Source organism: Oreochromis aureus, linkage group 4 (genome assembly GCF_013358895.1).
Source record: "Oreochromis aureus strain Israel breed Guangdong linkage group 4, ZZ_aureus, whole genome shotgun sequence".
NCBI classification, from domain to species: domain Eukaryota; kingdom Metazoa; phylum Chordata; class Actinopteri; order Cichliformes; family Cichlidae; genus Oreochromis; species Oreochromis aureus.
The window spans coordinates 34,716,399-34,825,457 of NC_052945.1; the positions used below are offsets into that span (position 1 = coordinate 34,716,399).

Below are 109,059 nucleotides of genomic sequence, written 5' to 3' on the forward strand. Positions count from 1 at the left end.
GCAGTGGACCTGGGAATGGTGGTTTCGGTGCCCATGATGCCATTAATGGATCTAGAGGTGACAGAGTGGGTCGAGGAGTGACACAAGAAAATGGTGTGGTGACGTCAAGAGAGGGAATTGTAGGATTAAAGAAATTATTTTACTGTTACTGTTCATAACCATCATCTTTATCGTTGCATTAATTATCATTTCATCAAAGCATTTATTGAAGCTGTTGGCATTATGTTATAATTTGTATTACAGGGGTTATCATAATCACATATTAACATGTTTATTACAGGTGCAGTTATAACCACTTTAAATCGTTGAGTTAAATCTATAATCTTAAAAAGCTTATATGCTGAGTATATTGTTACAGTAAAATAGTAGCTGAACACAGGCCTGAGTGCGTTCAGCAACATGTTGCACTAGAGTTTACTTGACAACAGGTGACAGAAGGAGGACAAGTCCATGGGGACCTCAAAGGCCTGAGATCATCACCATATTTGGAAGAGGGTGCCAGAAAGGGGAACTTCTGTGTCTGCATTTATCTCTTAAGATTGATCATTGTCTGTAAAAGAGGCAAACAATGTTCTTAAGATGCAAATTATGTGCTTGTAAACGCAAGAGGGGCGTTATAATACCCTGATGTTATAAAAGCAATCTGAAGTGTTTTTTAGTGGAGATTTACAACTGATGTTTTGCAGTTTACACCTCCCCACGCTGCGTGTATTCATTAAAATCAATTGTGTTGATCAAGCTCTTCTGGACCATCGTTGTTTTACTCTCATCCTCAATATCGGACCCTTAACAATACACAGAAAGTTTTGTTAGCAACCGCACAGTTCGCACAACACTAATATTGCCCATTAAGCACTTCCTAAACACTTTATGACAAAGTATCATCACTAAATTATAAATTTCTTCTCCAGATCTGCACTGCTGCATTTTAGTCACAGACTTTATTTAATTATCCTGTGGCTGCTATCGTATATTTTACCAAGCAATTCTTCTCACACAGTCATAGGTATGTTTCTCTCAGTGCAAGCTTCACTCATGCACTCAAACAGTAAACTCGAGTTTCTTGTTTTTTGTTTTTTTTGTCTCCACTCTAACTGACTCTGCTACATCCTGTTCACCCGAGAGATCAAATGATCTGTTCCTAATCCAACAACACTAATTTGCACTTCAGTTAATAACTCAATAAGTTGACAGGACAAAAGAAATGCATATTTAACATATTACCACAAAAAAGTATTTCCTTCACACAGTAATCACTTGTGTTGCTCAACCAGCAAAAGACCTCTTCCAACTTACTATTTTAAAACTACTTTGAGCATTTGATCACTGGTTGGTCATCCCAGTCTCTTTTTCCTTTTCACAAAAGTCACCCTGTTGTCCTGCAACTTTTTGAGCTATTCCTCAACAATGGATAACCTCAGCATTTAAGTCTGTTAAATCTACATTATTTAGCATTTATGTGATATATTAACATTCATGAGTGTAAGCTGGTCTTCATTGCATGTATGGGTTTGTATTCAGATTAATTCATGCATATTTGCACTGAGCTGTGGATTCAAACTGTTTCGCCCTGCTCCTGATTCTCTCCAAAAACAATTTCACGTTTCTACTTGTGTATGTATGTTTTCTATTCATTTATATAATTATGAGTTTATTTATTTCTACATTTCTTTATTTATTTTATTTACCTTTCTGTTGCGATGCTCTGGACATTTCAAAACCTCCACAAGTCCGCCACAATTTTCATGTGCTCTCACTTTAACCATCTCAGCTTTCATCTCCGTAGAATATATATTTATTCCGTAACACAAGTTAAATAAGTTGGGGGGGGAAAGGCAATAAGGTCAGGAGTCATTACCCTACACAGCCATCACTCGACCCGCCAGACCGGAAGTCTAAACTAATATATTAGTATATGCTAGTTTAGACTTCCATATAGCATATTAGCATATTATAGCATATTAGAATTAACTGCCTTGGTTGAGTTTAACGACAATAAACTAACATAATTATCCTGCTGTAACCAGGCTTCTGTAAGGCAGAGCAAGTCGATTTGTTGATCAATTATTAAGTCATGTACTAACAGAGACTTGGAGGAGAGAGACCTAATATTTAATAATCCACATTTCACTGTTTTACTCTTTGGTTCAGATGTGGATACTGTATTGTTCTTTCTTTTTGATTTTTTATGTTTAAGTTGCTTTTTGCTGGTTTTTAATTTGTTTTTGTCTGTTTGGGAGCTGACACAGTCTCTAATGGGTTTTTGGGGGGGTAGCAGGAGGAGAGAAGCTGCAGAGAGGCGTGTAAGACTGCAACTCTGCTTCCTGGTCCCAAATCTGGATAGTCATATTTTGGGAGTTTTAATAAATTTGGCTAGATTTCTAGAAATGAGAGCTGCTCCATCCAAAGTGGGATGGATGCCGTCTCTCCTAACAAGACCGGGTTTCCTCCGGAAAGTTCCCCAATTATCTATGAAGCCCACATCATTTTTTGGACACCACTCAGACAGACAGCAATTTAAGGAGAACATGCGGCTAAACATGTCACTCCTGGTCTGACTGGGGAGGGGACATTGTTTTGGCAAAGTTACACACTGATTCAATATTGATTTTAGTGACCTCCAATTGACGTAACCGGGTGTCATTACTGCTGACGTGAATTATAATTCTGCTCAATTTACGTTTACCCTTAGCCAAAAGTTTTAAATTTCCTTCAATGTCGCCTGCTCTGGCCCCTGGAAGACAATTGACTATGGTTGCCGGTGTCTCTAGCTTCAGATGTCTGAGAACAGAATCGCCAATTACCAGAGTTTGACCCCTGGCGGGTGTGTCGCCGAGTGGGGAAAAACGGTTAGACACATGAACAGGTTGGTGGTGTACCTGGGGATTTTTTTAAAGACACTGCTTCCTCCTCACCGTCACCCAGCCGTCCTCTTTCCCCAGCTGCTCGGGGCTTGCCGGGGAACAGCTAGCGGGGCCTACACTACCTTCGGCTGCACCGCCCATAGGGGCCTGGCTAGCTATGGGTGTGTCAAGGGTGCGAAGCCAAGTCTCCAAATCAGTAATCCTGGCCTCCAGAGCTGCAAATATGCTACATTTGTTACAAGTATCATTACTTCTAAAGGAGGCAGAGGAGTAACTAAACATCTGACACAATGAGCAGGAGGGACAGGTGAAGAGGCCATGCTGTTAACGAGTCGGCTACAAGCTAAGCTAAGCTAGCGAAACAGTAGAAACACAGTGAGTGAATACTTTGGCAATAAATTAAAGAGTGAGTACACAGAGAGTGTGCTTCGGATGAAGCATGTGAAGATTATACTATGAAAAAAGAAGTTATCTAAAAGTTTTTAATGAAATTGCTATGCAGATGTGGCGGGGCGGGGCCTGCGGTGCCGTGCAGGGAAGGCGGACGCACCTGCACGGCATCTGCAATCACGCCCCTCCGACTTAAATATTATACTGGGTCCTGTGGTTGGGGTTTGTTGTTGTTATGTTGAGCTGGCAGCGGGAGAGCTGCAGCTCTGGGGTCCGTTCTTCGTACCTCGCTAAGTAAGTTAGCTGGATTTGATTGTTGACGATTTCGCGTGATCTTGGATCGTTCGGTTCTCCGAAGCTCATCCGGGACTTGCTGTCATAGCAACAGATCCGTAGGCGTAAACCTGCTCGGGAGCGGGCTTACTTTATGTAAACAGGATTAGATCGCGGCCACTCAGGTATGTCCGCTTCATTTATATGAAAACAACAGCGATATTTCTCCACTGTTTTTCCATAAATGAATATTATCAATGTAACTAAATGCAGTATTTGATTCTTTTATTGATTTCATACAGATACATACAGGTCATTTCCTAAAAAAAGGGACTATTGATGTGTACTATTAATCATTCTATTTCATGTATTTGATTATTTCAGATGTAATTCATATTTTAGAGTAGTAATAGTAAAACACTTCGTGTAATCAAGATGAGAGACCACGGCTATAAAAGCGAAGGTGGATTTGGGAAGTCTGTCGCAGCCATGTCCTGTCCGTTTGTACGCGAGCAACCCATTGCGGAAGGTGCAAGATTGATAAGAAGAGTTTTCAGAATTCAGCGGATATTGCGGGATAGACAGGATCCTTTAGCTCAGCGCGACAGTGTGCTCATAGAGAGATATTGATTTTCCCGTGAGGGTATTATTTACTTAACACTCTCTCTCTCTCACACACACACACACACACTCTCTCTCTCTCTCTCTCTCCCTATATATATATAGATATATATAGATATATCTCCCAACTTACTGTGCATGCTTCAGTCACCCCTTGCATGGGAACAGGTAAAAGTGATGGAGTGTTATATAAAACTACACATAAAAACCCCACAATGTCAATAAATGTCACAGTTCAAGCCGGGTGTGACGAGGGGTGCAGGACCACCACCTGTCTTTATTTGCTCTGCCCTTTTCTTGGTTGCTGTTATAAACAAACAAACAGATTATTTCAGGGTCTCTTTTCAAGAGACTAAAAGCAATATAAGTGATAAATATTACCATTCTGTAGAATATTCTTATATTTCACTTTTACTTGTTCCCATGTTCTAGTGGGTCCTGTTGTGGCTCTAATGTGAAAGAGGATATAATGTAATATAATATAATAAATTACTTACGAGTTTAATTTGTCAGCAACTTTCTGCCAGCCCTCTCTCCTTGCTTTTGCAGCCTTTGCAGTGTTCCCTTGCGTTTTAATTAAACTCTGAAACTCCTGAAATCCCTCAATCAAGAGTTCTTGCTCTGCTGCCGAAAAATACTGAGCGCGCTCCTTCGACATCTTCGCCGACCAATCAAAGGGTTGCCGATCAATGTTTCTACTATCGATGCGTAGCCCCTTTTAAGCCACCCAGTGATCTCAGATTACTTCATCCAGCTATACTAATCGTCAACAACAGGTGTGTTCGGAGAACCGGATTAGCGAGCTCAAAGTTGGCGCGATGATTTGATCTTGGATGTGTCATTTGATCTTGGATGTAGTAAGCGAGGTACGAAGAACGGACCCCAGGGTGCGGATGTACAGCAACCATAAAAGTATTAATAAAGTATGCTGCAAAGCATGAACGTGCACCTGGATCTGCTGTGGTCATTTACAGCAGATAAGCTATTCAAACACACCGCTGTGTATTGGAACAGGAACAGGAAGTGATACTCTACCGCAGACAGAGCAAACACCAAGTGACAGCGCCACCCAAAGGAGGAGCTGAGATACATATTGATATGGCATACAGCTTGATGTCTTCTATGACATACAGCTTGAGGTCATGTATGGCATACAGCTTGATGTCATGTATCGTATACAGCTTGAGGTCTATGGGTGTATTCTATACCAAGTGAGATACAGCTTGGTATACAGCTGTATCTGTGGCTATGTATCTGCATCTATGGCTGTATGCCAGACCACAAGGTGTATGGCATACACCTTGTGGTCATGTTTGGTATACAGCTTGAGAGGATAGCAGCTTGGTTACATTACCAGTGTTGGGTTCAAAATATTGGGAAGAAAACACAGGAGGAATGCAAGTAACCACACTGGTCCAGAAGATGAGTTCAAGCGATGATTTTAATGAAACACACACGCATGGGAGACACACCCTGCAGAACATCAAAGGTGGATCTCTCTGACAATGAACAAACCAAAGGTTTTTATAGGGTCGGGTCAATACATCACCCCTTCATGCATTAAGCAGATACAATACTTGCATACGTCAAATCAAAACCACAGACCCCCAGTTAACTTTTTGACCCATTTTAAAAGAACATTAGCTTCCATCTTCCTCCAGGTGCATCTTCCTCCTCAGGAACCGCGAAATCAAGTGGCGACGGCATCGCTGAGCAACCAAGGTAAACAGCTTTAATCTAGCTCGGCATGCAGGACCTGCAGGATGGCATCCACTGTCGTGGTGTTCACGGCAGGAAGTCCTAAGGTGTGGAGCCTCTCCCTCTCAGGGGCCAGGCTGTCAGCCACAGCAACCCTATAGGGGGGTCGTCGTCCTTCAGTGAGAAGCATAGAGGGCAGTGTCGATTCCTCCCGAGATGGTGCCAAAGTTGTTGGAACACCTGCAGGAGGAGCCTCCACTCCCCTGGGCTCGGGCCCTCCCGGACATGATGTCCACTGCCATGTTCAGGGGACAAGGCACGTGGACTGCTCTGAGAGGGAGGAATAGGGGGTGAGCCCACTGCCACAGCTTGGCAGCCAGTTTGCAGAAGGCAGGAGAGCCCAGCCCCTCCTGCCGGTTGATATAGGCCGTGCTGTCCGTCTGGGCAATCACGTGGAACCCATGCAACCGAGGCAGAAAGTGCAGAAGTGCCAGGATTACGGCCTGCAGCTCCAACATATTGATATGGCGAGATGTCCATGGGCCGGTCCAGCGGCAGTTGACCCCACAGCCTTCGTGGACTGCTCCCCACACTACCGGGGAAGCATCTGAGGAGACCAGCTAGCGGTGAGTCACTGGACCCATTGCCTGGTCCTGTTGGAGATTGGATGGGTCCCTCCACCACCGTAGAGGCTGGTGGATACCCTGGTCGATAGCCCGGTGGAAACCACCACTGTGGTCTGGTGGGACCACTGTGGACCCATGCTGAGACTTATCAGGCGACAATGGACTGGTCTCATGTGCAGGAGTGCCAATGGGACCACCTGCACCATTGCAGCCATCAGGCCCATGAGGCAGAGAAACAGGCCATCGGTCATCTGAGAGTGGATGCTGAAGTGGTCTAGACACATGCTAAGGGCCCGTCGCCGTTCCGTCGTGAGGGACACTGGGGCACTCCCAGAAAGGCTGATGGTTTGGGATGGTTCCAGCCTGCACTTCTTGGGATTCAGGCGGAGCCCCAGAGCCTGAAGATAGGAGAGCAGGAGGGCAACATGGCTGCGATACTGTTTACTGACGAGGCACAGACTAGCCAGTCATCCAGGTGATTCAAGATTCTCAGGCCCTGCAGTCTCATAGGAGCTAGGGCCACATCTATGCACCTGGTGAAGGTCCAGGGTGCCAGGGAGATGCCAAAGGGGAGGACTCAGAACTCGAAGATCTGCTCCTCAAACCTGAATCAGAGGAATCGCCAGTCCCCCTGCCAGATAGGGATCTGGAAGTAGGCATCCTTCAAATCGATTGTGGTAAACCAGTCCCCCATATTGATGGCCTGATGCACCCTGGGACCGTCAGCATCTTTAATCTCAGGGGCCCTGAGAGAGGCTAAACATGTAGTGAGGGTGCACTGGAAACGCCTGGCAGGGGCCCTGGTCTGCGAGATCTTCAACTCCCACCCCCAGCAAAGCTTCAATGGCATTCCAAGGGAGCCTGGGTACATTGAGTCTGAATGGACCATGTTCAGCCCCTCCATTGCTGAAGCTGCTGCACTGAGTTGTGACCTCAAGGTGGTTGGTGCCTGCTCTGGTGATAACCCCCAAACCGGAGGGTGGACACCAGAGGTAAAGGGAACCATCAGGCTGAAGAAGGAGTCCTATTGGGGACTGTGGGGTTGTGGAGGCAGTCAATAGGTAGCAACAGTCCAAGCGGAACGTGGCTTGGGATATGGCTGAAGCAAAAACTCTAGTTTGGGAGGAGTTTGGGGAGGCCATGGAAAAAGACTTTCGGACTGCCTCAAAGAGATTCTGGCAAACCGTCAGTTGACTCAGGAGGGTATGGTGATGCTCTACCTGCACGGTGTATAGCGCAGGCGGAGTGCTGCTGACTTCAACTGAGGACATTGATATTCAGTTGAAGTCAGCAGCAGAAGGGCCTCCTTAATCCCACTGATACGTCTTCTATAGAGGAAGTAGAGTCTGGGGACGAGGGGGAGAACCTGTCCATCTCTGTGGAGGTGTGTCCCTCGGGTGTCCTGTGGGAGGTCCTTCGGGAGTATGGGGTGTCTGGCCCGTTGCTACAGGCCATTCAATCCTTATACAACCGTTGCAGGAGCTTCTTCCACATAGCTGGCAATAATTCGGACTCGTTTCCAGTGGGTGTTTGACTCAGCCAGGGCTGCCCTTTCTCACCAATTTTGTTCATAATTTTATGGACAGGATTTCTAGGTGTAGCCAAGTGACAGAAGGCTTCCACTTGGGTGGTCTCAGAATCTCATCTCTGCTTTTTGTAGATGTTGTGGTTCTGTTGGCTTCATCAGGTGATGACCTCCAGCTCGCACTGGAGCAGTTTGCAGCCTAGTGTGAAGTGGCTGGAATAAGAAGTACCTCTAAATCTGAGCCCATGGTCCTCAGCCGGAAAAGAGTCAGGGACAAGTTCCTGACCCAAGTTCAGGAATTTAAGTATCTCAGAGTCTTGTTCACGAGTGGGTGAGGGAGATCGACAGATGGATTGGTGCTGTGGCTGCAGTGATGCGGACACTGTACCGGTCCGTCATGGTGAAGAGAGTGCTGAGTGTAAAAGCGAACTGGATCACCTCTGAAACTGGGCCCCTTAGTATTGGTGCCCCTCAAGGATGTGTCCCCTCACCACTATTGTTCTCCCTCTACACTAATGACTGCACCTCCAAGAACTCAGCTGTTAAACTCCTAAAGTTTGTAGATGACACCACTGTCATTGGCCTCAGTCAGGATGGTGATGAGTCTACATACCGGCAGGAAGTTGAGTGGCTGGTACTCTGGTGCAGTCAGCACAATCTGGAGCTGAACACACTTAAGACTGTAGCGATGACAGTGGACTTCATGAGACATCCCTCAACACTGCTCTCCTCAACATATCAGACAGCCCAGTGTCAACTGTGGAGATCTTCAAGTTCCTGGGTACCACCAAGTCCCTGGACCTGAAGTGGTAGACCAACATCTCCTCCATCCTCAAAAAGACACAGCAGAGGATGTACTTCCTGAGACAACTGGGGAAGTACAGTCTTCCACAGGAGCTGCAGATCCAGTTCTACACTGCAGTCATTGAGTCTGTCCTGTGCTCCTCCATCACAGTCTGGTATGGCGCAGCCCCTAAACAGGACAGGAGAAGACTTCAGCGGACTATACGAGCAGCAGAAAAGATCATCGGCCCCACCCCTGCCCTCCATCCAGGACCTGCACCTCTCAAGAACCAGGAAACAGGCAGGGAAAATCATCACAGATCACTCACACCAGCTCCAGGACCAGGTCCAGTAGCAGACCATGTCGTTGGGAAATCACTCGGTCTGATGGCTTCCAGGCACCACCGCCTCTCACCCCAACCCCACTGGTGACACTCTCCTAGGACCTAGGCCTTATTGGAAGTTTTCCAGGCAATGGTTTAGGGGTGTCGTTGCCTGTGGCTGCTCCCACTGATTTATAGGGAGGCCCAGTCAGCAGCCCTCAGTCTGCCCACTGAAGCAATGGCCTGCTTTGCAGGTGTCAGTTAGGTAGAAAGCAAAAAGCACAGAAAAAAGTGCTTTTATGAATGGGTGAATGAGTCAAGTATTACGCTAAACCAGGGTTACCAGGGTTTAGCGGACTTCGTACTCTGAGTGCTCAGAGTATCACATCTTCAGTTGTCTGTATTACCTGTCTCCATTAGTTACTGGTGCACTCTTGCTGACACATAGGATATTAAACACATATATAACAGTAATCAATATGTAGCTTTATGGGTAATAATCATATTAACGTCTGATCTTAATATCAGATTGGGGTAGCTCTACGACTTTCTTTCAGTATTTTAGTCCATCTGTACCCCTCTTCAGCCCAGTTTAATCTGAGCTGCATTTAACACCAACAGTAACTCATATAGAGCTGCTCATCACAAGATTGTGGCTTTTGTGTGTCCTGATCATCCTGGTAAGCTGCTTTGCTCATTTGGGGCCAATGTGGCTCAGGAGGTTGATGGTCCAAAAGCCAGTTCCTCTAGCCTGCATGTCAAAGTAAGCTTGGGCAAGAATGTGAGTGAAGTTGCCCCCCCTACCTTCTTCAAATCCAACAAAAGTGGTATCAAACGTTTGTGCTACATTTGTGCTGGTTTGTGCTGCAAAAAATTTCGTTTGTGCCGCTATCATTTTAAAGATATTAAAGAAAATTTCTAGAGGTCATCGGGGGTCAAGCAGCCCCCCCACTTTAATTTAATTTAAACAAAACTGGTGTTAATCAACTGTGCTACGTTTGTGCTGGTTTGTGCTGCTAAAATTGTCAGTTGTGCTGCTTCTGTTTTTAAAGATATTAATGAAAATTTAAAGGTGAAAAGGTCAACCAGCCCCCCCACATTACCCAAATCAAACAAAATTGATGTCAAACATGTGTGCTACATTTGTGCTGGTTTGTGCTGCAAAATATTTTGTTTGTGCTGCTATCATTTTAAAAATATTACTAAAATAAGGTCTTGATGCATGCTTAATCATCCAGGTAAGTAAATCCCAAAAGGTTGGTTCTGTTCATCTGGACTGAATGAACAATGGGCTGGGAGGTTAGTTCCATGATTGTTAATATGCAAATTAGGGATGGGTATCGAAACCTGGTTCTTGTTGAGAACCAGTTCCCACTGTTTCAATTCCTTGGAATTGTTTGCCATTTTTGCAATTCCCTTGGAGATGTTGATCGCTCTATGTTGTAGCATCCTGATGACACCCAGTTTGTGCTCCAGTGGATGATGAGATACTGATCCATATGCGTAGGTTTACGGTACACATCAGCTTTTAGATGTCCCCCATTACTGATGGAAATCTCACAGTCTAAGAAGGCTAACCTGCCACTTTTCATATCCTCCCTGGTGAATTTGATGTGTTGGTCCACCGATTTAATGTGATCCGTAAATTTTGCTATGTCCTGAGATTTGATTTTCACCCAGGTGTCATCCACATACCTGAACCAACGACTTGGTGGTGTTCCTGGGTAGGATAACTGTCACGGTACTGGGTCTGAGACCCAGTGTTTTCTGTACTTTTGTTTATTTTATTGATTATTGTATTTTTCTCTGTTTCCTGTTTTATTCTGAAAGAGTCTGGTGTGTTTTTGTCATTGTGTTTAGCTTCACTTCCCTGTGACATCATTATGTTTAATTTCAGTCAGCTGTTTCCCCATGTGTTCTCACTTCCCCTGATTACCTCCTGTGTATTTAAGTCCTCTGTTTTCTGTGTTTCATTGTCAGGTCGTCTGTTTTGCTACACCATAGTCTCATCATAGCTTTTATAGTTTGGTCACAGTTTCATAGTTGTTATTGCCTGTTCTCAGTTTAGTAGTTAGTTTCTGTTTTTACCTCAGCGTTTGTAGTGGGGGTTTTTTTTTCTTTCATCAGCCCTAATAAAGGCTCTCTTTTGGTTTAAGTTGAGTTCCATCTCCTACAGTATCTGCTTTTGGGTCTTGTTTCTAAACACAACAGCATAACCTGCTGTGACAGATAACAAAGCCCGTTTTTTTTTCTTCCATACACAAATTGACCACATTGGGTGAAACTGGGGAACCCATGGCACACCCACGTTTCTGCCTGTAGTAATGACCCTTATGCGAAATAGGTGGAATTAAGAAACAGTTCCAAAAACAAACACAACTAATCAGTGCTGAGTGTGGTCCTGTTGCTGAGGTTGCGGTGATCCTGTAATCTCTTACAGACTACCTCCAACGCTTCCGTGACTGGGATGCAAGTGAAGAGAGATAAAATATCTCTCTTCACTGTACATGTACTGTTTATAAGATTGGGGAAACCTGCAGTCAGCTGAGACTGAAGAAGTCACTTGGATGAGTGACGAAAAGTTTCTCCCACTGAAAACGCTACGTCCAGATGAACAGAATCAGCCTTTTGGGATTTACTTACCTGGATGATTAAGCACACATCAAGACCTTATTTTATTAATATTTTTAAAATGATAGCAGCACAAACAAAATATTTTGCAGCACAAATGTTTGATATCAATTTTGTTTGATTTGGGTAATGTGGGGGGGCTGATTGACCTTTTAATTTTCATTAATATCTTTAAAACAGAAGCAGCACAACTGACAATTTTAGCAGCACAAACCAGCACAAACATAGAACAAGTGATTGACACCAGTTTTGTTTGATTCCATTAATGTGGGGGGGCCTGGTTGACCTCTGATGACCTCTAGAAATTTTCTTTGTTATATTCCTGATCTCTTTTAACCTAAAATTCACATACTGACAGTCCAATGCATGGATCGGAAAAACTCAGGATTCAGTATCTTGCCCAATGTGAGTGAAGTTGGCCCCCCCACCTTCTTCAAATCCAACAAAAGTGGTATCAAACTTCTGTGCTGGTTTGTGCTGCAAAAAATTTCGTTTGTGCCGCTATCATTTTAAAGATATTAAAGTGTTTGTGTGAATAAGGCTTGTAGTAACAAAAGTGCTTAAATAGAGTAGAAAAGTGCTGTATAAGTCACAGTTCATTTATTGGTTATTTGAAAATGACTAAACATAAATAACCTGTACAAAATGGTTTCTTACTAAGTCTGCTTAACTTGCAGTGTCATGCATTTTCCCAATTGAAAAGATGCACGCACGCAGAGAAACACACACACACACACACACACACACACACACACACACAAACAAACAAACTAACAAGGTTGGATAGAAAATTTTAGTACTGATGGACACTGTCACTACCATAAGTATTTGTGTGTGGTGAAGAACATTAACATAAAACTAATCAATGTCTGAACACTGTCACTTTAATAAAATAATGTCATCCCAGATCTAAAAAGGGCTTTAGTCACATCCATGTTGTCCTGGGCTGGTGTTCTTCAGACTGTGGTTGGAGCTTATAAAAGCATCATATGAAATAGTCAGTGTACAGGATCTGCTGTCTTTCTTTACAAGTTAAAGAAGTCATCAGCCCTTACTAGTACATGCCATACAACCGAAACTAAAATGGCCTCTGGAGGCTGTTGGGTGGTGAACCTAAGCTGCTTGGACTGCGGAAATTTGAATCATAGGAGTTGGGCGTCAGTCCCACAATGCCCTCAGCTTGAGGTGTCTCTCCATATAGGAAGTCATCCTCATCCTCCCTCGAGCCCTGAAACACACAGAATGAACAATCACAGTCAGGCTTTTACATTTTAATGTTCTCTGAGTTTTAATATTTCCCCTTGCACTTGGTTGCAGTCTGAGGGGGAACAGTATTGAGTTCTTTTACTCTCCTGGAGTACTCAAAGCGCTCTATACAACATGCCACATTCACCCATTCACACAAGGACTTTCTTCTATGCTTTTAAGTGCTCCCTAACTACCATTCACACATATTCTTACTCCAATGGGTTAATATGAAGGATATTTGGCATGCAGACTGGGGGGAGCCAGGGATCGAACCACCAACCATCTGATCAGTAGATGACCTGCTCTACCTCCTGAGCAGGTCCTCCAGCTTAACTAGTAATGACTTCATGAACTTCTTCACAAATAAAATTTTAATCATTAGAGAAAAAATGACCAATTATCACCCCACAGATGTAATATTATCTACAGCTACTTTCAGTACCATTAATATTCATTTAGACTCTTTTTCTCCAATTGATCTTTCTGAGTTAACTTCAATAATTACTTCCTCCAAACCATAAACGTGTCTTTTAGACCCCATTCCTACAAAACTGCTCAAAGAAGTCCTGCCATTAATTAATTCTTTGATCTTAAATATGATCAACCTATCTCTGATAATCAGCTATGTACCACAGGCCTTCAAGCTGGCTGTAGTTAAACCTTTACTTAAAAAGCATCTCTAGACCCAGCAGTCTTAGCTAATTATAGGCCAATCTCCAACCTTCCTTTCATATCAAACATCCTTGAAAGAGTAGTTGTCAAACAGCTAACAGATCATCTGCAGAGGAATGGCTTATTTGAAGAGTTTCAGTCAGGTTTCAGAGCTCATCACAGCACAGAAACAGCTTTAGTGAAGGTTACAAATGATCTTCTTATGGCCTCTGACACATATATATATATATATACATATAAAAATTTAATAAATAAATTAAAAAAAATACATATAACATATAATGTAATTACAAGGAGGTATTTCTGTAGTCTATGGATTACTACATAGTGGAAAAGGGGTGGGATTAAATAAGCTTCTTCCTGCTCCTTTTTGAACATGAAAGTTATTTGTAGTGGTGGTTGCTTGTTTTTCCTTTTGTTTTGCTTTGTTTATTTGTCTCTTTGAATTCTATGTTGTTGTACTTTTTCAACATGTTCAAAATAAAGATTCAATCAATCAATCAATCTCAGTTTGTGTTATGATCGAAGCAGATAGTGCTGTCTGGTCAGAGGCATGGACTTTCACTGCACCTGCAAGTGACCAAAAGTTCCACCAGAGAATGGTACAAAAGAAAAGCTGATGGTGTGGGTTCATGTTTGTGGATCTGACATATTTATTGTGGCTGTGGCTCGGGTGGTAGAGTAGGTCATCTCCTGATCAGAAGATTTGGTGGTCCAACCGCTGGTTGCTCCAGTCTGTATGCCCAAGTATCCTAGGGCAATATTCTAAACCCACGTTGCTCTTGATAGGTTCAACTCAGAGTGAATGATAGATAGAAAGCCCTTAGATGTAGGAAAAAAGTGCTTGTGTGTGAAAAAGGCATGTTGTAAAAGTGCTCAAGCAGAGTAGACAAAAGAAAAGCGCTATATAAGAACCATAAGTCCATTTACCATACTAGCATAAATGTAACTTGATAATCTCTAAACTGTAAAAGAGAGAAAAATTAACTATTCATTATTTTGCTTTTACATATGTTAGGCAGTGGGAAGCGCAGTGGTGTGGTGATTATCACTGTTAGTGGGGTTAGGTTCATTGGTGCTTTAAAATTTTATGAACCAGGTTATAATTTTATGCATGGTATGTGTGCCTCCACACCTGGGTGTGTAATTGTTCATTTTGTCTGTTGTTCCAGGTGGGAGCTGATCAGTGCTTGGCGATTGAATAGGGCTGAGTATAATTTGGGACCTGTCCAGACTGGCAGGTGCCGCTTTTCCATTGTGCATCAGAAATTTCTGATTTTTGGCACCGCCATTGTTTAAAACCTTTTCTCTTGTTTAGGTTAGGCAGACTGGTAAGATGCTTGGATTTTCTTTTGGATTTTCATGGGAGCTAAGGTAGTTGTGTTTCCTTTCTACAATGTTTTGTTTGTTGTTTTGACCTATTCTGTTTTTTAAACCACAAACCCCACTGTAGCACTGGTCCTTCCTTGGGAGCATGAAAATAATTCTTTTGTTGTTATCTGGTTGAATGTGAATGGTTGTCACTCTTTGTTTAACCCTTTGACACTAGTGACCTGTCCAGGGTGCGCCCTGCCTCTTGCCTTGTAGCAGCTGGGCGAGGCTCCAGGCTATCAGACGGCTATGGGGGACAAGCATTTTAGATTAAATTACAACAGGTACACTGCCCAGGATATGTCTGACCCATAATGTGATTCATATTTCTCAGTGGAGCCTTCAGAAAAAATAAGTTTTATGGGCATGCAATTAAAAGATGAACTGAATTTTCCCACAAACACAGTTGGTCTGTGTGGTTGCAACACCTCCCCTTTGATAATGTGTGTGATTCTGCTACATTTAGTTATAGGCCTAATGATTTTTTTGTCCTGTCCAAATCCCCTACTTTTAAAAAAACTCATAAATCTGTTACAATCATCATCTTACCTGTTGCCCTCTTTTGGTGGGAAATGGCTCTGTGTCTAATAGATCATCCCAAACCTGGTACAATGGTTCAATGAGCTGACCAGACCTGTAAATATACAGTTTATATTTACAATCCTGTTTGTGCAGACATAGGTGCTGGGAAAACTGTCATGCTTCAGTTTTTTCCATATAATCAGGAATCAAATTTCCAATAAACATATTGGAAAGATTAAAATACTCTGAGTAAAATAGTTTCACTGCTAAATCATGGAAATAGTAGAAAGAGGACTAAACAGAATAATAGAAGTAAAAGATGCACTTAAACAATGACAATGAATGTATGCAAAATGATGGAAACATAGCAGATCTTCCTGCTCGTTTCTTTTAATGTGAGAAACATTACATTTTCCCCATGTCTCCAGCTTCTGCTGGAGCTGAAGTCACATGCTTCAAGTGGCTGATTTATTCAAGTTACAAAAAGTGTACGTTTTGTACTTTCAAGCAAATGTTACCTAATATGATTTTAGCTGTTTTTTTACTCTCGTACTAATTTTCTTTTCTCATCATGGTGGAAGTGGGAGATAAACTCCCCCAAGGGTGTTCACCAGCACCAGTGGCATAATGAAGGGCGGATAGCACCATCTTCATGGGTGCACATTAACTCGACCCCTCCACTCCAGAGACTTTGGTATCAGTATTGGTGATGGGAAACAAAGGGAGCAATCGGAGTATGAAGAGTGTCGCTTAACCCTAGCTGCTGAGTGTCTAAACCAAAATAAATGGAAATAAATCAAACGATGAGTGTACCTCTTGAGCAGGTAGGGGTCGAAGGGGAAAAAACTGTCGAGTGGGTTGGTGTTGGTGGTCACACAGTCTCCTCCGGCAGAGCTGCGGACCACTGGCAGCACACACCGGTTGTTCCTCTCTATTATGGTGTAGCAGAACACCACTTGGTACTTCCTGCAACAAAAACGCAACTGTTGGTAGGAATGACCAGGAGGAAAAATACCAGCATTTTATGACTGATGCAAACACTTTCTTCTGGTGTACACACTAGTGCATGCACTGTGATCTACTAATAATGCTGTACACTTCAGCGTTTTTACATCAATTAGCAAAACAAATGTAGAACTTTTACTTGAAGTCGACCAGAGGTACCCTAAATATTAGCATTTGTAATAATCATTTAGTTCTTGAAAGGTTCCTGGAAAATAATCTAGAGCGTTCAGGATTACAGGAAGGTCGATGCTAATTGGGGGCATGTGCACCTTGTGATGGCAGCAAACATGTTGGTGATTGAAGGTAGGCAGACTCTGAGAGGATTCAGCTGACACATCACCACCCGCTCCAGGTTCAGACTCTGCAGGTACTCCAGACCTGATGTACACACACCCAGTCAAAAAGTGAGGAGGAGTCAGAACACACTCGATAAGGTGTGACCAAAAGGTCCGGAGAGCATCAAAAACAAAAACCATACCTGATTTAAAAACAGTTTATCAAGCTCATGTTTTCTAGTCAGTCTAAATAAATTCCGGCATGGCTGCCATTTTCCCTAAAACCCCATTCTGACAACTTACACTGTGCACTATTTTTTATCATGGATATCTCAAACTGACTGGAATTTTGTATGAAGGATCATTTCTGGTGATGACCAAGCAGTTTTCAAGTTAAGAGGCTTAAAGTTAGTCAACACCAAGTTCTAAGAACCATCCTGAGGCATCTGAGGGAGAAAAGTCACAGGAAATGTCCTAAACCATGCTGTGTGCCATTGTGTCATGGTGCGTCAGCACAGTGCTTTGAAAACAATCTTTGTTCCCCATCTGGTGGCCTCAACAGATCTGACACCCATCTACTTGATGAAAATTAAAATCCAAGCTGAAGGATCCCTGTTGTGGCACGCAGGAAAGCACCCATCCCAGAAATGAAGGGATTTCTACAGAATGATCTAAAATAATTGCCTTGCTGAAAGCCATTAAAATACATGATAAAACAATCTTTAATGTGACACTAGAGACATTTAAATCAGGCAACGATTCAGGCCCCTTCCTGAAACCTGTGCTTACACCTAACTGATTTTAGTAAATTAAACCAAGCAGCCTGATGTAATTTTTGCTCCCATGCTATTTTGTATTTTTTTTTTACCTGAAATTAAAACAAATAAACTGATATTAGCTCAAAGTTTTCTGTTCTACCTTTCTTCATGTTGGCCTCTAGCATCGCTCTGTGTCTGAAGATGATTGTGTAGAAGACAGCCTGGCAGGAAGTGTAGAAGGGCCCGTGCAGGCTGACATCACAGCACACTTGTTTCCCACAGCTGTCCTGGCTGTCGATGTACTGATGGATCCAGGAGATCAGCAAATCCAGACAGGCCCACACAGTGCTGACAGAGAATGAGAAGAAGAGGTTAAAAAGAGGTTAAAAACCATTTACATTTCTTCCTCTGCACCAGCTGCATTTGTGCTGTCTTAAGCAGGTGTCGAATAAACTCACCTCAATGGGATGAACTTGGCTCGGGCCAGGAAACTTCCCAGGTATCCAGCAGCAGCCTGGCGAAGGACAGCAGGCAGAGACGGGTTCTGCAGGATCTTCCACAGGTGATCCAAGAAGGCCTCTGCCAGGGCCTGTGACATATATCACAGGGGAAACATAATATACACAATTCCAGAAGCTCTTAGTCTCAAAGTAATGAATAATAAACGTCAGTACCAATAAACCAGCTAAATAAATACATGCATTATAAAACGTGTATTCTAAATGTTGAGGACAAGGATGATTTAGAAAAAGCCAGTCTAACCTTGAACATGAGTAAATATAATATACGTAGCAAAGTCAGCGGCAGCTGAGATATTATAAGAGACAGGGCACTCCGAAAGCCTGAATCTATGGAAGAGCTCTACAACAGCAGCAGGAGACCACACTGGGTGGCACTCTTGTCAGATCCACAGTCTCACCAAGACTGGATGATAGAAGCAAATTGTAGTCAGGTCTGATGGATCCATCCTGCCTTATATCAGTCAGGCTAACGGTGGTGTCATGTTGTGGGGCGTTTTCCTGACACACTTGGATTTTTGATAAAGCTTAGAGTCAGGGTTGGATCAGGTGACCATCCCTGCTGCGATAGGCTTAGGCTGCTGGGGCCTTCCTATGATGTACTGAGTGTTTCTTCTTCACTCTCCATTAGGGCTGCGTATCGTCACTCATTTCTATAATTGATTCAATTCGACTCAATTTGGACTCAGACAGAAATATTATAATTCTGATCATTATCCATATCAGATCCATATTTTTATATCTATGTATAAAAACAAAGTTGACACTTGGGAGACCTCATCACAGCAGATGCCTTTGTGTCAAAGTAACTGAGGATAAAACAGAGAAACATGAAGCAGATCTTTTTTTACAACAGATAACCTTAAAAATATTCTGCAGTAGAACAAAAACTGAAGAAAACCATGAATCAGCATCTGAACATGACCTGATGCTGCTGAAGTGAAGCAGAGCAAAGTTACAGAGGTTTGATTACAGACACAGCTGAGAGTTTTGGCAGAATTTGTAAAAGTTTACATTTCTTCAGTATTGAACAGCAGAGATGAGGCTTTCTTGTCCAAAGTCATTTTTGAAGAAAAGGAAAAGCCGCGGCCGACAGCGCTGTACACAGCGGTAGACTGGTGCGTCATAAGAAAGCAAATAATGCAGAAAACAGAGATTTGAGATGGGAAACTGTTCTTGAAGTACACAGAGAGACAGAGCTGTGCAGGAAGGGAGATTTTATTGTGGTGGAAGCTAAACAGCCAAAGTCAGAGTGAATTCATGACGATGTTTATCAAACATGAAGTTTGATCTTTTTTTGCTGCTGGTTCAGTGAATTTTGGTCAGAGTGATGAAACCTGCAGCATCAGAATCTGTGAGGCTTTCAACAGCCGACATGTCTGCATACGTGCTGTCGGGTGATCGATCCACGCTCTGTGTTTACATCTTTGAGCAGAATCCGTGTTCCTGCACTCATTTACTGTTTTAGCTGTTTGGTGGTGGTGAAATAGTTTTCTGAGCTTAAACCTGAGATTCTGGCAAAATACATTTTATATTTAAAAATTGATTTAGGATTTAATGAATCGATGTCGCTTTATTCAAGCTAAAATCGATTTGAAACGGAAAATCTATTTTTTAAGCCCAGCCAGTGAGAAAGGTGAAAAAGAAACACCCAGTGCATCATGGGAGTCCGCCAGCACCCTACGCCTATTGCAGCATAACTAAGGGAGGATTCAGGGTCACCTGGTCCAGCCCTAACTATATGCTTTAGCAAAAAGGAAAGTTTGAAGCCTAATCTTGAAAGTAGAGATAGTGTCTGTCTCCTGAATCCAAACTGGAAGCTGGTTCCACAGGCACCCACACCTCACAATCAATATATCTCTCTTGATTGTAACTCAGCTGCAAATGCAGTGGCCAGGTTACAAATATAAAGAAGTGTACTTTGTCATACTGTGCCGTTCGTGAGGTACAGCAGGTGGCCTGTACAGATGCAGAAAGTGGAGTTTATCAGATAAATCTATCCTACTTATAGGCTGGAATATTACAATTTCTAATTACCAGGCTGCTCCAAATGTTCCTTTAAAAGCCTTGAGTTGATCCAGAATGCTACAGTAGGGGGACTGACACAATTAATATCATTATCATTATTATTATTTTTCTCCTATATGGCTTCTCTTCTCCAGAATTGAATTTAAAATCCTTCTCAAATTATCAGGCCCTATTTTATCTTTATCTAAGATGTAAGAGTTTGGAAACTTTCCTGTGCCTGTACGTCTCATCGCTGAAACCCAGACTGCCAGTAAAATGCAAAAACCAAAGTTAACTGGTCCCAGTATATGTGGGGAGTACTGACCGGCTTGAAGCTGCAGAGGTAAAAGAGAGTGTACTGCACATGACAAGAAGCATGTGTTGGCAGAATGAGCTTGTCAAATACAGTCAACAAATCTCTGTACAGCTCCTTTGTCCTTTCCACATGAAAAGACCCTGAAACACAAGACAATACAATACATAAAAATATTAACATACAGGGTAACTTTCTCCATCTTCCTACATTACAAAAGTTTAGAAACTGAAGGATTCAGTATCAGTCAGGCCTGGAAAAGATGGTCTCATCTTAAGAAGTCGGGGTTAAACAATGGTTAGTATTTGGACTAAAATCAATCAATAAAGATGTGATTGAATCAGGCTTTGAGCTTCAATTCAGTGACTTAAAGTAGTGCATGAATGCATTAGGAGCCATTTTTATTTAAAAAAAAAAAAAAAAACTTTTTCAAACGTTGCTTGATTTAAATGCACTTTAGAAGTATATAAAGACAAAACTACAAAAGTATAGTCACTGTCCAAATATTTATGGATTTACACCTATAAAAAGCTGTTTTCTACATCTACCGTCGACATAGCAGATATCCTTGATGTAAGCCATAAGCACGGCCATGAGAGTGTCTAGTCTTTCTGCCACTGGATGGGCCATCACAGTCGTCCTGGTGGGCTCATCTGCTGACACGTCTTCATCCTAACAGAAACACAGATACACGCAGAGGTTATCAGGATTAAAAGAGAGAATAAAGAGAACAAATTCAAATTTGGGTCCAGGACACTGTCCATGTTTCCTTATTTAGATTTTATATCTAGAATTAGTTTATTTTTATTCAGGCTGTCCACTTAGATGTTTCAGTTATAGTCAAAGGTCTCATGTTCAGATGATTTCATGTGGTCCCTTACACATGCAGTTTTAGAAGTTTTAGTGGCGAGGTGCTGGGTTCAACCACAGACTTAAAGACTGAATGAATTACTGGGTCTTTAACGTATAAAGGAGGATAGTATATGGCCAAAGGAATTGTGACACACCTCTCTGTGCTCATGAAACACCAGGAATGTTTGATCAAGAAATGTTATTAAATGGAAAATGTAGATCATACCATGCTCTCCAGTTCGGGGTCACCTGAAGGACCAGCCAAGGTGTGGAACAATCATCTGCTCCAGAGCAGTATGAAGGTTTTGACACCATCTTGGTTTCTGCCTCACAGACACCACTCACTCAGCCTTACTGCTGCCACCTGGCTGAACCTCATCGGCTCCCACCCTAAGACTGCATTAACTCATGGTGGTTCATATTGGTACTTCTATGGTCTGACGTGTGGCCGTACCTTGTGCTCTCCTGGTGTCTGTGTGAAAGATACTGCTCCAACTGCTCTGCAGCTGTTGAAAACCCATCACAAGGCCATTGCAATCGTTGTCCATACTGCTACTAATGACTTCTGTCAGCCAGTGAACTTCAAACAAGACTTTGTGCACAACCTATGGGCCACTGGAAAGAGCAGTGTATCATCTCCGGTCCACTGCTGTGAAGTTTAGCCATCTCCATCATCTGCATATTTGGCTTTATGAGTTACTGCAGGAACAGAGACCTTCCTTTTGTCATCTTTCCTCAACTGCCCTGAACTTTTTAAACAAGATCACCTTCACACTAACCCAGTGGTTCCCAAACTTTTTTTGCTGGGCCCCCCTTGTTTAACAAGAAAAATGTTCGCGCCCCCCCACCCCCCCGCGTGCACGCGCGCACGCGCGCACGCACAAACACATCCTTCAACCACGCACACCCATATTTTGCTCCATTGCGGTTTATTTCAGACCTCAAACATTTATTAAACAATTAAGCAAATACAAATAATCTGCAATAAATTACAGGTAGTAAGAAAATAAACTACCAACTCTTTTACGCTCCGTCCGCACCTACACGGGTATTTTTGAACGCGCAGCTGTTTCGGGCACATGTAAACGGCGTATCGAATCACCGAGAACGGAGATTTTTAAAACTCCTTTTTTTTTTGCGTTTACGTGTGGACGAGGAATACAGAGTTAAATCACGCAATGTCAAAGGTATGTGCCTTTTCACGTCACACTGTGCGCCACGTTATTGTTTACATGAGATGAATTGCAGAATGGCAGATAGAGACAAAATACTGTTAATCTGACTCTGCAGGTTTTACACGCTTACATATACAGGCCATTACTGTCCCTGCATTTAGAAAGGCAGAGGCATCACGGTGTAATTATTTTACATGTAGTTGTTTTTTTTCCTGTGTAATAATGTTCAACATTGCTATCAATACATTTTTCAAAAAAACCCTCTACAAAATGGGTTCAAAAACATAAACAACTGTGGGATACTGTTTGTCCGTGATTTGAACAGCCCAGCGCTGCTCCCGATGCAGGGAAAACTAATTCTGCAGGGAGACCTACCTCAGCACTTGTGCAGGTGAAGCCAAAGGAAGATATGCCTCACCATATTTTCTAGTCTTTGGCTTAGAATGAAGTTGGTTTGAAACATATTCAGCAATGCTTCATCTCCTGCTTTGCGTTTGTGTGGGCGCCCGTGCTAGCATTGTCCAAGCGTTGTTTTTTTTTTCCCCTTTTCATGCCGCGCCCCCCCTGCAATAGCTCTGCGCCCCCCCTAGGGGGCGGGCCCCACACTTTGGGAACCACTGCACTAACCACTGCGGTTCAGGTATTTTTTCGACAAGCACTGACCTAACCCTACCTACACCCACTCACCCACTACAGCCTGACACTTGTACCACTAGTACACCCAGACTCAACCTTTTAAAAGAACAGCAGCCTGACATTTTGTGCAGTGTCGTTATGTTTTGGGCAGAAAGTATATTTATTGACATTTTCTATATTGGCATGTTTTTTTTCCCTTAAAGCCTGAAAACTTGTTTTTAAAAAACTGTTGCTGACTTAACAGCACAACAATCAACAATATGTCACCTCCTCCTGCAAATTAGATTTCACATGTGCCAAAAATTTCCAATAACCTAACCCAACTACAGTTTCATTTGAGTTCTCATACATGCTGGCCGAAAACGTTGCCTTCTTAAGTTTTTTAATTTATGCACTGTAATAACAATTATTCATTTGCTTTTGAATAAGTCATTTTTATTTTATCTGTGGAAAAACGTTACTATCATCAAACCCTGTTGGCTCTTACCATGTCAAAAAGACACTCCTCAGACTGCTCCTCTGCCTTCTGGGTCTGCACTCGGTTTTCTTCAGCCTCCTCAATATGTGTGCGGGATGCATTCACCTAAAATGTACCGCACACACGCACACCTTTGATATATCTCACCAGTTTCCAGAAGAAAGCATCAGGTGATGTGTGAACTGATGCTACTTCTTCAGAAAAAAATGAATTGATCAATTTTATGTCTGAACATGTCTTTCTGCAACAAATAAGTCAGATATGACTCTAATTTATTTGCATGCATACGTTTCTACATATTTTGGCATTGACAGGCCTCTAAGAGACTATACAACTAGGTCCATAAGTTTTTGAAAGACGATACTTTTTTGTAATTTTGTCTCTCTAAATTCCCATGTGTTGCATAACCGCTTTGTTCGTCCTGGATCCAAGATTCGGCTAACTGATAGACTTTCCTCTCCAGTATCCTGGCAAGTGTTGATCCAGAGGTACTGTTGCCCCATTAATCAAGTCAGGAAAGAACTGACTTCTTTAATGTGGAATTGGTGATTCCACATTAAACAAGTCCACTTGTGACTTGGTGGAATCACCGAGTACACAGATATCAAATTCAGGGAGAGAGAGTTTCAGAGTCTGGGGGCTACTGTTGCAAAAGCTCTGTCTCTTTTAGTTTAGGTACAATAAGTAGGCCCTGATCACAAGACTTCAGGAACCTGCTGGAGATACATAGCTATGAAAGTTCACTGATGTAAGCTGATGCTTCTCCATGAAGAGCTCTAAAAGTCAGAACCGCAATCTTGAAATGGACTCTGAATTCAAAAGGGAACCAGTGATGCGGTGAGCAGGAAGTGGTTCCCCCCGTCTGCGTTATGTGATAGAAATGTCTCAAGGAAGACCAAACTTATTGCTCCAATGTCTTAGTGAATTACTCCCATACCCAAATTTTTGCTTCAGCTATTCCCGGAGACTTGGCCTGCAGGTACCTGTCAGCTGCCTCCACATTCCACGGGCTAACAAGTTAAACAAGACTCGGCGGTAGATCTGATGTTAATAATACAATTATTGACTTGTGACCAAGGATGTCTTGTTACTAAGAGCATGCTCATGCTGGTGATTTCTATGGACATAAACCGCAGGTCTCAGTCACACTGCCAAACAGCACCCGCGACTCGAAAAAGACATGAAATGGTTATTTTGGCACATAAGCAAAGAAAACAGTCCAGACTCCACTGTGGTGAAACCCAACGGACAGGCACCAAATCAGTGGGATACGACTGCTGTCTCTTATCTTTGAGCTGGAGATGTGAAGAGGGCAGGACCAGAAACTTCACTGAACTTCCACGCGTTGAAGCAACTACCAATAAGAGTGTAGGACAGTGCTGACTGAGATACAGCCATTAAAGGATTATCTACAAAACTGGAGCCTCAAAATGATGCGCGATGACTGAATCACTTTCCGTATGGACGCAGCTTCTTTTGTTAAACCTCTTGAATTAAAGCTCTGCACTATAGCGATGACCAGAGACAAAATTAGACAAACTGTATCACTATCCAAAACTTAATAAACCTACCTGAGCACCTACCACACAACTCATGTTGAGTTACTACTGTTAAGTTCAAATTAAACTACAAATAGCAGAATTTGGAGGTGTACCACTCACATCCAGTTTCAGCAGTTTTCCAATGATCAGCTCAAGTATGTCTCGCCGAATGGAGGGGATGTACACTGTTATCCTCAGGAGGTTATGGACGTAACACTCCTGTAAAGCATCCATCAGTTAACAGAGACGTACACTTTGAAAAAGAATCAAAAGCTTTTTTGATAAAACTGATGATGTCCCATTTTGTACAGTCTTTTTAATCTCAATGTCTAATCTACAATAGACAACAAGAAGCAGATTGTGTAAAAAGTTACATTTAAAGCCTTCAATAGGACTTATATTAAACAAACAAACACACATTTGAACACATAAATATTCAGAGGTACAAAATGACGGCTCAAAGGATCAATAAAAACACATTAAGCTGAAAGAGCTGTTACTAATAGCCTCTAAAGTTGTATATTAAGTAGTTCATAACAGACTGGGATCTCTAGTCTTAGCAAGAGTTTGAAAACAAAATAATAATGAAATAAAAAAGATTAAATTATGTAAGGACATTTAATTAGGTGAAATGAAAAGGGAAATAGCACTTCCTGAAAGGAAGAAGTTTTAACAATGATCTACAAAGAAGAAAGAGCGGACTCTTTAAGTATGGAACGCCAGGACTGCCATAATGAATTCATTAAATGCACCATTAAATAATTAATTAAATGTGTCAATAATTAATTAAAATCGGAAATAATTAAATAAATATTTACGACACACTTAATTAATTAATTACTTATTGACACGTTTAATTAATTATTGACACGTTTAATTAGTGTGAATGCTTGTAAAAGCATTCACAGTATTGTTGTTGTAATCTTTATTAGTGTGAATGCTTGTAAAAGCATTCACAGTATTGTTGTTGTAATCTTTATTATTATTAGTGTGAATGCTTGTAAAAGCATTCACAGTATTGTTGTTGTAATCTTTATTAGTGTGAATGCTTGTAAAAGCATTCACAGTATTGTTGTTGTAATCTTTATTATTGTGTGGATGCCCTAAAAGGGCTTCCACACTATTGAGTTCCTGTTTCTCTTTATTGTGTGGATGCTTTAAGGCATCCACACTATTGTTTTCCTGTTTCTCTTTATTATGTGTGCCTATGCCAAGAGGCACACATATTACTATTCGTCGGATTTATTATTCTTATTCTTATTATTATTATTATTCTCCATCTTCCGCCTAAATTTCGGCACGTATCACGCCCCGCAGTTTTGAGAAAAGCTTCATATATGTTACCTCATTTTGTGCGGCTGGATCTGGAATGGTGTGCTATGACTTTTGGTGTTTATGACTATTATAGTTTTTTAAATATTAATATTTTAGTGAAAATTTTCCCGCGCTCCTCTGCCAAACAGTTTTGACAATAGGGGTACATATGTTACATCATTTTGTGCGGCTGGAGCTGGGCTAGTATGGTGTGACTTTTGGTGTTTATAACTTTTATAGTTTTTGAAATATTTAGATTTTAGTGCAAATTTAGGCCAATTTCTAGGCTCCTGAGAAAGATTCTGCTTTTGGCACCATAGAAACAGACTTCATTTGTGGTGTGTTGGCTCTCTCTAGTGGTATACCGGGAGTAGTACGGCCTAAAGGGTGCCATGCTTGGTGAAAACTACATATCCCACAATTCATAGCATGCCTCTACCGAGTCAAACAATGGCGGACACCACTTCGTTTTATATGTCTTTTATTCGTGTTTCTAGGTCACAAAATACACTTTTAAGATATTTTCAGGCGAGAATGTAGGTGTGTAAACTTCAAATATCTGCTCGTTTTATCAAGACATCCCATATTAGCGACAATTCTCTTAAGTGTTGCTGATAGCCGGCTAGCTAGCTAGCGCCGCTAGCTTAGCTAGCTAGCGCCCCTTCGTGAAAAACCACCCAGGCTTGGCTGATAGTGAGGTGGCTAAAATTTGTTTAATCGCCCGATCGCTCGGCAAGGGTCTGTGTCTTAGCTGGACTTATTTTTCGTTTATATGGGCCGATGATGCTGGTCGATGTGGAAAAAATAACTGAGTTGTTTGGTGGTGGAGCTACAACAGAGGGCAGCTATCCACCGGTGTGTGACAGAAAGGACATGCCGCGAACGAGACATACAAGGCGGTGAGGCTACCGCCGATCGTCCGGTGTTTGCTAACGCGAGGTCAATCGTGGATCAGGGAAAGCGAAGGCAGGGCGTGAGGTGAACTGAATTTCAGGTAAGAAGTTATGACCTGCACTCTATTTGGGTCAGATATAAACCGAGTTTAGGTGTAGTTTATTTAGCAACAGTTCTCTTACGTGTTGCTGATAGCCGCTGGCTAGCTAGCTAGCGCCGCTAGCTTAGCTAGCTAGCGCGGCTAGCGACCCTTCGTGAAAAACCACCCAGGCTTGGCTGATAGTGAGGTGGCTAAAATTTGTTTAATCGCCCGATCGCTCGGCAAGGGTCTGTGTCTTAGCTGGACTTATTTTTCGTTTATATGGGCCGATGATGCTGGTCGATGTGGAAAAAATAACTGAGTTGTTTGGTGGTGGAGCTACAACAGAGGGCAGCTATCCACCGGTGTGTGACAGAAAGGACATGCCGCGAACGAGACATACAAGGCGGTGAGGCTACCGCCGATCGACCGGTGTTTGCTAACGCGGAGGTCAATCGTGGATCAGGGAAAGCGAAGGCAGGAGCGTGAGGTGAACTGAATTTCAGGTAAGAAGTTATGACCTGCACTCTATTTGGGTCAGATATAAACCGAGTTTAGGTGTAGTTTATTTTCGTTGTGCTGACTTTTTCAATCACTTACAATAACTCGTACTGCGTGCTAGCTAGCACCACGGAGTTTGTATACAGCTGTGTGCGCGCTAAGTTACCGATGTTACCGATGTTGAACTTTATGACAGCCTCCCTGTCATTCTCTCGCCTGTTGAAACTTCAGTCATGAAACTAATCAATGATCGGCTTTTCTCTCTTGTTTGTTTATCGCGCTAAACAACAGCAGCACGTTTAAGCTTGATCAGCTGTTGTTAGAATTCTTTTGATTTTAATTTCTAGTATCAGCTGATGTTTGCTGGAGCATGAAGATGAAATCAGGAGATGTCCTTACTGAATCATCAGAGCTGAACTGGTGATGGAGAAACAGGTTTACCCTTAGGTGACATGAATGAGTTGAAGGAAGTTATGAACTGTTTCTGACAGACAAATATACACCAAGCTCCTTTTTTGTGTAGCTGACAGCTGGTAACTGTGCAGGGGCGGATCTAGCAAAGCTTTTGCCAGGGGCCAGGTAGGGCATTAACAGAGAAAGGTGGACACAAAGATATACTTTTCTTTCTTACTCTCATATAAAATATTTAGCTTTTATTAAATAGTTATCTGAATCTTACAACCAAAGTTTGTATAATAATACACAAGATTGGCTGTAGACCATTGTTCATCATTCAGAACACTGTGTAAAAATAACAAAAAACAAAAAGTGAATGCAAAAGTGCATAAATATTTATTTTACGTGTTTGATGTGTGTGGCGGGGCGTGGTCTGCAGTGCCGCTGCAGGGGAGGTGGACCCACCTGAGCGGCACCTGCAATCACGCCTCTCGGGCGTAGTCTGTGCTCTCTCGGCTGTTTTGGGTGTGTGTCGGGCTGTGAGTTGAAAAGCTACAGCCGGCTGTTTGGGTACACCAACCATGTGTGAAAAGTGGTCCATAACGTAATGCTTCAAAGCGTGTTCATGCAAACATTGTTGGATCTGCCGTGGTACAATGGGACTTCTGCGCATGAACCTGTGTGCACAGCGTCTGCAAATCGGCGCTGTACGAAGTAACTTCATCTTTACACAAAACTGTAAGCTGTTATCTGTGAAGCGTGAGCGGTGTTTGTTTTTACCATAGTTCATGGTGGAGAATGGGTGCTCTTCTGAGTTTTGCTCTCTGTAGCTGTATGAATGGCAAACTACACTGAATAGCAGCGGCATAGGCACACATAAAATTTCTTCTGAAATTTTCGCTTTCTAGTTGTGTGGATGCCCTAAAGGGCTTCCACACTATTGAGTTCCTGTTTCTCTTTATTGTGTGGATGCCCTAAAGGGCTTCCACACTATTGAGTTCCTGTTTCTCTTTATTCTTTATTATTATTCTTCAAGTTGCTTCCGTACGTTTTTTGCCGCTTAACTACTCCTTCAGTTTTCAGCCGATTTTCTCAGTTCAAACTTTAAAAAATTCTGCTCTTTCTGCTAATGTTTGCTATGACTTTTGGTGCTGATAATTTCTATACTTTTTGAGATATTGAATTTTTTGCAATATTTTTGCCCATTTTTGCACATTATCAGTGGCCTCACTAGTTTTCCTTGCCCGGTTGAGCCGTGTTTTAGCTCAGTGAGATAAGCAGCCGTTCTCAGACTGGGAGACCCGGGTTCAAATCCCGCTTATGGCAACATTTCTTTCAGTTAACAGTTAAACTGTTTTAACTCAATTTCAGCTTTTTCACCCCTTTTCAGCAAAATTTTCAGTTTTTTCACCACTTTTCAGCACAAATCCCAACTTTTTCTGCTGTTTTCAGCAAAACATCTTTTCAGCAGAATTCTGAAAAGACTTCTGCAGAACTCTTTTCAGCAGAAATTCTGCTGATTGAACTCTTTTCAGGAGAATTTTCACCTCTTTTCAGCCCAAATTCTGCTTATTCACCTCTTCTGCAAAATTTTTCAGCCTTTTCACCTCTTATTAGCACAAGTCTCAGCTGTTTTCAGGAAAAACTGTTTTGAGCAGAAATTCTGCTGATTCATCTCTTTTCAGCGCAACCTTCTGCTTCTTTGCCTCTTTTCAGCAGAAATTCTGCTGATTCACCTCTTTTCTGCAAAATTTTCAGCCTTTTCTCCTCTTATCATCACAATTCTCAGCAGCTTCTGCTCATTTCAGCAGAGTTGGCCGTCTCTCCACCTCTTCTTGGTCAGAATGAGTTTAGCTCAGTGAGATGAGTAGCTGCCTTGAGAGCAGGAGGCCCAGGTTCGAATCCAGCTCAGGGCAATTTTTTTTTTTTTTCACCACCATACAACTTTTTGCAACTTTTCATCTTTTTCAGTTTTTGAGCAGACAGCTTCAGCAATAAGGCATCCACACAGCATTTTCGCAGGAAATGCAAATTTTTCTAGTTGTGTGGATGCCCTAAAAAGGGCTTCCACACTATTGAGTTCCTGTTTCTCTTTATTCTTTATTATACTTTATTCTGGTTGCTTCCGACGCGTTTTTTTGCCGCTTAACTACTGCTTCAGTTTTCAGCCGATTTTCACCGCTCAAACTCTATATACTGTTCTGCTCTTTCTGCTGACGTAGGCTATGACTTTTGGTGTTTATTACTGTTATACTTTTAAAATATTACACTTTTTCCTTTAATTTGTCCCATTGAAATGAATGGAAATCTTCAGAAATTCTGCTAAAACTTGCTTGTTTTGAAACTTAACTACTTTGTCATACTTTCACCTAGAAACTCCATTCAAACTTTAAAATGTTCTCAAATTATTGGGCTACTCCTGTCTGATTCAGCTTTTTCAGATCTTCTACCATTTTAATTTTATACCTCTTTAAGTTTTCAGTTGCAAAATTGTGATTTTCAGAAAATACATGCGTTGCTATGGTTGCTATGCAATTAAGTCAGAGTGAGTGCTGGTCCGTTCTGAATTTTTTTCTCTTCATGTCTAAACAACTTCTTGCTACTCGCTCAATTTCCACTCAACCCCCACAAATTATCGTCCAAAACGTAGGTATTTTTGCTGGCTTTCAGAAAACGTCACTATCACTGTTGTGGAAGTTACAGATTTTTATCAAATCGCCTCAGACCAACACAAGATCTGAAAACGCTCCATTGACTTTCAATGGAGAGTCTGTTCAAAATCAGCGCTGGAATTTCTAATGAGAGGCATTTTCAAATCATCATATCTCCTTAACGAAAAAAGTTGAGACATGAGGCTTGTGCAAATATATCTTCAGACACTCCTGATGCTCACAATTCAAGACGTTTTTCTCACCTATTACCGTTCTGAGATGAGTTACACTTGTTTGAGGGTAGGAAATTCGTCATTCACTCAGATCTCTTCAGATTTCAAACTCTGGAAATGAGGCACTTTTTTCTCTCGTCATATCTTTTTGATGGATTTCCACAGAGACCTGAAAATTTCCATGACTGTTCACCAAAGCCTGCTGTTTCTTACGGTGAAAGAATGATTTTGATGCTCCATATAGATTTAGAGTTACAAAACGTTGTTTGAGGGCAAGTCAAGGCAGTTTTGCTTTGCCTCTACTCAGTTACAGTGTATTACAAGTCATATATCTTCAATAATTTATATTTTATCTCTGAATTATGAAGACCTGCAGATTCCCCATCTCTTCTGAACAAAACGGTGTCAGAATGAGCATTCTAGCCCCTACGGTTAGGGAAATTATGGCCATTTGTTCGAGGGGAGTCCTGAACGTGAGAAATACACTGAAGAAGACTCATACTTCTCTCTGTGTCTGTGTGTGTAAGGGCTGATTACAGCAGGTGCAGCCAATTTAACTGACCTAGATATACCAAGCCCAGACTCTTAACAGCCACTGTTCCCTTTAGGCTCTGTGTGTGTGTGTGTGTATCAATATTTCTCCCATGTTAAAGTATTACTCCTCCATAATAGTATTTCTGCTAAATCAAAGTACTTCTACTACATCTTAGTACTTCTGCTCAATCATAGTAATTCTGGGTAATCATAGTATTTTTGCCAAATCATGGTATTTGTGCCAAATCATGGTTTTTGTGTCAAATCATGACATTTCTCATATGTTATAGTATTACTAGTAGGTGGAGGTATTTCTGTTATGTTATAGTATATGTGCTGAATATAGTACATCTGCCAAATCATAGTATTTATCCCAAATCATAGTATTTGTGCAAAATTACAGTATTTCTGCTAAAAAGCAGAAATAGTACCTTTAGCAGAAATTTCTGTCAAAAGATATTATTTATGTTAAAACATAGTATTTCTGCTACATCATAGTATTTGTGCCAAATCATAGTATTTGTACTAAGTCATAGTACTTGTGCCAAATCATAGTATTTGTACCCAATCATAGTATTTCTGCCATATCATTGTATTTGTGCCAAATCATGGTATTTTTTTGCCAAATCATGTTATTTGTGCCCAATTAAAATTTCTGTTATGTTATAGTATTACTACTAAGTCGTAGAATTTCTGTTATGTTATAGTATATCTGCTGATTATAGTATATGTGCCAAATCATAGTATTTATAGCAAATCATAGTATTTGTGCCCAAACATAGTATTTCTTGCCAAATTGTAGTATTTGTGCAAAAAAATACTATGTCTGCTAAATCACAGTATATCTGTTATGTTATAGTATTACTACTAAGGCATAGTATTTCTACCAAATCATAGTATTCCAAATCATAGTATTACTGCAATTCCATAGTATTTGAGCGAAATCGTAGTATTTGTGCAAAACATACTATGTCTGCAAAATCACATCATATCTGCTATGTTATAGTATTACTACTAAGGCATAGTATTTCTACCAAATCATAGTATTCCTTCAAAATCATAGTATCACTGCAATTTCATAGTATTTGAGTGAAACTGTAGTATTTGTACTAAATCATGGTACTTGTGCCAAATCATAGTATTTTTGCAAATCATATTATTTGAACCAAAACATTGTATTTGTAACGAAGTCATAGTATTTCTTCTAAATCATAGTATTTCACCCAAATCTCAGTAGTTGTGCTAAAACCCAGTATTATTGCCAAATCATAGTATTTGTACTGAAACATAGTATTTGTGCCAATAAGAGTATTTGTACTAAATCATAGTACTTGTGCCAAATCATAGTATTTCTGCCATATTGTGCTAGTTGTGCAAAAACATAGACTGTCTGCAAAATCATAGTATATCTGTTATGTTATAGTATTACTACTAAGTCACAGTATTTCTGCCAATTCAGTAGTATTTGTACTAAATCATACTACTCGTGCCAAATCATAGTATTCAAATCAAAATATAGTATTTGTACCAAAGCATTGTGTTTGTAACAGTACAGTATTTCTGCCAAATCATAGAATTACTGCAATTTCATAGTATTTTGAGGAATCCCTTTTGTTATAGTATTACTTCTAAGTCATAGTATTTCTGCTTTGTCATAGTATTTGTACTGAAACATAGTATTTCTGCCAAATCATAGTATTACTGCTATTTCATAGTATTTGAGTGAAATTACAGTGTTTCTGCAAAAACATTGGTTGGTATTGGTTTTAGTTACCTTTAGCGTATGTGCTAGTTAGCAATAGCTATGGCAGCCCGGTTATTTTATTGTTTTGGGCTTGTTCCTGCTTTGTTTTTTCCCCTGCAAATTTATATGAATTTGTACACTGTAATATCACTGTATTACGTAATGGCTAAGTAGGAGGCTGACTGTTACTAAGTGCATCAGTGTACATAGGTCATCTCTTGTGTTGGAGTGCCCTCTTGTGGCGCCTTTTGTGTAGTGCCTTAGTAAACGTGAACACTGCAAAGAAGTGGTATCAGACTGGTTTGTAGTGGAGGAATTTGTTGCCAGTTACTTTCATCTTTAATCCGTATTCATGTTGTAATGTAGTAGTACCACAATATGGCAGAAACACTATGTTCTGGCACAAATACTTTGATTTGGTATACTTTAGCTTCTTCACCCTTTTCAGCAAAATTTTCATTTTTTCACCCCTTTTCAGCACAAATTCCAGCTTTTTGGCTGTTTTCAGAAAAAAACTCTTTTCAGCAGAAACTCTGCTGATTCATCTTTTCAGCGCAAGTTTCTGCTTCTTTGCCTCTTTTCTGCAGAAATTCTGCTGATTCACCTCTTTTCTGCAAAACTTTCAGCCTTTTGACCTCTTATCAGCCCAATTCTCAGCAGCTTCTGCTCATTTCAGCAGAATTGTCCGTCTCTCCACCTTTTCTTTGTAAGAATGACTTTGGCTCAGGGAAATGAATAGCCACCTTGAGACCAGGAGGGCCAGGTTGAAATCCTGCTCAGTGGAGCATTTTTTTTTTCACCACCATACAGCTTTTCATCGTTTTAGCTTTTCATAGTATCATAGTATTTCCACAAAATATTTGTATTTCTGCTACGTTATATTATTACTGCTCATAGTATTTCTGCCAAATTTTGGTATTTGCTCCAAAGCACAGTATTTCTGCCAAATCACAATATAACTGCAAAATAAAGGTTTTGAGACAAATCATAGCGTTTGTGCTAAATCCTAGTAATTCTGCTCATAGAATTTCTGCTATGCTGAGGTGCTTTCTGCTAGATTATAGCTTTTCTGCTAAATCAAAGTATTTCAAGTAAATCATACCAAGTCCCAGTGTTTCTGCCAAATCATAAATCATAAATAATGTGGCGTGTTGGGGAACAGCTAGTCCTCTCCCATCATGCCTTGGGACATGTGCTGCTGTTTAGATGTTCTTGTTTCATTGTTTATGGTGACGTTACTTTTAACTGTTGTCTTGAATGTTGTGTTTATACTATGGTACAAAGTCACTGACAGTTATTGTTTTATAGGAAGGAAGAATGCAGTACCATAAGTGAGTTCTGTTATGCTGTTATTGACCCTTGAAGCACATTGTAGAACAAGCAAGTGTTTAATAAAAGCTTCTCCTACCAGCTTGGGGTGGAATTACAAGCTCAAGCTTTCCTGTGTGCTTATTTGCAAGACTTGTATGTGCCATAATAATTTTAATAAAGCAAAGTTAAGATGAGAAGCTTGTTCCAATTCATCTTCAGACAGTGCTGCCAGTCACGGTTGGAGCAGTTTTACTGTCATCTTACTGTTGAGCCATAAATTACGTTTGTTTTCCAACTCTTAAAATGAAGCCGTTTCTTCTCTCGCCATATCTCCGCGACGGAGGTACAAAAAGCTATGAAAATCGCAGTCAAAGTTCAGCAAAGTCTGCTGATTTACCCAGTACAAGAATTGTGCTTCTATCCCACCTAGTTTTTCAGTTACACGACGTTTTGTAACTCCGAAAAATCGGCGTTTTACGCCTCTCACCGCGATCTAATTCTGACTGCTCAAGTCTCTGTGTTTTAGGCACCCGCCCCCTTTCTGACCAGACCTCATTTGGCTCAGAGGGTTGAGAAGCTTCTGTGAGACCCGGTGGCAGAGGTTCGAGTCATACCTGTGACAGTTGCTACACATTATCCCCACTTGCATGCACTCTGCTTTCTTGACAATCTTCAGTGTACCCTTACACATAAAGACATCTCCATCAAGCGCGTCTACACCTCTTTTTTAGCAGATAATTCTGCTTTTCACTTCTTTTCAGCAACTGCTGATGCTGATAGCCCTCCTAGTTTTTGAGTTACACGACGTTTTGTAACTCCAAAAACGGTGTTTTTCACCTCTCACCGCGATCTATTTCTGATTGCTGATCTCTTTGTTTTTCAGCCGCCTGCCCTCTTGCCAGGTGGCGCAATCAGTAATGACACGGCTCTGCAGCTTAAAGGTCATGGGTTCAATCCCACCTTGGTCAACATTTTTTTCACTACAAATTTATACACTATCACAGACCTGTAATTTATATTGCTATTTTTTTTCACTACAAATGAGTAGTGCAAAAAACATAGTATGTCTGCAACATCACAGTCTATCTGTTATGTTATAGTATTACTACTAAATCACAGTATTTCTGCCAATTCAAGGAGGCTGACTGTTACTAAGTGCATCAGTGTACATAGGTCATCTGTTGTGTTGGAGTGCCCTCTTGTGGCGCCTTTTGGGTAGAGCCTTAGTAAACGTGAACACTGCAAAGAAGTGGTATCAGACTGGTTTGTAGTGGAGGAATTTGTTGCCAGTTACTTTCATCTTTAATCCGTATTCATGTTGTAATGTAGTAGTACCACAATATGGCAGAAACACTATGTTTTGGCACAAATACTTTGATTTGGTATACTTTAGCTTCTTCACCCCTTTTCAGCAAAATTTTCATTTTTTTCACCCCTTTTCAGCACAAATTCCAGCTTTTTTGGCTGTTTTCAGAAAAAAAACCTCTTTTCAGCAGAAACTCTGCTGATTCATCTCTTTTCAGCGCAAGTTTCTGCTTCTTTGCCTCTTTTCTGCAGAAATTCTGCTGATCCACCTCTTTTCTGCAAAACTTTCAGCCTTTTCACCTGTTATCAGCACAATTCTCAGCAGCTTCTGCTCATTTCAGCAGAATTGTCCGTCTCTCCACAACAACGTTTTGCAACTTTTCATCTTTTTCAGCTTTTCAGCAGACAGCTTCAGCGTCAAGGCATCCACACAGCATTTTCGCAGGAAATGCAAATTTTTCTAGTTATTCTTCAAGTTGCTTCCGTGACGCTTTTTTGCCGTTTAACTACTGCCTCAGTTTTCAGCCGATTTTCTCCGTTCAAACTCTATACTGTTCTGCTCTTTCTGCTAATGTTTGCTATGACTTTTGGTGTTTATTACTGTTATACTTTTTAAAATATTACACTTTTTTCCTTTAATTTGTCCCATTGAAATGAATGGAAAACTTCCACAATTCTGCTAAAACTTGCTTGTTTTTGAAACTTAACTACTTTGTCATACTTTCACCTAGAAACTCCATTCAAACTTTAAAATGTTCTCAGACTATTGGGCTATTGCTGTGTGATTCAGCTTTTTCAGATCTTCTACCGTTTTAATTTTATACCTCTTTAAGTTTTCAGTTGCAAAATTGGGATTTTTCAGAAAATACATGCGTTGTTATGGTTGCTATGCAATTAACTCAGAGTGTGCACTCGTCCTTTCTGAATTTTCTCTTCATGTCTGAACGACTTCTTGCTACTCGCTCAATTTCCACTCAACCCCACAAATTATACATCAAAACGTAGGTATTTTTGCTGGCTTTCAGAAAATGTCACCATCATTGTTGTGGGACTTATATATTTTTGCAAATCTCCTCAGAGTAACATAAAGTATCAAAACTCTCCATAGAAACTCAATGGAGAGTTTCTTCAAAATCAGCGCTGGAATTCTCTAATGAGAGGCATTTTCAAATCGTCATATCTCCTTAACGAAACAAAGTTGAGACATGAGGCTTGTGCCCATATATCTTCAGACATCCCTGATGCTCACAATTCAAGAATTTTTTCCCACCTATTACCGTTTTGAGATGAGTTACACTTGTTTGAGGGTAGGAAATTCGTGCCTTGCTCAGATCTCTTCAGATTTCAAACTCTGGAAATGAGGCACTTTTTCTCTCGTCATATCTTTTGATGGATTTCAACAGAGACCTGAAAATTTCCATGACTGTTCACCAAAGCCTGCTGTTTCTTACGGTGAAAGAATGATTTTGATGCTCCATATAGATTTAGAGTTACAAAACGTTGTTTGAGGGCAAGTCAAGGCAGTTTTGCTTTGCCTCTACTCAGTTACAGTGTGTTACAAGTCATATATCTTCAATAATTTATATTTTATCTCTGAATTATGAAGACCTGCAGATTCCCCATCTCTTCTGAACAAAACGGTGTCAGAATGACCGTTCTAGCTCCTACGGTTAGGAAATTATGGCCATTTGTTCGAGGGGAATCCTGAATGTGAGAAATACACTGCAGAAAACTTATACCTCTCTCTGTGTCTGTGTGTGTAAGTGCTGATTACAGCAGGTGCAGCCAATTTAGCTGACCTAGATATACCAAGCACAGACTCTTAACAGCCACTGTACACTTTGCTCTCTGTGTATGTGTGTGTGAGTATCAATATTTCTCCCATGTTAAAGTATTACTCCTCCATAATAGTATTTGTGCTAAATCAAAGTACTTCTACTACATGTTAGTACTTCTGCTCAATCATAGTATTTCTGCTAAATCAAGTATTTTTGACAAATCATGGTATTTGTGCCAAATCATGGTTTTGGGGCAGAACCATAATATTTATTTTATGTTATGAGATTACTACTAAGTGGAGGAATGTCTGTTATGTTATAGTATATTTGCTGAATATAGTATATCTGCCAAATCATAGTATTTATCCCAAATCATAGTGTTTATGCAAAATTACAGTATTTCTGCTAAAAAGCAGAAATAGTACCTTTAGCAGAAATTTCTGTCAAAAGATATTATTTATGTTAAAACATAGTATTTCTGCTAAGTCATAGTATTTCTGCCAAATCATAGTATTTGTACTTATTCATAGTACTTGTGCCAAATCATAGTATTTGTACCCAATTATAGTATTTCTGCCATATCATCGTATTTGTGCCAAATCATGGTATTTTTTGCCAAATCATGGTTTTTGGGGCAAATCATGTTATTTGTGTCCAGTTAAAATTTCTGTTATATTATAGTGTTACTACTAAGTCGTAGAATTTCTGTTATGTTATAGTATATCTGCTGATTATAGTATATGTGCCAAATCATAGTATTTATAGCAAATCATAGTATTACTGCCCAAACATAGTATTTCTGCCAAATTGTAGTATTTGTGCAAAAACATAGAATTTCTGCAAAATCATAGTATATCTGTTATGTTATAGTATTACTACTAAGGCATAGTATTCCTATCAAATCATAGTATTCCAAATCATAGTATTACTGCAATTCCATAGTATTTGAGCGAAATCGTAGTATTTGTGCAAAACATACTATGTCTGCAAAATCACATTATATCTGCTATGTTATAGTATTACTACTAAGGCATAGTATTTCTACCAAATCATAGTATTCCTTCAAAATCATAGTATCACTGCAATTTCATAGTATTTGAGCGAAACTGTAGTATTTGTACTAAATCATGGTACTTGTGCCAAATCATAGTATTTTTGCAAATCATATTATTTGAACCAAAACATTGTATTTGTACGAAGTCATAGTATTTCTTCTAAATCATGGTATTTCACCCAAATCTCAGTAGTTGTGCTAAAACCCAGTATTATTGCCAAATCGTAGTATTTGTACTGAAACATAGTATTTGTGCCAATAAGAGTATTTGTACTAAATCATAGTACTTGTGCCAAATCATAGTATTTCTGCCATATTGTGCTAGTTGTGCAAAAACATAGACTGTCTGCAAAATCATAGTATATCTGTTATGTTATAGTATTACTACTAAGTCACAGTATTTCTGCCAATTCGTAGTATTTGTACTAAATCATACTACTCGTGCCAAATCATAGTATTGAAATCAAAATATAGTATTTGTACCAAAGCATTGTATTTGTAATGAAGTACAGTATTTCTGCCAAATCATAGAATTACTGCAATTTCATAGTATTTTGAGGAATCCCTTTTGTTATAGTATTACTTCTAAGTCATAGTATTTCTGCTTTGTCATAGTATTTGTACTGAAACATAGTATTTCTGCCAAATCATAGTATTACTACTATTTCATATTATTTGAGTGAAATTACAGTGTTTCTGCAAAGACATAGTATTTCTGCCAAATCATAGTATTACTGCTATTTCATAGTATTTGAGTGAAATTACAGTGTTTCTGCAAAAACATTGGTTGGTATTGGTTTTAGTTACCTTTAGCGTATGCGCTAGTTAGCAATAGCTATGGCAGCCCAGTTATTTTATTGTTTTGGGCTTGTTCCTGCTTTGTTTTTTTCCCCTGCAAATTTATGTGAATTTGTACACTGTAATATCGCTGTATTACGTAATGGCTAAGTAGGAGGCTGACTGTTACTAAGTGCATCAGTGTACATAGGTCATCTCTTGTGTTGGAGTGCCCTCTTGTGGCGCCTTTTGGGTAGTGCCTTAGTAAACGTGAACACTGCAAAGAAGTGGTATCAGACTGGTTTTGTAGTGGAGGAATTTGTTGCCAGTTTCTTTCATCTTTAATCCGTATTCATGTTGTAATGTAGTAGTACCACAATATGGCAGAAACACTATGTTTTGGCACAAATACTTTGATTTGGTATACTTTAGCTTCTTCACCCCTGTAGGCAAAATTTTCATTTTTTTCACCCCTTTTCAGCACAAATTCCAGCTTTTTGGCTGTTTTCAGAAAAACAAAACTCTTTTGAGCAGAAACTCTGCTGATTCATCTCTTTTCAGCGCAACTTATTGCTTCTTTAGCTCTTTTCTGCAGAAATTCTGCTGATTCACCTCTTTTCTGCAAAATGTTCAGCCTTTTCACCTCTTATCAGCACAAATCTCAGCTGTTTTCAGAAAAAAAACTCTTTTGAGCAGAAATTCTGCTGATTCATCTCTTTTCAGCGCAACTTATTGCTTCTTTACCTCTTTTATGCAGAAATTCTGCTGATTCACCTCTTTTCTGCAAAATTTTCAGCCTTTTCACCTCTTATCAGCACAATTGTCAGCAGCTTCTGCTCATTTCAGCAGAATTGTCCGTCTCTCCACCTCATCTTTGTAAGAATGACTTTGGCTCAGGGAAATGAATAGCCGCCTTGCGACCAGGAGGGCCAGGATCGAATCCTGTTTTGGCTTGTTCCTGCTTTGTTTGTTCCCCCTGCAAATTTATGTGAATTGGTACACTGTAATATCGCTGTATTACGTAGTGGCTAAGTAGGAGGCTGACTGTTACTAAGTGCATCAGTGTACATAGGTCATCTCTTGTGTTGGAGTGCCCTCTTGTGGCGCCTTTTGGGTAGTGCCTTAGTAAACATGAACACTGCATAGAAGTGGTATCAGACTGGTTTGTAGTGGAGGAATTTGTTGCCAGTTTCTTTCATCTTTAATCCGTATTCATGTTGTAATGTAGTAACTTTTATGCACAAATACCAAAATATGGCAGAAATACTATGTTTTGGCACAAATACTTTGATTTAGTATACTTTAGCTTCTTCAGCTTCTTCACCCCTTTTCAGCAAAATTTTCATTTTTTTTCCCCCTTTTGAGCACAAATTCCAGCTGTTTGGGCTGTATTCAGAAAAAAGACAACTCTTTTCAGCAGAAACTCTGCTGATTCATCTCTTTTCAGCGGAAGTTTCTGCTTCTTTACCTCTTTTCTGCAGAAATTCTGCTGATTCACCTCTTTTCTGCAAAATTTTCAGCCTTTTCACCTCTTATCAGCTTCTGCTCATTTCAGCAGAATTGTCCGTCTCTCCACCTCTTCTTTGTAAGAGTGACTTTGGCTCAGGGAAATGAATAGCCACCTTTGAGCAGAAATTCTGCTGATTCATCTCTTTTCAGCGCAACTTATTGCTTCTTTTACGTCTTTTCTGCAGAAATTCTGCTGATGCACCTCTTTTCTGCAAAATTTTCACCCTTTTCACCTCTTCTCAGTACAATTCTCAGCAGCTTCTGCTCATTTTAGCAGAATTGTCGGTCTCTCCTCCTGTTTTTTTGAGAGAATGAGTTTAGCTCAGTGAGATGAGTAGCTGCCTTGAGACCAGGAGGGCCAGGTTTGAATCCTGCTCAGGGCGACTTGTTTTTTTCACCACCATACAACTTTTGCAACTTTTCATCTTTTTCAGCTTTTCAGCAGACAGCTTCAGCGTTAAGGCATCCACACAGCATTTTCGCAAGAGGAAATGCAAATTTTTCTAGTTGTGTGGATGCCCTCAAAGGGCTTCCACACTATTGAGTTCCTGTTTCTCTTTATTCTTTTTTTTTTCTTTTCAAGTTGCTTCAGACGCGTTTTTTGGACTTTATCTACTCCCTCAGTTTTCAGCCGATTTTCTCCGCTCAAACTCTATACTGTTCTGCTCTTTCTGCTTATGGGTGCTATGACTTTTGGTGTTTATTACTGTTATACTTTTTAAAATATTACACTTTTTTCCTTTAATTTGTCCCATTGAAATGAATGGGAAACTTCCACAATTCTGCTAAAACTTGCTTGTTTTTGAAACTTAACTACTTCCTTATACTTTCACCTAGAAACTCCATTCAAACTTTAAAATGTTCTCAGATTATTGGGCTATTCCTGTGTGATTCAGCTGTTTCAGATCTTCTACCGTTTTAATTTTATGCCTCTTTAAGTTTTCAGTTGCAAAATTGTGATTTTTCAGAAAATACATGCGTTGCTATGGTTGCTATGCAATTAACTCAGAGTGAGGGCTGGTCTGTTCGAATTTTCTCTTCATGTCTGAACAACTTCTTGCTACTCGCTCAATTTCCACTCAACCCCCACAAATTATACATCAAAACGTAGGTATTTTTGCTGGCTTTCAGAAAATGTCACTATCATTCTTGTGGGATTTACAGATTCTTTGCAAATCTCCTCAGAGCAACACAAGGTCTGAAAACTCTCCATAGAAAGTCAATGGAGAGCTTGTTCAAAATCACCGCTGAATTTTTTCTAATGAGAGGCATTTTCAAATCGTCATATCTCCTTAACGAAACAAAGTTGAGACATGACGCTTGTGCCAATATATCTTCAGACTCTCCTGATGCTCACAATTCAAGAGTATTTTCCTCACCTATTACCGTTTGGCCATGAATTACATTTGTTTGAGGATAGGAAATTTGTCTCTCGCTCAGATCTCTTCAGATTTCAACCTCTGGAAATGAGGCACTTTTTTCTCTCGTCATATCTTTTTGATGGATTTCAACAGAGCCCTGAAAATTTCCATGACTGTTCACCAAAGCCTGCTGTTTCTTACGGTGAAAGAATGATTTTGATGCTCCATATAGATTTAGAGTTACACAACGTTGTTTGAGGGCAAGTCAAGGCAGTTTTGCTTCGCCTCTTCTCAGTTGCAGTGTGTTACAAGTCATATAGCTTTAATAATTTATATTTTATCTCTGAATTATGAAGACCTGGAGATTTCCCCATCTCTTCTGAACAAAACGGTGTCAGAATGAGCGTTCTAGCCCCTACGGTTAGGAAATTATGGCCATTTGTTCGAGGGGAATCCTGAATGTGAGAAATACACTAAAGAAAACTCAGAGCTCTCTGTCTGTGTGTGTAAGTGCTGATTAGAGCAGGTGCAGCTAATTTAGCTGACCTAGATATACCAAGCCCAGACTCTTAACAGCCACTGTTCCCTTTGGCGCTCTGTGTATGTGTGTGTGTATCAGTATTTCTCCCATGTTAAAGTATAACTCCTCCATAATAGTATTTCTGCTAAATCAAAGTACTTCTACTACATCTTAGTACTTCTGCTCAATCATAGTAATTCTGGGAAATCATAGTATTTATCCCAAATCATAGTATTTATGCAAAATTACAGTATTTCTGCTAAAAAGCAGAAATAGTACCTTTAGCAGAACTTTCTGTCAAAAGATATTATTTATGTTAAAACATACTATTTCTGCTAAATCATAGTATTTGTGCCAAATCATAGTATTTGTACCCAATCATAGTATTTCTGCCATGTCATTGTATTTGCGCCTAAATCATGGTATTTTTTTGCCAAATCATGGTATTTGTGCCAAATCATATTATTTCTGCCCAATTAAAATTTCTGTTATGTTATAGTATTACTACTAAGTCGTAGAATTTCTGTTATGTTATAGTATATCTGCTGATTATAGTATATGTGCCAAATCATAGTATTTATAGCAAATCATAGTATTTGTGCCCAAACATAGTATTTCTTGCCAAATTGTAGTATTTGTGCAAAAACATACTATGTCTGCAAAATCACAGTATATCTGTTATGTTATAGTATTACTACTAAGTCGTAGAATTTCTGTTATGTTATAGTATATATCTGCTGATTATAGTATATGTGCCAAATCATAGTATTTATAGCAAATCATAGTATTTGTGCCCAAACATAGTATTTCTTGCCAAATTGTAGTATTTGTGCAAAAACATACTATGTCTGCAAAATCATAGTATATCTGTTATGTTATAGTATTACTACTAAGGCATAGTATTTCTACCAAATCAAAGTATTCCTTCAAAATCATAGTATTACTGCAATTTCATAGTATTTGAGTGAAATCGTAGTATCTGTGCAAAAACATACTATGTCTGCTAAATCACAGTATATCTGTTATGTTAAAGTATTAGTACTAAGTCACAGTATTTCTGCCAATTCGTAGTATTTGTACTAAATCATGGTACTTGTGCCAAATCATAGTATTTTTGCAAATCATAGTATTCGAGACAAAACATAGTAGTATTTGTAACTAAGTAATAGTATTTCTTCTAAATCATAGTATTTCACTCAAATCTCAGTAGTTGTGCTTAAACGCAGTATTATTGCCAAATCATAGTATTTGTACTGAAACATAGTATTTCTGCCAATAAGAGTATTTCTACTAAATCATAGTACTTGTGCCAATTCATAGTATTTCTGCCACATTGTGCTAGTTGTGCAAAAACATAGACTGTCTGCAAAATCATAGCATATCTATTATGTTATAGTATTACTACTAAGTCGTAGACTCTCTATTTTGTTAAATTATATCTGCTGAATACAGTATATGTGCCAAATCATAGTATTTATAGCAAACCATAGTATTTGTGCTAAAACATAGTATTTCTGCCAAATTGTAGTATTTGTGCAAAAACATAGAATGTCTGCAAAATCACAGTATATCTGTTATGTTGTAGTATTACTACTAAGGCATAGTATTTCTACCAAATCATAGTATTCCTTCAAAATCATAGTATTACTGCAGTTTCATAGTATTTGAGCAAAATCGTAGTATTTGTGCAAAAACATACTATGTCTGCAAAATCACAGTGTATCTGCTATGTTATAGTATTACTACTAAGGCATAGTATTTCTACCAAATCATAGTATTCCTTCAAAATCATAGTATTACTGCAATTTCATAGTATTTGAGCGAAATCGTAGTATTTGTACTAAATCATGGTACTTGTGTCAAATCATAGTATTTTTGCAAATCATATTATTTGAAGTAAAACATTGTATTTGTACGAAGTCATAGTATTTCTTCTAAATCATAGTATTTCACCCAAATCTCAGTAGTTGTGCTAAAACCCAGTATTATTGCCAAATTGTAATATTTGTACTGAAACATAGTATTTCTGCCAATACGAGTATTTGTACTAAATCATAGTACTTGTGCCAAATCATAGTATTTCTGCCATATTGTGCTAGTTGTGCAAAAACATATACTATGATTTTGCAGAGAGTCTATCTATTATGTTATAGTATTACTACTAAGTCGTAGACTTTCTGTTTTGTTATAGTGTATCTGCTGAATATAGTATATGTGCCAAATCATAGTATTTGTGCTGAAACATATTATACTGCCAAATTGTAGTATTTGTGCAAAAACATAGAATGTCTGCAAAATCATCATATATCTGTGATGTTATAGTATTACTACTAAGGCATAGTATTTCTGCAAAATCATAGTATTTTTTTTGTGTGTGTGTGTGTGTGTGTGTGTGTGTGTGACAGAGAGAGAGAAAGAGAGGGCGAGAGAGAGTTTTATGGGAGCATCTTATTGTATGATTTAAATTCAATATATTTAGACTGGTTGACTGAATTTGATCCTGTGTGTGTCTCTCTGTACATGTGTGCTTCCATATGTGTACATATTTGTGATTGTGTGACTGTTATACTTTTTTTTTTTGCTGATTTTTTTCATTTAACAATTAAATTTGAGGGACCCTTAGCATGTTCAGGATTTTTTCAGCTGTCCATTTTGCTTTTCCAATTTTTCTATTTAAGTTATTACTATTGTGTTAGGCTAGGTCACAGCATTTCTGCTGCTTTTCAGTATTTGTGCTAAATAAAGCACCTCTGCTAAATCATACTATTTCTGCTATTTTATGGGATTTGTGCTAAATACAGCATTTCTGCTAAATCATACTATTTCTGCTATTTCATAAGATTTGTGCTGAATATAGTGTTTCTGCAAAAAAAAAATAGTATTTCTGCCAAATATAGTATTTTTGATTAATTATAGTTTTTCTACCAAATCATAGTACAGTTTTACTGCTTTTTATATGGCTTCTAAGACAACCAATCATATATCTCAGGGCTTGCACATTCAAATTTGCATATTGTTGCCTTCATGGCTTCCCAGCCAGCCAATCATATCTGAGGGCTGGCACATTAAAATTTGCATATTGGGGCATTCATGGCTTCCCAGCCAGCCAATCATATCTGAGGGCTGGCACATTCAAATTTGCATATTGGGGCATTCATGGCTTCCCAGCCAGCCAATCATCTATGTCATATATCTATAATATTTCATATTTTTATTTTAAATGGTCAACATTTCAAGATTCCCCATGTCTTCTGAACAAAACGGTCTAAGAATGACTGTTCTAGCCCCTACGGTTAGGAATTTATGGCTGTTTGTTTGAGGGGAATCCTGACTATGATAAATACACTGCAAAATCCTGTCTCTCTCTGTGCTGCATGTGTAAAAGCCTGCACTTGGTGCACCAGTTTTGGCGGGAAAAAGCACACAGCCTCTCTGATTGGTGGATTCAAATTGAGAAGCTCACAGCTGTTTGACTGACCTAGAAACATGCTGTTAACAGCCCCTGTTCACTTGCTGCTGCTGCTGCTGTGTGTGTGTGTGTGTGTGTGTGTGTGTGTGTGTGTGTGTGTGTGTGTGTGTGTGTGTGGAGAGAGAGAGAGAGAAAGAAAGACACACACAAAGACCCTTTTAGGGTAGCATCTCATTGTTGGATAAAATATATATTCAGACTGGTTGACTGGTGTGTGTGTCTCTCTCTGTACATTTGTGTATCCATATTTGATTTTGTGTGTATCTGTTGGCTATTGTTATTTGTTTTTTTTCTTAATGTATTTTTATTTTATTTTTTCACAGGTGAACAAAAAATTAGTTTTGAGCGAACTTAACCATGTTCCTTTTATTCAGCTTGTCATTTTACCTTTCCAATATTTTCACTTAAGTTATTACTATTCTGCTCAATCATAGTATCTGTTGTAATTCATTGATATTAAGCTATATTGTAGGATTTCTGCTAAATCATAGTATTTCTACTATATTATATTTTTCTTTCTAAATATAGCATTTCTGCTATAGAGTAGTATTTCTGCTATGTTATAATATTTGTGCTAAACTGGAGTATTTTTGCTAAAACATAGTATTTATTTAAAATTACAATATTCATAGTATATTATAGTGTCTCTGGTAAATCACAGCATTTCTGCTATGTTGTACTGTTTTTCTAAATCATAGTATTTCTGTAATGTTTAAGAATGTTTGGCTAAATATATTCTTTCTGTTATCTTATACTATTTCTCCTAAATTCTTGTATTTTTGAGAAGTTATCGTGTTTCTGATAAGTTACAATGTTTCTGCTAAGTTCCGCTATGCTATTGTATTTCTGCCAAGTATTATGTTTCCTCTAAGATATTGCATTTCTGCTAAGTTACTACATTTTAGCAAAGTTCCTTTGCTTCTGCAAAGTTTTTACAATTTCTGCAACTTTTCAGCTTTTTCAGCTATTTTAAGCAGACAGCTTCAGCGTTACAGCATCCACACTGCATTTTCGCAGGAAATGCAAATTTTTCTAGTTATTATTGTGTGGATGCTTTAGGCATCCACACTATTGAGTTCCTGTTTCTCTTTATTCTTTATACTTTATTATTATTATTATTATTATTCTAGTTGCCACTTTTTTGTACTTTTTTTGGCACTTTTCTACTTCCACAATTTTCAGCCGATTTTCACCGTTCAAATTTTAAACTATTCTGCTATTTCTGCTAATGATCGCTATGACTTTTGGTATTTTTAACTATTATACTTTTTAAAATATTATGCTTTTTATGCTTTTTTTTGTCCCATTGAAATGAATGGAAAACTTCCAAAATTCTGCTAAAACTTGCTTGTTTTTGAAACTTAACTACTTTGTCCTACTTTCACCTAGAACAACCATTCAAACTTTAAAATGTTCTCAAATTATTGGGCTATTCATGACTGATTCAGCTTTTTCATATCTGTTACCATTTTCATCTTATCCCTGTTTACGTTTTCAGTTTCATTTTGTGATTTTCACAAAATACATGCGTTGTTATGGTTGCTATGCACTTGGCTTTCAGTGAGCCACTGTAAGTTTTGCAGTCTTCTCTTCATGTCCGAACAACTTCTTGCTACTCGCTCAATTTTCACTCAACCCACACAAATTATACATCAAAACGTAGGTATTTATGCTGGCTTTCAGAAAATGTCACTATCATTGTTGTGGGATTTATAGAATTTTGGCAAATCTCCTCAGAGCAACACAAAGTCTCAAAAATCCCCATAGAAAGTCAATGGAGAGTTCGTTTAAAATCACCACTTGATTTCTGTAATGAGAGGCATTTTCAAATCGTCATATCTCCCGAGCGAAGCAAAGTTAAGACATGAGGCTTGTGCCAATATATCTTCAGACACTCCTGACGCTCACAATTCAAGAATTTTTTCTCATCTATTACCATTTGGCCATGAATTGGGTTTGTTTGAGGGTAGGAAATTTGTCCCTCGCTCAGATTTCTTCAGATTTCAAACTCTGGAAATGAGGCACTTTTTCTATCGTCATATCTTTTGATAGATTTCCACAGAGACCTGAAAATTTCCATGACTGTTCACCAAAGTCTGCTGTCTCTCATGGTGAAAGAATGATATCGATACTCCAAATAGATTTAGAGTTAGAAAGCGTTGTTTGAGGGCAAGTCAAGGCAGTTTTCGCTTCGCCTCTACTCAGTTATGGTGCATTAGAAGTCAAATATATTCAATAACTCATATTTTAATGATAAATTGTCAACACTTTAAGATTCCCCTATCTCTTCTGAACAAAACGGTGTAAGAATGACCGTTCTAGCCCCTACGGTTAGGAAATTATAGCCATTTGTTTGAGGGGAGTCCTCACTATGGAAAATAGACCGCACAAATCCTGTCTCTCTCTGTGGTGTGTGTGTAAGCTGGTGCACCTGTTTTGGCGGGAAAAAGTATACAGCCTCTCTGATTGGTGGATTCAAATTTAGCAGCTCCCAGGCTGCTTAACTGACCTAGAAACTTGCTGTTCTCTCCCTGTGTGTGTGTGTGTGTGTGTGTGTGTGTGTGTGTGTGTGACAGAGAGAGAGAGAGAGAGAGAGAGAGAGGGCGAGAGAGAGTTTTTATGGGAGCAACTTATTGTATCATTTAAATTCAATATATTTAGACTGGTTGACTGAATTTGATCCTGTGTGTCTCTCTGTGCATGTGTGTTTCCATATGTGTCTATATTTGTGATTGTGTGACTGTTATCCTTTTTTTTGACGTGATTTTTTCATTTAACAAGTACATTTGAAGGATCCTTAGCATGTTCAGCATTTTTTCAGCTGTCCATTTTGCTTTTCCAATTTTTCTGTTTAAGTTATTACTATTGTGCTAAATCATACTATTTCTGCTATTTTATAAGATTTGTGCTAAATATAGTATTTCTGCCAAATGTAGTATTTCTGTCAAATTACAGCATTTTTGCTATGTTGTACTGTTTCTCTAAATAATAGTATTTCTGTAATGTTTAAGAATGTTTGGCTAAATATATTCTTTCTCTTATCTTATACTATTTCTCCTAAATTCTTGTATTTTTGAGAAGTTATCGTGTTTCTGGTAAGTTACAATATTTCTGCTAAGTTCTGCTATGCTATTGTATTTCTGCCAAGTATTATGTTTCCTCTAATTTATTGCTAAGTTACTACATTTTAGCAAAGTTCCTTTGCTTCTGCAAAGTTTTTACAATTTCTGCAACTTTTCAGCTTTTTCAGCTAGTTTCAGCAGAAAGCTTCAGCTTTAAAGCATCCACACTGCATTTTCGCAGGAAATGCAAATTTTTCTAGTTCTAGTTGCTTCCGTACGTTTTTTGGACTTTAACTACTTTAACAATTTTCAGCCGATTTTCACCGTTCAAATTTTAAACTATTCAGCTTTTTCTGCTAACGACTGCTATGATTTTTGGTATTTTTAACTCTTATACTTTTTAAAATATTAAGCTTTTTTCCTTTAATTTGTCCCATTGAAATGAATGGGAAACTTCTGCAATTCTGCTAAAACATGCTTGATTTTGAAACTTAACTACTTTCTCATACTTTCGCCTAGAACAACCATTCAAATTTTAAAATGTTCACAAATTATTGGGCTATTCATGAATGATTCAGCTTTTTCATAGCTGTTACCGTTTTCATCTTATCCTCTTTAAGTTTTGAGTTTCATCTTTGTGATTTTTCACAAAATACATGCGTTGTTATGGTTGCTATGCAGTTGGTTCTAAGTGAGCCACTGTACCTTTGGCAATTTTCTCTTCATGTCCGAACAACTTCTTGCTACTTGCTCAATTTTCACTCAACTTCCACAAATTATACATCAAAACGTAGGTATTTTTGCTGGCTTTCAGAAAATGTCACTATCATTGTTGTGGGATTTATAGAATTTTGGCAAATCTCCTCAGACCAACACAAAGTCTGAAAACTCTCCATAGAAAGTCAATGGAGAGTTTGTTCAAAATCATCGCTGGATTTCTCTAATGAGAGGCATTTTCGAATCGTCATATCTCCTTAACGAAGCGGGTTAAGACATGAGGCTTGTGCCAATATATCTTCAGACACTCCTGACGCTCACAATTCAAGAATTTTTTCTCATCTATTACCATTTGGCCATGAATTGGGTTTGTTTGAGGGTAGGAAATTTGTCCCTCGCTCAGATTTCTTCAGATTTCAAACTCTGGAAATGAACCACTTTTTCTCTCGTCATATCTTTTGATGGATTTCCACAGAGACCTGAAAATTTCCATGATTGTTCACCAAAGCCTGCTGTCCCTTACGGTGAAAGAATGATATCAATACTCCAAATAGATTTAGAGTTAGAAAGCGTTGTTTGAGGGCAAGCCAAGGCAGTTTTAGCTTACCTTTACTTAGTTATGGTGCATTAGAAGTCAAATATCTTCAATAATTCATATTTTAATGATAAAGTGTCAACACTTTAAGATTCCCCATCTCTTCTGAACAAAGCGGTGTAAGAATGACCGTTCTAGCCCCTACGGTTAGGAAATTATGGTCATTTGTTTGAGGGGAGTCGTCATTATGAGAAATAGACTGCAAAAGTCCTGTGTCTCTCTGTGCTGCATGCACCTGTTTTGGCGGGAAAAAGTGCACAGGCTCTCTGATTGGTGGATTCAAATTCAGCAGCTCCCAGGCTGCTTGACTGAGCTAGAAACTTACTTCTCTCTCTGTGTGTGTGTGTGTGTGTGTGTGTGTGTGTGTGTGTGTGTGTGTGTGTGTGTGTGTGTGTGTGTGTGTGTGTGTGTGTGACAGAGAGAGAGAGAGAGAGAGAGAGAGAGAAAGCCTTTTATGGGATGATCTCATTGTAAGATTCAAATTCAATATATTTAGACTGGTTGACTGAATTGGATCTTGTGTGTGTGTGTGTGTGTGTGTGTGTCTGTGTGTGTGTGACAGAGAGAGAGAGAGAGAGAGAGAGCCTTTTCATGGGATGATCTCATTGTAAGATTCAAATTCAATATATTTAGACTGGTTGACTGAATTGGATCTTGTGTGTGTGTGTGTGTGTGTGTGTGTGTGTGTGTGTGTGTGTGTGAGAGAGAGAGAGAGAGAGAGAGAGAGAGAGAAAGCCTTTTTATGGGATGATCTCATTGTAAGATTCAAATTCAATATATTTAGACTGGTTGACTGAATTGGATCTTGTGTGTGTGTGTGTGTGTGTGTGTGTGTGTGAGAGAGAGAGAGAGAGAGAGAGAGAGAGAAGCCTTTTCATGGGATGATCTCATTGTAAGATTCAAATTCAATATATTTAGACTGGTTGACTGAATTGGATCTTGTGTGTGTGTGTGTGTGTGTGTGTGTGTGTGTGTGTGTGTGTGTGTGTGTGTGTGTGTGTGTGTGTGTGTGAGAGAGAGAGAGAGAGAGAGAAGCCTTTTATGGGATGATCTCATTGTAAGATTCAAATTCAATATATTTAGACTGGTTGACTGAATTGGATTGTGTGTGTGTGTGTGTGTGTGTGTGTGTGTGTGTGTGTGTGACAGAGAGAGAGAGAGAGAGAGAAAGCCTTTTCATGGGATGATCTCATTGTAAGATTCAAATTCAATATATTTAGACTGGTTGACTGAATTGGATCTTGTGTGTGTGTGTGTGTGTGTGTGTGTGTGTGTGTGTGTGTGTGTGTGTGTGACAGAGAGAGAGAGAGAAAGCCTTTTTATGGGATGATCTCATTGTAAGATTTAAATTCAATATATTTAGACTGGTTGACTGAATTGGATCTGTGTGTGTGTGTGTGTGTGTGTGTGTGTGTGTGTGTGTGTGTGTGTGTGTGTGTGTGTGTGTGTGTGAGATGATCTCATTGTAAGATTTAAATTCAATATATTTAGACTGGTTGACTGAATTGGATCTTGTGTGTGTGTGTGTGTGTGTGTGTGTGTGTGTGTGTGTGTGTGTGGTGAGAGAGAGAGAGAGAGAGAGGCTTAGAGAGCGTTTTTATGGAAGCATCTTATTGTATGATTTAAATTCAATATATTTAAACTGGTTGACTGAATTTGGTCCTGTGTGTGTCTCTCTGTGCATGTGTGTTTCCATATGTGTACATATTTCTGATTGTGTGACTGTTATACTTTTTTTGCTGATTTTTTTTCATTTAACAATTATATTTGAGGGACCCATGTTCAGGATTTTTCAGCTGTCCATTTTGCTTTTCCAATTTTTCTATTTAAGTTATTACTATTGTGCTAAGTCATAGCATTTCTGCTGTTTTTCAGTATTTGTGCTAAATACAGCATTTCTGCTAAATCATACTCTTTCTGCTATTTCATAAGATTTGTGCTAAATATAGTGTTTCTGCCATTTCTGCCAAATTTAGTATTTTTGATTAATTAGGGTTTTCTACCAAATCATAGTACAGTTTTACTGCTTTTATAGGATTTTATAGGATATTTATATTGCTTAATATAGTATTTCTGCTTTTTATACGATTTGTGCTTAATATAGTTTTTCTAAAAATGTAGTATTTATGCTTGATCATACTATTTCTATATATTTCTGCCAGGTCCCCAGGCAGCTAATCCTCTGTGAGGACTGATACATACAAATACATATCAGGGCCTGCACGGCTTCCCAGCCAGCCAATCATATCTGGGGTCTGCCCTTTCTTCTCTCGTCATATCTCAGTGACAGATGTACAAAGAGCAATGCAAATCACAGTCAAAGTACACGAAAGTACGCTGATTCACCCAGTGCAAGAATTATGCTTCTAGTCCACCAATCTGATTCTGACTGCTCATCACCCTGTTTTCCAGGCACCCGCTCTCTTTCCCAGTGGCGCAGTTGGTAATGACACAGGTCTGCAACCCAAAGGTCATGGGTTCAATTACACCTTGGGCAACATGTTTTTTCCTACAAATTAATACACTATCACAGACCACTAATTCATATTCATCATTTATTACAATTCTGCAACCTTTTATGATTTTAGCAGCTTTTGTAATATGGACCTCAGATTCTTGTTAACACTCCATGGCACAAATACTGTTCCCTTTAGGCTCTGTGTGTGTGTGTGTGTGTGTGTGTGTGTGTGTGTGACAGAGAGAGAGAGAGAGAGAGAGAGAGGGCGAGAGAGCCTTTTGATGGGAGTATCTTATTATATCACTTAAATTCAATATATTTAGACTGGTTGACTGAATTTGGTCCTGTGTGTGTCTCTCTGTGCATGTGTGTTTCCATATGTGCCCATATTTGTGATTGTGTGACTGTTATACTTTTTTTTTTGCTGATTTTTTTTTTTTTTTTCAATTAACAATTAGATTTGAGGGACCCTTAGCATGTTCAGGATTTTTCCAGCTGTCCATTTTGCTTTTCCAATTTTTCTATAAGTTATTACTGTTGTGCTAAGTCATAGCATTTCTGCTGCTTTTCAGTATTTGTGCTAAATACAGCATTTCTGCTAAATCATACTATTTCTGCTATTTTATGAGATTTGTGCCAAATACAGCATTTCTGCTAAATCATACTATTTCTGCTATTTCATAAGATTTGTACTAAATATAGTGTTTCTGCCAAATATAGTATTTCTGCTTAATTATAGTATTTCTGCCATTTTATAGTATTTGTGCTAAAACATAGTATTTCTACTAAATGTAGTATTTATGCTTAAACATACTATTTGTATATATTTCTGCCAGGTCCCCAGGCAGCTAATCCTCTGTGAGGACTGATACATATAAAATTTACATATCAGGGGCCTGCACGGCTTCCCAGCCAGCCAATCATATCTGAGGTCTGCCCTTTCTTCTCTCGTCATATCTCAGCGACAGATGTACAAAGAGCAATGCAAATCACAGTCAAAGCACACGAAAGCACGCTGATTCACCCAGTACAAGAATTATGCTTCTAGTCCACGTAGTTTTTGAGTTACACGACGTTTTGTAACTCCAAAAACAGCGTTTTAAGCCTCTCACCGCAATCTAATTCTGACTGCTCATCACCCTGTTTTCCAGGCGCCGCTCTCTTTCCCAGTGGCGCAGTTGGTAATGACACAGGTCTGCAACCCAAAGGTCGTGGGTTCAATTACACCTTGGGCAACATGTTTTTTTTCCTACAAATTAATACACTATCACAGACCACTAATTCATATTCATCATTTATTACAATTCTGCAAACTTTTATGATTTTAGCAGCTTTTCTAATATGGACCTCAGATTCTTGTTAACACTCCATGGCACAAATACTCTTCCCTTTAGGCTCTGTGTATGTGTGTGTGTATCAATATTTCTCCCATTTTAAAGTATTACTCCTCCATAATTGTATTTCTGTTAAATCAAAGTACTTTTACTACATCTTAGTACTTCTGCTCAATCATAGTATTTCTGCTAAATCATAGTATTTTGCCAAATTATGGTTTTTGTGCCAAATCATAACATTTGTTTTATGTTATAGTATTACTACTAAGTGGAGGAATTTCTGTCATGTTACAGTATATGTGCTGATTACAGTATTTCTGCTAAATCATAGTATTTCTACTATATTATATTTTTCTTTCTAAATATAGCATTTCTGCTATATAATTGTATTACTGCTATGTTATAATATTTGTGCTAAACCAGAGTATTTCTGCTGAAACATAGTATTTCTGCCGAATGATAGTATTTCTGTCAAATTACAGTATTTGTGCTAAAACATAGTATTTTTTTTTAAATTTCAATATTAATAGTAAATTACAGTGTCTCTGGTAAATGGCAGCATTTCTGCTATGTTGTACTGTTTTTCTAAATCATAGTATTTCTGTAATGTTTAAGAATGTTTGGCTAAATATATTCTTTCTGTTATCTTATACTATTTCTCCTAAATTCTTGTATTTTTGAGAAGTTATCGTGTTTCTGGTAAGTTACAATATTTCTGCTAAGTTCTGCTATGCTATTGTATTTCTGCCAAGTATTATGTTTCCTCTAAGATATTGCAGTTCTGCTAAGTTACTACATTTTAGCAAAGTTTCTTTGCTTCTGCAAAGTTTTTACAGATTCTGCAACTTTTCAGCTTTTTCTGCTAGTTTCAGCAGACAGCTTCAGCATTACAGCATCCACACTGCATTTTCGCAGGAAATGCAAATTTTTCTAGTTCTTTATTATTCTTCAAGTTGCTTCCGTACGTTTTTTGCCGTCTATCTACTGCCTCAGTTTTCAGCCGATTTTCTCCGTTCAAACTCTATACTGTTCTGCTCTTTCTGCTAATGTTTGCTATGACTTTTGGTGTTTATTACTATTATACTTTTTAAAATATTACACTTTTTTCCTTTAATTTGTCCCATTGAAATGAATGGGAAACTTCCACAATTCTGCTAAAACTTGCTTGTTTTTGAAACTTAACTACTTTGTCATACTTTCACCTAGAAACTCCATTCAAACTTTAAAATGTTCTCAGACTATTGGGCTATTCCTGAATGATTCAGCGCTTTTTCATATCTGTTACCGTTTTAATTTTATACCTCTTTAAGTTTTCAGTTGCAAAATTGTGATTTTTCAGAAAATACATGCGTTGTTATGGTTGCTATGCAATTAACTCAGAGTGTGCACTCGTCCTTTCTGAATTTTCTCTTCATGTCCGAACAACTTCTTGCTACTCGCTCAATTTCCACTCAACCCCCACAAATTATACATCAAAACGTAGGTATTTTTGCTGGCATTCAGAAAATGTCACTATCATTGTTGTGGGACTTATAGACTTTTGCAAATCTCCTCAGAGTAACATAAAGTCTCAAAACTCTCCATAGAAACTCAATGGAGAGTTTCTTCAAAATCAACGCTTGAATTCTCTAATGAGAGGCATTTTCAAATCGTCATATCTCCTTAACGAAACAAAGTTGAGACATGACGCTTGTGCTAATATATCTTCAGGCATCCCTGATGCTCACAATTCAAGAATTTTTTTCTTCACCTATTACCGTTTGGCCATGAATTACACTTGTTTGAGGATAGGAAATTTGTCCCTCGCTCAGATTTCTTCAGATTTCAAACTCTGGAAATGAGGCACTTTTTCTCTCGTCATATCTTTTTGCTGGATTTAAACAGAGACCTGAAAATTTCCATGACTGTTCACCAAAGCCTGCTGTTTCTTACGGTGAAAGAATGATTTTGATGCTCCATATAGATTTAGAGTTAGAAAACGTTGTTTGAGGGCAAGTCAAGGCAGTTTTGCTTTGCCTCTACTCAGTTACAGTGTATTACAAGTCATATATCTTTAATAATTTATATTTTATCTTGGAATTATGAAGACCTCCAGATTCCCCCATCTCTTCTGAACAAAACGGTGTCAGAATGACCGTTCTATCTCCTACGGTTAGCAAATTATGGCCATTTGTTCAAGGGGAATCCTGAATGTGAGAAATACACTGAAGAAAACCCATAGCTCTCTCTGTCTCTGTGTGTGTAAGTGCTGATTACAGCAGGTGCAGCCAATTTAGCTGACCTAGATATACCAAGCACAGACTCTTAACAGCCCCTGTACACTTTGCTCTCTGTGTATGTGTGTGTGAGTATCAATATTTCTCCCATGTTAAAGTATTACTCCTCCATAATAGTATTTGTGCTAAATCAAAGTACTTCTACTACATCTTAGTACTTCTGCTCAATCATAGTATTTCTGCTAAATCATAGTATTTTTGAAAAATCATGGTATTTGTGCCAAATCATGGTTTTGGGGCAGAACCATAATATTTATTTTATGTTATGAGATTACTACTAAGTGGAGGAATGTCTGTTATGTTATAGTATATTTGCTGAATATAGTATATCTGCCAAATCATAGTATTTATCCCAAATCATAGTGTTTATGCAAAATTTCAGTATTTCTGCTAAAAAGCAGAAATAGTACCTTTAGCAGAAATTTCTGTCAAAAGATATTATTTATGTTAAAACATAGTATTTCTGCTAAATCATAGTATTTCTGCCAAATTATAGTATTTGTACTTATTCATAGTACTTGTGCCAAATCATAGTATTTGTACCCAATCATAGTATTTCTGCAATATCATCGTATTTGTGCCAAATCATGGTATTTTTTTTTTGCCAAATCATGGTTTTGTGCCAAATCATGTTATTTGTGTCCAGTTAAAATTTCTGTTATATTATAGTGTTACTACTAAGTCGTAGAATTTCTGTTATGTTATAGTATATCTGCTGATTATAGTATATGTGCCAAATCATAGTATTTATAGCAAATCATAGTATTACTGACCAAACATAGTATTTCTGCCCAATTGTAGTATTTGTGCAAAAACATAGAATTTCTGCAAAATCATAGTATATCTGTTATGTTATAGTATTACTACTAAGGCATAGTATTCCTACCAAATCATAGTATTCCAAATCATAGTATTACTGCAATTCCATAGTATTTGAGCGAAATCGTAGTATTTGTGCAAAAACATACTATGTCTGCAAAATCACATTATATCTGCTATGTTATAGTATTACTACTAAGGCATAGTATTTCTACCAAATCATAGTATTCCTTCAAAATCATAGTATCACTGCAATTTCATAGTATTTGAGCGAAACTGTAGTATTTGTACTAAATCATGGTACTTGTGCCAAATCATAGTATTTTTGCAAATCATATTATTTGAACCAAAACATTGTATTTGTAATGAAGTCATAGTATTTCTTCTAAATCATAGTATGTCACCCAAATCTCAGTAGTTGTGCTAAAACCCAGTATTATTGCCAAATCGTAGTATTTGTACTGAAACATAGTATTTGTGCCAATAAGAGTATTTGTACTAAATCATAGTACTTGTGCCAAATCATAGTATTTCTGCCATATTGTGCTAGTTGTGCAAAAACATAGACTGTCTGCAAAATCATAGTATATCTGTTATGTTATAGTATTACTACTAAGTCACAGTATTTCTGCCAATTTGTAGTATTTGTACTAAATCATACTACTCGTGCCAAATCATAGTATTGAAATCAAAATATAGTATTTGTACCAAAGCATTGTATTTGTACAAAGTACAGTATTTCTGCCAAATCATAGAATTACTGCAATTTCATAGTATTTTGAGGAATCCCTTTTGTTATAGTATTACTTCTAAGTCATAGTATTTCTGCTTTGTCATAGTATTTGTACTGAAACATAGTATTTCTGCCAAATCATAGTATTACTGCTATTTCATATTATTTGAGTGAAATTACAGTGTTTCTGCAAAGACATAGTATTTCTGCCAAATCATAGTATTACTGCTATTTCATAGTATTTGAGTGAAATTACAGTGTTTCTGCAAAAACATTGGTTGGTATTGGTTTTAGTTACCTTTGGCGTAAATGTGCTAGTTAGCAATAGCTATGGCAGCCCAGTTATTTTATTGTTTTGGGCTTGTTCCTGCTTTTGTTTTTTCCCCTGCAAATTTATGTGAATTTGTACACTGTAATATCGCTGTATTACGTAATGGCTAAGTAGGAGGCTGACTGTTACTAAGTGCATCAGTGTACATAGGTCATCTCTTGTGTTGGAGTGCCCTCTTGTGGCGCCTTTTGGGTAGTGCCTTAGTAAAGCGTGAACACTGCAAAGAAGTGGTATCAGACTGGTTTGTAGTGGAGGAATTTGTTGCCAGTTTCTTTCGTCTTTAATCCGTATTCATGTTGTAATGTAGTAGTACCACAATATGGCAGAAACACTATGTTTTGGCACAAATACTTTGATTTGGTATACTTTAGCTTCTTCACCCCTTTTCAGCAAAATTTTCATTTTTTCACCCCTTTTCAGCACAAATTCCAGCTTTTTGGCTGTTTTCAGAAAAAAAAACCTCTTTTCAGCAGAAACTCTGCTGATTCATCTCTTTACAGTGCAAGTTTCTGCTTCTTTACCTCTTTTCTGCAAAAATTCTGCTGATTCACCTCTTTTCTGCAAAACTTTCAGCCTTTTGACCTCTTATCAGCACAATTCTCAGCAGCTTCTGCTCATTTCAGCAGAATTGTCCGTCTCTCCACCTCTTCTTTGTAAGAATGACTTTGGCTCAGGGAAATGAATAGCCACCTTGAGACCAGGAGGGCCAGGTTCGAATCCTGCTCAGTGGGCATTTTTTTTTTTTCACCACCATACAACTTTTTGCAACTTTTCATCGTTTTAGCTTTTCATAGTATCATAGTATTTCCACAAAATATTTGTATTTCTGCTACGTTATATTATTACTGCTCATAGTATTTCTGCCAAATTTTGGTATTTGCTCCAAAGCACAGTATTTCTGCCAAATCACAATATAACTGCAAAATAAAGGTTTTTGAGACAAATCATAGCGTTTGTGCTAAATCCTAGTAATTCTGCTCATAGAATTTCTGCTATGCTGAGGTGCTTTCTGCTAGATTATAGTTTTTCTGCTAAATCAAAGTATTTCATGTAAATCATACCAAGTCCCAGTGTTTCTGCCAAATCATAAATCATAAATAATGTGGCGTGTTGGGGAACAGCTAGTCCTCTCCCATCATGCCTTGGGACATGTGCTGCTGTTTAGATGTTCTTGTTTCATTGTTTATGGTTACGTTACTTTTAACTGTTGTCTTGAATGTTGTGTTTATACTATGGTACAAAGTCACTGACAGTTATTGTTTTATAGGAAGGAAGAATGCAGTACCATAAGTGAGTTCTGTTATGCTGTTATTGACCCTTGAAGCACATTGTAGAACAAGCAAGTGTTTAATAAAAAGCTTCTCCTACCAGCTTGGGGTGGAATTACAAGCTCAAGCTTTCCTGTGTGCTTATTTGCAAGACTTGTATGTGCCATAATAATTTTAATAAAGCAAAGTTAAGATGAGAAGCTTGTTCCAATTCATCTTCAGACAGTGCTGCCAGTCACGGTTGGAGCAGTTTTACTGTCATCTTACTGTTGAGCCATAAATTACGTTTGTTTTCCAACTCTTAAAATGAAGCCGTTTCTTCTCTCGTCATATCTCCATGACGGAGGTACAAAGAGCTATGAAAATCGCAGTCAAAGTTCAGCAAAGTCTGCTGATTTACCCAGTACAAGAATTGTGCTTCTATCCCACCTAGTTTTTGAGTTACACGACGTTTTGTAACTCCGAAAAATCGGCGCTTTTACGCCTCTCCGCGATCTAATTCTGACTGCTCAAGTCTCTGTGTTTTAGGCACCCGCCCCTTTGTGACCAGACCTCATTTGGCTCAGAGGGTTGAGAAGCTACTGTGAGACCCGGTGGCAGAGGGTCGAGTCCTACCTGTGACAGTTGCTACACATCATCCCCACTTGCATGCACTCTGCTTTCTTGACACTCTTCAGTGTACCCTTACACATAAAGCCATCTCCATCAAACGCTTCTACACCTCTTTTTAGCAGATAATTCTGCTTTTTCGCTTGTTTTCAGCAACTGCTGATGCTGATAGCCCTCCTAGTTTTTGAGTTACACGACGTTTTGTAACTCCAAAAACGGCGCTTTTCACCTCTCACCGCGATCTATTTCTGATTGCTGATCTCTTTGTTTTTCAGCCGCCTGCCCTCTTGCCAGATGGCGCAATCAGTAATGACACGGCTCTGCAGCTCAAAGGTCGTGGGTTCAATCCCACCTTGGTCAACATTTTTTTTCACTACAAATTTATACACTATCACAGACCTGTAATTTATATTGCTATTTTTTTCACTACAAATGAGTAGTGCAAAACATACTATGTCTGCAACATCACAGTATATCTGTTATGTTATAGTATTACTACTAAATCACATTATTTCTGCCAATTCAAGGAGGCTGACTGTTACTAAGTGCATCAGTGTACATAGGTCATCTCTTGTGTTGGAGTGCCCTCTTGTGGCGCCTTTTGGGTAGTGCCTTAGTAGTAGCGTGAACACTGCAAAGAAGTGGTATCAGACTGGTTTGTAGTGGAGGAATTTGTTGCCAGTTTCTTTCATCTTTAATCCGTATTCATGTTGTAATGTAGTAGTACCACAATATGGCAGAAACACTATGTTTTGGCACAAATACTTTGATTTGGTATACTTTAGCTTCTTCACCCCTTTTCAGCAAAATTTTCATTTTTTCACCCTTTTCAGCACAAATTCCAGCTTTTTGGCTGTTTTCAGAAAAAAAAAAAACTCTTTTCAGCAGAAACTCTGCTGATTCATCTCTTTTCAGCGCAAGTTTCTGCTTCTTTGCCTCTTTTCTGCAGAAATTCTGCTGATCCACCTCTTTTCTGCAAAACTTTCAGCCTTTTCACCTGTTATCAGCACAATTCTCAGCAGCTTCTGCTCATTTCAGCAGAATTGTCCGTCTCTCCACAACAACTTTTGCAACTTTTCATCTTTTTCATCTTTTCAGCAGACAGCTTCAGCGTCAAGGCATCCACACAGCATTTTCGCAGGAAATGCAAATTTTCTAGTTATTCTTCAAGTTGCTTCCGACGCTTTTTGCCGTCTATCTACTGCCTCAGTTTTCAGCCGATTTTCTCCGTTCAAACTCTATACTGTTCTGCTCTTTCTGCTAATGTTTGCTATGACTTTTGGTGTTTATTACTATTATACTTTTTAAAATATTACACTTTTTTCCTTTAATTTGTCCCATTGAAATGAATGGAAAACTTCCACAATTCTGCTAAAACTTGCTTGTTTTTGAAACTTAACTACTTTGTCATACTTTCACCTAGAAACTCCATTCAAACTTTAAAATGTTCTCAGACTATTGGGCTATTCCTGAATGATTCAGCTTTTTCATATCTGTTACCGTTTAATTTTATACCTCTTCAAGTTTTCAGTTGCAAAATTGTGATTTTTCAGAAAATACATGCGTTGTTATGGTTGCTATGCAATTAACTCAGAGTGTGCACTCGTCCTTTCTGAATTTTCTCTTCATGTCTGAACAACTTCTTGCTACTCGCTCAATTTCCACTCAACCCCACAAATTATACATCAAAACGTAGGTATTTTTGCTGGCATTCAGAAAATGTCACTATCATTGTTGTGGGACTTATAGACTTTTGCAAATCTCCTCAGAGTAACATAAAGTCTCAAAACTCTCCATAGAAACTCAATGGAGAGTTTCTTCAAAATCAACGCTTGAATTCTCTAATGAGAGGCATTTTCAAATCGTCATATCTCCTTAACGAAACAAAGTTGAGACATGACGCTTGTGCCAATATATCTTCAGGCATCCCTGATGCTCACAATTCAAGAATTTTTTCCTCACCTATTACCGTTTGGCCATGAATTACACTTGTTTGAGGATAGGAAATTTGTCCCTCGCTCAGATTTCTTCAGATTTCAAACTCTGGAAATGAGGCACTTTTTTCTCTCGTCATATCTTTTGCTGGATTTAAACAGAGACCTGAAAATTTCCATGGCTGTTCACCAAAGCCTGCTGTTTCTTACGGTGAAAGAATGATTTTGATGCTCCATATAGATTTAGAGTTAGAAAACGTTGTTTGAGGGCAAGTCAAGGCAGTTTTGCTTTGCCTCTACTCAGTTACAGTGTATTACAAGTCATATATCTTTAATAATTTATATTTTATCTTGGAATTATGAAGACCTCCAGATTCCCCATCTCTTCTGAACAAAACGGTGTCAGAATGACCGTTCTATCTCCCTACGGTTAGCAAATTATGGCCATTTGTTCAAGGGGAATCCTGAATGTGAGAAATACACTGAAGAAAACCCATAGCTCTCTCTGTCTCTGTGTGTGTAAGTGCTGATTACAGCAGGTGCAGCCAATTTAGCTGACCTAGATATACCAAGCACAGACTCTTAACAGCCCCTGTACACTTTGCTCTCTGTGTATGTGTGTGTGAGTATCAATATTTCTCCCATGTTAAAGTATTACTCCTCCATAATAGTATTTGTGCTAAATCAAAGTACTTCTACTACATCTTAGTACTTCTGCTCAATCATAGTATTTCTGCTAAATCATAGTATTTTTGAAAAATCATGGTATTTGTGCCAAATCATGGTTTTGGGGCAGAACCATAATATTTATTTTATGTTATGAGATTACTACTAAGTGGAGGAATGTCTGTTATGTTATAGTATATTTGCTGAATATAGTATATCTGCCAAATCATAGTATTTATCCCAAATCATAGTGTTTATGCAAAATTTCAGTATTTCTGCTAAAAAGCAGAAATAGTACCTTTTAGCAGAAATTTCTGTCAAAAGATATTATTTATGTTAAAACATAGTATTTCTGCTAAATCATAGTATTTCTGCCAAATTATAGTATTTGTACTTATTCATAGTACTTGTGCCAAATCATAGTATTTGTACCCAATCATAGTATTTCTGCAATATCATCGTATTTTTTTGCCAAATCATGGTTTTGTGCCAAATCATGTTATTTGTGTCCAGTTAAAATTTCTGTTATATTATAGTGTTACTACTAAGTCGTAGAATTTCTGTTATGTTATAGTATATCTGCTGATTATAGTATATGTGCCAAATCATAGTATTTATAGCAAATCATAGTATTACTGACCAAACATAGTATTTCTGCCAAATTGTAGTATTTGTGCAAAAACATAGAATTTCTGCAAAATCATAGTATATCTGTTATGTTATAGTATTACTACTAAGGCATAGTATTCCTACCAAATCATAGTATTCCAAATCATAGTATTACTGCAATTCCATAGTATTTGAGCGAAATCGTAGTATTTGTGCAAAAACATACTATGTCTGCAAAATCACATTATATCTGCTATGTTATAGTATTACTACTAAGGCATAGTATTTCTACCAAATCATAGTATTCCTTCAAAATCATAGTATCACTGCAATTTCATAGTATTTGAGCGAAATTGTAGTATTTGTACTAAATCATGGTACTTGTGCCAAATCATAGTATTTTTGCAAATCATATTATTTGAACCAAAACATTGTATTTGTAACGAAGTCATAGTATTTCTTCTAAATCATAGTATTTCACCCAAATCTCAGTAGTTGTGCTTAAACCCAGTATTATTGCCAAATCGTAGTATTTGTACTGAAACATAGTATTTGTGCCAATAAGAGTATTTGTACTAAATCATAGTACTTGTGCCAAATCATAGTATTTCTGCCATATTGTGCTAGTTGTGCAAAAACATAGACTGTCTGCAAAATCATAGTATATCTGTTATGTTATAGTATTACTACTAAGTCACAGTATTTCTGCCAATTCGTAGTATTTGTACTAAATCATACTACTCGTGCCAAATCATAGTATTCAAATCAAAATATAGTATTTGTACCAAAGCATTGTATTTGTCTGAAGTACAGTATTTCTGCCAAATCATAGAATTACTGCAATTTCATAGTATTTTGAGGAATCCTTTTGTTATAGTATTACTTCTAAGTCATAGTATTTCTGCTTTGTCATAGTATTTGTACTGAAACATAGTATTTCTGCCAAATCATAGTATTACTGCTATTTGATATTATTTGAGTGAAATTACAGTGTTTCTGCAAAGACATAGTATTTCTGCCAAATCATAGTATTACTGCTATTTCATAGTATTTGAGTGAAATTACAGTGTTTCTGCAAAAACATTGGTTGGTATTGGTTTTAGTTACCTTTGGCGTATGTGCTAGTTAGCAATAGCTATGGCAGCCCAGTTATTTTATTGTTTTGGGCTTGTTCCTGCTTTTGTTTTTTCCCCTGCAAATTTATGTGAATTTGTACACTGTAATATCGCTGTATTACGTAATGGCTAAGTAGGAGGCTGACTGTTACTAAGTGCATCAGTGTACATAGGTCATCTCTTGTGTTGGAGTGCCCTCTTGTGGCGCCTTTTGGGTAGTGCCTTAGTAAACGTGAACACTGCAAAGAAGTGGTATCAGACTGGTTTGTAGTGGAGGAATTTGTTGCCAGTTTCTTTCATCTTTAATCCGTATTCATGTTGTAATGTAGTAACTTTTGTGGCACAAATACCACAATATGGCAGAAATACTATGTTTTGGCACAAATACTTTGATTTGGTATACTTTAGCTTCTTCACCCCTTTTCAGCAAAATTTTCATTTTTTCACCCTTTTCAGCACAAATTCCAGCTTTTTGGCTGTTTTCAGAAAAAAAACTCTTTTCAGCAGAAACTCTGCTGATTCATCTCTTTTCAGCGCAAGTTTCTGCTTCTTTGCCTCTTTTCTGCAGAAATTCTGCTGATCCACCTCTTTTCTGCAAAACTTTCAGCCTTTTCACCTGTTATCAGCACAATTCTCAGCAGCTTCTGCTCATTTCAGCAGAATTGTCCGTCTCTCCACAACAACTTTTTGCAACTTTTCATCTTTTTCAGCTTTTCAGCAGACAGCTTCAGCGTCAAGGCATCCACACAGCATTTTCGCAGGAAATGCAAATTTTTCTAGTTATTATTATATCATGTTCCGTACGTTTTTTGGCATCTATCTCCTTCAAAACCGTTCAACTTAGAAAAACCATTCAAACACCGTTAGATTCCTCTTCTTTTGGACATGACTGCTTCTACTTTTCTCATTTTTAACATTTATATTTTTAAAATTATTCAACTTTTTTCAACAAAAATTTCCCATGTATTTCAATGGGGAGACCCTTCAAATTCTCCTTCAACTCACTCCTCTTTAAACTGTATCTACTTCCACATACATTGACATAGAGCCACCATTCAAACTTTAAAACGAAGACAAGACATTCAACTATTCAACTTGTATTTATCTTTTCAATATCTATTATAGTTTTTCTTCAGTTCCAGTTTAAGTTTCATGATGTTTTTTCAGCCGTTTCAGAGTTTATAATGGGTGTGTATGGGACGGAATGTTGGGGCTAGAGTGAGACAGCTCAACTGCTAGAGTGAGAGGAGCAAAAAAATTCATCTTAAAATCTTTTTTAAAACTGCTGCTGTGTCCACAGCGTTTGCTCTACAGGTATGATTTTACCCTCAAAACATAGCCATCGCTGTCCTCTTTCATCCAATGTGTTTACTATTGTACTAGGTGTTATGGTTCTTTCATAAATGTCACCAAAGCACAGCCTCCTCCCTCCAACTCCTCCATAGACTCCAATGGTAAAATGGCTCAGAAGGTTCGTTTGAAAATCAGAAGAGCATAGTGTCTTTCCACTGTCACCACGTCCATATAATAAACTCCACAGGCATGAAAACTGAGAATTAGGTAAACTAGACATTGCTGCCGCTCACGGTGAAAGAATTTCGTCAATAGGACCTGTACTTTTCATTTGGGAACGATTTGTTTCGGCCTGACTTTTCTGTTCATTTTAAGCAGCAAAAGTGAGGTGCATGTCTGTGTGCGTGTGTATGGAGCCAATGGGTGCAGTCACTATAGCAACCAGGCTCACACCTGCCTGCCTAACGAGCTCTGTCTCTCACTGTGCCAAGATTCATCTTAAACACTTCTCTTTCAACTGCTGCTGTGTCCACAGTGTTTGCTCTACAGCCATCATTTTACCCTCAAAACAAAGCCATCGTTTTTCTCTTTACAACAGCGTGTCTTTCAAAGCTCAGAGATTTAAACCTTTCAAACTGTGTGGATCCAAGTGGAGGGATCACATTCTAGTCATTCAGTGATTCAAAGAATATGAACTTTTAATATTCATTCAGATATTTTCTGACTCTAATTTTCTTTTCTCATTACTTAGCTTTTTCTAATTTACATTTAAAACATTTTCAGCTATTTTCCAGCTTCTTCTGTGTGAACATAAGCTTTCAAAAGTTCTGCACTTTTGTTTTCAGGTTAAAAACTCTGTATTTTCCAGCTCATTCAATATTTTTGGCTTAATATTCAGCAATTAATTCATTTCAGTGCATACATTCAGATTCAAGCATTCACACTGCAGTTTCTTCAGAAAATGCACTTTCTAGTTAGTGTGAATGCTTGTAAAAGCATTCACAGTATTGTTGTTGTAATCTTTATTATTAGTGTGAATGCTTGTAAAAGCATTCACAGTATTGTTCTTCTAATCTTTATTATTATTATTTCATATTCCGTACGTTTTTTGGCATCTAACTCCTTCAAAACCGTTCAACTTAGAAAAACCATTCAAACACCGTTAGATTCCTCTTCTTTAGGACATGACTGCTTCTACTTTTCTCATTTTTAACATTTATATTTTTAATTTTATTCAACTTTTTTCAACAAAAATTTCCCATGTATTTCAATGGGGAGACCCTTCAAATCCTCATTCAACTTACTCATTTTTAAACTCTTACTACTTCCATATACATTGACATAGAGCCACCATTCAAACTTTAAAATGAAGACAAGACATTTAACTATTCAACTTGTATTCATCTTTTCAATATCTATTATACTTTTTCTTCAGTTCCAGTTTAAGTTTCATGATGATTTTTCAGCCGTTTCAGAGTTTATAATGGGTGTGTATGGGACGGAATGTTGGGGCTAGAGTGAGACAGCTCAACTGCTAGAGTGAGAGGAGCAAAAAAATTAATCTTAAAATCTTTTTTAAAACTGCTGCTGTGTCCGCGGTGTTTGCTGTACAGGTATGATTTTACCCTCAAAACGTAGCCATCGCTGTCCTCTTTCACCCAATGTGTTTACTATTGTCCTAGGTGTTATGGTTCTTTCATAAATGTCACCAATGCACAGCCTCCTCCCTCCAACTCTTCCATAGACTCTAATGTTAAAATGGCTCAGAAGGTTCGTTTGAAAATCAGAAGTACAGGCTGTCTTTCCACTGTCACCACGTCCATATAATAAACTCCACAGGCATGAAAACTGAGAATTCGGTAGACTAGACATTGCTGTCGCTCACGGTGAAAGAATTTTGTCAATAGGACCTATACTTTTCATTTGGGAACGATTTGTTTGGGCCTGACTTTTCTGTTCATTTTAAGCAGCAAACGTGAGGTGCATGTCTGTGTGCGTGTGTATGGAGCCATTGGGTGCAGTCACTATAGCAACCAGGCTCACGCCTGCCTGCCTAACGAGCTCTGTCTCTCACTGTGCCAAGATTCATCTTAAACACTTCTCTTTCAACTGCTGCTGTGTCCACAGTGTTTGCTCTACAGCTATCATTTTACCCTCAAAACGAAGCCATCGTTGTTCTCTTTCCAACAGCATGTCTTTCAAAGCTCAGAGATGTAAAGTTTTTAAACTGTGTGGATCCAAGTGGAGGGATCAGATTTTAGTCATTCAGTGATTCAAAGAATATGAACTTTTAATATTCATTCAGATGTTTTCTGACTCTAAATGTTCTTTTCTCATTTCTTAGGTTTTTCTAATTTTAATTTAAAAACTTTTCAGCTATTTTCCAACTTCTTCTGTGTGAACATCAGCTTTCAAAAGTTCTGCACTTTTGTTTTCAGGTTAAAAACTCTGTATTTTCCAGCTCATTCAACATTTTTAACTTAAAATTCAGCAATTAATTCATTTCAGTGCATACATTCAGATTCAAGCATTCACACTGCAGTTTCTTCAGAAAATGCACTTTCTAGTTATTTAATGATTTATTTATTTTATTAATTTTGGCACTTTTGTCCCCTTCATGTCTCGGCTTGAAATCATTTTATCTGTCAGCCTCACCCATCAAACTAAGTGGGCGGGGTTAACGCTGCCATTGCAGCTTCTCTAACATTTGATTGGTTGCCGTGCAAAGTAAGTCAAGACAGGTCGATCCTAGATAATTGATTGCTTGTATGGACTTGGTATCCCAGAATGTATTTCAAATCACAGGCAGCAATGGTGGTGGTGTAAAGTTTTAAAATACCCCGTTTTTCTGTCACCAACTACACTTTTAATAGTGTTTTAGCTGCGAATGTCGTGGCGTAATCTTCACATGTCTGGTCAGGTTGTCAACATAGAACATGTTTGCAAAAGTGCTCAGATGTTTTCAGAGATGTCACTCGCTCTGCTAACAGTCAGCTGACAGAGTGTACCGAGCTCACAGCCCCGGTGTTCCAGCTTAACTGTTTTTTTGTTTGTTTGTTAGTTGGGGGTTTTTTTTTGGGGGGGGGGGGGGGAGTACGTTAACCGGTTTGTTTACATATTCTACTCTCTGTGTTTCACATGTTGCATTCGCAGACTCTCGTTTGCACCAAACGATCGTCTCTTTCCACCCAATCTTTTGTCTCTGTGCTTCTGTAACATAAAGAACGAGCTGACATGTTTCTCAGGACACCAGCGATCAGCTCAACAGGCCCTCAGTTTACCTGCATGCATCCTCCTCCTCACCTGTCAGCTGTTTAACACCTGCTGCTAATTCAAGAAACACGCCCACGTTACCTGGTGATAGTCACAGTTTAACTGGGCAGCCAGTGCTCGATATAACGCAATGTCGGCGCATTTTTCTGCACAAGATAAGTAAATATAGTTTTTTTTCCCCGAGGGCAGAGCTGCTGGAGCTTGTTTCCCAATAGAGCACTTTATAGGCGAACCAGCTTTATCAGCGGCTGATGTCCAATCACCGGCACACAGCTTTGAAACCTCACCTGAGTTTTAGCTCTCAGTGGTTAAACACTGGACTTAATTCACTCAGGTTCTGTCTGTCAGGTCACGTTTACTTCGCTGTTTTATTTACAACTGAGCAAATCGGTTTGGCTGAGGTCAAAGTTACGTTTCATAACCGCATAGTTTTACTGAAGTTTAATGGTTCACTGTGTTAGACTGAACCATTCGCTTTTCTGGTGTGTTTTGGATTTGACAGTCAATTTTGAGATTAAACTGACTTTAAAAATGTTTTTATACAAAGAGGAAAGAGAAGGCGCATTTCCACCGAGAGGAGCAGAGTTTGCAACAGCATGTTCATCATGAAGACCGCAACCTGGACAGAAATATTACATCATCATCAACTGTATTCTAAGCACCAGGTATCTGTTAGAATTTTTAGAGTTTACCTAACTAAAACTAAATGAGGTTAACATATAATTTGTGTGGAGGTTTTTTTTTTGTAGTTGTTGCTTTTTCGGTCATGTTATGTTTAACTGTCAAAGGCTTGTTAGAAACTATGAAACGTGCAGACTTCTGGATGTTAGAAGAAAACTAATTCATGAATGAGACTAAAGGCAGGAAGGTGTCCTTTAAAACTAAACATGTTAGTAGGACCTCCCTATTTATATCATGGTTTATGATACAGCACGTGTATTTCAGTAATAGCCTACTTATTTCAGTGTAGTGGTGAACAGTCACACAGCTCCGTGGGCGTTATCTGTGATACTCCTTAACTATAATTTATCCAAGTTAAATTCAGTTAACCATTCAGACAGTTCTTTTGCAATGACAAACATAAACACTCATGTCGCCGGTAGGTTTCCGCTGTGCCAGCTGTTTACATTACAGCTGCTTATGCGTCAATCCAGCAGAGCGGCTGGATTTTTTTATATAATCTATATCTAATCTTCGCTCTCAAACATTTAAACAACAGCGAGTCTGCAGCTGAGGGAATACAAACTCAAACTGTCGGAACAGGTTTGCTCGTTTCTTGCGAGTATTAATTTGGTGATTTATTAAATGTATAAATGTTATTCTAATCTGCTGCTGAGTCTCTTACGCTGATAACACAGATCACGAACACCTGTTTAACCAATCACTTTCATTCCACTTTGATCTGTGACAAACTGATGCGTTCATCTCTGTTACAGTGTTGCTAGACTGCTATATTTTTCTGTTCTTTATGCTGTAGATTTCCACATCTCTGGAATAGTTGGCAGTGATAAGGATGATTTTCTGTAAAATCATATTGATATGACCCGTGACATATTCGTAGATGACCGTTAGATTAGTCAGCTGGGAAACTGGGTTAACTCAGAGAGCTGAAGATGTCGTGGAGATGCTGACCTCGCTCCGTGGTGTACAGGGCCGTTTACCCTCATGATTAATATTCTCAATAAAAATATTAGCCCAACATCATGAAGTCTGTATGTGTTTCATACTTTCACACCTTGGCGCATGTGATTAGAGGATCACCAGGGGGTCCTTTGTCCCTCTTTGGGGGGATACTCCCACTGGGTTTAAATCTGGGACTCTCGGCCATTTGACCTTAGAACTGAAGAAGCTTCTCGGATGAGAGGTGAAACGTCTTCAAGCAACTTAAAGAAGTCCAGACGCTTTTCTTTGCAAACTCCTTTGACTACGATGACCTGGATGACTGAGAACCTTCACAGACACATTGTGAAGTCTGTGTCTCACAAGCTTTGTACAGTTAAACCTAACAGTTACTACATGACAGAAACACCAGTGGTATCTCTTTTTATAAAGATTACGCGTGTGGTCACACTGATTATTGATCACTGATTATTTATTTGCTCTCTCCTCCTTAAACGTGTTTTTAATGTTTGTTATAATTCAGAATTGGTGACTGAAACACATATGACACATAAGGACATCAGGAAATAAAGACCCGATAAATATAACCTCAGTGAATGAAGTCAGTGTATACTGCCGGGGTTATTACAGCTGTGTACCGGGGCCTGCGCTTTGTCGATGGTAATAACAGCTCGATTGCTTGGGAGGCGAGCGGGTCTGTCCCACGCTTTGCCGTGAGACTGGGCTGGGCAGACATCTCCGAAATCGTCAAAGCACTTTTGCAAAGAGGCTGTATCTTGACAAACTGACCAGACATCTGAAGATTAAACCACCACATTCTCGGCTAAAAAAAATACTAAAATGGTATTTGGTGACACACAAACAGGGTTTTTCAAAGTTCAGTTCTGTTAGTTTCCACATTCCGTTTTTTGGTGTGCAGAAACGCCTGCTAAAAACAATGGCCACCAGGCCAAAGCAATGGTTTTGACTCGATCAGTGTTAACCCCGCCCCCTGGGTTTGATGGGTGAGGTTGACAGATAAAATTATTTCATGGTGAGACCTGAAGGACTCAAGTGTGCCAAAATGAATTAATTAAATACACCATTAAATAATTATTTAAATGTGGCAATAATTAATTAAATGTGTCAAAAATATTTATTTAATTAATTATTTCCCATTTTAATTAATTATTGCCACATTTAATTAATTATTTAATGGTGTATTTAATTAATTCATTATGGCAGTCCTGGCGTTCCATATTTTAAGTTATAGACCACAGCCTATTAATAGTATGGGGAGGTCAGGGTCTTGCCTGTAACTTACCAGTGTTCTTGAGGATTTCTGTATGAAGGGAAAGCTTTCTTGCAAAATGGGCATCAGAAAGCGACTTGTGCTAAAAGAAGAGGACAAATCTTTACATTACAAAAACATTAAAAAAAATGTAACATGAGGGGTGAAAATCACAGTGAAGCCACAATGCAGGCTGACTGACATCAAATAAAACAAAGTGTACACAAAGTATCCATTTATGCTCGGTCCTGTGTGTTTATCTCGCAACAACATTAGTTACAAGATAACTTTTTTTTGTTTACAGTAACAAGCTAGCGGCTACTTGTTTGTATTAGTAGGTAAATTAATGTCAAATAAGAAGAAGAAAGCAAGTTATATTATAATAAAGCCTGCTGAGACAAAAGGGAATTTGGCTGTTAGGCAAGAAATTCACTTGCAGCAATTGCAAGATAAGAATACCACCTTAAAGGGAAAAGATAAGCTAGTTAAATCAAACTCCGTGGGCAGATTTGGAAATGGGATTTTGCCAGATTTAAAGCTAGCTGGATATCTATTTCATACCTGCTTATGTTATGACTACCAAAAACATACCTAGCATGTGAACATGTGAGCAATACTGCAGTTTATTAAAGGGCAGTACCACCAACCCCATGGTTTTGTGAAGTTACAGCACTAGAGACATTACAACCTTTACACACAAAGGGGTTGAAAGAATATGGAGGGCCAGGAGTGACAAAAGGAATTGATTAAATACACCATTAAATAATTAATTAAATCTTTCATTAATTCATTAAAATTGGAATTAATGAAATAAATATTTAAATAATTCATTAAATGCCCATTCATTTCATTTAAAACATTTAATAAATTATGTATTTATTTATTTCAAATTGTATTTGATTCATGACACATTTAATTATTTCATTAATGACAAATGTAATTAATTATTTAATTACTTTTTTTTTTATTTAATTCCTTTTGGCACTCCTGGCCCTGCGGCTGTGTTCTTGAATCAATTTTATCTGTCAGCCTCACCCAGCAAACCCGGGGGCGGGGTTAATGCTGCCACTGCAGCTTGTCTAACATCTGATTGGTTACTGTGCAAAGTTAATCAAGACAGGTCGATCCTAGATAATCAATCGCTATGAACTGGTGGTAGTATGGACTTGGGGCAGCCAGGTATCCCAGAATGCATTTCAAAATGTAGTGGCGTAATCTTCACATCTCTGGTCAGGTTGTCAACATAGAACATGTTTGCAAAAGTGCTCAGATGTTTCCGGCAATGTTCCAGCTGACTGTTAGTGGAGCGTACCGTGTACAGAGTGTACTGAGCTCACAGCCCCGGTGTTCCAAGTTAACTTTAGTTAACTAAGTCAGACAATTCTTTTGTAATGAAAAACGTAAACACTCATATCGCCAGTAAGTTACAGAAGTGCCAGCTGTTTCATGTACAGCAGGGTCCTGCTGTAAAACTGTGAAACACATGGAAATGTGCTGATGATGAAAACAGCCCGTCTGCCTCCAGTCTTTGTGTTTCCCTGATGGCCATCAGTAATATAAAGTCACAGACACAACTATATTTAACTTTCTCCTGTTGGCTAAAAACAATTTTACATATATGATCTTAGAACAGGACACAGACACTGTAACTACTGACCTCATGTCAAATGTGTACGTAGACTGAGTCTGTTTTATATGAAATCTTTGCTCTCAAACCTTTAAACAGCAGCGAGTCTGCAGCTGAGAGAATACAAACTCAAACAGCAGGTTTGATCATTTCGATTATAAATCAGCTGGAAGTGCCACGTTTTCACTTTTATTTACAGCATGTTTGAAGTGTTTTAAACGGGGAATGATGTGGGGAATATGTTTTAAATGAGCGTCGTGCTGTACTAAAATCACTGCGCAGACAGTGCGTGGCATTGTCACGGGAACATGCGTGGATTAATCTGGTGATTTGTTAAATGTATAAATGTTGTTCTGTTTGTTTCTGCTGCTGAGTCTCTTACACTGATGGAAATGCAGATAACACAGAACACACATCATGAACACCTGTTCAACCAGTCACATTCATTCCACTCTGCGACAAACGCAAGCGTCCATCTCTTTTACAACAGTGTTGCCTGAGACTGGTATATTTTATTGTCTGTTTATTGTAGAATTTCACATCTCTGTAATAGTTGGCACTAACAAGGTTGATTTTTAGTAAAAGAATATCGATATGACCCGTGAATTCGATTCGTAGATGACCGTTAGATTAGTTTGATGTTGCCGACACTTTCATGTGCCCGTGCTGGGAAACTCTGAGTTAACTCAGAGCGCTGATAACCAGCTTCATGTGACCGTTAATCCTGCTCCCAGTGTTAGGGTCAGTGATTCCAGATAACCGAAAGATATCCTGAATATGCTGACCTGATGGCAGCAGCTGGACTGCCCGTTTAGCCTCATGATTAATATTCACAATTAAAATATTAGTCAAACATTGTGAAGTCTGTCAAAGGAATTTGCAAAGAAAAGCGTCTGGACTTCTTTAAGTTGCTTGAAGACGTTTCACCTCTCATCCGAGAAGCTTCTTCAGTTCTAAGGTCAGTCTGAGAAAAGAAGATCAGACACCAGCGAGGGAGGATAAGAAAGACAGACGCAACAACGTTGTCATCCCCTATGTAGCCGGTGTATCAGAGAAACTCAGGAGAGTTTTCTCCAAGCACGACATCCCAGTGTACTTCAGACCCAGCAACACACTCAGACAGAAACTGGTTCACCCGAAAGACAAAACTCCAAAACACAGACTTAACAACGTGGTGTATGCTGTACAGTGCAGCGAGGAATGCCCAGACCTCTACATTGGCGAGACCAAACAGCCACTTCACAAGCGCATGGCACAACATAGAAGAGCCACCTCCACAGGACAAGACTCAGCAGTCCATCTGCATCTTAAGGATAAAGGACACTCTTTCGAGGATGCCAATGTTCACATTTTGGACAGAGAGGACAGATGGTTTGAAAGAGGAGTGAAAGAGGCCATCTATGTCCACTGTGAGTGACCATCTTTGAACAGAGGCGGTGGCTTACGACACCAACTGTCTGCCATCTATAATCCAGTTTTGAGTTCCCTCCCCAGACGCCTTAACACCCACTCACATCCTGGGCCATCTGACCTCAGGAATTCACATGACAAGGTGGGGCCAGGTTTCATAATGAGCTCACCCGAAACCCTGGCTGATTAGGTCCCACACCCGCTTTCACACCTTGGCGCATGTGATCAGAGGATCACCAGGGGGTCCTTTGTCCCTCCTTGGGGGGATACTCCCACTGGGTTTAAATCTGGGACTCTCGGCCATTTGACCTTAGAACTGAAGAAGCTTCTCGGATGAGAGGTGAAACGTCTTCAAGCAACTTAAAGAAGTCCAGACGCTTTTCTTTGCAAACTCCTTTGACTACGATGACCTGGATGACTGAGAACCTTCACAGACACATTGTGAAGTCTGTGTCTCACAAGCTTTGTACAGTTAAACCTAACAGTTACTACATGACAGAAACACCAGTGGTATCTCTTTTTATAAAGATTACGCGTGTGGTCACACTGATTATTGATCACTGATTATTTATTTGCTCTCTTCTCCTTAAACATGTTTTTAATGTTAGTTATAATTCAGAATTGGCGACTGAAACAAGTATGACACATATGAACATCAGGAAATAAAGACCCGACAGATATAACCTCAGTAAATAATGTCGGTGTACAGTCAGCGGGGGTTATGACAGCTGTGTACCGGGACCTGAGCTTTGTCGACAGTTTAGCACCAGAGTGCTTGGGAGGCGAGCAGGTCTATCACACGCTGTGCTGTGAGACTGAGCTGGCAGACATCTCTGAAATCATCGAAGCACTTTTGCTCTGTCTTGAAAAACCCACCAGATACCTGAAGATTAAACCACTACATGCTCGGCTAAGAAAATATTAAAAGTGTATTTGGTGACACACAAACAGGTGATTTCAAAGCACAGTTCAGTTATTTTCTACATGCTGGTTGTGGAGAAACGCCCACTGAAAGAATGGTCACCAGGCCAAAGCAATGGAAGACTCCATCAGTGTTAACCCTGCCCCCTGAGTGCCAAAATGAATTAAATAAATACGTTATTAAATAATGAATTAAATGTGTCAATAATTAAATAAAATTTGAAATAACTAAATAAATAAATAATTTATTAAATGCTTCTAAATGAAATGAATGGGCATTTAATTAAGTAATTAAATATTTATTTCATTAATTCCAATGTTAAAGAATTATTTAATGGTGCCTTTAATTAATTCATTTTGTCACTCGGGTCCTCCACAGAAAGAAGTCCAGTGATGAATCAAAGCTCAAGTGTACAAATTCAGATTTTAAAGGCCAAACAAATAAAGAAGAGAAGCCAGCAGAATAATAGGGGACACAGACTTACGAGGGAACGTATCTGATGATGAGCTGCAGCGCCTGGTGACAGTGATCAAAGTTTCTGGGTAGATCTTAAAAATAAAAAAAAAAAAAGCCATACAAGCTCACACCTGCGTCTCACTTCTTTGACAACACATGTGAACCACTGCAAGGTTATGATGTTTGAAACAACCACTTCATAGGAGAAGAGAAAAATCTTACTCTCATCTTCATCATCTGAATCAGAGATATCCACTCCTCCTTCACAGATGGTCACTCTCTCTGAAAAAACACACAAGTTGTTTCTCCATCATGCAATAGAGAAGTGATGACAACAAGAAAGACAACAATACTGTATCAGATCCTAAAAATGACTGTCAGATCAGATACCATTGGTTACAGTATAGACACTGTCTTTGCCTCATCCAGCTGTCACACAGCTGCCCGTCTGCACACAACCCCTCCCCTCATTACACCTGAACACGTGAGGAGGAGTTGCCATGCATAACACTGAACAGGTCTTTATGAGGAATATCAAGGATTAGTAAAGTTCCCATTTCCTCAACACTGAAGTATTAAACAGTTATCATAAAGGTTAACCTGGGCGGCACACACATTAGCATTAATCATTTAACCCAGGGGTCCCCAATCCCAGTCCACAAGGGCCGGTATCTCTGCAGGTTTTAGATGTGTCCTTGATCCATCACAGCTGATTTAAATGGATAAATTACCTCCTCAACATGTCTTGAAGTTCTCCAGAGGCCTGGTAATGAGCTAATCATGTGATTCAGGTGTGTTGACCCAGGGTGAGATCTAAAACCTGCAGGGACACCGGCCCTCGTGGACTGAGATTGGGGACCCCTGATTTAACCCTTTAAGCACATTAGTCATCTCTTCAGTTACCATTAAGTTAGTGGCTATCGCTAACAATATAACACTAACATTAATTTAGGAGCTAAGCAGTGAAAGTTATCAGTCCTGCTCCTCAGTAAACTTGCAATGGATGGTGTTAATTTAAAAGGATACACAATTATTTGTGAACTGTGTTGTTTTTAAGACTGAAGCTGGGAAAAGTCTATCATCAACTACACAGAAGATGTTTCAGCAAATCAGATTTGCAAATATGGAGCCGAGTCACCAGAAGCACAGCACTACCTGAAAATATTCTTGACTTTTGTTTGTTGCTTTTCTCCACATCTAACAGAATTTTTGAATATTTATCACATATATACATCTGATAGTCACGTATTTCCATCCCGTTGACCATCACAAGCCTACTACTGTAACACGTGTATGAATCATGATTACTTCAGTACCAGTCAGAGTAACATACTGGGGGTGAAGTGGGAGACCACCATGTTAAGGCAGGCACACAAGTAGACAGTCTGTGCTGACACCAGGTTACCCAGAAAGGCCAGGTACTCGTCCACCACAGCCTGGCTCCGGCCCAGCCAAGGAAGCCTCTATAACACACACACACACACACACACACACACACACACACACACACACACACACACACAGTGTAATGTCTTCCAGCATATAAACACAATCAGCTTTTTGGACGTCTGCTGATTCACACCACATGAAGACACCTAAGGCCAAATAATCCACTGCTAGAGTTAGAAAGTACTTTATCTTCGACCGTATCAGTGGACTGAACGGTTTAAAATGTGTAACAAAATAACAGAATAGATGACACATTCCCAACAGTATATCATACTGACAAAAGTTTGTTTGTCCATGTTAAATCAACCACGGCTTTTCCCGTGAATTTTTTTTTTTTCATTTTATATTTGACTCTAATATTGGTCCTGATTCAAACTTGAACGCTGGTGTGGGGAATCAGTGATCAAGGGTTATTGTCTGGTTACTACAGGAGCAGAAGGCTAAATGGGTGTGGATTAAACTAAGAACAACGAGTCAGCGTTCTGGATGTGCGGTTCTCTCTGCAGGTCTGATCACTTCCCTGTAATACTTTCCCTGTCGACTGTAGAGGCGACTGTTGTTGCGATTTGGTGCAATATAAAGAAAATTGAATTTCATATTGGAATGAGGTCGTTACAAATTTGGTGAAAGCATACATGTTCTATATCTTGTATATCTACCCTCTTTTTTCTTGGCTCAATTTAATTTCTTTGTTTTATTAATACATACTAGTTTAAGATGTTGCTTTAAAAAGCAAATGACCTCTCACCCACACTGAGGAACAGGGCTAGGTTATAAGTTATATTAGTTTTATAACAATATTTCAAAGAAATATGCGATAATATTCATGACAATATAATAAAAATATACTAATCAAGGTATTATCAGTGTAGCTTGCAATAGGCATTTATTTATTACAGAAAACAAAATAAAAGGCATTGCCATCCTCTTTTTTTTTGAATGAGTCTATAATGACAGACTGCCTCATTCAAAGTTTGAATTTACTGCCACAAGAGGCCAGCAACAGCATTACAGTATGTTATTTACACAGTCAATGCAAGTCAATCAAATACAAGAACAAAACCTGCCTAGGTCCTGTTTTTAGGCTATAATAGTGCTGTGAAAAAGTATTTGCCAAATTCCTGATGACTTTTTTTTTTTTTTTAACATTTACATGTTTAAGATCAAACAAATTCATTTTTTCTCTCAGTTGTGGGGTAGTTTGGGTGGGTTGCGAGGCAGCAGGTCCTACACAGGCCAGTTTGTCTTGCACTCGCTTTTTTTGTCTGTTGCTGATGGAGTGGATGGCTGGTGTTACAGCTCAGTGTGCAGATGGGCCCCAGACCCGAGGACTACAGTTCATCCTGTGTTTGATTCTATATGTTTTTCTGTCAGGTGACATTTGTTCTGTAACTGTGGTGATTAGTGTGAGCAGTAAGTTAACTTGGGGTTTGCCCTGCGCACTCACATGAGAGGGGTGGTGTTGGCAGTATCTAACTAAACTATAATGGGCATTTCACATGCATTTCACATAAAGAGAAAATTCATGACAGCTCCAACAGAAACATTATCAAATAAATTTAAAAATCTATAGAACATAAAAATATACTGGTAAAATGCAACATGTGATCAATGCTGCAGAAACTGGTTAATCTGGTCATTTAGTGCACTGCCTGCACTCAGTGCTGCTGTTTAGGTCTAAAGTAACAGCTGCATATTAAAAGCTCTGAAACTTTAAAATGGATCCTTTTAAAAATTAAAGCTTGTGCCTCTTTTCCACTCGTACCTATTCTGCTCGGTTTTGGTGATTTTACAATATAACTGAGTACCACCTCAATGTTCGTGGGGTCGTTATAGCAACACCCAAAAGTCCCATGAGCTCATTTAAACGCTACACAACAATGGCGGACACCGAGGCAACGGTACATCTGCTGCTAAGCCGTCTGCTTGCCATGCTGACAGGCTAATCAGCAGCATGCAGTTTGTTGATGTGATGTTTGTTTCAGATCGACTCATATCACTTGGACCCCCTCTTCTCCTTGCATCATGTTAATATTTACACTCACCAGTATAGTATAAATGAGCTGTTCATGATCCTTGGTCAGGTGGGTCACACAAGTCCGAAATTCTTGCAGCCAGTTGATGATCTGAGCATCCTGTCGGAGGAGAGGGCGTTCACTGAGAAGCAAAGTCCACCACACCACAGGGTGCCCTCACACTAATGCTTACCTTTATCTCAGGATCAACCAGCTGATGTTTCAGGAGTTCATAATCACTCGAGTCTCCCTTAAAAAACAAGGAGAAACAGCTCACCAAAAAAGCAGTTCACCAAAAGCGTAGGAAACATAGAGGTGTTTGTAAACAACTTTACAAAGGTCAGCAGAATCCACAGACAGGCCAGCAGGTGGGTCTAGATTCATTTAATAACTTAGTGGACCATCTCGTAGATGTGTCACCAGAATCAACAACCCTAAATAAATATCTCTCTTTATCATTTTCCAAGAATGACAACCCTAAGATACAACTCACGTGTTTGTGTTTCTCTAACGTCTCCGCAACACTACCTCCAAATCTGACCGTCTTCACAGAAGGGGTCTTCAGAAAGTCTCGACCGTCTATTTCCATAACCCACCGGGCAGCTAACGCTGATCTTTGCTTGTTAAGCTGAAAGACAGAGCTGGAAAGGAGACTCCCTCGTTACATCTCTCACACCGTACAGCTCTCGATACTGTGGCGTTAACTAGTTTGATCAAAGGAAACACGCTTCCGGAAAACAAACTCCAGGACGTCCCGTCCAAAACCACGCGAAAGTAACAGGAAGAGAACTGCGTGTTTACGGAAGTGATTGTTCGGAGCAGGAGTGTCACATTAAAGGAGAACGTTCAAGGAATCCATTTCGCTCAGGAAGGTTCCTACCTGAGTGAAGTAACTTTATTGAGCTTATGTACAAACAAACACAGGCTGTGAGTCAAGGCTCACACCGTAACAATAACACAGGCTGAACAAATACAACAAACGAACAAACAAAAAGAATAAATGTAGCTTTTATAAAGCAACAAAAAAGGAAAGAAAAGCAGAGTAAACAGATTAAGATAAGATAAGATAGCCTTTATTAGTCCCACACGTGGGAAATTTGTTTTGTCACAGCAGGAAGTGGACAGTGCAAAAGTTATGAAGCAAAAATTAGAATACAATAAGAATAAATACAGTACACAACTGTACTGTACAGAACAGAATAAAATCAAAGTTGGATCAAAGATAACACATTTTTAACTCACTATCACAGAGCATGCAGCCATTTACATCAATTTTTATCAACTCAGCCTAATAAAATTATTATCATTGGCTAAATTTCATGTATCCAACTAATTATATGCACCACTGACAAAGAAGCACATATCATGTAAATGATCATTATAATACTTCCGTTATACTTAGGTGTACTCTGTTAGTTTACTTAGTTCATAGTTGATAGCCCGTATTATATTAGTATGAATCTTAAAGACCTCATACTACTCTATATTACCCCAATAGAGCACTCGCTCTCACACTGCAGGCTTACTTGTGATTCTGCTCCCAGTTTGGATTCGTCATACAACAGTATTTTTTCTAACACTTTAAACAATATCTTACTGTTCAAATAAGAATTTTTTTTTTTTAAATAGAACTAGAACAAAAAATAAAATCATTAAAAGCTGCCTAATGATTGCTTTGCCTCACCACAAGAACACATTATTAACAACCCAAGAAAGCTAAAACTAGAATTACATTAAGTAATTACCAAGAAAACGCAATTTCTGATGCAAAGGTTGTGTTTGGCGTGCTTTAAACAAGGCAATAAATCTGGAAAATTCTTTGCAAAGTTAAAACTAAATAAAGAAATAAACAACTATTAATTCTATAAAGGATTTGACCAGAAGCATTACTTATGATCCTCAACAAATAAAGAAATCTTTGAAAGACTTTTATATAGCTTCATACTCATCACAGTGTCATCTCCAGTGACAGCTGATGCTGTCAGATTTGGGACTCATCTGCAAGACCACCCTTTGTGGTGGGGGCAGTCTTATATATACCCCCCTCCCCCCCACACACTCCCTCATACAACACATCACTCACACACGTAGGATCTACGTGTGTGAGTCATTACAGTTCACTGTCCTCCCCTCAGCCTCAGGTCTTCAGCTGGAGAGGAAATGGCGTGTCACAAATTTAGAGGATCATCATTTAGCCTGGAGAAATAGTTTGCTGCTTTATAAGAAAGCCCTCCGCAAAGCCAGAACATCTTACTATTCATCACTGATTGAAGAAAATAAGAACAACCCCAGGTTTCTCTTCAGCACTGTAGCCAGGCTGACAAACAGTCAGAGCTCTACTGAGCCAACAATCCCTTTAACGTTAACTAGTAATGACTTCATGAACTTCTTCACAAATAAAATTTTAATCATTAGAGAAAAAATTACCAATAATCATCCCACAGATGTAATATTATCTACAGCTACTCTTAGTACCATTGATGTTAAGTTAGACTCTTTTTCTCCAATTGATCTTTCTGAGTTAACTTCAATAATTACTTCCTCCAAACCATCAACGTGTCTTTTAGACCCCATTCCTACAAAACTGCTCACAGAAGTCCTGCCATTAATTACTGCTTCAATCTTAAATCTCGTTACCCTATCTCTAATAATCAGCTATGTACCACAGGCCTTCAAGCTGGCAGTAGTTAAACCTCTCCTGACTCTCCATTTACATGAACAAATTGGAGTCTATTAGATAGATATGATACAAACCACTGCAGTGCAGTACCTGTAATACCTACAGCATGTTCTAATCGCTCTAATAGGATATTATGGTCAACAGTATCGAACGCTGCACTGAGGTCTAGCAGGACAAGCATAGAGATGAGTCCACTGTTGAAGCTTGAAGGCCTGTGGTACATAGCCAATTATTAGAGATTGAAGCATAAATGCAGACACCATTTTATTTAGACAGAGATGGTTGTAAGTAACCCATAACAGTTGGAACACCTGTAGGAATTAGTAGCACCAGCTTTCAAGACTTGAACCTCCGTTGCTGCAGAACAGCTTTAAATCGTTAACTCATTTTGTGTTCCCTGAAAAAGGCCTTTTTGTATAATTTTTGGGTAACCATTCTTTTTTTAAAACCTCTGTCAGTTCACCACTTACCTTTGTACCATTTCAAGCTATCCATTGAACTTGAACGACTTAAATTGCAATAAATAACTGGAAAAACTGGGGTGTTCTAAAACTTTTAACTGGTAGTGTGTGTATATGAATATATGAATGTGACAGGTGAGACCTGAGACTGGGAACCGCCCTTTGTAGGTGGGGCTGGGTGGTTGATTGGTGGCAATATTCACTTTCTTTGGGTGCCAGCTCATGGAGGAATCAGTGGAAATGATTGGCGGCGGTTGAGCACGACTGTTCCATGAGTGGGTCAGCTGTGGGCAGCTGGGAAGACTATGTTGATTTAGACGAAGAAGAGGAAATGCCTCTGGAGCAAATGCAAAGTGAGCAGAGGAGGGAAAAGCGTAAAAGAGGTGGGAGCAGTAGTGGTAGGGATGATTCTTTAGAAGCTAGAGAGAAAATGTTTGCTGTTCTGAGATTTACCGAAAGAACACAAGTCAATATTAAAAAACTGAGTCAGTTCGTGTTGACAGCTGAACTTAACAGTAAAGTGGGAGATCTAGTTTCTGCTAAGGTACTGTCAGATGGAAATCTTCTTGTGCAATGTGTAAATGAAGAGCAGCTCAACAAGGCTTTGAACTTAAAGCAGTTGGGGAAGTTTAAAGTGGAAAATGTTGGGCATGTGGGTGCACAGACAGGAGGTGGATGCAAGGGGGTAATTTCTGGGGTCCCCATTAGTGTGAAAATGGATGATCTGAAAAGCAAAATCAAAGGAGGAAATGTGATTTCTGTGGGCAGGTTGAAAGAAACAAAAGAAGGAATTAAGGTAGATAGTGAAAGTATCCTGAGACACTTTGAAGAAGGAAATCTGCCAAGGAAAGTGTTTTGGGGTTTCATCAGTTATCCAGAATGAGCCTACGTTCCAAAACCTCTGAGGTGCTTTAACTGTCAAAGGTTTGGACACCTAGCGAAAAACTGTAAGGAAAAGAGGAGATGTGCTCTGTGTGGTGGAGATCACGAATATGGGAAATGTGGAGATGGAGTTCAACCAAAGTGTTGTAGTTGTGGTGGGAGTCACAGTGTTGCGTATGCTGGATGCGAGAGAATGAAACAAGAAAATCATATTCAAAAAGTGAGGGTGGAGAAGAAGATCTCCTATGCTGAAGCAGTGAGGGTGATGAGAGTGAGTGAACAGGTCAACGTCAACCCAGGACAGGGTACATCTCGGGGTCAAGGAGTTCCCCAGATCAACACGAATGATATGGTTATTGATAAGATGGCGTTGGTTACATTCATTGCAGGAGTGATAAACACCACAGCTGATGTGAAATCTAAGCAGGAGAAAATTCAGCTTATTGTTAAGCCAGGGCGATTAAACACTTGGGTTTAGTAGGACTGACATGGGAAGAAGTGAGGGACAACCTCAATTATCAGTCAAGTCAGGAAGCATGATATTATTTTATGTACTCATGGTACTTATCCTTTAATGGAATGCAAGGAGTCTGTTGGCCAATGGCCAAGAGTTGAAGCATTTCATCAAACTACTTAATGTTAAACCGGATGTTATTTCTGTCCAAGAATCTTGGCTTAAATCTTCTTTGGATTTTGTGTTGTATGGGTACAAGATAATACGAAATGACAGGGACCGTGGTGGAGGGGGAGGATGTGCAACATTTGTCAAACAAGACATTCCATACAGACTCCTGGGTAAAGGCCATGATTTGGAGTATATTGCTATTCAGGTTTGGGACAGGAATAAACCAAATGTTATTGTGAATTTCTACAATCCTTGCGCCAGATTGGAGCTGCCGCGTCTTCGTTCAATTGAAGGAAGTGACTGTAGAGTTATTTGGTGCGGGGATTTTAATGCCCATAGCAGAGTGTGGGGGGTACACACACAGATCCTAATGGTAAGGTAATTGAGGAATTGATGGATACATGCAATTTGGTGTGCCTGAATGATGGTAGGGGGACCAGATGTAATGTTGTTAATGGAACGGAGTCAGTTTTGGATTTAACTCTGGTCTCAACTGTCCTTGCAGGAATAAGTCATTGGACCGTCAGAACAGACACTACCGTAGGAAGTGACCATTATCCTGTTTTCTGGGATGTTGGAGGGAAGATATAGGTATCTCTAAGAGAGGTGAATAAGAAGTGGAGATTTCATAGGGCTGACTGGACAAAATTCCAAAAATTATGTGAGGAAACGATTGACAAGGTTGATGAATCTGGTAGCGTTGATCAAATGAATAATCAGTTTATTGAAGTAATTATGGTAGCCGCCAAGGCTTCAATCCCAACCAGTAAAGGCAAAGAAAGTAGGACTTTGGTGCCATGGTGGACAGAGGAATGTCGAACTGTTGTAAAGGAAAGAAACAAAGCGTTTAAATTTCTCCATAGAATCCTTAACATTCAAGCTCTGATTGCATACAGAAAAGCAGTGGCAGTGGTCAGGAGAACAGTGAGACAAGCAAAGCGGAGAAGTTGGAGGTTGTTCTGCTCTAATATAGGAAGAACCACTCCAGTGGGGGAGGTCTGGGGCATGGTCAGAAGAATGGGAGTTGACCGGCGGGAATGGGATTACCCAGTTCTATCTTCAGGCCAACAGAACTTTGTAACAGCCAGTGTTGGGGAGTAACGGAATACATGTACCGCCGTTACGTATTCAGAATACAAAATATGAGTAACTGTATTCCGTTACAGTTACCGTTTAAAAAGGTGGTATTCAGAATACAGTTACTTTGTTGAAATAAATGGATTACACGGCGGTATTTCCTGTTTCATATTGTCGCGGGTCAGGACTGTTTGGGTTTGTTTGACAGCTACGTAATGTTGTTCCAGGCGGCAGCGTTGTGGGTGCCATGGTTACAGGGTGACTCTCTCTCTCTCTGCGTGTTTCCTGGGTGAGAGAGCGCTTTTTTGTTGTTGTTGTTGTGCTAAGCTAAAAGGCAGAATGCTACAGGCATGGCCCTAAAGAATGTAGCATCATGGGCAGTGTAGTCCGTGCTGCAGGGAGAATGGACTGCCATACACGTTATGTGTCTGTGAGCGAGGGAGGGAGAGAAAGGAAAAGTCCGAGCTGTCACGGAGCAAAAACGGGAGCTGGAAGCATGTAAATATAATAATAACCACTGCAGCCAAGAAGAGTGCCTGACGAGCCCATTTGTAAGTAAGCTATTAAGACTCAACTGTACACTGTTCGTGTTTTCCTCCTGAAAAAATAAGTTCCGTTGGAGCAGCCTTTCAACGCCTCTCTCTGTCTCTGGCAAGCAAAGTTGACCCAGACAACAAAGTAAAGCTATTTTTCGGCTACCAGCCCGACACGGAACCCACCGTATTAGCCAGAGGTCCCTTTACTACTGTCCGGAGCCGCCAGTGTTGGGAAGGTTACTTTTAAAATGTATTCCATTACAGAATACAGAATACATGCCCCAAAATGTATTCTGTAACGTATTCCGTTACGTTACTCAATGAGAGTAACGTATTCTGAATACTTTGGATTACTTAATATATTATCGTGCTGTTTACAACTACATGAATGTACTATTGCTGTGATTTATTACTGTTACTGAAGGTCCGCGGCTCCGAACCGTAGTAAAGGGACCTCTGGCTAATACGGTGGGTTCCGTGTCGGGCTGGTAGCCGAAAAATAGTGTAACGTTCTCAAGAACCAGACGTTTTGGTCTCAGTTTGTCCGTTTATTCGGTGACAGGCAAACAGGCCGTAAACTCCGGGAGAGTGCTCTTATACCACCTCACTTCAGCCCCGCACAGTCACACACAACCACACAGACCCCCTCCCTTCCTGCACACATTAACTCCCTTTTCCTGCAGCACAACCAAACATGTATCTTAAAGAAATAACAACAGTGTGCAGAGATAACCAACATGTCACTGTAAAATAACATTTAACCATCGTTACACTGCCCCCCAGCAATAAGTTCCTCGTCCCGAGGGAACAACACAGTCTCTGAGGCGGGTGGTAGCCACGTTCCTCCTTGACCTCCTGAGCCCTGGGGTGTACACGGAGCTTCGGGGCTTTGGTGGAGAGTCCGAGGAGGGAACGCAGCTCCGGCCGGGGTCCCTCTGTGCAGGGTCAGGGGAACTCTGTACACGTCCCTCAGGGAAGGAGGAGGGACTGCCCTCTATAGGGGGCCATCCGGTCTCTGTGCAGCGCCACTTTCCTCCCTCTAGGAGGCAACTGCACCCTGTAAACAACTTCCCCACTCGCTCCAGGACGCTGCAGGGCACCACCCAGCTGCTATCCAGTTTAGGACACCGTCCTTTCTTTCTCTTTGGGCTGTAGACCCACACCAGCTCCCCAGCACGGAAGTGCCTCCCTTAGTGGTGATGTCATAATTCCTCTTTTGCCGCAGGCCTGCCTTCGCCAGCTGCTCCCGGGCGTAGGAATGTGCAGAATCCAGCCGGTCCTGCAGCCTCCTTGCGTAGTCCCGGCCTGGTGGTGCCTCTGGCGCGTCCGGGGGCTTCCCAAAAGCCAACTCTGCGGGAGTTCTCAGCTCTCTCCCTAACATGAGCAGGGCAGGTGTACATTGGGTGGAGTCTTGCACTGCCGACCTGTAGGCCATGAGGATAAGGGAAGATGGTAGTCCCAGTCCTGTTGGTGTTCTGAGGTAAGGATGGCTAGCTGCTGGGCCAGCGTCCTGTTAAACCTTTCCACCAGTCCATCGCTTTGGGGTGAAGTGGGGTGGTGCGGGTCTTCTTAATCCCCAGGCGTTCGCACATGGCAGCAAATACCTTGGACTCAAAGTTACACCCTGGTCACTGTGGAGGGTCTCTGCTGTTCCAAAGCGGCTGAACATCCCCTCCACTAATACATCAGCGACAGTCTCAGCCTCCTGATCTGGGATGGCATATGCTTCCGCCACTTGGTAAAATAGTCCATGGCCACAAGGACATAGCGGTTTCCTCTGTCTGTACGAGGAAATGGGCCCATGACGCCCACAGCTACTCGCTCCATTGGAGCTCCAGCTGGTTGCTGCTGAAGCTGAGCCGGGACTGGTCCTGTGGCCCTTTGTGCGAGGAACATGCATCACAGCTGCGGCAAAGTCTTCCATATCCCTCCGCTGCTGACCCCAGTAGTAGCCCTGGCGGAGGCGGCGGAGGGTCTTGGACACCCCAAAGTGGCCGGAGCCAGTGCTCCCATGGCAGGCTTCCAGCACAGCTGACCTCAGCGACCTTGGCACCACAACCTGCCACCTCTCCTCCCCTGTGGCAGGATCCTTCCAGGCACGCTCCAACACCCCTCCTTCAGCCTGAGAGCTGTTAACTTGGCCCACAGCCCCTGGTACAGATGGAAAACCCAGTGACCTCATCCCAAAGGGGTCGCTCCTCCCTCTCCAGCCACTGCAGAACTGGCAGCAGGTCAGTGTCTTGTTCCTGCCGTGCCCTCCACTCCGCTGCATCCACCACCAGAAGAGCCCTGCAGGTGAGCTGTGTTGCTCCATCCATTGTTGTGAGTTCCCGCTCTGTCTCCTCTCGCTTCTCACAGTAACGGCAGCCAGCTGCAGCACATGGGCGGCGAGAGAGGGCGCGTCTGCGTTAGAATGGTGCGTCCCTGCTCTGTGCTCCACAGTGAAATTGAAGGCTTGGAGCTCTTCCAGCCAGCGAGCTACCTGTCCCTCTGGCTCCCTGAAAGACATTAGCCACTGGAGGGCGGCATGATCAGTTCTGATAACAAATGATGTGCCACACAGGTAGTACTTAAAGTGTCTCACCGCTGCCACCACGGCCAGCAGCTCTCGTCGTGTGACACAGTAGCGCCGCTCACTCCTGTTCAGGACCCGGCTGAAACGCCACCACCTTCTCACCTTCCGCCCAACCTGCGACAACACAGCTCCCAGCCCCACATTGCTTGCGTCAGTGTCCAGGACAAAAGGCAGGGTGGGGTCAGGGGGGGCGAGGACTGGGGACTCTGTCAATTCAATTCAATTCAATTCAATTTTATTTATATAGCGCCAAATCACAACAAAAGTCGCCTCAAGGCGCTTTATATTGTACAGTAGATAGCATAATAATAAATACAGAGAAAAACCCAACAATCATATGACCCCTATGAGCAAGCACTTTGGCGACAGTGGGAAGGAAAAACTCCCTTTAACAGGAAGAAACCTCCGGCAGAACCAGGCTCAGGGAGGGGCGGCCATCTGCTGCAACCGGTTGGGGTGAAAGAAGGAAAACAGGATGAAAGACATGCTGTGGAAGAGAGACAGAGATTAATAACAGATATGATTCGATGCAGAGAGGTCTATTAGCACATAGTGAGTGAGAAAGGTGACTGGAAGGAAAAACTCAATGCATCATGGGAATCCCCGGCAGCCTACGTCTATTGCAGCATAACTAAGGGAGGATTCAGGGTCACCTGGTCCAGCCCTAACTATATGCTTTAGCAAAAGGAAAGTTTTAAGCCTAATCTTGAAAGTAGAGATAGTGTCTGTCTCCGAATCCAAACTGGAAGTTGGTTCCACAGAAGAGGGGCCTGAAAACTGAAGGCTCTGCCTCCCATTCTACTTTTAAATACTCTAGGAACAACAAGTAGGCCTGCAGTGCAAGAGCGAAGTGCTCTAATAGGTGTGATATGGTACTACAAGGTCATTAAGATAAGATGGGGCCTGATTATTTAAGACCTTGTATGTGAGGAGCAGGATTTTGAATTCAATTCTGGATTTAACAGGAAGCCAATGAAGGAAGCCAAAACAGGAGAAATCTGCTCTCTCTTTCTAGTCCCTGTCAGTACCCTTGCTGCAGCATTTTGGATTAGCTGAAGGCTTTTCAGCGAGTTTTTAGGACATCCTGATAATAAAGAATTACAGTAGTCCAGCCTGGAAGTAATAAATGCATGAACTAGTTTTTCAGCATCACTCTGAGACAGGATATTTCTAATTTTAGAGATGTTGCGCAAATGGAAGAAAGCAGTCTTACATATTTGTTTAATATGTGCGTTGAAGGACATGTCCTGGTCAAAAATGACTCCAAGGTTCCTCACAGCATTACTGGAGGCCAAGGTAATGCCATCCAGAGTAAGAATCTGCTTAGATACCATATTTCTAAGATTTTCAGGGCCGAGTACAGTAACCTCAGTTTTATCTGAATTAAGAAGCAGAAAGTTAGCGGCCATCCAGGTCTTTATGTCTTTAAGACATTCCTGCAGTTTAACTAATTGGTCTGTGATACCTGGCTTCATGGATAGATAGAGCTGCGTGTCATCTGCATAGCAGTGAAAATTTATGCTATGTCTTCTAATGATGCTGCCTAAGGGAAGCATGTATAATGTAAATAGAATTGGTCCTAGCACTGAACCCTGTGGAACTCCATAGTTGACCTTAGTGTGTGAAGAGGACTCTCCATTTACTTGTACAAATTGGAGTCTATTAGATAGATATGATACAAACCACTGCAGTGCAGTACCTGTAATACCTACAGCATGTTCTAATCGCTCTAATAGGATATTATGGTCAACAGTATCAAACGCAGCACTGAGGTCTAGCAGGACAAGCACAGAGATGAGTCCACTGTCAGAGGCCATAAGAAGATCATTTGTAACCTTCACTAAAGCTGTTTCTGTGCTGTGCTGAGCTCTGAAACCTGACTGAAACTCTTCAAATAAGCCATTCCTCTGCAGATGATCAGTTAGCTGTTTGACAACTACTCTTTCAAGGATTTTTGATATGAAAGGAAGGTTGGAGATTGGCCTATAATTAGCTAAGACAGCTGGGTCTAGAGATGGCTTTTTAAGTAAAGGTTTAACTACAGCCACCTTGAAGGCCTGTGGTACATAGCCGATTATTAGAGATAGGTTGATCATATTTAAGATTGAAGCATTAATTAATGGCAGGACTTCTTTGAGCAGTTTTGTAGGAATGGGGTCTAAAAGACACGTTGATGGTTTGGAGGAATTAATTATTGAAGTTAACTCAGAAAGATCAATTGGAGAAAAAGAGTCTAACTTAACATTGATGGTACTAAAAGTAGCTGTAGATAATGTTACATCTGTGGGATGATTATTGGTAATTTTTTCTCTAATGATAAAATTTTATTTGTGAAGAAGTTCATGAAGTCATTACTAGTTAACGTTAAAGGGATTGTTGGCTCAGTAGAGCTCTGACTTTTTGTCAGCCTGGCTACAGTGCTGAAGAGAAACCTGGGGTTGTTCTTATTTTCTTCAATCAGTGACGAATAGTAAGATGTTCTGGCTGCGGAGGGCTTTCTTATAAAGCAGCAAACTATTTCTCCAGGCTAAATGATGATCCTCTAAATTTGTGACACGCCATTTCCTCTCCAGCTTACGAGTTATCTGCTTTAGGCTACGTGTTTGAGAATTATACCACGGAGTCAGGGACTTTGGATTTGAGGCCTTAGTTTTCACAGGAGCTACAGTATCCAGAGTCGCACGTAGTGAGGAGGTAAAATTATTAACAAGATAATCGACCTCTGTTGGAGTAGCGTTCAGATAGCTGCTCTGCTCTATGTTGGTACAGGGCATTGAAGATGATAACAGTGGGTGGATTATATTCTTAAACTTAGTTACAGCACTTTCGGAAAGACATCTACTTTGATAAAGTCTACTCTCCACTGCTGTGTAATCAATTATTGTAAATGTAAATGTTATCAGGAAATGATCAGACAGCAGAGGGTTTTCAGGAAACACTGTTAAATGTTCAGTTTCTATGCCATATGTTAAAACAAGATCTAGAGTGTGATTAAAGTGGTGGGTGGGTTCTTTTACATTTTGAGAGAAGCCAATTGAGTCTAATAACAGATTAAATGCGATGTTGAGGCTGTCATTTTAGCATCTACATGGATGTTAAAATCACCCACAATAATTATTTTATCTGAGCTGAGCACTAAATCAGATAAAAAGTCTGAGAAATCAGAGAGAAACTCTGTGTAAGGCCCAGGTGGACGATAGATGGTAACAAGTAAGACTGGTTTCTGAGTTTTACAGCTGGGGTGGACGAGGCTAAGCATCAGGCTTTCAAATGAATTAAAAGTCTGTCTTGGTCTTTCGTTAATTAATAGGCTGGTGTGAAAAATTGCTGCCACACACGCCCCTCGGCCTGTGCTTCGAGGTTTCTGGTAGTTAGAATGACTCGGGGTGTTGATTCATTTAAACTAACATACTCATCCTGCTGCAACCAGGTTTCTGTAAGGCAGAGTAAATCGATTTGTTGATCAATTATTAAGTCATGTACTAACAGAGACTTGGAGGAGAGAGACCTAATATTTAATAATCCACATTTCACTGTTTTACTCTTTGGTTCAGATGTGGATACTGTATTGTTCTTTCTTTGGGATTTTTATGTTTAAGTTGTTTATTGCTGGTTTTAGTTTGTTTTTGTCTTTTTGGGAGCTGACACAGTCTCAATGGAGATGGGTTTTGGGGGGGTAGCAGGAGGAGAGAAGCTGCAGAGAGGCGTGTAAGACTGCAACTCTGCTTCCTGGTCCCAACTCTGGATAGTCATATTTTGGGGGTTTAATAAATTTGTCCATATTTCTAGAAATGAGAGCTGCTCCATCCAAAGTGGGATGGATGCGTCTCTCCTAACAAGACCAGGTTTCCTCCAGAAGGTTTGCCAATTATCTATGAAGCCCACATCGTTTCTGGGACACCACTCAGACAGCCAGCAATTTAAGGAGAACATGCATGCTAAACATGTCACTCCTGGTCTGATTGGGAGGGACCAGAGAAAACTACAGAGTCCCACATTGTTTTGGCAAAGTTACACACCGATTCAATATTGATTTTAGTGACCTCCGATTGGCGTAACCGGGTGTCATTACTGCCGGCGTGAATTATGATCTTACTGTATTTACGTTTACCCTTAGCCAGCAGTTTTAAATTTCCTTCAATGTCGCCTGCTCTGGCCCCTGGAAGACAATTGACTATGGTTGCCGGTGTCTGTAGCTTCACATGTCTGAGAACAGAATCACCAATTACCAGAGTTTGACCCCGGCGGGTGTGTCGCCGAGTGGGGAAAAGCAGTTAGACACATGAACAGGTTGGTGGTGTACCTGGGGCTTCAGTTTAAGACTATGCCTCCTCCTCACCGTCACCCAGCCGCCCTCTTTCCCCAGCTGCTTGGGGTCTGCGGGGAACAGCTAGCGGGGCCTATGCTATCTTCGGCTGCACCAGCTACAGGGGCCTGGCTAGCTACGGGTGAATGAAGGGTGCGGCCGAGTCTCCAATTCAGTAATCCTGGCCTCCAGAGCTGCAAATATACTACATTTGTTACAGGTATCATTACTGCTAAAGGAGGCCGAGGAGTAACTAAACATCTGACACAATGAGCAGGAAAGTGCAGGAGGGACAGGTGAAGTAGCCATGGTGCTAACGAGTCGGCTACGAGCTAAGCTAAGCTAGCGAAACAGTAAAGAGACAGTGAGTGAATACTTTGGCTATAAATTAGGTAGTGAGTACACAGAAAGGGTGATTCAGATGAAGCACGTTAAGATTATACTATGAAAAGGGATGTATCAAAAGATTTAAATTAAATTGCTAAGCAGAAAAGCTACTCAGAAACACCACTGTGTTTGAGCAGGAACAGGAAGTGATACTCTACCACAAAGCGAGCGAACACCAAGTGACAGCGCCACCAAGAGTCAGGGATCAGCGATCTGCGGAGGGTGTTGAATGCCTGCTGACAGTCCTGGGTCCAGATGAAGTCACGGTCCTTCTGCAGCAGGCGGAAGAGTGGTGCAGCTATAGAGGAAAAGCCCTTCACAAACCTCCTGTAATAAGGCGCCAGTCCTAGGAAGCTTTGAGCTGTTTCTGGTCCGCTGGTGTGGGCCACTCAGTAATGGTGTGAATTTTCTCCTCCAAAGTGCCGATGCCCTCCTGACCCAGCTTGTGGCCCAGAAACTCCACCTCCCTCCTCATGAAGTGGCACTTGTCGGGGTGCAGCTTAAGGCCTGCAGCTGCCACCCTCCCCAACACTTGTCTCAGGGCATCCAGGGCAGCATCAAAGGAGCTCCCGTGTACTAGAAGGTCATCCAGGTAGACCAGACACCGTTGGCGTGGGACACCAGCCAGCACACTGTCCATCAGCCTCTCAAAGGTAGCAGGAGCGTTACAAAGACCAAAGCTCATGACTTTGAACTGCCATAGTCCCCTGTTGGTGCAGAAGGCTGTCTTCGGTCTGGACTCAGGGGACAGTGGCACCTGCCAGTAGCCACTCCGCAGGTCAAGGGTGGAGAACCAGGAGGATCCGGCTACTAAATCGAGAGACTCGTCAATCCTGGGAAGGGGTAGAGAGTCCTTTTTGTCACTTTGTTGAGTGGTCTGTAGTCCACACAGAAACGCATCCTTGGGCTGTTTTACTTAGGCACCATCACCACAGCGGAGGCCCACGGGCTATCAGATGGCTCTATGATGCCCGCCTTCATCATTTCACACAACTCTCTGTCAGCAGCCTCCTGATGAGCCAGGGGCAGGCGGCGGGGCGCACTTTAATAGGCTGGGCATCCCGGTCTCAATGGCGTGCTCTACCAAGTGTGTCAAGCCAACATCACTTTCTTTCAGGGCAAAATGTCACTAAACTCTCTTAGTACCTGCCATAGACTCTCTTGCTGCTGTGGAGTCAGCCCCTCACAGTTCTTTGACCAGATGCTCCTCACTGCTGAGAGCCTCTCCTCCTCCCCGCTTGCTGTTCTGCTGGCGGGTCTGCGGGGTCTCCGAGGTGGAGGTGGATGCTGCGGCAGATGCTGGGCAGACCGGGGAGGAATAAGCTGCACCTTCTTCCCATCAGGGAGTATGAGGAAGCCTTTGCCCAAGTCCAGTACACCACCAATGGCTCGCAAAAAATCCAGCCCAAGGATGCAGGCGTCCTGCACGTCAGCCACCCAGGCAGCATAAGGCACACCGAGGTCCCCCACCTTAAACTGGAACACTCCCCTCCCTCTAATGGGGGCCAGATCCCCGGTCACAGTCTTAAGTCGCACATGAGTCGGTTGCACAGCAGCTCCGGTTGGGACGACATCGGGTCGGACCAGCGTTGCATTGGACCCCGTGTCCAGAAGGGCCGTACAGGAAACCCCGCAATCATCACTGGAACATGGCAAAAGTCGCCAACCTGGGTCCAGCCCACAGCGATGACCGCACTGGGTGGAAATGGCGGTGGTGTGGGGATGTCGTTCTCCCTGGCCCGTGTACTCCCACCTACACGGGCCCGTGGGCGTTTCCCTGAACCACTGCAAGCTTGGGGCACTGCCTGATGAGGTGTCCGACTTGTCCACATCCCCAGCAGCTCTGTGGTCGGGCGTGGGCCAGCCCGAGGGGAAGGCGACTGCAGAGAAGCCATCTGAACCAAACTGCACGGGCCCGCCGGCATCTCCATCTGCTCCGCAGGTGCTGACATAGCCCTCACCACATGTGTGTCATCAGCGCCCCAGAGGATCCTGCAAGCATCTCCCTCTCCAACGCTAGCTCCAGGGCCACACTGAGCGTGGCGGTCGAGCAAGCTGAGATTGCATACGGAGCTCTTTAGGGCTCAGGGCCTGCAGGAACTGGTCCCGAGCTAACTCCGCCTGCACTGATGGTGGCATGCTGTCATCGCCCTCCGGCAAAGACACTCGACTTCATGGGCCAAAATGCGAAGGGGCTCTCCTGGCAATCTCGTCTGTTGTGGAACTCCGACCTCAGCAGCACCGGTTGGTTATACTGCCCGAAACGTCTCTGAAGTGCCCCAACCAGAGCATTATAATCCCCCTTTGCTCCTCAGTCAGCAGCAGCAGGCATGCAGCTGCATCCTCACCACAGGCACAAAGCCAATTGGAGAGCTTTATGTTCCTCAGACCAGCCAGCTGCAACAGCTAACAGCTCAAACTGTGCAATAAACACTTCCCATGGCGTCTTGCCGCCGAACTTAAGCGTTTTTATGTTCGCGGCAGCTTGCTGGGCGCCGCCATGTTTGTTTACATCACGTGACGGGCGCGCCAAGCGAGGTCGACTCCCCCACCGGAATCGCGGCCACGGTGCGAAAATGTCCCGAGCCTAGTCAAACCTGGAGAAAATCCAGCCTCAGCAGACAGCCGCAGCGCGCGTTTCCCTCACTCTATGGGCAGGCGGCGGCGGACGAACCTCCTCTCCTCCGTCTCCCTCTTAATCTTGTCCGGGAACATCCTCCGGTCTCGTGGCGGTCAGCGTCGCCAGCAACAGGTTGTCGGGCGTTTCAGGCGGACGTTCTTCACTTCTGACACCAGTGTAACGTTCTCAAGAACCAGACGTTTTGGTCTCAGTTTGTCCGTTTATTCGGTGACAGGCAAACAGGCCGTAAACTCCGGGAGAGTGCTCTCATACCACCTCACTTCAGCCCCCGCACAGTCACACACAACCACACAGACCCCCTCCCTTCCTGCACACATTAACTCCCTTTTTCCTGCAGCACAACCAAACATGTATCTTAAAGAAATAACAACAGTGTGCAGAGATAACCAACATGTCACTGTAAAATAACATTTAACCATCGTTACAATAGCTTTACTTTGTTGTCTGGGTCAACTTTGCTTGCCAGAGACAGAGAGAGGCGTTGAAAGGCTGCTCCAACGGAACTTATTTTTTCAGGAGGAAAACACGAACACAGTGTACAGTTGAGTCTTAATAGCTTACTTACAAATGGGCTCGTCAGGCACTCTTCTTGGCTGCAGTGGTTATTATTATATTTACATGCTTCCAGCTCCCGTTTTTGCTCCGTGACAGCTCGGACTTTTCCTTTCTCTCCCTCCCTCGCTCACAGACACATAACGGGTATGGTAGTCCATTCTCGCTGCAGCACGGACTACACTGCCCATGAGGCTACATTCTTTAGGGCCTTGCCTGTAGCATTCTGCCTTTTAGCTTAGCACAACAACAACAAAAAAGCGCTCTCTCACCCAGGAAACACGCAGAGAGAGAGCGCGTCACCCTGTAACCATGGCAACCGTAACGCTGCCGCCTGGAACAACAGAACACAGCTGTCAAACAAACCCAAACAATCCTGACCCGCGACAATATGAAACAGGGAAGTACCGCCGTGTAATCCATTTATTTCAACAAAGTAACTGTATTCTGAATACCACCTTTTTAAACGGTAACTGTAACAGAATACAGTTACTCATATTTTGTATTCTAAATACGTAACGGCGGTACATGTATTCCGTTACTCCCCAACACTGGGAGCCGCGGACCTTCAGTAACAGTAATAAATCACAGCAATAGTACATTCACGTAGTTGTAAACAGCATGATAATATATTAAGTAATCCAAAGTATTCAGAATACGTTACTCTCATTGAGTAACGTAACGGAATACGTTACAGAATACATATTGGGGCATGTATTCAGTATTCTGTAATGGAATACATTTTAAAAGTAACCTTCCCAACACTGGTAACAGCTCAGGAAAAAGTGGAGGTTATGGTGAAAACGTTTGCTAAGATTCATAGCTCTGATAACCAGTGTTGGGACTAACGCGTTATTAAGTAACGCGTTACAGTAACTACGTTATTATTGTGGTAACGAGCACGGTAACTAGTTATTATGCCAAAACCAGGAACGCGTTACTCGTTACTGGGATTTAGATAGGCTCGTTACTCGTTACTTCGTGTGGTGGCTATCGCGGAGCTTCCACAGATTCAATAACATTATCAAGTGGTGGAGGCCAGCAGGTGGATGAAGGAAAAGGGAGGCAAGAGGAGAGACCCGAAGCGGCCGCCGGTCCGCGTGTCAGGTGAACTGAACTTCAGGTAAGAAGTTATGACCTGCAGTCTAACGGAGTCAGATATAAACCAAGTTTAGGTGGAGTTTATTTTCGGTATGCTGACATTTTCGTACTGCGTGCTAGCTAGCATGACGGAGTTTCTATACAGCTGTGTGGGTGCTATGTTACTGATGTTGAACTTTATTTTGTTCATACGGTTAATTATTAGAGTTTCCAACCGTCCGTAAAAACAGAATCGTCTGGTATTCAGAGAAAATATTACGCGTTTCGTACTGAGGTGAAAAGGAACACAGTTTGTCCCGGACTTCAGCTACAATGAAAAGACAAAGCTGAAGCTGCACAGCTGCCTCTTCTTCTCTCATTCTCTCCTCTCTTGTTTCTACTTCAATCATGAAACTGATCAATGATCAGCTGATCGGCTTTTCTCTGTTTATTTACCGCCCACTTTGCGCCAGAAAGAGGAAACCAGCGGATGTCGCGCTAAACAACAGCAGCACGTTTAAGCTTGATCAGCTGTTGTTAGAATTTATTTAATATTAATTGCTAGTATCAGCTGATGTTTGCTGGAGCCACAGCTGTAAAGCTGCTGGTCATGATATCGGTTTGGTTATCTGGTGAGTGGGAAACATGCAGATGAAACCAGGAGATGTCCTTACTGAATCATCAGAGCTGAACAGGTGATGGAGAAACAGGTTTACCTTTTAGGTGACATGGATGAGTTGAAGGGAAGTTATGAACTGTTTCTGAGAGACAAATAACACCAGGATCCTTTTCTAAGTAGCTGACAGCTGGTAACTGTGCAGGGGCGGGTCTAGCAAAGTGATGCCAGGGGGGCAGGTAGGGCATTAACAGGGAAAGGGGGGGACAAGGAAATACTTTTCTTTATTATTCTCATTTAAAATGTCTCGCTTTTAAAAAAATAATTATCTGAGTCTTACAACAAACGATTGATAGATTGATACATATATACCATCAGAACAGTGTACATCACTGTCACAACAGTGTTTGTTTTCATTCAAAGGCTTTATGATTTTTCCTATAATGGTGGGCTGGTCTCTAGTCAAAATGCCCGGAACGATTGTTTTGTCCCAGTCCAGCTCTGTATGCAGCTCATCTGCAGTCTGGTGTTACCTACATCTTCCTATTCAGAAGGCAGAATTTCCAAGTTCTGAGTACAATCAAAAGCACCACGACTGCAGTTTTTGTGTTGGATGTAAAAAGCAGGCTAGAATCATGGCGGCGGTCAACGACGGTCCAGGCGTGGGATTTCTCTCATGGAAATGTGCACATTATTTTTTCCTTTCTGTTGGTAGGTGGCACAGTGCACTTGTGGCAAGTAAGCAAGCTAGAAGACTGACAATCTTGCTGGGTATCCAGTTACGGAAGCAACACATTAACAAGAGAATTCTGAGTAAAACCAAAGTTACTTTCCCTAGTAACTAGTTACTTTGAAAGTAACGAGTAACTTGAAGTAACTGAGTTACTTTTTTAGAGAAGTAACTAGTAATGTAACTAAGTTACTAATTTAAAGTAACTTACCCAACACTGCTGATAACATATCAGTGTTGGGAAAAGACAGAATGTGCCAAACTAAAACACGGTATTCGGAGGCTGTTGTAAAGGCTCACCTTTCAGCACATTCACTTCACCAGATGCACCATGTTTCTTTTCCTCATCTTTGATTGGGGGTGGTGCTTGGCCTTAATTGCACTCACCTGTCACTCGTTATATAAGGACTGCACTCACCTACCCCTCACTCTTTCTTCACTCCCACATGGGGCGGCAGTTGAGGTGAGTTTCTGTTTGAGTCTCCTGAGTTTATGTATTATTTTGAGTTACTTAAATCATACTTTATTTCCTTTTAGAGAGAGCAGTCCATGTGTGTCTTTCCTTTACCCATTATCCAATAAAAGGACAAAACCTGCAAATGACTGATGACTGCTTAATCTCATTCTAATCGGATGAGCCCATGATGATGACTACTTAAACCCTGAGCCTTCCTTCCTCCAAAACATGGTCCTCCGAGCTGGAGTAGTGTTAGCGTCATGGATTCACAGCAGCCATTGACTGAAGATTTGAGAAGTTCTGGTCATGAAAGGCGACCTCCTACCCACCTGCAGTATGACGTTCAGTACCCTGGAGGTATAAGTGCTAGATGTGATACAGGGAGTCAAACAGAATGCCAGCATAGTGACACAGACACACATGGGCTGCAGGATCCTGACGGGGAGTCAGAAAGCCAACCAGAGACATCCCCTGCTCCTTTACCCACCAATCAAGATGAGGTGATGAGGGAACTCCTGATGATGATGATGAGGGAGATTAGGCAACTCATGATTCAATTATCTCCTCCCCATTCTCGCAGTTCCTCCAGATCTTCAATTCATACTGTCTCATCTGATGAAAGCAAATCCTCTGTATGCGGTTTACAAGCCATTCCCCAAACGCATCAGCAACATGAGCAGTTCCCAGTGATTGATCCAGCAACATGTCAGTCACCCTCTCAGCCCCCACAGGTTAGCCGTCACTCTGGTGCAGTTCCGGCTGCTAGCCCTCCTTTCCCTAATTCAACAATATTAGATGCTGCAGTTCCTTCAAGTGATTTGCCTAGACCAGTTTTTCCTACACCAGACGAGACTCCTTTTAATTTCCTGGCCACACCACTGCAAGGTCCCCACCAGATTTCATGTGTTCAACCTGCTGTTCCTCTAGATGAAGACCCCGCTCAACCTCCCGTTTGCATTCCAGAACCAAGGCAGCACCCTCCTGTAAAGCTGCAACCAGCTACATCTGATGTTTTGAGTGCACAGAAACCTTCGGTACCCATTACTGCTAGTTCTAGTCACCCTGTTAGCACTAGAACACACGTGTATAAGCTTGAGGGTCCTTCTTTCCCAGACCTTACCAGTGAAGATGAAATCCAGTATAGGCTGTTACGAATGGCCCTTACTAACCTGCTTGACCCTCATGAGACAGAGCACTTTAAATATCATGTCCTTCTCGATCATCTGAAAGTAGACCAAGCTAAACGGTTAGCTATTTCCTTTTCCTATGCTCCTGACCCATACACTCAAGCCATCAAAGCTCTTGATGAGTGTTATGGGCAACCAAGACAGCTAGCATTGAAAGAGCTACGGAATATACTGGAGCTTCCTCCCATCAGAGCAGGTGATGGTCGGACTCTGGATAACTTTGCTCTTCATGTGCAAGCTTTAGTTGGTTGCTTAGCACTATGGGTGATCAAGGACAGACAGAACTAAATTGTGGCTCCCATGTCGATCGCCTACTTGAAAAGTTGCCCGCAGAGCATTCTAGTTGCTTCAAGGAGAACAAGGGAACAAGGAGATATGATGTATGACTTACCTTTGTTCTCGTCCTGGTTGCAAATGGAATGCAAGTGTCAACCAAGAAAGGACAGTCCTGTTTCATCCAACCAGCCACAACCTGCCCGTAAGTACACCTCTCCACTCACAACAATATTACATGGGACAAATGCATCCGATCCTGTACAGGCAACACAACCCATCATAACGACTAAGGCAAGATGTGCATATTGCTGCTCACCTGAACACCACATTAGCAAGTGCCCTGAGTTCATTAACAAGACAAAGGATGAGAAAATAAACTGGATAAAGAGAAACAAACGGTGTTGGCGTTGTGCTAGAACTCATCAGGCTGCAAAGTGCGATCTGAGAAAAGACTGTGCTACCTGCATGAGAAGACATCTACAGATCCTGTGTGAGGTGAATCAGAGACCTAGAACTGAAGTTAATCCTGTAGTGAGGAGACTGTACTTTGATAAACCTAGTGACTGTCCCAGTGTACTATTAAAAGTTGTGAAAGTGCTCCTGCGAAATGGCAAAAGAACCCTGGAAACATATGCCATACTCGACTCATGCTTCTGACATCTGCAGCTCAGCATCTCCACCTAACTGGGAAAGCTGAAAAATTATCACTTAGAACTGTCCATCAAGAAGTTGAAACCATTCAAGGTTCTTCTGTAAGTTTCCAGATTTCTCCCATCGCACATCCAGAGAAAACTTACACGCATCTTCAAGGTATCCCATTACCCTTTATTAACAAAGCAGCTCCACTACTGCTCATAGGCTCTGATCATACCCACCTTATTACACCTATTGCACCAGTTAGACATGGACCATTTGGATCTCCTGCAGCAGTCAAAACCCGCTTAGGATGGACACTCCAAGGTCCAATCACAGACTTCCAACCCCAGAGCAGTTCCACGCATGCCCAGTGTTTGTTCACATCTTCCAGTTCTGTTACGGTCCTGAGTCTGTGGACTCAGTGTTTTTCTGTTTGTATTAGTTTTCCTTGATTTCATGATGTGTTTTGATTTCTGTCGCTAGTATCCCTAGTTCCTTGGCATTTCTTGTGTTCTAGTTCTTAGGTTGTGGTTCTGTTACTTCTGTTCAGTTTCCTGTTTTACTTTGAAAGTCTGTGTACTATGTCAGTGTGAGTTTTGCCTCCCCTTGTCTTGTCATGTCCGATGAGTCCCAGCTGTGCTCTCCTCCTGTTTCACATTCCCTAATTACCTCAGTATGTATTTAAGCCCTGTGTTTTTTCCCTGCCTGTTGTTGCGTCCTCCACGTTTGTTGTGTGCGTATTCATTGTTGTTTACCTTCAGGTTAGAGTCATTAGCATCTCCAGTCTAGTGAGTTTAAGTTATTGTTTATGTATCGCCAAGTGTGCCTCACCAGCAAATAAAGCTGCCGTTTAAGTTAATGTTTTGTCTCCGAGTCCTGCATGTGGGTCCAGCCACTGACAGCCACACAGCTCACCGTGACAAGTTCAGGTTCAGGTGAACCGCTCCAGCACATCCTCGTGTCCACTGATGGCTCTGAATTCATTCAGCCACCTCCTACTCTACCATCAGCAGTACCTACGTTGTCACCGGCAGTGCCGCTATCACCAGTTCCACCGCCTGTGGCTGCCATTCCGCCAGTGGTCAGGGCACCACCTGCTCCTGCATCACCTGGTCCTGCCCCTGCAAAGTCCCGTAAATTGCCCCCAGCACCTGCAAAACTGCCCGACGGTCTGCAGGTCTGGGCCTGCCGCTGCATCCCACGCGGTTGGCATTTGGACCTGCTTTGCCGCCACCGCTGGCTACATGGTCGGCCCCCTGAACTGTCTGGCCTGCGTTGTCAACCTCTAGGTCGACCCCCTGAACCTATATTAGATCTGTAGCATGTCTGATTTCTCTGCCCCCGCTTCGTGAAAAAGAGCATCTCTAATCCTTTGAACATATTTCTCAGTAGAAATATGGGGGCGGCTGTTGTAAAGGCTCACCTTTCAGCACATTCACTTCACCAGATGCACCTTGTTTCTTTTCCTCACCTTTGATTGGGGGTGGTGCTTGGCCTTAATTGCACTCACCTGTCACTCGTTATATAAGGACTGCACTCACCTACCCCTCACTCTTTCTTCACTCCCACATGGGGCGGCAGCTGAGGTGAGTTTCTGTTTGAGTCTCCTGAGTTTATGTATTATTTTGAGTTACTTAAATCATACTTTATTTCCTTTTAGAGAGAGCAGTCCATGTGTGTCTTTCCTTTACCCATTATCCAATAAAAGGACAAAACCTGCAAATGACTGATGACTGCTTAATCTCATTCTAATCGGATGAGCCCATGATGATGACTACTTAAACCCTGAGCCTTCCTTCCTCCAAAACAGAGGCTCTAGTAAGAAAAGGCGCATATAGACAGTAGTTTGGATGCATTGTTTTCACTGGAGGAAATGGTGAGAGCGCTTAAGAAAACAAAGCCTACAGCTCCGGGAAAGGATCAAATTTGTTTTTTAATGTTGAAGAACCTTGGTATGAAAGCGCTTAATAAACTGCTGTTTTTGGTTAACACAGTTTGGATTAAGGGTGAGCTCCCAAGTACTTGGAAGGAGGCTGTTATTGTGCCAATAAGAAAACCCGAGAAGGATCCATCTGAACCAGATAGCTACAGACCAATCGCTCTTACATCAAATGTGTGATAATGGCAAGACTGTCCTTTGAGCTGGAAAGAAAAGGGGCTTTAGCCAATTATCAAAGCGGTTTCAGGACAGCTCGGAACACAACTGATGCTATTATTAGACTTGAGAATGTTGTTAGGAAAGTGCAGGCCAATAAAGAGTCTGTTTTGGCAGTGTTTTTTGACATAGAAAAGGCATATGATATGTTGTGGAGGGATGGGCTTCTAATCAAGTTGCATAAGTTGGGTATTGGTTGGCAGGACATTCAGTTGGATCCAAGACTTTTTATCTGGTAGGAAGATACAAGTGTGAATTGGGTCTACGATTTCTAGTCAGTGCACGGTTGAGAGTGGAACGCCACAGGGCAGTGCGATTAGTCCCCTGCTTTTTGTTATAATGATCAATGATGTTTTTTCTGATATTCCTGGGGGAATTGGCACCTCTATGTTCGCTGATGATGGTGTGTTATGGAAAAAAGGAAGAAATATTGAGCACCTAGTGGGCAAGGTTCAGGATGCTGTAAATATGGTGGGTGAGTGGGGATTTGACTGGGGATTCAGGTTTTCAGTGGAAAAAAACAAAAATGATGTTCTTTACCAAAAGAAAAGTGAGTGAGACTTTGACATTTAAACTGTATGACAAGGTAATTGGAAAAGTGAGCTCTTTTAAGTACCTAGGTGTGGTGTTTGATTCAAGACTGACATGGAGGGAGCATATTGACCGAATGCAAAAAAGTTATTAATGTTATGTGTGTAGCTGGGAGGGATTGGGGAGCAAGCTCTTCTGCTTTGAAAAGACTTTACCAGGCATTAATTAGATCGGTCTTCGATTATGGAATAGCGGTTCTGTCAAAAAATATTGAAATAAACAGATGCACTTTGGACGGACTGGCAGTGTACACAGTTGAGATGGCAGCAATTTTGGTAGCATTGAAATGGATAGAGTATTCAAAAATCAGGCAGGTGGTAGTATGTTCTGACTCGGCATCTGTTCTTTCAAGTCTACAATCATTTTGTTCGAAGACAAGGCAGGGTATGCTATAAGCAGAATAAGGTGTTGTGGCGGCAATATTCACTTTCTTTGGGTGCCAGCTCATGTAGGAATCAGTGGAAATGAAAAGGTGGATAGATTGGCTAAAGGAGCATTGACTAAAAATAGGACTGAGATGGAAATTAAAAGCAGCAAATCTGAAGCAAAAGTTATTATTTGGAGGCAGGTTGTTCAGGAGTGGCAGAAGCGGTGGGATTCAGGGAGTAAGGGCAGGCAATTGTATCATCTTAAGAAGGAGGTGGCAGGGTTTAGGTTGCATAGGGGTAATAGGAGAGAAGAGGTGGTCATTACCAGGCTTAGACTGGGACATTGTGCATTAAATAAAACACTACAGATGATAGGATAACATGAGACGGGGCTTTGTGGAGTGTGCCAGGAGGAGGAGGAGACGGTAGAGCATGTAATACTGTGATGCAAGGGTTATGATGTGGAGAGGAAAGTTCTGCAGAATAGATTGAAGGAGCAAGGACTTGGGGACTTTACTCTGAAGAGTGTGTTGGAGGGTAGTAGGGCACAGATGAGGGAACTGGTGGGGTTTCTGAAAGATATAGGTGTTTATGAAAGAGTGTAAGGTTTTTTGTTTTTGTTTTTTTAACTATGATACAGACTGTAAGCTCACTGTCTGACCCATACTCCAGAACAGTAGGAGGCGGTAATGCTCATTTACGTTGGTTGCCAACCACCATTAAACAAAAAGAAGAAGAAGCATTGATCTTTCAAGTGAACCTGGAGTTGTGTGAGTGTCTGGTCCAAGCCATGCTAGTTGGCCTTTTTTAAATTTGTTTATGACAGCCTGATGTGGGTTCCATAGCCTTCTACTGGAGTGGAAGGAGCCATTGTTTTGTTTGCGTGAAGAAACGTGTAGTGGACTTTGCCACAGTTTGCCGATATTTGTTAGGGGGTGTTCCCAACTTGTGAACAGAGTGCCATGCTGCTGCTTTGCCTGGGTGGATTTCTGGCTGTGGGGCTGAGGTCCCGATACACCAGCCTTTATTTTAATTTGTTTTACTCTGGTTTAACTCGACAGCGAAGACCTGAAGATTATTGTGACGGCTGCAGCTGTCGATGTTGTTTTCTTTATTTTATTTTATTTTATTTCATTGTACCAGTAGGCAGGAATGCATGTATTGATTGTGTTTTAGAGGGGTTTGCTTTTTTGTTGTTGTTGTTGTTGTTGTTGCTTTTGTAAAGGTAATTTTTAAAAAAACTTGGCCAGATGGTGGCAGATGTGTAAAAATAACTGTTTGGTGCTGGCTATGGCGGAGCTTCCACAGAGGCCAGCAGGTGGATGAGGGAAAGGGGAGGCAGGAGGAGGAGAGACCTGAGGCGGCGGACCGGCCACGTTTCGTATTGAGGTGAAAAGGAACACAGTTTGTCCCGTACTTCAGCTAGAATGAAAAAGACACAAAGCTGGAGTAATTCTGTGTCTTTACGTTATCGCTGCTGCCTCTTCTCTCATCCCCCCATTGCTACTTCAATCATGAAACGATCAATGATCAGCTGATCTGCTTTTCTCTCTTGTTTGTTTATCTCCCACTTTGCGCCAGAAAGAGGAAACCAGCGAATGTGGCGCTAAACAACAGCAGCACATTTAAGCATGATAAGCTGTTGTTAGAATTTATTTAATATTAATTTCTAGTATCAGCTGATGTTGGAGCCACAGCTGTAAAAGCTGCTGGTCATGATATTGGTTTGGATATGTGGTGAGAGGGAAACATGAAGATGAAACCAGGAGATGTCCTTACTGAATCATCAGAGCTGAACAGGTGATGGAGAAACAGGTTTACCTTTTAGGTGACATGGATGAGTTGAAGAGAAGTTATGAGCTGTTTCTGAGAGACAAATAACACCAGGATCCTTTTCTAAGTAGCTGACAGCTGGTAACTGTGCAGGGGCGGGTCTAGCAAAGTTTTGCCAGGGGGCCAGGTGGGGCATTAACAGGGAAAGGGGGGCACAAGGAAATACTTTTCTTGGAGGCTATGTATCGGAGTTTCAGGAGTAGGACCATGCCTCCAAACATGCTCCTTCTGGTTGTCATTTACAGTGGCTTGCAAAAGTATTTTCCACATTTTGTCACATTACAGCCACAAACATGAATCAATTTTATTGGAATTCCACGTGAAAGACCAATACAAAGTGGTGTACAAGTGAGAAGTGGAACGAAAATCATACATGATTCCAAACATTTTTTACAAATAAATAACTGCAAAGTGGGGTGTGTGTAATTATTCAGCCCCCTTTGGTCTGAGTGCAGTCAGTTGCCCATAGACATTGCCTGATGAGTGCTAATGACTAAATAGAGTGCACCTGTGTGTAATCTAATGTCAGGACAAATACAGCTGCCCTGTGACGGCCTCAGAGGTTGTCTAAGAGAATATTGGGAGCAACAACACCATGAAGTCCAAAGAACACACCAGACAGGTCAGGGATAAAGTTATTGAGAAATTTAAAGCAGGCTTAGGCTACAAAAAGATTTCCCAAGCCTTGAACATCCCACGGAGCACTGTTCAAGCCATCATTCAGAAATGGAAGGAGTATGGCACAACTGTAAACCTACCAAGACAAGGCCGTCCACCTAAACTCACAGGCCGAACAAGGAGAGCGCTGATCAGAAATGCAGCCAAGAGGCCCATGGTGACTCTGGACGAGCTGCAGAGATCTACAGCTCAGGTGGGGAATCTGTCCATAGGACAACTATTAGTCGTGCACTGCACAAAGTTGGCCTTTATGGAAGAGTGGCAAGAAGAAAGCCATTGTTAAAAGAAAACCATAAGAAGTCCCGTTTGCAGTTTGCCACAAGCCATGTGGGGGACACAGCAAACATGTAGAAGAAGGTGCTCTGGTCAGATGAGACCAAAATGGAACTTTTTGGCCAAAATGCAAAACACTATGTGTGGTGGAAAACTAACACTGCACATCACTCTGAACACACCATCCCCACTGTCAAATATGGTGGTGGCAGCATCAAGCTCTGGGGGTGCTTCTCTTCAGCAGGGACAGGGAAGCTGGTCAGAGTTGATGGGAAGATGGTTGGAGCCAAATACAGGGAATCTTGGAAGAAAACCTCTTGGAGTCTGCAAAAGACTTGAGACTGGGGCGGAGGTTCACCTCCCAGCAGGACAATGACCCTAAACATAAAGCCAGGGCAACAATGGAACGGTTTAAAACAAAACATATCCATGTGTTAGAATGGCCCAGTCAAAGTCCAGATCTAAATCCAATCGAGAATCTCACAAAACAGCTCACAAAACACGCGATAACCTTAAATGAATGTCGTGTTTTTAATTCCGCTCCGGACTCGTGAATCTCAACCCAGGTAACGTTTGCACGTCCTCTCCCGTTAATGCGGCAGGTAAATAATCAACTAACAGTGCATATTATGTTAGCGCGATCTGCCTTATTACAAAACCTGCCATTACTGTGCATTTAGGTGACCATGATGAGAGAGACAGTCTGGCTGGCAGTTCTCGCTGCAGTCTACCGGTAGCGTCTCCTTTCAGGCCAGGATAGACGAATGTCACCGAGCAGTGACTAAGTTTGTGGTCAAAGGCTTGCACCCATTTGCCACAGCAGATGCCCCCGATTTTCAGTAAGTGAATGTGTTTAATTGTAGGCAGGGACATTACTGGATATTCTTGTGTAATTGCTACAGAATAATTTATGTTATACTTTGTTATTGCTACAGAAGAATATTTATTTTACATTTACAATTTTTTTTCCTGGGGACCCTGTGACACCCCATTGAAGAGCCGTAGGCTGTGGATCTCTTAAGATCTCACTGTTGGGTTTGTAAGGCCATGTTACTCCTAAA

At 40.5% G+C, this 109,059-nt stretch overlaps 1 protein-coding gene across 3 annotated transcripts; it reads right to left on the reverse strand.

Annotated features, from left to right (window-relative positions):
* Positions 1-12,299: 12,299 nt before the first annotated feature.
* On the reverse strand, positions 12,300-81,187 carry rrn3 (RRN3 homolog, RNA polymerase I transcription factor). 3 transcript variants are annotated; one of them, XM_031755967.2, is made up of 17 exons: positions 80,890-81,187; positions 80,590-80,646; positions 80,427-80,516; positions 78,266-78,395; positions 77,155-77,214; positions 76,961-77,024; positions 72,551-72,620; positions 25,226-25,324; positions 23,574-23,669; positions 20,972-21,095; positions 20,436-20,566; positions 18,044-18,174; positions 17,746-17,933; positions 16,822-16,930; positions 16,361-16,513; positions 15,575-15,659; positions 12,300-12,962 (listed from the first exon to the last, which is right to left on the reverse strand). In XM_031755967.2, the coding sequence occupies exons 1-17, from the start codon at positions 80,983-80,985 to the stop codon at positions 12,813-12,815; spliced, it is 1,833 nt and encodes a 610-aa protein (XP_031611827.2). In that variant the 5' UTR covers positions 80,986-81,187; the 3' UTR covers positions 12,300-12,812. The 3 variants fall into 3 exon arrangements, with proteins under 3 accessions (XP_031611827.2, XP_039467318.1, XP_039467319.1); XM_039611384.1 differs by lacking the exon at positions 25,226-25,324; XM_039611385.1 differs by lacking the exons at positions 23,574-23,669; positions 25,226-25,324.
* Positions 81,188-109,059: the final 27,872 nt, after the last annotated feature.

Bases quoted from the DNA above. Each gene is read 5' to 3' on its own strand.
- rrn3 (XM_031755967.2), bottom strand. From the start codon at position 80,985: ATGGAAATAGACGGTCGAGACTTTCTGAAGACCCCTTCTGTGAAGACG. The intron at 80,647-80,889 runs GTGAGTTGTATC...TTGTTTTTTAAG, and splicing joins CGTTAGAGAAACACAAACAC to GGAGACTCGAGTGATTATGA. The intron at 16,931-17,745 runs GTAGAACAGAAA...TGTGTACATCAG, and splicing joins AGAGGCCAACATGAAGAAAG to GTCTGGAGTACCTGCAGAGT.